The 144,179-nt window shown below is 38.2% G+C and overlaps 4 protein-coding genes across 17 annotated transcripts; 2 read left to right on the top strand and 2 right to left on the bottom strand.

Annotated features, from left to right (window-relative positions):
* Positions 1 to 28,071: 28,071 nt before the first annotated feature.
* PROS1 (protein S) lies at positions 28,072 to 62,878 on the bottom strand. Its single transcript, XM_082776368.1, has 15 exons — positions 62,728 to 62,878; positions 57,341 to 57,498; positions 56,201 to 56,225; positions 55,791 to 55,877; positions 51,974 to 52,096; positions 51,696 to 51,818; positions 49,436 to 49,561; positions 42,723 to 42,844; positions 40,127 to 40,245; positions 37,843 to 38,032; positions 36,717 to 36,884; positions 35,489 to 35,657; positions 33,868 to 34,016; positions 32,817 to 33,030; positions 28,072 to 30,002 (listed from the first exon to the last, which is right to left on the bottom strand). The coding sequence occupies exons 1-15, from the start codon at positions 62,804 to 62,806 to the stop codon at positions 29,857 to 29,859; spliced, it is 1,998 nt and encodes a 665-aa protein (XP_082632494.1). The 5' UTR covers positions 62,807 to 62,878; the 3' UTR covers positions 28,072 to 29,856.
* Positions 62,879 to 63,010: 132 nt separating this feature from the next.
* ARL13B (ARF like GTPase 13B) lies at positions 63,011 to 112,558 on the top strand. 7 transcript variants are annotated; one of them, XR_014318035.1, is made up of 13 exons: positions 63,011 to 63,127; positions 66,693 to 66,864; positions 68,257 to 68,327; positions 73,145 to 73,394; positions 98,031 to 98,136; positions 100,770 to 100,972; positions 103,292 to 103,388; positions 103,860 to 104,082; positions 104,551 to 104,667; positions 105,131 to 105,199; positions 106,976 to 107,019; positions 109,045 to 109,115; positions 110,240 to 110,301. XR_014318035.1 is itself a non-coding variant. In XM_082766238.1 (12 exons), exons 2-11 carry the CDS (start codon positions 66,806 to 66,808, stop codon positions 106,981 to 106,983), a joined length of 1,203 nt encoding a protein of 400 aa, XP_082622364.1. In that variant the 5' UTR covers positions 63,011 to 63,127; positions 66,693 to 66,805; the 3' UTR covers positions 106,984 to 107,019; positions 110,240 to 112,558. The 7 variants fall into 7 exon arrangements, 6 of the variants coding, with proteins under 6 accessions (XP_082622364.1, XP_082622362.1, XP_082622363.1 ...); XM_082766238.1 differs by lacking the exon at positions 109,045 to 109,115 and having other exon boundaries at positions 110,240 to 112,558; XM_082766236.1 differs by lacking the exons at positions 106,976 to 107,019; positions 109,045 to 109,115 and having other exon boundaries at positions 110,240 to 112,557.
* Positions 80,272 to 93,945, bottom strand: STX19 (syntaxin 19). Of its 7 annotated transcripts, none has more exons than XM_082766298.1 (4): positions 93,713 to 93,945; positions 91,906 to 92,020; positions 82,953 to 83,282; positions 80,272 to 81,806 (listed from the first exon to the last, which is right to left on the bottom strand). In XM_082766298.1, exon 4 carries the CDS (start codon positions 81,715 to 81,717, stop codon positions 80,842 to 80,844), a length of 876 nt encoding a protein of 291 aa, XP_082622424.1. In that variant the 5' UTR covers positions 81,718 to 81,806; positions 82,953 to 83,282; positions 91,906 to 92,020; positions 93,713 to 93,945; the 3' UTR covers positions 80,272 to 80,841. The 7 variants fall into 7 exon arrangements, with proteins under 7 accessions (XP_082622424.1, XP_082622421.1, XP_082622423.1 ...); XM_082766295.1 differs by lacking the exon at positions 91,906 to 92,020 and adding an exon at positions 87,090 to 87,222; XM_082766297.1 differs by lacking the exons at positions 91,906 to 92,020; positions 93,713 to 93,945 and adding exons at positions 87,090 to 87,222; positions 89,758 to 89,877.
* Positions 112,559 to 115,410: 2,852 nt separating the features above from the next.
* On the top strand, positions 115,411 to 134,791 carry NSUN3 (NOP2/Sun RNA methyltransferase 3). 2 transcript variants are annotated; one of them, XM_082751695.1, is made up of 6 exons: positions 115,411 to 115,515; positions 116,585 to 116,694; positions 118,042 to 118,385; positions 119,970 to 120,124; positions 120,628 to 120,749; positions 134,155 to 134,791. In XM_082751695.1, exons 1-6 carry the CDS (start codon positions 115,423 to 115,425, stop codon positions 134,414 to 134,416), a joined length of 1,086 nt encoding a protein of 361 aa, XP_082607821.1. In that variant the 5' UTR covers positions 115,411 to 115,422; the 3' UTR covers positions 134,417 to 134,791. The 2 variants fall into 2 exon arrangements, with proteins under 2 accessions (XP_082607821.1, XP_082607822.1); XM_082751696.1 differs by lacking the exon at positions 134,155 to 134,791 and adding an exon at positions 123,243 to 123,425.
* Positions 134,792 to 144,179: the final 9,388 nt, after the last annotated feature.

Here is a 144,179-nt window from a genome sequence, read left to right as displayed (position 1 = left end):
TCAGAACTGGAAATTTGTCAGTGAAATTTCACTTCACTATTAAAGAAGCTGTGAACCATGTCATAGAAAAATGTCACTCTTCAATGATGTCGCGTTGTAGATACAGTTTCAAAGTTAAAGCAGAGAAAACTTTGCAGCCTTAATAGGGGTCCTGAGCTCTAACTTGTGCGCAGAGCCAGCGAAAGGCAAGGACGCCTCTAAATATAGTGCTATCCAATGCTAACAGGCAGGGACTTTTTTTCCTACTCAAATAGAGTGATACACAGGAGTACTAACAGAAATGCCATTCATTTCTAATTCAGTTTCAGATGTAGCAGTAGTGTTTTTGATATTTCTGCTGGTAAAATCTGGAGATGTGGCTTATCCCTTCATTGTGTTTCCTAAAACAAACAAACAAAAAAAAAAAAAAAAAAAAAAAGAGGAGGGAAGGGAGGGTAGAGAGAGATTCTTTCTGCTTCCAGTTGTATTTATCATAGTCTGAATATCTGTTTGGTTACAATTAAATTCAGGCTTGATTACCTTACCTCAATCTGTCAAGAGTGATGCTTATCACAAAACACTGGGTAGCTCACAGCACAAGCAGTGTCCTCTCTGCCAGCAGTGCCAAACCTTCAAACAGCAAAAGTTCTTCTGCAAGGACGGATATGCATTTGAAGGGCTGCATGCCAAAGATACATTGCCTATTAGATTTGACTTAGAGCCTTTCATACAAATTAGTGGGGATCTGAATCGCAGAATACTTTTTTGTTGATTTCCCCTTTGTGCTTACCTCACATGCATTTTTTCTTTTTTGTTTGGCTTTCCCTATCTTTCCTTCTTCCTTTCTCCCTCTTACTTTATTTTCCTTTGGACACAATAAGAAATGTAGTTCACCTATATAGATGTGAATACTCATCTAAAGAAAACAACATGTAATAGGTAGTCATACTCAAAGAAGTGTTTTGTTATTTCTTACCTGCTGTACACAATGGATGACTTTGATAAGAAAAGGGATGCCAAGCACCTCATTTCTCTCTTGCAGTAGCGTAGCTCTTTGGAGTGACTCCAAAGCAGGCAATGGCTTTACACTGTTGTAAACACTGACAGGCGAAGCAAGACACCAGCCCTGCAAATTTCCTATTGCAGCACCCTCTGTTCCACTGCGTTATGCAAATGTCTTGTGCACGTTCACTGATCTCAGCATTTCTTTTTCAGGCCCCATCTATATGGAATTACTGAAGTCATCTAGGTAATAACTTGAAAGAAAATAGACTCATTCAATGAAAGATTTTGAAATTGCAATCAGCTCTTGAAAGAGGGAGTGAAATCAGGGATGAGTAACAGATGGTGATGGCGGCTAATCTTTCAGCCTATTATTTTACCATATGGGGGTCTCTGCCACAGACTTTCATGCTGAAACTAAAACAGAAATTAATCATTGTGTGACAATATATTATTTAAATAACTATTGCAGTGATATTTGCCTCTATCTAGAAACCATATGCAAGAGCACAGGCTCCAAAACAAGATACAGCTGCATGTAGGCTGTTTTTGTGGTGAAAGGCATCATAAGACTTCAGAGGAAAAAAGGCTATGCCATTTAGTTTACACGAAGAAAATTAATTTTCTGGCTATGCTAAGGAGTCTGTGAAAGGAAACCTATACAGAAACACTTGATGGACTCTAACAGGAAATGATAACTTCTCTGTGGAGTTAAATAGAATTACATCACATGCATAGGAGTCTATAAGGATGGTTAAAAAGAGAAATGACTTCATTCTGTACTATGTGGGCTGTCGCTCAGCTGGCCTATATCCACTAGAGACAAAAGTGCTCTGATACCTCTTATCATCTGAGAAGTCTTCTCTGTGGCCTTTGTAACTCACCTCCATTCCACTGCAGTAAACATCTCCAAATTTGCGTATTAAATTCCTGTTAAAGTTAATATGGCTCTTCTATAAGAAAAATACTCCAAAAGCAATTGTATCTTTTCTGTTTCTCCTGTAAATATTTCTTTAAAATGCTATCAAGGTAAGACCATTTCTCCATTGGCAAAGCAGAACGAACATGCTTGATTTCCAGTTTATTTTCCTACTAGTTCTCTTGTCTGTGGTTAAATGTGATAAGGAGAAAGATCAGTTAAAAAACATTCCTGTCTCTGTCTGACTTACCAGAGTGCATTCGAGAACTCACTTTGGCTTAACTCAGTTGTACTATGCATGGTAAAATCAAATTTAAAAACAAATATTGGGCAATACAAGTTCAGCTGCTTTATGGTCATGACTAGAGAGAAAATAGGCTAAGAATGGATCATATATTCTGTACCAAGTCCCATGACCCAAGCATGCAGAGAAAAACTCTTAAGAAGAGGTCAGGAATCAGTGTGTCCATCCACTAAAAGATCTGAACATTTAGTTGACTGAAGTAGAGAAAACTGTCCTCAAGACAGAAGATGACTAATTGACCAAATCCTATTACTTATTTATAGCAGTTTGATGTGAATTGCAGCCATGAAGTCTTTACTTTATTTTTTGCTCCAGTCATGCTTGGCTCCTTATCCAGCTCTTTGCCCCTTACCTACCAAGATGTCAATTCATCCCTACGGTGCTCCACTCTTGGCATCACCATCCCAACATACAGTGAACAAAAGGACATACATGAATAAAAGAAAGAAAAGCCATTGTTGTTCTCCAGACCCAATTGCTATAATTGCTGAGAAGCATAATCTCTTTTGTGGTTTATTTGTATTCAGGTTACATTGGTTTTGCATGCAAAAAAAAGAGATTTCGTACTGTATTCTTATAACACAACTCAGTTCTGTAACAGGAGCCAGAACCGCGACTATGCTGCATAAGATTTTCAGCTCTCATTTTCCACAGTTTGGGCTCAGCCTAACCATGGCTAATGTGCTGAAATGCCATGGTCTGTTTGTGAGATGTTGCCAACAGCAGACTCACAACCACACTATAAACATAAGTAATTGTCATTAGTGGTTTGGAGGTGTATCCTTTGTATTTGAGGAGTATAAACAACAAGAAAGCTAGAGTTCAAAAATTAGCCAAGAAATTTTGAGAGGCCAAAGAAAAGCGAAGGTAAATGTTGCATCTCTGAAAAATCTGTCTCCCTGTGTATCTGTTTGGTTCCTTCTGTGCAAAAAAGGTGTTATCCTGTGTGTGCATGGTAGGAAAGAAATATGTACAATCTGACCATGTATTTGATGCACAAAGTGCTGACAAAATTAACATGGGGAGTCATCACAACTTACAGTACTGCAACTGGCATCAGTGAACTGGTTTCCTCTGAACTTTTCCTGTGCTGCTTTTTACCCTTTCTCTGCAGCTAGCAAGAAGACACTTTGTAACCTAAAATCCTGTGAGAAGAAAATGCAGGAGAGATCCCAAAGAACAAGTCATTGTGTACAAAAAAGAATTAATCAATCATTATAAAATCATTGTTCAGCTTAGCCTAATGTTGTGGTTAGTGGTTAAAACGTCCATGGACATACCCTCTTTTCATTTAACTTTCTTTTAATGCTGATCTTTGTGTGATCCAGCATGATTGATCATATTTTACGTTACTATTCAAAGTGTAAATGAGACCTCTTCACTACCTTTCAAATCAAAGAGTGAAAGTGAGTTGAACCACAAAATGGTTCCAAGTAAAATAGTTTGGGTTAGAAACTCTAAGATGACTCTGAAGAGTGTTTGTGTTATTTTTTTTTCTTGCATTCCCCAGATTCTGCAATGTATTCCTCATTTGGCATTTCTTGAACTTTTGTGTTACCTCTAGCCTGCCTTTCAAACATCGGTTATCATATTACTCTGTGAATTCAAGTAGAGGTTTAAGTATTTGTAATGTAATAACAGGAATGATATGATATTGTTTTATAATATAAGCATATGTATAATAAAATAATAATAAAAGTATAAGACAATAAACTTGAAAAATAAACATAAAATAAAGCCTTTCTTTCAATTTAGGAACGGGGGAAATTTTGGTGTAGGAGAAATCATCTATTTAGTACCGAGCAATGTTTCCTGGATGGCCACGTTGAACTACTTTACAGCATGGTGCCACACAGTACCAAATATTAAATTAGTGTGAATTAAGTGGTTTGGTACCACAGCGCCAAATTTTAAATTAATGTGAATCTTTTATTTCCTTTTTTTTTCTTTTTTTTTTTTTTTCTGAAGGCCTTGGTCATACAAACACAACTACAGTATGGGCCTATAGTGCTACACTGAACCTTTCTGCTGGTTCCTAGAGATCAGTAAGGAAGGAAAAAGAAATGTTTTCACTTAACAGAAGAGAACCGTTTTACTCACTTTTCAGTATAAGCCTGCCTATTGTGTTTGTGAAACATACTTGAAAAGGCATAAGCTGAAATTACAGTCTTATCATCAAAACAGACTGATTCATGGTTTATGTGCAGCTAATTGCCTACTACTTAACCCACTTCTAGCTGCATCCCCATATGCAGCCTGTTTCAGTCTTTAAATGCTTTTGAGTTATTTGAGGAATATTAATTTGTTCCTCAACCCAGAAGGGTGCCCAATTGTTCGGTCAGCTGTTAAAAAAGGGAAAATAGTCATTTGCACCAGGCAGCTTTCTTTCTTCCATTTGATCAGATTACAAATGATTAATCAAAACTAAAGACTTCTCATGCACAGGCAGTTCTCCATATTTGAGGAGTCCACATTATTTAACTCAGTGTATGCATTTTGTGAAGTGTCATTTGCTATTATTATGCATTATTTATGCAGTAGTAGCCCCTGAATCAATTAACTCATACACTGCTTTAGCTTGTACCATCAGAACTTGTAGTCTGAGCAGGAACACGTGAACCCTATATTATTCAGGTAAGGAAAGTTTATTACTTTTATATTTATGAAGTCTTGGTTCTCCTGTGCACTGTAATCAGAGGTGTCTTTTACTATCAGGACCAGGAGGTGAACTTGCAACCACTTCCAAAGGACTCCAGACTCTTGCAGCCTGAACATGAAATTCTTAAAGAGCTGCAGAAGCTGTAATGTATTGTGACTTTCATTCTGTTATGTTATAATGTATTTTAAAGCAATTCAGGACAGTTTAGTGCTAGAAATCAGTGTATTGCTCTTAAAGCCAAATGAATGCCAAATGAGCTTCATTTGTTAGCAGAGCTTTCTAAGGACTTGGCCTTCTCTGATTCCCTCAGAGGAAGACCCTCAACGTGCTACACGATTTTGTAACACTTCAGCTGACTGTTTCAAATATGGGTTCTGTGTTGCTTAGGCCGTTGGAACCTCTCAATTCCTGAGTAAAAAATGAATAAAGCAAACTAATATGTCAGGTTGTACTTAATTGCTCATCAGCACCAACTTAGAAGAATCGTGTTGCCAATATTTGTAGTTCCTCTGAATGGGCAATAAAGACATCTAGAGAACAAGTCCATCACAGGTGGTGATTTGGTTATTCTCTGAAGCTGTTTGCTCATAAAAGCAAACAGGTTGTGATTGTCCTTGTGGGGGAATAATGCTCCTATGTTTCAGGAATTCTCTTTCCCTTTGGTGTCTGTTTTCCCTCCAGCTTGATAGTGGCACCTGATTATGTCTCTCTTGGTGAGTTAAGGGTTCAAACACCTCTGAAGAATTTGATCTGAAGAAGTCTTTGCTTGCCTTCATCCTTCTACTCAAAGTTTGTGTGAGCAACATTAGCATTTGTTCTTAATGAATCTATAGCTGCCCTGGAGCGAGCAAGGAGGCATGCTGTGTGGAAAGCCTGGCATCAGCACTCAAACTGAGCACTGAGTCTGGCTTTGTACACCATGACCCTTCGAAGAGCAATTGAATTGCAGTTTGAAAGTCCACGGTCCCTCAGGGATTCTGACCCATGTGGTGTGAAAATGAAAGATGACTTTTCTAAGTACAGGTTCATTCTCAAAGGAGCACGAGGGTCAGCTTCACAGTGCTGTATGCAGCTACTTCAGTAAATCACAGTGGTTTCCAAGGGCCTCCAGCTGTGTTTCAGCTCTTCTGTTGCTACTCCTGGAATATTACTGGAGAGAAAGGAAGCATCTTACACAAGGGATGTGATACTATAAATGTCATTGCTCTGAAATTGCCTACGTGAAAGCACTTTTTTTGGGTAGAGAACTTTGGTTCTACATCGGTAACCAAAATTTCTCTCTCTTTCTATGTAGGCTTGGCCTGATGTAGTAGCAAGGAACAATGTGGGAAATAACTTTTTTTTTTTTTTTTCCAAAATTCATGATTTTTGTTGTTCCATGTCTGAAAAGTAAGAAGTGAAAATAGTTGCAAGACGATTTAGAGGGCTAATTCACCAAGATGTTTCTGTTTGCTTGTTTCACCAAGCCCTATCAATAGTGCCTTAGATCTAAAACTTTTGTGCTTTAATAAACAGAAGTTGCAAAAAAAGTGACATAAGGAAAAAAAGAACAGGCATTTTTTTTTTTTAAGACACTAGATGCACATTAACACAAGAGATGGATAGATGGAAGCTCTTGCTAGTGTACAATACAATATTCTAGCTTTAAATTCATTTTGAATCCTGCCTCTTTAATCTCTGCAAAATTTCTGATGGTGACCTCTACTTCTTGCATAATTACTGCTAATGAAAATCTTACAGTGACCCACTGAATTGAAAAGCTATTTAAATACTTTTCATCCAGCCCCAAGTGTGAATTCCCCATTATCTTTGGTGTGCTTTTTGTTATAGTGACAAACTATGAGTGTTAACAAACTGGCTGCACTGGAGAATCATTAAGGTATTGATTACAGGTGGAGGCTGAGTGAAAAACTTCATCCTAAATGCCACCCATGCTCCCTTCATTTGTTATATTAATATGCTTGCAAAAGCAAGAATTTTTGGAAAAGGGGAAGAAAATTGGAATTGGTGTTTTACCCTCTTTCTCCTCTTTGCACAATTAATGTAGCCTTTTTGTGCTTCATGTGATTCAGTCTTACTTGGGCGAGGGCTACATCTGGGAGAGAAAAGAAAATAAGATGTATAGGCAACATTTTGGTCAAGCTGCCTTGGTTTGAATGATTTTGTGCAGGCCTAAATCAGTGGGAGATACTGCCCAAAACGTTTTCTTTAGCTATTACTGCCTGGAATTGGAGCAAACTTTTGTGGAGAATTAAGGCATGAGTGAGTCTTGGGTCTGTATCCAAAAGCTTTAGCTGGTTTTGTTTTTATTAAAAGAGTGTCCAGACATTATTTCCTGGCTCCAAACCTGATTGAAGAAGTGGTCTGGTGGTTAAGGCACTTGTGTGTGGCCTTTGAGAGCCTGATCTGCTACCCCACAGATCTGCTGTGTAACCTTTGGTGTTGCTGCTGTCTCTGGGTACCTCAGTTTTCCATTTACTTTAAAGTTGCCCTTCCCTGCTTCTGGGAATACTGTAAAGACAAATGTTAGAAAATTCTGTAGTGTCTGAGCCTTTCTGAATGGGGCTATTAGAGAGCTGGTTAGTTGGAAGAGGCTGTTGTGACACAAAAGGTGGCAGGCCCTGGGAGGGCTATGGACACAGACGAAAGAGCATATTGATCCAAATGAGGGGAATAGTGCTTGTTGGGGTAGGCTGAGGCATGCAGTCTGGGTTTGATGGCAGCAGCGGCCCTCTGTGTGTGGGAGGATGAAGGGGCATCTCAGGCCACATTGACTACACAGCAAACCCCTTGGCTAAGTTCAGTTTTGTTTGGCTTTTTAGAAGAATCAGCCCCCGCTAACCATGGCTGGCCACCGACCTCATGCTCTCATCAGAGTGGAGTCTGTCCTCACTACTGCTGAGTCCTCCAGCTTCATGAGTTTCACTGTATGGACTGCAATCTGTTTTTCACCTGAGAATCTCAATTTTTATTGGAAAAGAAATATATTTTTGTCCTCTGTGGCTTTTGAAAAATCTAAAATATGTAAACTGTCCATACTGTGAAAGCGGGTGGGCAAATAAAAAGAGCCTAGTACATATTATTTTTAATTCTGCTTTTAAGCATACCTCAGAATTTTTGAGACTTGACTTTTAATTTCTCTCTTTTTTTTTTTTTTAAACACTTAGAAGTGATAGTGACACAACTTTCCACAGCACTGTGGAAAAACAAGTGAAGAGGCCAAATCCTGCCCTCTGCATGTGTATGTGTATCTGGAGTCATGTCATGGAAAAGAAGGAGATTACTTCTGGTGAACAGAAGGTGTGCGTCTGGCCTCTGGATTTGGAGAGAGTTTCTAATCTCAAATTTCCTTTATGTCAGCTCGTGTAACCATAATTACCAGACACTGATCCCTCTTATCCCAGTCTTCTGGTTGACATCTGCACAGGATTCTGAAATCCCAAACATATTCATGTGAACCTGTGCAAGTTCTCTGGTTGTGGGAATTTTCTTTTAATTTGGGGGATTTATATATATACATATATGTTTTTTCTGATCAGGTGCACATAAGAAGCCTGGCTCCCACAACTGAGAGGAAGCAGTTTCTTCATGTTCATTCTCCTGGGCAGTAATTACAATTTGTCAGGAATGCAGTTTATTTTGTAATTCAACATTTCCCCATAGCACAATTGTGTAACACCTATACAAATATTTGTTCCTGTTAAACTCTTGGAAAAAAATAAAACATAGTGGAGGTCAAAACAGTTGCAGCCTAAGGTACTTATAGGAACAAAACCTTTTCTTCTTCTGTCCTTGAACCTAGTCCAACTTTCATTAAAATTGTCACTATGATTCCTGTTGACTTGTAGGAATAATTCTAGACCCTAAATATTTGTAGTTCCTGGCGGGTGCTATATTGACAGCCCTAATCTCTTTATATATTCAGGTGGCATAGCAGAGGTAAAGCAGGACTGTCATCATTGCTTAAGTACAAATCTTATGGGACAACAGCTGGGCATCAAATGGACTTCAGTTCCTGTGCTTCTGCAATCACTGTTTTTTTCTGATTACAGTGCTGTTAAAGGAACCAAAGTGGTTTTTTTTTTTTTTGTTTGTTTGTTTGTTTGTTTGTTTTTCTGATTAACTTTGTACAGAAGCCACTTCTTGTAGTGTTAGGCTAGGAAAATTATCACCATCTTGTATATACTGTCAAACAACCATAAGGTAAGAAGAGGTTAACCTGATAAATCCAGCAGCAGTGGTTATTTCTTTCTGGGTCTCATTGAAGTCTTTAAGAGTAAGCATTCAGACCAGAACAAAAGATGTGCAATATGTTACTTGCAACCCGGGACCCTTTAGGCCATACAGATGAGGGGTATTTGAGTAGCTTCTTTCTCTTTAAATTTATAAGGGGATGATGACCTTTGGCAAGAAATGTGGCAGTTTTGGCTCAGAAGTGCTATTATTCGTTTTCAGGACCTTCTGAAAAGTAATGTGGACAAAGTGTCCCAGGGAAAAAACAATGTTGTTTGTTTTTTAAGGAAAGCACAGATAGGATTTCATGTGATCATTGGACAGTTGTAGTATTATGAAAAGCAACAACAAAAAAAAAAGTTAGAAAATGGGAACGTAGAGCAAGCAGCTGTAACTTTTTCCCCACTTTCTCTTTAATTTCATTTGGAGGGAAAAGAAGACCAGGGTAAGAAATGATGTAGGAAATATCATTATTGAATATTCATAGCCTGCTGGTGAAAAATGAGGTGGCTATTAAAATATATGATGTTCTCATATGGAAATTAGGTGATCATATGTCTATCCCCATCAGGAAGCAATGCAGTTGAAATGACTGTCAAACTATTTGCACAGTGATGGCTCTTATTTAAGCTGCCACCACTACAGTACTCTCTGCATTATCACAGTCTTCTGCCTGCCACATGGTACCTAAACAAAACAGGTGGAAATGCAGACTAAAAAAAAAAAAAAAAGTTCAAGAAGACTGTGATATTTGGGTCTGTGTTTTGGATGGACTGTATGACATTTTAAATGTCATATTTTTGTAAGTGGTATTTCAATGTAATTTATCTAGAAAAACAAACTGTGGCTTTATTTTTTGCAGCACCTACTTGTTTGCACAAAGCTTTTATTTTTTAAGAGTGGCTCCTCCTTTTTTTCCCCATGTAGAATGGGAAGTTGCTTTAGCTTTCCAGATTAAGTGATAAAAATGTTTTGTCTTCTTGTGGTCCACACATTCTGTAGTGTCTTCTGAGAGCCTGTAGCAATCTGATTGATGTGCATAGCTTTAATGCTTTAGGGAACACAGTACTGTCTTAACATTTTTGTTTATTTGTTGTTTCATTTTATTTTGTTTTTAAGGAACTGATGCTTTTTGCAAGCATAACATCTTTCCATGTCAAACAGAATTCCTGCAGATATGTGAGATTTTATGTGATACAAATCAGCACCAACCCAAAATAGAAGACACATCCAATGGTGGAGCAGCCAATGTTCTTGATATTAGAAGAAAGTAGAACATTTTCAAAGAACTGAGAGCCAGAAAGCTAAACCTGGGAAGAATGCTCCAGGGAAGCTTTGCCAGGTGGGAGGCACCAGCAGTGCTCTGAAGCAACCACCTACTTCTTCAAGGATCGGGATGAACCAGTGAACCAAGTCAATGGTCCCCATTAGATTGCTCCATCGTCTCGCTAGTTATGTGGATTACTGCAAGGCTGCAACCGTGACACCGCTGCTGTGGTGTGATAGAGTCTGCATGCCTGGGCCACACCTAAATTCTTGGTGAACCAGAAGAAGCTCAAAAGCATTGAATTTGTGATCCTTCATCCAGTTGATTTCTTTATCAAAGTTTGCCCTTTTAGTTCACAGAATCACAGAATCACAGCATTTCTAGGTTGGAAGAGACCTCAAGATCATCGAGTCCAACCTCTGACCTAACGCTAGCAGTCCCCAATAAACCATATCCCTAAGCTCTACATCTAAATGTCTTTTGAAGACTTCCAGGGATGGTGACTCCACCACTTCCCTGGGCAGCCTGTTCCAATGCCTCACAACCCTTTCAGTAAAGAAGTTCTTCCTAACATCCAACCTAAAACTCCCCTGGCTCAACTTAAGCCCATTCCCCCTCGTCCTGTCACCAGGCACATGGGAAAACAGACCAACCCCCACCTCGCTACAGCCTCCCTTGAGGTACCTATAGAGAGCGATAAGGTCGCCCCTGAGCCTCCTCTTCTCCAGGCTGAACAAGCCCAGCTCCCTCAGCCGCTCCTCGTAGGACTTGTTCTCCAGGCCCCTCACCAGCTTCGTCGCCCTTCTCTGCACCCGCTCAAGCACCTCCATGTCCTTCTTGTAGCGAGGGGCCCAAAACTGAACACAGTACTCGAGGTGCGGCCTCACCAGAGCCGAGTACAGGGGGACGATCACCTCCCTAGCCCTTCTGGTCACACTGTTCCTGATACAAGCCAGGATGCCGTTGGCCTTCTTGGCCACCTGAGCACACTGCTGGCTCATATTCAGCCACCTATCCACCATCACTCCCAGGTCCTTCTCTGCCTGGCAGCTCTCCAACCATTCCTCTCCCAGCCTGTAGCTCTGCTTGGGGTTATTGCGCCCCGGGTGCAGGACCCGGCACTTGGCCTTGTTGAACTTCATACAGTTGACCTCAGCCCATTGGTGCAGCCTATCCAGATCCTCCTGCAGAGCTTTCCTACCCTCAAGCAGATCGACACACGCACCTAACTTGGTGTCATCTGCAAACTTAGTGAGGGTGCACTCAATGCCCTCGTCCAGATCATCGATGAAGATATTAAAGAGGACCGGCCCTAGCACCGAGCCCTGGGGGACGCCACTAGTGACTGGCCTCCAACTGGACTTGACTCCATCCACCACGACTCTTTGGGCCCGGCTATCCAGCCAGTTTCTAACCCAACGAAGCGTGCGCCAGTCCAAGCCAAGAGCAGTCAGTTTCTTGAGGAGAATGCTGTGGGAGATGGTGTCAAAAGCCTTGCTGAAGTCAAGGTAGACCACATCCACAGCCTTTCCCTCATCCACCCAGCGCGTCACTTTGTCATAGAAGGAGATCAGGTTCGTCAAGCAGGATCTGCCTTTCATAAACCCATGCTGACTGGGCCTGATCGCCTGCTTGCCCTGCAAGTGCTGCGTGATGACTCTCAGGAGGATCTGCTCCATGAGCTTCCCAAGCAAAATAAAATAGAGATTCACTTTAGCTTTGTAATTTAACAGGGCTCGAACCTTATCTTTTTATGTCAAAAATACTTCTAAAGGTAATGACATTTCAATTGTTCCTCTGAAGCACTTTGCGTCCATAAGAGCCAGCTGAAGCTATGATATTCAGTGCTTGTGCATGTACGTGTGTATGCACAGAGATTACAGTAATGAGAAGAAATTAGATATAGCGAGTTAGGTTTTAGTTACCCTTGAATGGAGAATTGGAGATAAAAACAATAGCAAAGCTGCCATTCTCAAGTGTTTGCTTTTGTTCAAAAGCTAGGAAATCAACCCAGAGTCAAAAGTTTAAATAAAAAAGAGATTCTATCTATTTGGATTCCAGCTTTAAAATATGGAGCTGTACATTTCCAAGTTTTTTCCAGCAACATTGAGAGTGGTATGTCAAATACATATTTTGTTTTAAAAATAGTTGTATTTCTGTGAAAGAAATTTCTTCTAGGATATCTGATGTACCCTACCCAGGTCCTTGGTGGAAAATCCCTTGTCTTTTTTCTACATTGCACTTCTGGGTCATCGACAAACTTGTTTCTATATTAAAAAAAAAAAAAAAAAAGTGACTGGAATTTGGAGTTATGTTCATTATAGGTTATTTCTCGCTTACTGTGAAATTAGAATTTGCTTATAGTCAAAAAGTGGAGATGTTTTATCTTCTACTGGAATAGTAAGACTACAGTTTTAAAATAAATAATAAAACTTAACTTGGTTACACTCAGGGAAAAAATATTCGTGATGAAACTATTCATACAGTTTTATCCCATAAACAGTGTTTTCTATTTAGCTCAGTTATTTAAAGGGCTGCCTAGGGAGGTGGTGGAGACCCCATCCCTGGAGGTATTTGAAATATGTGTGGATGCCACACTAAGGTTTAGTGATGAGACTCAATCAAGTTAGTGGATGGACTTGACAATCCTGAATGTCTTTTCCAGCCTAAATAGTTCTGTGATTCTGTGATTTAACTACACTTTACGGGGTGTAAATGTTCAACAGAAGTGAAGCTGGGGTGAGGGTGTTCAATAGGATTATTTATTAAGGATGACCTTCACCTGGTGTTGCAGGGCTAAATTTAGTGAGCCTGCAGACAAAGATTGTACTATCTCAGAAACATTCTTTGTCCTTTAGAGGTAAAAAATAGTCAGTCCGTACAATAATTCATAATCTACAATGTTGTAACCTCTGAATAGTATTGTCTTATAGTACTCTAGATGATAGTCACAAATGAGCTTCTGAGCTGAAACAGTTACCTGGACATAGCCAGTAATGCCTCAGTTAACTGTATTCTTAAATTAAACTTGACTATGTACAAAATAACAGAAAAATCTTTAAAAAGTTATATAACTACTACCATCTAATGTTTATATGTTGTTATAGTGGTTAATAATGCTTTCCAATAATGTATGCGCAAGTCTATCTTTTCAGTAATAACTAGATTGCAAGAATAACAGATGTAGGAACTTTCATAACCTGATGAGTCCATTATGGAATTATATCATTAACTCACGTGCAAAACTAATCATATGAAGAATGTTTATGCTGCAGTTGTTTGAGAAGAACAATGGTGAGTTAAAAGCTTTTTGTCTTTTTTTTTTTTTTTTATTCCACTGATGCTTTATGCTATATGAACTCATCACTAGAGACATCAAAAATCTTTAAAAATTGAGTTACACAGGTAACATGACCAGGATGTGCACAGAAATCTAATGTTTGATTTATTTATTTTTAATTAGTGAGTGCTTTGTGTAGTGCAGTGAAACAAACCGTGCTTGTCAGTGTTTCTCCATTTAATGTAGTTTATGAGAAAAGTCCATCTTTTGAAGCATTTAAATCAAAGTAATTGCCTTTGACATGTCTGCTGCTTTTCATATTTTTCTCTCCAAAATGTATTTCTCTTTTTGCTGTCCGGTTCTTCTTGTATATCTGTTCTTTTTCATCTTCATATTATCTTTCTTAGTCCTTTCAGCTTCCTTTTCTTGTCATCAGCAAGGTTTCAATAGATGTTATTTGAATCAGAAATGTAACACCACTGCACCATGAAGGTCCAAGCACCATAAGGTTATAGGGATGTCTACGCTATAGTCATAGGACAATAATGCAGATAGCAATGATAGCTTTAAACTGGGTAGCTTGGTTAACAGTAACCAAGCCACCATACGAATCAACATGAGCTCATGTGGCGTACTAAGAAAAGTCTGCAGAGTAGTTGTATGCTAAGTCCTGCACAGCCTTCCCTGGTGGGAACTTGTACAGTAATTTTGAGCATTCCTGTTCAAATCAGGTTCCTCAGATTTGGAAGGTCATTGTTGGCTGAAAAAGGTAAATCTTTAACATTTTGCATTCACAAATATTTATACATCTTTAGGTGTGAGTTGTCATTCCACTGTGTCTGGAACCAGGATGGCTGTCCTTCTCTTCCAGTTGAGTTTTTTTGTGCTATAGGAGCTTTTAGTTGTGCTCTGGGTTCACAATTCATGTAAGTATGGAGATTAATTAAGTGAAGAATAGATACCCAAGACACTTCTAATTGATGCCTTAAGTCAGGTATAGACCATGGATCCACAGCTGAAAGATAAATACTTGAATGATTTACTAAATCACACATTCCCTTTCAGCCACTGTTTTAAGGGCATGGTTTTTGCCAGTTCCATATACATGCTTCGAGAATTATTCACTTCAGAGCTTCTTGTCTGGTCAATTTTGCAGTATATTTTCCCAAGCACTGTGGTACATGCTCACGTTAAATCTTTTAAATTCCATCACTTTGTAAGATCTGATTAAATGTTTTAGATCTCAAGGTAGACATTTTGCATATATAAAACATTTTCAAATCTAAATCCTTCTGTCTTCTGGGATTCCCCACATGAAAGTTATTTTCCATAATCTTTTCAGATGCTTCTGTTTTCATTCAGGAAATCTATGATTAATTTAAGGGGAACCTAAGACGATGTGAGTTACTTTGTACTTGAGTCTTCTACTATAGAGTGGGCATGCTTTTCAGTTTCAAATGTATTTTTTTTTTTAAAAAAGGCAACTTTCAAGATGTCTCCCCTCCCCTCCTCTACTTTTCAGAGGGAGTATTTGGAATCTGTTCCAACACTCCTGAAAGTCTAAAAGGACTAAGGATTAGAAGGGAAGACTATATAGCCAAAGACAAGCCAAGGAGGTGATCAGAAATGAAAAAATATTTGTCAATAAGTGGAAACCCAAATAAAGAACATAGAAAAGAGGATAAAATTTCTGGCAAGTTATATGTGAAACCACAATAAAGCTGAACAAAAAAGATTCTGAGGAGCTAAGGTGCAAAATATGATAATAAAACTTTTTTTCAAGTACATCAGGAGTGGGAAGCTTGCCAGCAAATTGATGGGGCCAATATATTAATGAAATATAACAAGACCACTTTAGAAGTACAAGTCTGTAGCAGAAAAGATTGCAAATATTAGATGAGTAAATGTTCATGATGGAGGGGCTCAAGGAAGTTTCCCTGTTGGAGCCACACTTTGTTGGGCCTGCCATGAGGAACTGGATATTCTTTAAGGTCCTTTCTAGCCCAAACCTTTCTATGGTTCTGTTCTATGTAGCCTGATAGTAAAGGAGATGAGAATAAATCAAAGCAATAAAGGGCCACACTGGAAGAGTGCAACTCACACAAAAGCTCTAAGGAATCTCAAAGAGTAGTCAAACTCGTCTTGTATCTCAGCACTTAAGTGATTCTTGTTTTAGAGGTATATTGACATTCTGTATATGATGCTGTTTTTAGAAAAGGCTTCAGGACAACCAGGGAATTAAATATTTGCATATGACTTCCATACTTCCAAACTTGTATAAACTTCCTTTATTAAAGTAAAAACAAAACAACAAAAAGAAACAAACCTAAGCTTATCAGAGAGAAAAAAAAAGAAAAAAAAAAAAAAAGAGATGAAGTTTGATTCCTATTTCTTTTGTATGGGTAATATGAATAAGGCAAATATTAAGTGAGACCTGTGAGGCCATTTATTGATGAACTCTTATTGTGATGCTGGATCTATATTCACTTAACATATCAGAACTTCATCTGAAGTTCTATGAAAATATTCTGAACAGTTGTTTAGATGACATTGAACTTAAATGTTTATCATTCTTTTTAGCATAAAATTGTGTGCAATGGCAGAGTTATATTTCCTGTATGCTTCAAGGCAGTTTACTTGCAAATTGCAGTAAGCTCTCAACATGAAATGTAAGGTCATGAAGGAGGCAAGACTCTTACAGAAGATAAACTAATAAAACAGTTCTCAATAATTCAGCCAAGTTAAAATGTACACACAGCCATCTATTTCCAAATATCCAAGGATGAAATAAAAATACCGAAACACTAATTTGGTCCTTCGCAGAATAAGCTAGTATTGTGGCTAGATTTTTATAGCAAAACAACTATTTCTATGTAATTGTTCCAAATTCAGTTGAAAAGTAATACTGTTTTTTATCATTACTTGACTTTTGACAGGAAACTGCCTTCTATTCTACCTTGACATCTTACCAGACCCTCAGTCTAAATAAGACTCATGCAGTGCACAGTTGAGATAAAGAGTGGAAAGGAGGAAGTAATACTGCCTAAGAATTGTACAGGGACTGTAAGATGCTTGGTGGTTCCAACTTCCATGTCTGGGAGAAAATCTCCATATGTCCGGGAGAAAATCTGGTGTTCCCGCTTCCCTGTAGTATTACTGTGGCTGATGTGAAAGACGGGCCTCGGCTCTGTTCCCCATCCCTAGTACTCAAGGGAAAAATAAGAATAAAGTTTATTGTAAGTGATATTTTTGGTTAAGACATACAAGGGCCACCTGGTCCCTGCCTGATCACCAGCAAAAGCCAGAGCAGTCAGTTTATATCCCATTCTTCCTGGTCCCTTTGGAACTCTGGAAAGCAACAAAAAAGCATAGAGCTGTGTACTTCTTCTCCTCTTTTCTTCAACCCCTCTTCCATTCCTTGGTGCGAAATCTGCCATCTACATGGGAGTCTGAAGCATAATTGAGGAAAAATACACTTTTTTGCCTATCTCGTGTCTCCTAAAAAGCTTATCATAGGACTTAATTTCATGTGGCCCTTCTTGCCTTCTTTTTTTATAGCCAGTGACATAAACGGACTGTACATAAACAATCCTATGACCTATAACTAGGTAAGGTCTGTGTTGGCGGGGCTGTGTTCAATAATAGTACAGTCAAAGCTCTGACTACTGTGCAATAAAATTCCTTTTATCTACGCAGTATAGGGCTGTGGCTTTAGCAACATTTTGAATGTGAAGATGTTGCCCAAGATGCCTGTTGATATAAAGCAGATGTGCTCATTTCATCCCAGCACATGTTGTCTACACAGGGTTTTGATGATGATTTTATGTGGACTTACGACTTTCATTTTGAGTGAGATTTTGCTTTTCATGCCTTGGTTTTGGTGTAGTTTTCAGAAATACGGTAGTTGCTTCTAGTGATATCACTGTGACAGATCTATCTGAATATATAGGAGACCTTCATTAGAAATGGTGAGTTGGCATCCAGCTGTACATAGCACAATCTGAAGCCATGTAACTGTAAATACTTCTTTAGAGCATGTCCGGGGGGTTCAGGTAAATGGTTGTTGCTTTTGTAACAACTTGAATACCTGATTTCAGTTTCCTTTATGGTCAGATACAAAACCTTAATCTGGGTGCTCTGCATGCTAGAATTGCATGAAAAGCCTTCAGGAATGACCAGACCACTGAGAGACACTTGGAAATATAACCAGAGAGGATCCCTTGCTTATCCGAGGTTGCATCAGAGTATATTTCTGATGCTTTTTTTATGAAACATTTTGGATCATTTAAAATAAAAACAAAAATAAATAAAGTAGTCTCTATTCCACATGCTGCAAATACTACTTATCATTTATGCAGACCATGGCTATCCAGAGTAGTGGTCTTTGCTCTTATCCTTATTTGCTATTTGTTGTCGCTGTGTTTTGTTTTGTTTTCCTGATTTTATGTAATTTTTTTTTAGTGTTATAACTCCGAGATAGAATTTTCTTAATTTCCTTTAATTCAGAGATAACACTGCTAGTGGAAGGGAAGATGCAGTTACCCAGACCACTTCAGATGTTCTTCCACAAAATCTTCAAGCACTATCTGAAATGCTGAGGCAAATCAAACACCGCCTCCTAACACATTGGGGTAGAAACCTTTGCCCATAAATACGGAAACCTTTCACTTTGGGTTTACAGGGCCTCGCAAGTCTGAACATGTCAGGAGGTTTTATCATTGCTGCTGTTATTACTATTATTATTAAAATTGCGCTATAACTCTTCCAGAAGCTAAAAAGCGATCGTTTTCTCCCGAAACCGATCGGGCAGCGCCACTGCGTGGCTTCCAGGCGTGCAGCCACCGCCTGCGGCTGCCCCTGCTCGGTTGGGCTGCAGCTCGGCAGCTCCCGCAGCCTTCCCGTGTCCAGCCTGCTGGAAGCTGAAGAAACCTTTAAAATGCGCAACGAGACTCTGCAGGGTGTTTGAACCGGGTCTGATAAAACCTGAAAGGGCGCGTCCCCTCTGAACAGCATTGCAACGCTGTCCAGACCCACTCCCCGTTTCTCACCTTTGCCTCACCCTAACATTTACCTCTTGTTTTTTTGTTTTTTTGTTTTTTTTTTTGTTTTTTTGTTTTGTTTTTTTTTTTTTTTTGACTGGGAGTTTGCTGGCTGGGGAGCTGAACGTGGCCCGTTAATTTAATTGCAGATAATAATAATTAAGGCAATTAATAATTAAGTAGATGCTGCCAATGCCTTGGTGCATCCCAGGAGTCCCAGCTGCCGTCCTCTGGCCTGGAAGCCCAAACGATGCCCCACAGGGAGCACGGCTACTCCCCTCCCGAGCTGCTCTCCACCTAGGAGAATCATTTTTAAACACAGCACGGCATTTCCTCCCAAACTGGATTTCATGAAGTTTCCACTCCTCTGTAATCCTTTGGCATTTCTGGATTCCATTTGCAACACAAACCAAGAAGTTTGGAAGAACATCAAAGGTGTTTTTTCAGAGATAGCAATGCATGCTGATGCACTTGCTCTGCAGCAGATCTTGCATAGCCTTTAGAAAGTGAGTTTATTTCTGGAAACCTGATTTATGTAACAGCAAATGGATGGATAGCTGATCCCCAGGGGAAAATGTAAATCAGCACTGACAAGCACCTTGAAAGACCATCAAGTTCCAACCTGATGCTGCCAGGCTGATAACTGTATTAGCAAATATTTTATATAAGCCTGGCATGTGTGCTCCCCGATAACCATGTGGCTTTTAACAGCTTACATAATGTATATGAGCACTTCTCTAAGCTCTGGTGTATCATGCTGTATCAAAGTGTTGGATGGGAAACTGGCAATAGGTCATCCAAAATTATGCAGTTGAACATGAAAGGATTTTGCCCTTATATGGCAAAGGTAGAAACTCTCTGGGTGGTGGTGGTGTGTGTTTTGTTCTTAAAACATCCAATTCTCCACACACGTGTGCTCTGCTGACGGCACAGCTGTAATTATCGATGTGAGAAGCACCTGTTTCTGATTGTTTTTAGTGTCTTAATTAAGCATATTTGGCCAATGAGGCAAGGGCAGAGTGGTTGAGTGGGCCCATGGCTGCAGCTGATATATGCAGGCAGAAGAGATACGTGGCAGGCAGTGTATCTTAATATGGGCCATCACCTTTTGTCATGTTGTAAGCAGAGACTCCCCTGCCCCACGATACAGAGTGCTTTGCACAGGAAATATTTGTGCTGTCTCAGTCCATTATGTGTTTGTGCTCCTCTTCAGTTGAACTTTAATGCCGACTCCGCTCAGGGTGTGTTGCTTGTTTTGGAAATACTTGCAATATCCCTCCAATGTTTATTTTCCACCCCGACATGCTGCTACATTCTTATAAGCTTTCTCTGGCTGCAATGCAATGCTTGGCCAGGAAACAGAGAATACAAATGAAAAACAGTGCCCTGATCCTAGGGAAATGTAGTGAACCTATAACAGAAATTGTCTGATTGGAAACAAGGCTAAGACTTCCAGGGAAATAACAAACAAAGAGCTGGTCAGCACCCCTGTAAGATCATCAACTTCAAATGTGTATTTCCTGGGCAGATCAAAATGTTTTGTTTAGTTCTCCTCCTCTGCCCTCAGCAGGTAGGAGAAGCAGAGAGCTGGTCCAGTGATAATGTACCAAAGCAGATAATAAGATGGTTAATAACTGTGGCAAGAATTTGTAGCAACAATTTGTATGGCCAGCTAACTGTCTTCATATTGCTTCCAAAAATGTATCCAAGCTGTCAGCTTTCTCCATCTATTTGTTGAAGACCAGCACTTAAACCAACAGCACACCTAAAAGCAGACTCAGAGGGCTAGCAGCAGGAAAACACTTCTGTGCAGTGCTTTGCAGGAACCTAACGTCAATGGTGACATTGAGGTCACTTTTGCCAGGTTAGCAGAATATTGGAAGCATCAATACAAGACTTGTGTTTTCTGAAGCAAGGGCTTGACCACTCAGCAAAGCAACAGAAGTTTCCAATGTCTGTATCAGAGAACCTGAAAGCAGACCCCAGTGTCCATGAAGTCACAGCACTGTAGAGTCTCTGAATATGAGCTAGATGTGAACACAGCTAAGGCAACTGAAGGTACAGATGCAGACCCAAATTCTTCAGCAGGTGGTTATATCACCACAGAGGGCTAGACAGAGGCCTGGCTGCACTGTCATTACCTGAAACATGCTCAAAATTCAGGATCTCCATAACAGCTAACACCTCTCCCTTCAAACCACACTGAAGTTTGACATGTTATCTCAGAGCCACCCTGGGACCAGACTATATCTTCTGCTAGACTACAGCATGGCCCAGGGGGAGAGCAGGGGATCAGGTTATCCACAATAATAGGTTGTCAAGATATATAATCTGGTACATTAAAACTAAAATATTGTTGGATAGCACCAGATATTTTGAATCCCAATATGCGATCAACAGTGGAGTCAGGGAAAGGTGTGACAGATCAGAAAAGGGAACTTGGGTAGGCATTTCATCATCTAGAGGCATGAAGAGTCCCATACGTGGTGTAGGGGGCTGGCCACAGTGGGGGGGGAGGGGTGGTTAGGGACCAAGAGGAGACCAGTGCCTTGTTTACACATTTGTATCCTAGAAATGCAGGGGCTTTGGAGCATAATGACCTTCTCTCCTCTGTGCTTCTCCTGAGAAGAAGGCTTCTCCTTACCTACATCAGGATAATACGCTAAGGGGTGCATAGCAGCAAAACAGCTGTGAGGGCCAGATAGTAATAGACCGAGTCCTGCCCACTTGAAGAATGGCCCTGAAGAAGATGCAGTACGGGAACTCTGAAAACACATGGGATAGTGGGGAGACAATGCTTGAGAAATCTCTAGTTCTTAACCAAAAATTCAAATTTTCATTGCCCTCAGAATAGTGTGTGTGTGTGTTGTTGTGTTTGATTGACAGGGTGATTGAAAGTCTGGTAGCACAACAAAGTCCAAATTTGTCTATAAATCCCCATTTCAAAAGTTGGTTTCCCAGACTTTTGTAGAAAAAGAACAACCCAGTTGTATGAAAGTGAGCCAGATTCTTTCCTGGTTTATGAAGCAGCGAGGGAATTGATAACTAAATACCAGTGGCAGGCGCTGCAGTGCAGATGGTGCCTGAGCCTGAAAGACGGCGGCATGCCTGTTACACTCCAAGTGAAGCTGCTGAGCTGGCAGCCACCACAGCCATTATTTTATTGCTAAGCTAAGCAGATCAGACATGTAAGTTCACTGGGACCTAAAAATGGTTCATTTGTACTAAGATAAACTTCAGCACGAACATTCACTGACTAGCAGCACGTCTGCAGTTCACCCCTTGTGGATGATGGATGGGAAACCAAATACTCAGGAGGAGGAGACTAACACAGAATAGAGAATTTGTCCTCAGGGTAGTGTTTGGAGAAACTTTTTTTTCTATTGTAAAGAGAAAATAGAAGGGGGGGGCAGGACTGGTTTCTGCCTTGTAAGGCAAGGTAACAAATCTGGCGTTGTAGTCTAGTGAAAAGTCAACCCTGTGACCAGCAGCATGAGGCTGAAGTCCTTGAGCAGAGATCTGTATTGACAATATGAACACACACAGTTGCTGTATGTTTGTGAATCAACCCATACACGTTGCAGTGTCTGTGGAGACCACAGTCAGGCAGTGAGACCAGCTGCAGTGCTACCTGGGCCTTCTCTCTCCATCACGAAGCAACGCAAATGAGCCTGTACCATGTTCCATGCGGGTACCACATCTAGCTTGTTTGGAGTGAGCTGGCTTATTGTAATAGATCTTGGCTTCTTGGAGAGAAAATGAATCATCTGTAGGTGGAGAAACTACATGTTCTCTGCTCTCCACACCACACAACAGTTGAGCATCTGACTGTACCTCTAGACATCAGGCCTGTACAGCATTAGCTGAGCTTAAGCCCTGAACAACCTGACACAAACCATCTGCTCTTCCTCTGCTCACTTCGCACAGCCAGCCAGCTTCTCTTTTCTGCTACCAGGATTGAGTGAAAGCCAGCAAGCTCTTCTCTGAGGCTCAGACATAGCCACACCAAGCAACTGGACCTTCAGACTGGTAGAATCAGTGTAGAGATGACTTCTGCTCGCATTGCAGGGTCCCAAACAGTCTCACTGGGGCTGTGGTATATAAAGGTACCTGCAAAAAGGTATCAGTGCCATTGCAACTTCCTTTGTTACTAGGAAATTCAAATCTGCAGAGGAAGTTACTAGCAGGAGTTTAAACTTGTATTGCCGCATAAGCCGGGAAGGGTTTATGTTAAGCACTAATGACTTAAAAACACATTAAGCTATGGATTTATATAGTAACATTTTCAACAGACATGGGAAACCATTAGACTTCTGGATTGTCTGGGGAATTACTTTATCACTCTCTGTATATATTGTACTTAACAGAAACAGGCTACAGTGGGTATCCCAGCATAATGCTGTCACAAATGTGTAATTTTTATTTGTCACAGAATCATTGGACCTGTGGTATTTCTCCTTTGACTACAAGGATAACACTCTGCATTTGTACCGAAGTAGATTCTTGTTCTGGTAAGGAACAGCATACAATTTAAAGTTGGGCTCTGGGACACAGCTCAGGTCCCTCTGCCTGTGTAACAGTAAGTTTAGGACAGATTTTCAGGGGCATGAAAGTGGAGTGGCAGGTGGATGCCTGGTGTCCTTTTGCACCACCAGAGAGCATTCCTTCATGTATTGTTCTGCCATCTGCTTACACACACACTCTCTGCATGTTCCAAGTTAAACCCAGCATTAGCAGCAGAAAAAAACAGTACACATAGTGACAAAAAATAAAAAATGTTTCTGGACAAAATGCTTTGGGGGTCTGTTTAATATTCATTGTGAATATTGCTGAGCAACTGATGTACCCTTTTAGAGTTTCACTGGTTGGAGTTTTTTGGGGGTGGAGGGTGGATTTTTTAATGTCGAGACCTACAACAGGCTGTAAGGTAAGACTGCTTAAATCAATTTTGTAATTTGTTAGTGACAGTTTCTTCAGGCTTCTGGTAGTAGCAGGATACTAGAAACACTGGCAAAGCTTGTTCTTAGTTTCTTATGGATGCATTAAACTACATTTTCATCCCTTGAGATCATAGGTCATAGCTCTGCTTCGCCAGCATCAGCTGATGACTTCACTGACACCCAAACCAGAGCAAGGAACTGCTGAACGCACCAGCTGCTAATATCATCAGCAGTGGGGAGCCTGCGACTCCTGCTGTCTTCACCTCTTGTTAAAAGCCCAAAGTCAATTCAGAAGAAATGTTGCTAAAGAGTGTGAACAGGTGAGAGGGTAGCCATTTAAGTTGCTTACTTTAAAACTGTAGTAGAAGATATCACGTCTTCTGAAGGAACAAAATGTGAAATGAACAGTCGCATAATTTAAAACAGTGGCTAGGCTTTCAGTTATAAAGAACTTAGCAACACATCTTGCCCCAAATTATTGTGATTACATCGCGTGTGTTTGTTAGAAAAACATTCAGCCCACATTTCTAAAGTTTATCGGGTTATTTATTTAAAGTGTTTCTCTTGCAAATAAATTTTGGAAAACAACAGTGCAAGGCTCATCTTGCTTTAAAAAGACTTTCAGTAACTTTGCTCTTCTTACTCAAAACCTTTGTTCTTATCCATCATTTATTTAATGAGACAATCTTTTTTTATACGGACCATTCTTGGAACTATTGTTCATTTATCTTTGTCTGAAAAGCTAAGTGCCTACAAAAGCAGCCTTCACTCATGCAGACAGGATGTCAGCATCTCTCTTGACTGCTTGACCTAGACTATCATTTCCCACATGGGGTGGAGCACCCCAAGGAGGCCGTGTTCTTGGCCCACCCCAGCGTGAGGAAGGACGGTTTGGGGCAGATCCTGATGTCATTCTGGTTCACATCTGTGGAAAATGGCAAATGCAGAGTAATCGCTTCACTATGAGGATTTTGTAAGGCTGCCAATGAACTACTTATGTGTCGTCTGGAAGACTCTGAAAGCTTGTATAATCCTTTACCAAGATACAAACTTGAGTTTGTCTATGCAGCTTGCTTAATGCCTCAATTGACCAGTGTTTTAATATAAAGACATGAGTTACAAGGTGATAGGATTTGCCTGTTCCAGGCAAACAGGTTTGTTAAATCTACATGACCTTCTGTTCCAGAAGAAACCCTTTAAACAAAAGGCTGGCTTCTGCCCAGGTTTAAAAGAGAAGATTGCTTTTCAATTGACTGAGTTAGCAGGAGTCTGTGACCAGCTGGTGGCAATGATCACACAGCCTGTGACAGGCTACAAAAGAGAAAGGCTTGCTCAAAGGAAACTTTTTGTTTTCCTTTCTATCTCTCTCTCTCTCTCTCTTTTTTTTTTTTTTTTCTTCTTCTTTTTAATTCAATTATTTATTTAGTTAGTTAGTTTTCTATACAGAATTTTGGTTCAGGAGAATCATACCAGAACTTGATGGAAAGAAAACTTTTCCTGGAAAAGTAAGATGTTGCTCAGTGGTAATCAAAACATTTGCTGTTTTATACGTGAACTGTTTTTTTCTTTGAGTTTATTTTAAACAGAGGCAGTTTTATTCTCTATCCTCTGTACTACTCCAAACTTGCAAAAATTACTAGCGTGTGCCTTCTTGCATTCTATTAATGAAGACCTTATCTTTAATAAACTCGTATTTCTGATATCACCCATAAAACCCCTAGTAAATTCCAGAAATGTTGTTCCCCAGTTCTGTGGCCCTCTCCACCTCCTCAGTTCACTTGTGCAGCATGTCGGCAGAGCTGTTAGTGTGAGCTTCCCACCCAGTGCTGTGGTGGGCCACTAGCAGAGGAGGTTTGCCCAAGTCAGAGAAGGATGAAGCTGATTATGGGCCTGTATCTAGAAAAGCAAGATATGTGGCTTTTTGTAACTGCAGAGCCGTGAGGTTTTAAGTTGGTTTTTGTTTTTCTCAGAAGTGGGCGACGAGAGGAAAGAGAAATAAGGTTTATTAATGACAAGAAACAAAAGCAATGTTGTGTGTGGAGCTAGCTGTTCGGACTTGAAAAAGCAAAACAGGATTTTATGGACTACTTCAAGGACCTATTTTGCTCCTGAGAGTATGTGGTTGAGGGACTTGACGTATAGCAGGTCTGGCACTTCCAGTGTCTTCAGGTAGTTATCTAACAGTGGATACTCATAAGCAACCTGAAATCCTTGTTTGAGTTCATGTGCAAGAATATTTGTTCAAGTACCAACATTTTTATGGCTGGCCATTGTGGGAGGGATGTACCACAGACTCTTGAGCGAACTGTTGGTGCTTTTACATCACCCTGTATGTATAAGTGAGGTTAAACTGTTTTAAAATTGTGGGGCTTTTTTGTTGTCATTGTTTTTTATATAGTGTTTGTGTTTGGAGAGAAAGGGAAGTGAAACTCTCTTTCAGATCAAACGGCTTGTGCTTTTTTATTGGTGTCTAGGGGGGCAATCAAAAAAATCTAGAGACGGAAAGTGAAAAAGCAACATGGGATGACCTTGTTTTCTTGTTACTTGTTTTTTTTTTTCCCCAACTTCTGGAATGCTACAAATTATTTTTAAAAGAAAGCAATACAATTAACTACTGAATTACGTACAACTGTGTAGATTTTTAACCACTTGGTTGATTCAATACAAATGTGTGTAAGAAACATGGTAAGAGCTCTTCTAGTCAGAACCAGCTGATGATTTAGCTGCTTATTCACATATTCCTACTGAAATCTAACTATTCCATGTATGAGCAGTGTAACAGCGGGGGTATACTCATTTGTGTACAGGAAGCATTGTTGTCAAAGCATGAACAGTAAACCCTATTCCTGTGAAGTTTTTGTAGGTGGTTTGGATGGAGGCTGCTGTAGATGCTTCTTTTGATTTCTAATGATGGCACATACTATACAATAGCACGTAGCACAGCGATAGTGCTTCTGTCTTGTTGGCACTTCTGCACCCATGTGACAGGTAATAAGCTGTCTAAAATGACAACAGCCAAGATCATTTAGCTCTAAAGTGCTTCTGCAGGACTGTGGTCAGGAAAAGAGTGGGAGAAAATCAGAATCTCAGCGTCTCGGTTCTTCTTTTAGTTACTAGGTGATACCTTATTTATCTCTTTGGTATTAGCTTTTACAATTTTTCTGATAACTGATTTTTTAGTACACAACTGTTGTTTCTGGCAGACAAAACGTGAAATGCTCCCACATCTATTTTTTTTTTTTTTTTTTAAATCATGCAGTTGCTGAGGCAGCAAAATACTAAGCATGTACATATGACTAATGACACTGGAGGACCAATATCAGTGCGTTGTTGAGTGATAAGCAGGACTGAAATGTCTGAGAAAGCTTGGCCTCTCTTTCTTTGAAGATGACAACCCTAGAGATAATTTTAAGCAACAGTAGTGAAGGTGTTCACGCCCGGTTTAGCTAGTTATCTTCACCAGGAGACACACAGGCATTAAAGCATGTAAGCTAACTTTAGATCAGGCATATACGCAGAAATCTGCTCTAGTATAAATAAGAACCAATTTCATGGCTACATCTCATTTTCAGGGAAATCAGAACATGTAGATTTGTAACACTTGGTGTACAGGAGCTGAAGAAGCCCAGAGCAGGTACCAGCTGTTCCCGCTGTATAAACGCTGAACAGCCCTTCCTGAAATGATTATGCCTAAAAATGAAATTAAACACATTTGATAAAGAAGATAGGAATTATTAACTTAAATTGATTTTTTTTTTTCCCACATATGCTTTTAAGCTGAGCTTAATTTCTTCAGGCAATATTAAAAAATTAGTAAATTCAAATATTTTTCTAGAGAACATGGATTCCTCTTTGGATAGCACATTAATTTGAGCTCTTTAATACTGAAGACAATCCCTTAAATCAACCATTTGACCAGTAGAACCAGTCCGGCACAGTGAAAATGAACAAAGATAAACAAATACAACTTAAAATGAGAAGAAAATTGCAAATGCTGCTTTATTTAATTCTTACAATAGGGAGGCACTTTTACATTAAAAAACAAAACCAAAATACAGTGCAGAGGTTTCATTACAACTACAGTATCCTAAAATATTCCTGCATGAAAATAAAAAGAAATGGTGTCTGTGTGGGAAACTTACGTGATTTTTGTTTTCTTTAATTCCAAGTCGATACTAATAATCCCACCTGAAAAACATGTTTTCTTTGTTTTTCTTCTGTTCATACAGATTGATGTAACTGTTTGTAGTATTGCTGACACTTTACTCTGTTTCCCCTCAAACTAATTCTGTGTGTACTTGCACAAGGCAAAGAAGCTTACTGAGGGCTTTGCAAAATTTAGTGGGTGCTGTTGAGATACTGTAAATTAAGTAGTTAAAGGTGTGTTTTATGTCAAAATTCCCAATTCAGCTTCACTTTGAACAAGACCTGCTTATTTCAGTAGAGTTACTCTTTGTCTTAGGCTCAAATGATGCATGTGTTTGTGGGGATGGGAAGAGATCATGGAGGGATGCTTTCCTGCAGTCATTTCCCCTCCATACAGTCTGGATAAATGAATGCAGGTATTTTGTTTGTTTTTCATGCCATCCTAGAAAACTGAAGTAGTTTGGCAATTAGCCCCTGGGTGTCAGCTGTGTGGAACTCCTGCTGATAAGCAGCTAAATACAAATCCATTCTAGACAGACTTGGAGACCATTCTGAGGCTGGCTGGCGTGGAAGTCAGAGCAAACACTGTATTAAAGGGCACAAATGGGAAGCGAAGTTAGCAATAACGTTGAAAGATGGCCTCAGATTCTGTGGTGCTGATGTACTAATGTTTGTACTCAACCATGAAAGAAACCTTGCTAATGTCACTAGGAGTATCTGTGGAGAAAGGCAATCCTCAAAATGACGATTGTCACAATCCATCCTTCTGTACGTACATTTCCACTTGATTGTCTCGAGCAAAGAAAGCAAACCTCAGGTTGAAAATTCTGACAGATAGTGTCTCGCTGGTTGATTGATGGGGGTATACATTCATTGCTTTACAGCAATTCTCCTGCTATTTATTTGTTTGGGGGTTATCAAAAGCACTAGGTGAGCTGCGCAGGGAAGCTTCTGGTTGTGTTAAAATGAGATTGGAAGTGGAAGAATGCTCTAAGAATGATAAAGAAATACTAGAAATGCTTAAAATGAACACCTGAGGAGAAAAATACTCTTCTAATCATCTGTGCTTTTAAACTTGGCTGAGCAGAATATGGCTTTATGTGCGGATGTTACTAGCAAAACTTAGGCTTTCAAGTAGGTCAGAAATACCTGCAACGGGGTTTGCAAGTAAGTCTCTTCTGGGGGCTCTGTGAATGTGAGGTTAACCTAAGTAAAGGGAATACAATGGAATATTAGAGGGTGCTCCTATTGAGGAGTGACTTTGTCATAAATGGAATAAAAGTTTGCTGCAAGTTCTCAGCTTTATTTATCAAATTCCAGTTTCTTCTCCTATGATGAAGACCAGAGATCCTTCCCTCATGCAATTTTCTGTTTTCTAAAATTGCCTCAGCTGTATTTTAATCCACTTTGGAAGTAAATTACCTGATCTGATCCAGAACTCTGTTAACGATCTAAAGCTGGGTTCCTATGACAGAAGAATTAAAGTCGGTACAATATAACAAGAGCTATTTTCAAAAGTTAAACTACTTAAAAATATTTCCGTTTGGAAGTTGCTTTATCAGCATTGGTACAATATGTAAACATGTCCACAGAGAGCTTGGGCTCTGGATTCCAGGGCACCTTCTCCTTTACTGAAAGCACGTACTACAAAACCTGTAGAGATTTCTCTTTGTATATTACGTTTGGAAAAGTTTAAAGAGAATGGTTTTGTTTAGATTCAGATAGACTGCCAAAATTTGCAACTTGTAACTCTGTGCTGATATATGAAAATAAGATGTAAAACTTCTCTCTCCAAACTAAATATATCAAGGGCATATTCTGAACATGGAAGATAATTCTGGCTTTAAGATTTATCCCTGATATGGATAAAAGAACACTTCGCGGAGTTTTGATCTTGATTATGTCTCTTTACAGCTGAAAAGAGAAGAGATTTTTTCACCCACATTCAATATAAAAGGGAGGAAAAACATGCTGTTGATTATTTTCCTGGCACATCTTGAATAAAATAGTACAGGCTTCATTATGGCATGAGACTAATTATGCAAATTATATCTGAAAGGAAAAAAAGTTAAATTAAGAATTGAATGGCTACTCCATGATCAGTGGGCACGAGTGAGATCTAATGGAATTGTGTTTAAAATCGGCTTCATCCAGATCCAGCTGTCTGCTGTTGACCTTCACCTCCATGCAGCCGTTATAAAAAGCAGTTACTAACGTTGCACCCAGAGGAACATCTGCACAGAAACACATTCAATTAGGCCAAGGCATGCAACATCTTATATATTTTTCAGATTAGCAAAATCACGGGGAACACTGCATTCCCCCTGCATTAGTTCTCCACGGGAGAAAACAGTAATTTGGCAGGGAACTTTTAACTAAGTTCTTCTCCCTTCTGTTTAAGATTCTTTGAGATAAAGTCAGCAAAGTTGAGAAAGGTCGGTAACATTTGAAATATGCATTACAAGTCTTCTCCCATCCAGAAACCAAAAAACTATACGTAAGTGTTTCTCAGCAGCATTTCCTGCTTTAACTATAGTGAACTAATACTGTGTTTCCTGGAGTGCACTGTTCTTCTCCTGACCTACAAACAGATGTTTATGGGTTTAGAGGTCACCGAAAGAACCATGTTACTTCTGCCAGAAAGCTACTCTGGATTCAAATCTGCAAGTTCTCAAAAAGGGCACCCCTGGGAACTGCACACATTTTATTGCTTCCTTACTGCTTCTTGCAAGTGAAATATCTGTGAGAGACCCGCTTTATCTGTTGCTCATTTAGCTATTCTTTAGGTCATGGTAACATCATATCATTGATGTGCTTCCAGCACACAATATGTAAAGCACAGAACCAAGCAGGTTTTGCTGTGAGGCTGTAGGGTACAACCACATTACAAACTAGACTGAAGGAGATCCGAGTACCTTCAGCAACCAGAATGAGGATACCTAGAAGCTGATATGAAGAGCATCATCTTTTTGTCAGGTGTTAATCGTTCTGTCTCTCCTAAAAGATTGCCATGGTCCAGAGAACATGAAACGTTGCTTCCTTGTGGTTTTTGTTGTTGCAAGCTGAGGTACTGCACATACAGTCCTCTAGAACTGTGTCCTTCTGCTCTTTTGGCTTCAGGGATAACGTGCTGCTGTCACAGAACTATGCAACACTCATTTAGCCTGTGCTGACTGTGTTGAATTAATTAGCAAAAAAGAATACTTCCAGCATTGTTACAAGTTGGAAGAAATGTCAAGTGTCAAAAATAGGCAGTTCTGTTTTTCATGAAAAACAGACATTTTTGTTAGGTGCCTCTTAACCATACAGTTCTGTGCACTTAGCTCAGCATGGGAATCCTTACCTACCTTTTTATACTGCTCAGTAATCCCAGAGACATTCAGAGATGAGTTAGAAGAAATAAATGAGTTGGTGTAGTCTTAAAGTCACTTTCCAATGTTACTTTTTTTTCCTCTTTGGCAACAGAGATTGTTGCAGAAGAGGCTCCTGTGGATAAGGTGTTTGTTTGTTTTGTGGAGTGTGTTGTTGTTGTGGAAATTTTTTTTGACTTCTAAGTAGATACTGGATTTACATACAGGTCTTTTTTTATTAATTTGCAAGGTCTTAACTCTTAAGGCATCAGTGTTAGCAGGGTACTAGGAAGAATGACAAATATCGCAATGGTGGTGAGGGCTAAGAAATGACCAGAGTCAGTCAAGTTACTGTGGCTCAATTAACCTACTGATTCACCTCTACTAAGTCAACAGTCTTCAACTCTTTTAACAGTGAGCAGGCATTACAGAAACTGACACTTACCTGTATCTGACAGTACCGTACCATTAGCATATTCTCATCCTATTGTTTCCATTTGAATTGAACTTACCTGGTTAGTTGGTTTACCAGACATTGCACATCCAGTCAAAAATGAAATCAGAGAAAAAAATGGTGTATTTAGGGACTGAATCTTTATATTCCTGACGATCACTATTTAAAGACTTGTAGAGAAGTCAATCCCAGCATATGTGCCTGGATGCAGAGGCAACTACCACTTCAGACTGAAGCTGTGGTACCTACTGTGCCACCCTAAATATTTTGCGTTTATTCTGACAAGCAAGTCTAGATGGTGGAATCACAATTTGAGCTTCCACAATGGATGCTACCTTGAAAAAAATGCCTAAAGAGATCATCTCCAAGGGATACACAGTTCTTAATCTCTTTCTACTCCTGTGTACTCTTCTCCTGCAGAAGAAACACACTGCAGATGAAGACTGGCTTTATCTGGGGCAGTGCTATGACAATGCGGCCTAAGAGTAAAATGGATGTCAATTCAAGACTGTGTTTCTCAAAATTTTAAGGGTTTCCCTAGGAATTTTGACTTAAAAAGTTCTGCTAGTAGGAACTTCATCTTGTAACCATGGTGTCTTTGCTCTACTGATTTTCAAGTTTGGGGATCTCAGGCTTTGAAAAATCTTTGTCTGTGGCAATGCTGTTTTTCTGCATGGTTCACACTGAAGTCAAGCTATTTTACCAATAAGCGTGTGTACACTTCCTGTATAAAATTCCTGTTTGTACTTGCCTTAAGATTGGGTATTTGCTTGCAGCTTGTTTTAAACAAAATGTTATTTGCTATTTTAACATATTTTCTGTCTCATGAAGATTGTCAGTCATCTATTACCCAGAGTATAATTGTTAAAACTGTGTTTTGGACTTTCCCTTCTCCAGTTCTGACACTTAGTTTACTCATAAATGTCAGTTTTCTTACATACTTGATAGAGTTTCTAAACTGTGCCAGCTGATGGCATTTCAGAAAACACAGTGGTCACTTGTCCCCAGCTCAATAAAGCAAAATGTATTGCAAATCCAAACCTGTTCAGAGAGACTCATGCCTCTTAATAGGCCTAACGATATTCCTATTGAAAAGCTGACCCGCTCAAAAGCTGCATAAACTGGATGAAATAAAGAGCATTTGGGGAAAAAGTGTTTCTTATACAGTTGTAGGTTTTGTCCAACTCGTGTAAGGCTGAATGTAATCAGGCTTCTATAAAAGAATAAAAAGAAAGGTAATTCACCTGGCAGGCCACCCAAGTAGGTAACAACATCTGTCATCATCGCTTGATGCAGGATAGACAGCTGCTCCGAATTGCTTTGGTCTGTACGTGAATCAACAGACAGTTCAAGCTGCTGCTTGGTTACTACAAGTCCAACCAACACTTTTCTGGGTGTACATAACTTCTTTGATTCCAGACGTGCTACAGTGATATTTCCAATGGTCGCAATTATTTCCTAAACAGAAGAATGTGGAGTCACAAAAGATGCCACACGTAACTTTAACACAAAATCACACTTAATTTTGATACATTTTATACTTGAAAGTAGAAAGAAAAGGTATGTTAGAGCTGTGTTTTAAAAATTGTTACCTTAAGTTGGAAAAGATATTGAAGTTGATAGTTGCTGTATAACCATCACCTTTGTAAACAAAGCCATTCATTTATATTCTGAAGCTTATAAGTGAGAATATTCTTGGGGGGGGGGGTGGGGAAGTCCTTTGGCTATGGTTCTGAGGTGAAATCCTGTTTCTTTTAAAGGCAATACTGCTACAACTTCAAAGGTAACCCAGTTTTTGCTGTACGTTCTTATTTCAGGCATAGGCATGGATTAGCTATGATGCGCTATTGTAATCTATCTTGGGACACCTGATATAAATGTGTAAACAGGAACTTAAGAACAAAAATATCTGTTTATAAATTGAAACTATTGTTGCCATTGCTATAATACCATGACTACTTCTGTCATATTCACTTTTCTGCTTTGTGCATTTGGAAGGAAAGGCTAGAGAGACAAGACATAATGGATACTACCTAATGTAAGAGTGCTTAGTGGTTGGTCCCTGCTGTAGCAATCATTAATAGTAATATATTTTCTGCACGTCAACGTATGATCTAAGTGCCATGCAAAATATTAATTCAGCCTTCCAGCTCCACTGCGTGTAAGTTGTAAGTAACTTCTTTTCAGTTTGACTTTTTTTTCAAAAGCTGAGTAGCGAGTTAAGTGAGACAAAGATGAGAGGTGTGATACATGAGATGATGCTTGAGCCCTGAGCTGCTATAATTGTAAGATCACCTGTGAGTCAGAAGAGTTAGAGTCCACTATGGACAAAGCAAGAGGCACTGTTTCATTAGAAACCAGGGCAAACAAAACACCAGTGTCTGTGGATGGGCGAATAGTCATAGTCACATTTACTAGCCAATCTTCAGCACTGTCAAGATTATCTGTTTTAAAAGAAAAGATTGAAATTAATAAATCTATCTGCTAATGAAAAATTAATATGGTGTTAAGAAAAAAAAAATAGTACTTCATCTGCTCCTATTGTGGAAAAAACAGTACTCATCTCCAGAAAAAAAATAAATGAATTTTGGAACTTTAAGAACTTATAATTCTTTCTAAAAACAAAACAAAAATACCACTTAAATCCTGCATCTTCCCTTATCTTCTTTTCCTACTGAACGCTTTTTTTTTCTGTTTTCTCTGGTCCAATGTGGAATAGGTGCCACATTCATGAAAGGTCAGTTTAAGATAATACCTGGAAAGACAACTTTACTCATAAATTTCTACCACTAAGTAGAAGATTGGCAGTTCTGCCACATTTTTACATTCCAAAGCAGTTCTACTGTCAAAATGGGAATATGCAGATGGGTAAAACAAATATGCAGATGGTGCAAATACATGTATAACTTCAGATGATGCATTCATAGTCAAGCTAATACGAAAATTACTGTTTCAAGTGCTATTTGTCATTTTTTTAATCTTTTATTCCAGCATCTGCCCTTCCCTTCCCCAGTCTCATCTAAACTGATTTCTAGTATTTTTTTCAGGAAGCAGAAATCCTAGCACATGAATTGAGGTCATATTCAGATTTGGGGTGGAGGATGGGATGGGGATGAGAACAGAAAGACGCAGGGGTGATGAAAGTGTAGCAGCAGCCCCAAAGAAATAAGTCAGGAGGAGACATGGCAGTATGGTGTTAGTGAATGAATGGGAGGAAAGATGAGTAAATGTCAGTGGCATAGAAACCTCTCATGAGTTTGTTGGAAACATAGGATACAAAAAGCTGTAGAAATCTTTTGAAGTGGACTAAAGAATTTAAAGAAAAGCCCTTGGAAAGAATAGCAAGTCCTGGGATGAAAAGGATGGAGGATCAGACAGGGATTGAGGGGTAGGATAGCATCTGGGATATTAAAGTATGTAATGACGACAAGATTTGATGCTCAAGGAATGCCTCAATTTGGGCTCTCAAGTGTACCCAGGGGGGATTCTGGACTGCAAAACTTGAAATTAGGGCAGAAAGTTCTGGATTCAGGAAAGAACAAGTTATACATTCAAAACCTCTAGATATGATGTTCATTTAGAAACAAAACCACATACATAAAACTATCAGTGATCCTTTTCCCCATCCACAGTGTTCTTTTTCTGTCAGTAATACTATAGCTTTCTTCACTGATAAAACAAGGGGCAGGATTATATCTTTTTATAGTGAACATGTTCAATACTCCTCATCTTTTGCAAATGAAGAATATTCTTCCTAACCTAAAGCACTTCAGAAATTAAACGGACAACACCAATGGGATCAAAAGTCCTCATGCAAGCAAATAGCTTAATTTTTTTGATTTTTCTTTTCTTGACAATCAAACAAGTCCATCACCATTGCAGCAAAAGGTATAGGAATAGAAAGAAAAATACTTACTATAGTTTATTTGAAACTTTGCCATTCCAGTGCCAGGGTAGAAGGATCCTCTCTCAACTGTTACTAAGCAGTGTTTGCTTTGTTTTCCTTGAATAACTTCTTTTACACCTGAGTGTCCTTGATTCATTAGGTTCCAGGCACGAATGCAGCCATCTAGGCGAGGGTTAATCTGTAAAAGAATTACAGTACTAGGTGTTTGAATTCAAAGTTGTTTTAAAACAAATTAGTAATGAGGCGTTACTTTGCATATGAACTTATAGCTAATAAAATAGCCTTATCAATGCTATAGTTGCCACATTATAGAAGTGAGACTAGGAAGAAACAAATGGCATGCAGTAAGTACCTCAGCCTTCAAAAGGCACTCCTGATTTAATATTATCTCCATTTTGTAGTTACAGATCTGTACAAAATAAATTGCTTCAATTTTAATGCTCATGCTGTCCTTTCGTTTAGATCACCACAGCTTTCCTATACCTGTAGGACAATGATAATTACTCCTGCTCCTTGTTCAAGGTTTTTGTCTTCTATTTGTATGAAAGCATAAAGAAATTCCTGAAATTACTTTCTGTTAGGTAAGGGAATGTTGTTGTATTGCTTCATACTTCTTCCCTCTACTTCACTTTTGAACAAAAATTGAGTTTATTTTTTATTTTTTAAAAAGCATAGTCTCTAGTGTACAGTTACTTTTTGCCTCTCTATTTAGCGTGTCAGTTATTTTGAGGGTTCCTGGACTGAGAAGCAGGTAATTGGTTGTACTCCTCCTCATCAAAAGACAGAGCTGCAGAGAATGGAAGACTGAGTGAATCACTGGCCTTGACTAGCCTCAGCTATTGAAAAACCTAGTAAAAATGAAAGCTTATTGTGCCTGCAATAAAATCACCTGCACAGTGATTTCCATACCATAGCATGGCAAAAGCTAGCACCAGACACATGAATCGCTCTGAAATGCTCTTGCAGCAGAAGTGGTGGTGTTTTAGGGAATCTTAAGGCTATCTTACGAAACAAGCAACATAATTCTGAAAGATTAGCCCTTAAGAACTGTGTTTTTGTAACTGAAATGTAACTGAGGATAGTGTACAGAGATTTCTGCATATTTGCTTTCAAAACATGGTTAGTAACTCCATTTTCATTTTCTAAATGGGTTCTAAGCTGCTACTATGTCCCGTGTGACTGTTAAAGAAACAATACAAAAATACTAAGTCTTAATCAACATTACTTTTTTAGTTACCTGCTTAATTAGAGTGTCACCCACTTTGCGAGGCAATCCTGCAATGTACACCTTAGTTTCCAAGAAACCGTGTGACTGTTTGAAGAGAGTTCCCGGGCTGTTAATGTTCATCACTGCTTCTTTAGCTATTTTTACACTGATGCTGTGCTCTAGTTCTTCAACTGATATCTAAAATTAAATAGAAATGTTTATGTATACACACACATAATTAGAATACTCTTAAATGCTAATTTTATATACCTGTATGAAAGTATTATTTATGTACCTCTAAATATTTGACTTGTAAAATAGTTTTAATGTATTCAGTACTTATAGCACATTTAAACTTGAATCATAGCAACTGTCCATTTCCATGGACACCGCATAGGAGGATGACCTGGGTGCTTTTATTCCCACCCTACCCTCAGGAAAACACATGCAGCTGATTAGTCAGCCTGCTTTATGGTCTACTGAGCTTGCAAGAAGCTTGTTTCTACAGTTGTTCTACATCCCATCTACATCTGGCAGTTCTTCATGTCGCTGTAACCTGCTGCACAGGATTGAATCTCCAGGTGGGACAGGGACAAAGTGGGCTCAACACCTGCTCCTGCTATTGTGAGGTATAGAAATAGATTTTTATCTCATGCATGTTGTACTAAACTGAAGCAGGTCTGTGCAGAATTCTAGCTTCTCTTGGCCCCCTTTAAAAACAAACTTACTGGTGTTAATAATATGCTATTTTTTATAGATGGTATACCTGAGCAAGGCCTTTCACCTTAGGTATGCAAGCTTGAAGAACAAGCTGGGCTTCTGGTCTACCAAAGGTAAATCTTGCTTCCTAGGCAAAGTGTCTTATTCAGCTCACCTTGCAATCATACTTGCTAATGATCTGCTGCTTCCGTTTTCATGACTACAAAGAATAATTCTTATGCTGCCAGGTAGTGCTAATTCTCATTATCAATGATGAACAAATGCCATGATTTCTCAGATGTAAGGCATGCTCACAAGTTTCTTGGTTGGTATTTAAGTCTGGAATTTGAGGGCATCATTTTAAGCCCTTGGAACAGTTGCTTAGTTTCTGCATACAGTACAGAATGTTCTCATAGGGGATTAAAGGAAGGAGAGGACAGAGGTAAACCCAGCTTACTATATGCCACAGGCCATCATTAATGGCTTTTCCTCCGCTGGTAACTTTTGTTCCAAATTCATTCCTGAATTGAATTTCAATCTTTCCATCACGAAGAGCAAGCAAGATCCATGCTGTGCTGTCAAGGGATTCTGCATAGAGTATAACTCCCTCTGCATCATATGTCCGGAAATCAAATTCTGCTGAAAATCTGAGTTGTGAAGAAGGAATCTTATTAATAAAGACAGAAAACCTAAGTACTGAAGAACCTGTGAAAACCTGTTAGTAAGGTTTTAGGGGAGAAAAAAAAAATAAAAAATTCATAGATATTAACCTTTTGGTAACTCTGTTTCTGAGCAGTTGTGGTATTTGGATGTTATTAGTCAAATGCAGAATCTAATGTTGTTCATCTGAATCCAGGGAAATGTTTTGAGATTAATGCCTGGAGCTGGGATTTGAATTAGCCTTGGTTCAGTTCCCAAATCTGCTATGAGCTTTGCCTGTGAAGGATATCGCATCTACTTTAGTAAGAGGATAGAGATAATATCCCTACTGCATTGCATGGAGATGTGATATGGGGAAAAACACATGATCTATGGCATGCTTTAGCTCAACAGGGCTGCCAAGTGCTGCCCTACAACAATTATGACCCAGCAATTTGCTACAGATACTGATGTCTTTGATACAGCACTCTTTAATTTGAGGATTTGTTGTCTGGACCTCGGCAGTTGATTGAATGTATACATAGTACAATTATGATTTACGGTACAGGCTACTGTAGTAGAGAGTATAAGTACAGTGAGAACAGCCCTCCTCTCCTAGAACTTCTGGGCTATATAAAACAGATTTAGCATGAAAGGAAAAAACAAAGCACACTGGAGTAAGGATTTGCTGAAGACAATAAAAGAAACAAGTATGGGGGCTGTAATTGAGAACTTGATTCACTTTAACTTCCAGTCTTGCTCTTTGTCCACTAGATGTCAGTCTCTCATGCAGACCTACAGAAAATCATTCTGTATTTACACGGAGACTATTAAGATAGTGTCAAACATTTATCATCTTCGAAAGGTCTTTCAGGAGAGCATTAATGCTAGGTCAACTTGGAAAAATGGCAGAGGAAAAAGTTCTCACTATTTATGTCTTTCTGTAAGATTCTGAGGCTCTGGGGATCACCAACTCAACGGCTATTGCTGCTGTTACTCTTGAAATTGTTCACTCAGTATGTCAAGGAGTGCTGCAATTTCAGCTACCACCGTGAAGAAGTCCAACAGTAATGAAGAGGTCACTACCTTTGTCAATTGTTCTGCCAGCTGTAAAGGAAATCACACAGACAGTGCTGTAGACAAGGTACTGCACTTTATCAGTGTCCTTGGAACGCTGAAAGGAAGAACAGGATAGGGGGAGCCTTGGCCTGTTTTTGTTTCTCAGCAGTGTGTGTGTGTAACAGGAGGCAGCTTCTACCCAAAGCAGAAAGGAAGTAGCACCACTAACAAACCTGAAGCCATACCCATAGATGAGAATAGAAGCTATACAGTAACTTTTTCTTCTACCATATCTGAATTTCAAACAGAGAATTCTAAATGTCTTCCTGTATCTGCATCACTGACTCCCACCTTTCCTAACCCCTGCTCTTTCTTTCATGAGTAAGGTTCTATCACAAAGATGAACCAGTTTTGCTCTCCACGAACCAATGGGACCTACTGCCTATTATATCTACTGTCCTCAAACCTCTTTCGTTTTTTGCCCACTTAAGTCTGGATTTCTCTGAACTCTTTCTCCCAGTCCATATACCTCTTCTCTACCAACAGCATCTCAGCATCTGTAACCTGGTCTGTAATGGCTGGAAGACTCCAACTTGTTTATTCATATACATGATCACACCACATGCCAGTGGTGCCTGTCTGCCCCAGCTGTGTGCTGTTCCCTGGCTGGGACACAGATGCTAGTGGCTCCTACCTTCTCCTGAGGTGTCTGGAAGAAACCTGCTGACCTCTTAGTTTTGCCACATAAGAAAGCTGCTGTCTACACTGATTAGGTGTCTCAGGGACACAGTACAGTCAATAAGAGATGCTGTAAACTGACTCCAAACTGACTCTTCCTGTCCGCTTTCAAACAACTCTGCGCTCCCTTAAGTGATGGTGTACATAGGGACCTGAGTTAATTCATTCTCCATATAAAAATATCTTAATCCATGGGGAGATGGTGGTATAATTTTTGCATGCAAAGTACCTTACGCCCTCAGAAAATTAAGGGAAAAAAATGTCCATGATTTCCAGGCATACTTTTATCAAAAGCAAATGCTTACCTGGTGACATTTGGCAATTTAAACTTTAAGTTCACAACAGGAATTCCTGTAAACTGTTCTGCCAGGTAAAGCAGTTCATTATTCTTTTCTAGGTTCAGTGGGATACACAGAGGAATAGACTGAAAATAATAGAGAAAAAAAAAAGCTGTTAATGTTGCGTTGTGATATTCCGTGAAGTAACTTCTGTTGTTGCCTGTTAGTCTATTTTGTTGTTGTTGTTTCTTTAAGCAATGGATGGCTTACCTCATTTTTTAAATTTATTTTTAACTTGAATATCTATTTGCAAATGAAATAGTGTGTTTCTTTTTGTTTGAAAAGTCCATTTCTTTAAGTTGTTGAAGGATAATTGAGATTGAAACACAGTCCTGGTGGATTGTAACTATTTAAATATTCAGTTTTTGAATCAAGAATTCTAATCTTCCATCATTTCCTTTTCTGTCACCAGGGACTGATGACACCCATCTGCTAGGGTCCTGCCTGGTTCCATTATTAAAGCTGTGTGGAATCTAAACCTGATCAGGTCTTAGAAGGGAATGGGGCCAGAGCAATGTCTTATGCAGATTTAAAAATCAACAAAAATCACCTTTTCTTTATCATTACTGATATACAACTATTCATATCTGTACAGCTTCTAGTACTACTAGAATCATTTACCTGGAATAAAAAGAAGCAATTTACAAGTAGATTCAGTAACAGGTCAATACAAAATCTTTGTCTGGCTGTTCATTGAATGTACTTGTCTTTCTTGAGCTCTGGAAAGGGATGTTGATGCAATCAACGCTCTTCCTTCTGGAATAGCATTGAATTAATATTGCTGAGAACTGTTAGTGGAGCTATGAAGCTCTTAAAGCAGTGTGTTTTCAGGAAAAGTCTAAAAGAGAAGTGTTAAGTATTTGTGGCAACTGAAAGTCCTAAAGCAGTATGTGAAACTGGAATTAATCAAAATACATGATCCAAAGTCAAATGTGAATAATCACAGTCAGCCAGCTGCAGTAGGGGGGAGGGGGCTGTGGACAGAATTGCTCTTATTCTTTCAGCTACCTGAAGATTTAAACAGACCTTATATACAGGAATTAAGTGCAAATTTAAACTAGTAAAATATTTGTTCAAGAAATGTCAACCATCCCTTCTAAGATGATGTTGATTTCTTTGTCTTCTGAAACTGATGTTATAATTAATATCTACAGTTTTGTCTTAAAAGTAAAGCACTCAGATTTGCTTTAGATACAGGTACCTATGCTCTGCATAAGGTAGGAAGACTTGCAGAATAGGCTTTAGATTACTTGTGTCCTTGACTAGTTGGAGCTTAAGAACATCTTTGATCTGAAATTATCCCTCAAAAGACCTCTTGTTTAATTTTCATATGATGGCAGTATAGCAGTCCTGCCGAACAGAACCAACAAGAATAGGTGTGGGAGGGCTCTTCTGTTCTCAAAATATGCTTTTTGTTAGTTGGGTAAATAGTTAAGTAGAGTACCCGAACTCGGACTCATGTATTCATGATGAAGCAGTTTTGTTAAATGTAGAGGTGCTCCTGAATTTTATGGCAACTCCATTTTATGTCTGCCAATATAACTAGTCTTTGGATTGCATATATTTTCAACCGATTAAACTATTTTTTCCAGTTTAGAGGCCTGAAACTAGCTTCCAGATAGACAGTTGATCACTTTTGAATAACCAAATTGAAAAATAACATGTAATGAAGCCAGAAGATACTTTTCTTTCAGGAAGAAGGAAAAGGAAATGTAATGAATACCAACGTTGTTCAGATATAAAATTTCAGGAAGAACAAACCAGTTCTAATACGCACATGCTAGCACTTGTACCAGACCTTGTTCAGGCTGGGTTTAAGCCCAGTTTTATTATAGTGTGTTAGAGGTGTTTCTTTTGTTGGCAGTTATCTGAGCTTACCTCGTAAAACATGTCTCAGCCTGCCTGAACCTTTCAGAGCATACAGAGAACCATTCACAAGAAAATCCCTGTACTGGGATTCTCCAGACTTCTAAACTTTCTACTACTAATAAGCTGAGCATGAACAGCTTATTTTGGCTATGAGGTGCTGTTCAATTGGCAAGTTTTACTAAGTGCTTTTTCTTAAGCTATTGCAGATGAAAACTGCCGAAAACAATCCAGCTCAGGTTTTTTGTTGTTTTTTTTTTTTTGCCTGTTTGGATTAAAAAAAAAAAAAAAAGAGTAATTCTGAAAGAGCAAGTGAAAACTTTTGTGCAGTCTAAGGAAAGCCTAGGAACATATGGGCAAATCGGAGTATTTTGTCTCTGAGTAAGCTGAACAGGCATTATTTGTTTGATAGGAAAAAGCTGGAGCTTATTTTGGAAGCAGCAGGAAATAGAAGCTTGCCTAAGCCAGTCTTTCTTGACAGGATTCCTGTAAATGCGCATGCATGAACTGAATGGCATCCAAATCCCTACTGGGTCTGCTTTGTGAGCCAAACCATAGCTCAAAGTCCCCAGCGTTTCTCAGCGATTTTGAATCCATTCTCAAATATCTTCCTACTTCGTTGAATCTAACTCATCCTGTCATCAAGAGATATCCAACTTTGATTTTCCATATGGAATATTACATAGTGCAGTTTTACCTCACAATTCTTCATGTCCTTAGAGAGCTTGAACCCTTTCTTGCCATCACAATAGCAGCTATAACTTCCTGGAGAGTTTACACAAAGCTGAGCACAAATATCTTCAGTGCATTCATCAATATCTAGGAGAAATAGAAGCATATAGAAAGATTTATTAAGATTATTCGTGGTTCAGACTGAAAACTAACACTTTAATGGAATAATAGACAAGATGGGTTCTACAGCTTAACATGAATCCAACAGGTGACTGCTGCTAAGCTAACTAATGCTAACAGATGTCTCCTATGTAAAATGTACAATCCAGAATTACCTGCTGGGTGTATAAGCCCTAGTAATCTGATAAGGGCCTTGTGTGCAGAGCAGGGGGAAAATTGGTCTGATTTGTGAGGCAGTAAGAAGCTGAGCTGCAAGGTGGTTGCATTAGTGCAAGAGACCTCAATAAATCACTACCATTTATGGTAGAAATGTCGTTCTGCATCAGACCTTTTCATTTCCCAATGGATATCAACATAATTTAGAGTTATTAAGAATTTATATAGCAACTGTGTGGAAAAGGGACATGATTTTTTTCACGTAAGACCAAAATAATTTCAGGGCAAAATACGTGTTTTAAAATAAACACGTGTTAAAACAACACACAATAATCTTACAAATAACTACGTTTCAGACAGCATCTATTTGTGCAGACCAATCTCATTTAAGCTGTAAGAAAGCTACAGCAACTTCATTTTCAATATTGCAGGCTATATATAATAGTTTAGAAAGGAAAGGCTATGTAAAAAGCCAATGTAACTGTTACATTTCTAATACAGAAATGAGCAAAATCTCTCCTGGATAAAAGCTCTGAGGGTGCTTTGGGTCCTCAGATTAAAGAAACTGCAATACTTGTTTTGAAACAAGTGTGAATAAGCAATTTTGTAGTAGCGTGTGAATTTTAAGTGTTCCATTTTATGTTAGTTTTTTCAGGACTAAAATACTTTTTTTTTTTTTTTTGCTGTTGCTTGAGGGGAGGAGAAAAAAAGGGAAAGAAAAAAAAAACACTTATTGTAAAATCTGCTACTTTGCAGCAACCATGCATAATCTCCTTCCAAAACAGTACACCATGTTTTGCACTCTGGATGCTACTCTGATTTCTACTGTTGTTGCAGTTACAACTACGATTTGTACACTGCTCAGCCTCCAAGTGCATGCAGTTTCTCCATTACTTAAATGGGCAACAACTCATGAAAAGGACCTTGTAATTGGATGAAGAGTTCTTTATTATGAAAATGTCTCATCTTCCTCACCTTTTCCTTAAATGATCACTGCAAGGGAATTGTGCTCAGGCTTACGCTCCCTCCTGCACATTCATCTCAAAAGAAAAAGCTGTACTGTCCCTTACTACAGGTAATACAACCAGAACTAAAGTTCTGGATATCCCTACTGAAAGGCATAGGATGCAATACAGAAATCTCTTGTTGTCTTTGTAGTATGTTCAAGCTGTGTAGAACTCGACACCCAGCTCCACCACTTGCCTTGCTTCCATTTCACTAAGACAGTGCTCTGTCATGGAAGGAGATGATAAAAGTTCTTGTTGTGAGTTCTCTGCATTATAATCATGGCACTTCTAAAAACAGCAAGGTCATATCAGTTGCTCTGCATGTGGTTCCACTGCCTGCCCTGGGACAGCTCACTGAGGATATTCTGGGTCAAAAAGATGTATACAAGACCTTAAATCTTTGACCAGCAAGTATTGCCGATGGTGTTTTCCTGTTCTGGCAAAAGGTTTCATGCACATCGAAAGGTAGTTCCTAACATATACTAACATATAATTGGAGAATTGATGACTGCAGCTTTTTGGATTGTTAGAATTCTAACTGATCTTAGGTACGCAGCTGCAGAAAAGGTCACAGAGGAGATTTTCCTGCTTCTCTCTGATCCTTCAAATGCCTCAAGAATCCAATAACTCAGGTAAGGGGATAAAATAAGTTGTTAATGCAGAAATACAGTAATGGATGTTGTAAAAAGTTCATCTGACAGCGTTTTGCAGATGGCTTGTGTGTTGCAATGCCTTAACTTGAATTATTTTAAATTAACAAATGTTTAAATTTAATTGTGACTGTACCTGAAATTGCAGTCTTCAGAGGTGAATGTCTGCCAATGTTAAGAGGTCTTCTTTGCTCAGATTTGGGAAAGCTAACCTATTGAAATGTGTTACTCTCTATGTACATACAGGTAAACTCCTGCAATTGTAAATTACCAATACTCTGCTTATGGCTTGATTCCTTCTTCATTCATTTTGGCCTTTGTCACCTGTAGTACTACTTAGGTGAGTAAGATAAAAGGGTGAGTTGCAATATCTAAGTGCTTATTTTAGAGTTTGAATCATACTTCTTTCCATATGCCTCAGAGATAATGCTCACAAATTAGTCATACAGCAGGATCTGGTCAGTTGTTAAGAAATGTTTTGCTGGTGCATAATTGCAACTGACCCTTCCATTTCCTCTGTCTGCAATTAGATCACCTCTCTTTCATTTGGCATGTGTAATCCTTTCCATTTGGAACTCATTAAACTGTTTATGGTCTTGACGGGTGTTACCTAACCCAATAAACTGCAAGATCAACTTGGTACAAGGGGTTCTGTGGTGAAAGTCATTTTCTAATAACTTCTGGTGACTTGTGGTGTGATGTCCATTTAAAACTAAGACTATAAAATGATGTGTTAAAAGGTCAAGCTGGTTCTGTCACTGTTTTTTTTTGGCTTGGTAGGTTGTTTTTTTGCATCTTATCATACATGCAAATGAGCCAAATTCCAAAACACAGCCTAGGGATAGTATGCAGTGGGTGAGAAGAATGCTTTCTCTGTCCTTTCCTGTTCTGCCTGTTTTGGGAAAAATAAATTTCATTCTCAGTATGATCATTTAGGGCTCTGAATAGGCTAGGAAATCCACTTAGGCCTGAGCACACAGAGAAGAGAAGGGAAAAAAAAAACAAACTCTATAGCTTGCTTCGCTGTGGAGATCCTACAGAATTGTAGGGGTTGGAAGGGATCTTGAAAGATCATTGGGTCCAACCCCCCTGCCAAAGCAGGTTCCTTAGAGCAGGCTGCCCAGGTAGGCATCCAGACAGGCCTTGAATATCTCCAGAGGAGACTCCACAACCTCCCTGGGCAGCCTGTTCCAGTCATCCGTCACCCTCACCGTGAAGTTCTTTTGCATGTTGGTGTGGAACTTCCTGTGCTCCATCTTGTGGCCATTACTCCTTGTCCTGTCCCCACAAACCACTGAAAAGAGGTTGGCCAAATCCCTCTGTCTCAGTAAACCATAACATTTGATGTCTCCCAAGAGCAGTGGAAGTAGAGACTCTGAGAAGCAACTCTTTTCCTAAGCCCTTCCCAGAGGAGCATGACGCTGTACAGACACTTCAGGAGGCATTGCTCCCTGTGGAAGATTCTTTACCGCTTCTGGCACATGAATACCCAGCAGTACAAAAGTAAAACTATAAGCACTAACTAACCTGTAGCAATAGAGTAAAACAGAGTATTGAATTCTCTGAAAGCAGCAGTTCATTTTGAGCACGTTGCTCAGGCCCAGAACATGCAGAAAACCAGAAGCTTATGAAGTTGTTATGAAAGCTTATTACACACTGCCTGACAGACGAATTTCTATCATTTAATCAATTACTTGGAGACTGGTACCAGTCTTGGAGGTGTGAGGGGTGTAAATTTCCATTGCCAAAATGAACCTAATGTTCAAGAGTAAGGTTTCCTTCCAGAGTGTCTGATAGCTGCAGAAGGATAGGCAAGCTTCCTGCGTAGTTATCAGTCTTCTTCCTCAGCAGTTGTTCTACAATCCCTGATCAGTCCAAATGAATGTTCCCATGCAGAGCTAATTGTCCTGTTATAGAAATGTTGACTTGCACAAGCTGGAGGGGACTAGGGTGTTTGTTTCCTTTTAACTATGTTAAAAATATCTTACTTTCTTCCAAGTTGTTGAATACAACTTTGCATGCTTGTTTGAGCGATTTCAAAGGCTTCCCTCATATCCATCCAAACGTCAGTCCCACATCATTGAACAGCCAGCTGAAGCTTCTCATGCAAACCCATGAATCTGAGCAGCATCCTGGGTTCAGAGAGCTGCTTTCAGTGGAAGACTGAAATAACGTACTTTGGATAAGTTGCTAAGGTATGATAAAATTGGCCATAAAGGAGCTGCAAACCATGTCCTAGAGGGGAGGTGTTCTACATGCTGCTAGGGAAACAGTCATTCCCCCAGAGCATGGATGCAGCTAAGCAGCATTTTGTGTGTGTTAAACAGTTCATGAGGAAAAGGTAAAGTTTTATTCCCTGTCTCAGATTTTCAGACCAGGTGCTAAGGAGGACTAATACCTGGAATGCAGATATGCTCTGTCCTGTTGGATTAACTGGTTCAGTCACCTCTTTAGGAGGAGTTCCCCATCCAGAGAAGGGAGAAGAATATGGGGAGAGGCATTCCAAACTTTAGGTAATTCTTCCAAATATGGTTTTAGCATGCTTTATCTCCTAGGCACTGACCGAAAGCCAGGCCCAACTAACACAATAAGCATACTTGGTCAAAATTGCTAAGTGATCAAAATTGCAAGAAGTATGAGAAGATTTGTATCTAGAGTTGTATGACTTCTATGAAACAGACTTTTTCTACCGATAGTGTCTTGTAAGAGGTGGGGATGAAGAACTGCAGCCAACTGCTCCCAGAAATTCTTGGGGGAAAAAAAATCTCTTCCACATTATTGTTACTGTCATCACAGAGATGAATATGTAATTATATGCAAACCTGATTTTCCTAGTACGAGTAATTGAATTTTGCCACCTACGTGTAACATGGCAATGAAAAACTAATGTCATTTAGTCTTTCTGGAAGGCTACGTTCCTGTCTGTCTACACAATCCTTAGATAGGATTTGATGACTCATTTAATGTGGTTACAACCAGATCTGAAAGCTTAACAGTGTTATTCTCCATCCAGGAGGTAAAACTTGCTGGTTTAAATGTCCTCATCTTGCAATCTTTTGGGATCCCAGTTTCAAAAGATGAAAAATACTTAAATTCAATTTGATGCAGCCCACGTATCTGCAGAGAGTAGTGAGAATTAGATTAATTATGGTGAGGTCTTTCCCATTCCAGTGCACGTTGTTCAAAATGGGACACAAAATCGTCAGTAGAGTTTTAATCCTGTAGTAACTGGACAAATAGCAGATGTCTGAATATATAATCATTACTATTAGGCAAAGCTTTGTCACAGGAATGCTGCATGAAAAGCCACACAGCAGAAGATTCATAGCCAGCAAGAAGCTGCTTTTGCGTCTGTTTAGACGGTAACATAGAAGTAACATTTAGAATAAAAACTAGTCACTGATGTATTTTTCTTAAAGGCAACATCAAAAATTTCCATTCATAGCAAAACTCTAAAAGCCCATTCTCTCTTTTATGACTGAAATTTGATTTCTGATTTGTGTACTAAACAGAAACTTTGACAACAGGCGTAGTGAACTAAAGTACGCTGTAGGACAACTGCAAATTCTTCCAGTACTTGAAAAGGTTATTTTATGATGGTCTTTGTCAGAATGGCTTCTTGCCACTTTACCACAAGTTATCAGTACTTTTCAACTTTGCCGTGAGGGTTTTTCTATCGAATTTTCATTTCAGAAAAGAATACTCTTGAGAAAACGTTCTTTTGATGTAGATCTTTTTTTTTTTTCTCCCCTCAATAGCTCTTTTTCTGGAGAGAGAATTTTTTCACTTTAAACGTGGGGTCTTTGAAATATATGTATACACATATATAGATGTGTATATATATAAACACACACACACATGTATTTCATGCAATTGTTATCCTTTCACTTCCAGCTTAGAATGGAGATCAACTAAATCTAATGTGATTAATTTCCAACATATCTAGAGACCCCAAGGGAGGTTTAGACAACGTTATTTAAAATTTCACTAAATACAGTGAAAAGCTCTTTCTGGTATCTTAAAACTAAGGACATATAAAGGACAGAGAGACAGAGTCCCTGGCCATGAGAACTAAATAAGCACCTAAACAGCCTATTATGTGGATATAGAGAAGCTGTTTAGATATTCGAGACCAATAGATAAAGTATGGGTTTAATTTCTGGTGACTGTGTCCTTATAAATATTTTTTTAAGTGTCTCAGCTGGTTTGGAATTGCCAAATAAGTACTTTTAATTGCTTTTTCTATAACCTATCTTGAGTTAGGCGTATATTGAACTGGCTGATGTCAAATATTCCATCCTTATAACTGTAGTGATGCTTAAAAACAGGGTATAAAACTCCCTAGTAATGTCCAGATGCTCAACATGTTGCTTCAAGTTATCTGAAAGAAACTTACTGGCTGGTTTGAGAACTAGGACAGAAAGTCCTCTCTACAGTGAGACAGGTGACATTGCTCATATGAACTCATGGAGTTGTTCGGCATGCAGCAAACAGGGGAATACATGGTAACTCCTGAATACCTGGGAGCAAGTCACTGCAACTTCACATGCTGCGCAATATTGCCTGCTTGGGCCCTTGAAAGAACAGTTGAGTCATATCACAATAAACAATATGAAGATTAATCAATGCACTACTAGAAGAGATGCTGGAGTTTGTTATAGCAGTAGACTCAAGAATGGAAAGAGGAGGAAGAGAAGAAAAAAAAAAAAAAAAAGCTGGGAGAGTGGCACAGGGGAAAGACCTACCTTCACAGTTCTTGGATGTTAAATTATATGTGTAGCCTTCTGGACATTCACATTCATATTTCCCCAGGGTATTCTTACAGATGGCTGTCCCACAGATGTTTGGGTATAATACACATTCATTTATATCTAGAAATACAAACAAGTTACTAAAAACAAGTTAATCTCTTGCATACTATTTTTTCCTAACCGAAACTGTAAGAACTTAGTGAGGCTGGCAAACTGTTTTCCTTGCTAGGTTTGTCATGATTTTATAGCAGACTATAACTATAGCAGTAAAGACTTCTGGAGGTCTGTGAAAGGCATTTCTGTATGCCCTCAGTGAAAAATGAATTTTCTGCCTGCCTATCTTTAACATTTTCTCACGTGTTCTGTGGATAACAGGAAAAGAGATGCACATCTAGGAAGGCAATAAGAGAAAAAGAGTCTGCAGATTTCCTAGAAACTAAACCACACTGCATAATAAAATCTTATAAAAACGCATACAGAAAGACAAGAAATAATTCTATCAGTTTTTTGCATGCTACAATCAATTCATGTCACAATCTTCTTTGAATTTGCTATGCTGACAGGTGTTCAAGTCACTCACTATTTCCTTCCAACCATTTTAGTGTTGTTTCCAATTTTTCAATGTCGTTTTCAAAATGCAGATGTGACAAGTGGATATAACATATCGTATCAATCAAACTAAATGTTTTGTAGACAGAGAAGTAACAGATCCCTGGTAGTACTTCAATTCCCACTTGCACATGCAAGGATCATGCTATTTTTCTCCATGGTTTTGTAGTAGTTGTTGGAATAGCACTGCATGGGGAGAACAGATTCTGTTACCTGCTTGTGAGGACTCAAAGCGTTTTTGAAGTCAAAGCTGTCTAGGATACAGTCTACTTTTTGACATTTGCCTTGTGGACTTCAAATTTCTTGGTGTACAATTTTATACTTGGACGTAAGGAAACATGTAAATCCAGTTTATCAAATGACCTAACTGGTACTCAGGCTGTTTAGTTCTTACTATTATTTGCCAATCTGATAGTCTTTAAATGATCAGTAGTCAGATATGTACTTACATCACTACTGAAAATAGCGTAAAGCTCTACTTCTCTGTGAAGACTCTTTTGTATTTGTGTATGTTAGCTGGTTATTTCCCTTTGTCTGTTACTCACTGATTCTAGTGTTAACTAACTGAAAAGAACTAGCTCTTTTTTAGCCAAGCATTATGCTAAAACTTCTGCAAAGAATCAGAGTTAGTTCTAAACTTTTGTCTCGTTGATCTAAGTTATTAACTGTTAGTGTATTTTTCTTTGAATTTTTTTTTTTAGACAACTTTTCCAGCATCTTTCCAAGAACTGCAGAGATTCTAACCAGCTTATCTGCTATTTGACACAGCAGCCATCTTATGTTCTTCTGGAATTTCGTTTGAAAGTATTCATTCACAAAAATATTGAGACTAAAGGTAGAGACAGTGGCAGGTCTGGCTTCTTGAGTTATTTGATGTTACCCAAAACTGTTGACACAGTTCAGGGGGAAAAAATACTAAAATAAAATTAGGTTACTTGGCAATTCCTACTCAGGAAAAAAAAAATACCTATGAGTTAATAACTGTATTTTTTTTTCTGGAGTAGAATGCAGCATGTAGGTCATGGTCAATAATAATAAACGCATTTAGGTACAGGGAAAAATTATTCTGGGTGAGTGAAAGAGAAATACTTCTCTCCATAAAGAGCATTTGTAGATTCATTAATAGATTATTCTCCAATGAACTTATAACTCTGAAAAGAAGGGCATCACAAATTAGGAGTGACTAAGCCTAAGTCAGTGTTTATCAGAGAGGATTTCAGTGGGAACAGTGTTAGCTGGTTGCACCACTCTATATTCTTGTTTCAGCATGCCTAAAGGATAACAGAAACTGGTTAGTGTTTAAAACAACCTTTACAGTGCTCTAATAAGGAATTGGTATCTAGTATCGTGGTATCATTCTTTTTTGTTTTGTCTTTTTGTTTGTTTGTTTTGTTTTAAACCCTGTGTTGTTTTAACCACCTCAGTTCGTTCATCTTTTTCACTATACATTTGCACAAATGTTTGGAGTAGTGTAAGACAGGAGGTGGGATGAGGAGCCAGGCTGAAGCAGGGGCAATGCAAGTCAGGGGCAATGCAAGCTTTTGCTGACTTAGAACAATTGCGGAACTACTAGACTACTTTCCTCTCTAGCTGATAGGCAGTGTACTGTTATGTAATGAAATTCTCCTTAAGACTCACTTCCTACCTTTGCAGTCCCGTTTATTTGGAAGCATAAAGTAGCCATCTTCACATAAACAACGGTAGCTTCCAGGTAAATTAGAACAGCGTTGGCTACAACCTCCATTGAAGTCTTCACATTCATTTATATCTAGAACAAAATCAAAACAGAAATCTCTGCTCAGAGGAAAGCATTCGTTCACACCTCTGTGATTGTAGGTATACTTAAAGATCTGATAGTATTCAGTGTTTTATATGTAACTGTGTTCCTGAGAACTGATATTGTAAGGAGATTGGAGACTATACCTTCTTCACAATTCTCTCCTTGCCATCCTGGTTTACAGATGCATGTGTATTTGGCTTGTCCATCTATGCAATCCTTATATCCATCTATGTGGCATGGCAGAGGGCTACACTGGTTTGAAATTTCTGTGGGAGGAAAACATTAGAAATACTTGTCATTTAGGGTTGTTGTCCCTCGAGGATAGCTTTAGTCCTTCTTTCTGTCTTCCTACGGGTACCTTTCATAAAATAGGAAGGCATTGATGCATAAGACCAAATATCCATACAAAACTCATGCTAAAAAGCCACCAGTACTCCCCCTTTGTCCTACAGAAAACAACCAAAAACCAAATGACTCACTAAGCCATCTTAATCCCTGCAAACTGTGACAAAAGGAAGATGATCCTATTTTCATTAAATTTGAAGGACTTATTCATTCCACTTTTAAAAGAAAAGCGCTCTGCCTCGTCAAGTTACCACAAATTTCAGTAGAAATATCAAACTTTCAGCACCAAAAATTTGAGAATACAATTCAAGTGTTCATTTTCTCCATTCAAGAAGAATCACGTTCAAGAACCTTATACCTCAGGTTGCCTTTGCTACCCGGGTTCTTTGGGTAGACTGGATACATTTGTGTCTAACAGTCACCTTTCACAGATATTAACTGAAATGACAAACCAAAATTTGGATTGGAAAGAGCAGTTGAAGACTATGCATACTGTCAAGATTTCAGAAAGGAAGGCTCAAAATACACTGTTTGGGACAGAGAACAGAATTCAAGAACAGAATTCATTGTCTTCTTGCTCTACCCAAAATACATAAGGTCTTTTAACTTTTGGCACCGTTTTCATAAATTTACGTCAGCACACTACACAAGGCATCTTCACATTTGCTTTTCTTGAATATGCTGGTAGCTTTATGGATTATTTTTCTGCAGACCTCTCATAATTACAAATATATTGTTTCTACCTCAAAATTATGTTCTTGTACAGTTCTGAGATGTTGTTTTGAGGCACGCTTGCTAAAAAACAAACAACAACAAAAAACAACCTAACAAAAAACAACCAAACAAAAAAAATAAAAGAACAGATAGAATAAGAAGGAAGTATTTTGTGATGTTCAGATTCAAGAAAGTAGCAGGAGAGGCAAGTGTTCCTGGAAACTGAAAGTTGCTGTGATTCTGTTACTAAGGCCTCACTGGATTTCTTAGATGTTTCTTACTTTACTGAAAAGAACTGAAGAACTGATATCCATAGAATTATATGTTTAGCCTTCTGTGAGAAAGAAAACTTAATAAAATCTTTGTTAGTATATTTGCCAATTAAATCTACTTCTAATTAAATTCTGCTGTAAGTAAATCCCAAACATCGTGGGCCAGCTAAACTCCAGAACTAAACAGTATCTTTAGAATAGCTACTGCTTGTTATTTAATGTTCATGCTGCAGACCAAATGACTCCAGTTATGGGTGAAGATTGACAGAACAAATTGTGAAGAAGAAATAAAAGGCATGAGCTTGATGTATGATTCTTGTCAGAATAATTTCCAATTGTAGCTTCTAGAACTGTTTTTTATTCTTTTTTTTCCTCTTTCTTGCTTATTTTTTGCTTTTGTAGGTCAAGAAACAAGGGTGTGAACCAGGTTTGGTACAAGCAAAGTACTTCATAAGGAATAGATGTAGAGGATATCCTTAGAGTACACAGCTACAGAACACAATTGAGCGTAAATGTTTCTGAGCCAAAAGCAGTAATGGCTCATGAGAGTCTGAACTGAGAGAAGATGGATTAGGTTGTCCGTGTAAAGTATGTGTAGATGGAGTAAGGTGAATTAAGTATATAAAAAGGAAGAGAACTGGGGAAAATAAGTTTAAAAAGGAGAACTGGTAAAGTATGCTAGAGGAGGAAGACAGGATGAACAGGACTGAACAAAGAGTCCATGTCCATGAACAACCATGTCCAAATGTCCATGGATGATTGATTTAGATGTCACAGAAGGGACAGTAATGTTGAAACTGCTTATTCCAAAAGTGGGCTTGGTGTTCCTCTTTTCCCAATCTGACGCACCTTCTGACCTACAACCCAGCAACGCTTCTTGAGAAACATTTGTGACAACAATTAAATGTCAGATCTACTTAGCTTCCCATGGAAAGGGTAGGTGGCAAGAAATGTATGCTTGTACCTGTATCTTCTACCACTCAGAGCCTTTGATATCCAGGAGATGTGTCAAGGTAAGTAAGCCGATAGATGTAAATGTTTTTGTTTTTGTTTTAAGTGCTTACTTTCAAAAGAAGTTAAGTATGCAATTATGTGATACAGGTGTTCAGGAACTTAATGATGCAGCTTAGATAATTTCTTGGATTATAAATGTTTAAGAAAGGGTCTTCTGTCTGAAACAAGTAAAATTATCTTTCAGTTCTGTTTGCACTGTTACTTTTTTTCCTCGATTTTCCATCTTGAGATCCAAACTAGTCATTGTATTATAAGCTGTTTGTTATAGTTATTTTTTTGTCATTGGATTTTTCATTTTGACACTATCAAAACAATTTGGATAAATAAGCTCTGAAAGACAAAACTTTTAAAATGAAAAAATGTTTGATATTCACTGTCACTAAAGATTTATCTCAATTAATACGCATTAAAAAAAAAAAGTTATAGACTTAATGGGAATTTTATATCCTGTTCTCTCAGCAGTAGTTCTTTTCCAGAAATGCTCTGCATGGAGTCCTCTGAACACTCAGGCCTTAGAAACGCTTGACAAATTTATTCATAATCTCTTAACTTGTCCTTTTTCCTAGTGACTGACCAATAGCAACAGATTTTTTTTTTGATTTTTATTATGTGAACCCAAATGGAGAAATACAATGACTATCAAGTAAACTTGTTTTCACTGGATTATACGGAAACACTGCACATTCACACAACTCTGCTATATTCTTTCCTCCCAGGAGCTTTAATGAGTGAGAATGAGTGATGTGAATGGGAATACATCTTAGTTTGTGACAGCAGGCACGCTGGCCAAGTGATCTGGAAAATATGTTCATCCATGACCATGTGCAGTGTCATTAAGGATTGTTTTGCCTTCTGTTGTTTTCAGTGACAAAAACAGGGTCAGATGCCTAAGGATAGGAAGCCTTCTTTGATGTATCCAGGCTGTAAAGGTTTAAGAGGTTTAGAGAGATGTTTCTGTTGTGACAAGTAGGGAATATGGTATAGATGCTTCCTGTGAATTCACTAGAAAAAGCACAGTTCACACTGAAATTACGTATTAGTATAAAAACTACGTCTTGGAGCAACACAGCACATTTCTTGCTTTGTAACCTTCTTGCCTCTGGAGTAAGTAATTGTATCTTCTAGCTACTGTTTGAATTTTTCAGCTGGTTATGTTACCCACAATGTGAAGGGCTACAGTGTAACCATGAACCCAAAAGCAGTACCAAGACGAAATTTACCAGGTGGTCTCTTCCCTTAGCTGACAGAACAGGACCTACTAGACAGGAAGAGTCAGGCAAAATTACTGAAGACATGGCAGTGTACAGTGGACATACGGGAGAACACTGGTCAGCTGAGGCAGCACACTGATTCTGGAAGAGTTCTGCCTCCCATTTTGCAGTTAATTACGTTTCTTCTCCACTATATTTTAAAAATAAAACCAGTCACTTATACCTCTTACTCTGAAAACACTATCACCTAAATTTTTTTGTCAGTTCCTGTTCCAGGTAATTGTGTTTGCCTGAGTTAATATGGAGATTTGTCTTTTTTCTACCAACAAGAACTACCTTTTCACCAAGCACATGTGTTCTTAGATGCAAGTGCGTTAGGTGAAGTATCTAGCAGCAGTGCTTACCATTGACGCAAGCCCTCAGGTCAGCTGGAGAATCTGGAGTAACTGCAGTAACCCTGAAAACCCCTGCTCGATGGGAGGCAAGGCAGCCTGCAAATGTAAACCCACACATATGATACAAACACTCACTTGGTCTGAAATTATAACAGCTTTGCATGGAATCTTCAAAGAGTCTGTTCTCACAGCTTGAATTAGAAAACTTGTCCGGGCATATTAAGGACAGCTGATCACAGACCAACCTTCTGAGTGCCTCTGCTGGGATCTAAGTACAGTAAACTGCCAAAGAGCTACTATGCATTATCATCAGCATGGAAATCATTCAAATGGTATGGGCAGAACAACAAAACTAGTATTATCCAAATAAGAAGGCCAGTGAATGACATACTAGAGTTGTTCAGGTTTCTTGTACTTACTTAAATATTTGGGATAAAAATACTCCTGTACAAAGAAAAGAAAAACAACGAGTAAGAAAAAAACGAAGGTAGATAGAATTAACAGCAAAATACACTGAATATGTTCTAAAATAATTTGTATTGTAACTATAAAAGAAGCAAGAAAGAAAATCACTTTGACTCTTACAATATATACCAAGTTTTCTGTATCACTATTGCTTAGGTTAAGACAGCAGATTATTTCCTAATATAGGACTCAGTGGTGAGAAGATTAAGATTCTGCACTGAATCGGATGCTTTCAAAGCGTCAATGAAAATGAATTGGATGTCAAAATGACTTTGAGAACTGTCTCAGAATGAAAGGATCTTGCCCAATATTATTACTGGATAGAGAGCAGTCTCCTTTATTTCCATTTTTAAACCCCCAAACAAACAAATGGAGTAGGTTGAATGTTTCACAAGCAATTCAGTGAGGTGAATTCAGTGAAGTGAATTTCACAAGCAATTCAATGAAGTGAAAAGTGTTACTAAAATAGATTATTTTTTAAAAAGACTGACTACTGAAATTACTTAATTTTTGTTATTAAATATTAATAAACAGTATATCCAAATATATGCTACGTTACCATGGACAGAAGATAGACCTGTTGCATAGTTTGCAAAACAATAATTAATTTTAATAACATATATTTTGTATGTAATCACCCTTTTACAGTACAAAGCTACATAAAATATATTTAATGCTAAATAACATACAGTGGGAATGATCTGAGAAACAGTGTCTTCCCCACTAGGAAAAAAGCTCCCAGCAATATGTTCAATCCCTTCATTAAAAGGGCTGCACTGCTATGCCTTCTCTGCATAAAATTTTAATTGAAGCCAACAGGGTTTCCCCACATGGAATGCTTGCAGACAACTGTGGTCTAAAACTGGTGATCCGTAGTTGAATTTAGAATAATATCTACTCAACTATTCTCTTTGCTCATACGATCTTCGTAATTAATTGTGCAGGTTCTATACACAAAAGACTTTCAAGCCAGTTTTTGGTCTGCAAGTTCTTTTCTTGTTGCTGTTAGCTTTACAGTGTGAATTCTATGTAATTCTAGCTTTCCCACTGCAAAGTACTACTATCTACCTCACAGATATTCATGACATACTTACAGTTTCAGGATTATTTTCAAAGATTTCCCTTGCTTCTTCTTTATTGCATAATTCTTCAACACACTCTCTTTCTAAATTTCCCTTCTTACTTTCTTCCATAAAAGAATTTGCTCGACGTTTCCTCACCAGGAACTCGGAGGCATACCGCTGGGACAAAACTTGGTAGAAAAAAAGGAGCTGTGTTATTTATTTATTTTTTATCTAACGAAAAAATGCTGTAAACAGGAAACAAATATGGGGCTCTAATACAAAAAAAAAAAAAAAACAAACAAAAAAAAAACTCACTAATGAAGTGGCAGTTTCCTATGATACTGGAAAACATGAGCAAGAGCATGCCAGGACTCTGGTTTTGTTGTGTATGCTAGCTGTTTCTGACCAAAAAAAAAAAAAAAGCCAAGTCACCATAAAAAAGTTCATACAGTGCTATGCCTGAAGCACAGTTTAAATGTCATATGCAGGACAATACATTTTTAGCTACAGATACTGTGAAGCGAGGTGTGTGACTGATCAATGGAAAAAAGTGCTGTTAAGCCTTTTAGTTACCTCTTTCAGTGATCTAGAAATAAATTTTCTTATCCTGTTTAACTTGTGTGAGGCCAAAATTGCGCCCTATAAAATCAGGCTACCTGTTATATGTAATTAACATAAAGCCATTTTATTTTTCAGAACCGTAAAGAACATGACAAGTTAAAAGGTGAGAATGATACATGTACTTTGAGAACCTGCAAATACATTCATGTTTTACACAGGTAAAACAGAATCTTATTTAATTTCTGTATTTCAGATCTATTGTGTTGTCATTCCTAATTTTCATATATCTTGTTATTGCTATCTTATTGACTCTTACACAGCTGGTGAAGAAATGAGTTGGGAAATTGTATGAAATAGAAAGATGTCTGTTAGCTTCAATGTTCTTTGCAGAGCACACAGTATTACAGGAACAGCAACTAAATTAGACTGCCTCATTGCTTTTACTTTTGGACTTGCGGTGCGATTAAGAGAAAAATAGATGAATGTAATTGGAAGAAATCCAGCTCATAGGGTTAAAGAGCATGGCTGACATATGTTAACTAGAGAGCTTGGCACTTCTGCAGGTGCCCTCCTTTTATCAGCTTTCACACAATGTAACCTCTCAGACCAGGGTAACTGCCTGAGGGTCACAGCACCTGCGGTGCACACCAGACATGGTGTGCTTGCATATTCATCACCAGTCTGTGGAGATCGATTTAAGCAGACATAGCCAATTGAGAATTGTTTATGTTCATGGAATGCCTCAGACCCAGAGCACCATGCCAGCACACAGCTGTCAGGAAACAGCCTCCCCATGCACTAACAGGAAAGAAGAACTTAAAATGTTTATTAGAAGGAGCAGCTAATGACATCCAGAACTGGAAGGCAGAATAGCTTTCAGGTGACAGGTATAGCTCAAAACCATACCACCCTACACCCTTTACTAAAGTTCTCTATCAAGTGATGAAAAGAACTCTTGAGCATTTCAATACTGGATGTTGACCTGAAGAAACCTTTCTGTTACAGCATCCTAAAGATATTTGACACAGGGTAAGATTTTAGGTTCAAACTGATTTGCTTGGTGTATTTGACAAGACTAATCTTTATGGTAAGGCAATAGGTAAGACTTTCTGAAGATAAGGCAGACCTACAGCATATCTCTGAAGCACACCCTTATCTCAGAAAGCCACCAGCAAGATGCTCAGAAATGCGAGAAGAGGTCAGCTTGTGTCCTGCCCCACTCCTGATTATTTCAGCAGGCATCAGTCTGGAATTGGAGGATCCCTTCCTTCTGACAGCTATCATTCATCTACGTGGGAGTATTACCAGAGAGTGGAAAGAACTGTTGGGTGAAGACTGAGCCACAAGAAAACTACTCAGGGAAAGGAAAGGTTCACCATACTTTCTAAGCCCCTACTCCAAGAGGTAAACTCCTGATGCAGAAGAAAAGGTTCAAGCTTGCTGTCCTCATCTGCTGCTTCCCGCTTTCACAAATTTTAAGGTATGGCATAAGTACATCTTACAGGCTACTAACATGTTTCAAGAGCCAGAGTTGGATTTTCAAGTTGTTGCTCATCCTTCACACAGCAGTTAGGAAGGGCAGTGACTTGAAAACTGCTGCAGCCACGGATTTCCTGAAACTATTCTCTCAATCCATGAGACCACCACTAACATTGCCTGTTGCGAGACTGGCAAAAAGCATGGCAAGATCCCAGGACAAGAAGGGCCCTACTGAGAACTCTTTTAAGCCCAAAGCTGAATGGGAAAGCACACCCCGAAAAACAATTTGGTAATTTGTTTTTTCACCAACCATTACTAGTAGCATCATTTTAATTAATTCGGGTAAGTGTCAGTAGTTTTTCTTACATATGAGCAGGCTAACAAGAAGGATGAAGTTAGTCCATCTGTTCTAAGTAATAGGAATGATTTAAAAAAAAAATAATAATTTGTGTAACAACATTAAGGCCTGGACTGCAGTACAAAGCTCTATTGAAAGGTCCTAAAATGCACAAGATTCAGGCAGATGTGATTATGCTGGCAGAAAATAGCTTTCAGTACTTTATGCTATTGTGAAAGACAGAATAAGCGTGCAAGCAGAAAAACTCTCCTGCTGACTGTGTTTACATTAGAGGTTATGACCACTGCAAGCATGCTGATACAGCTTTGGGGCAGAGGCTTGCTGCTGAAGATGAGTCCTAATTCACAGCTGACTTGAAGCAAGCTTATTTTGACCTTTTAGTGACATCATTTTCATTTTAGCACGCCTTTTCAATAAATAATGTGCAAGAAAATTCCAAGTATGATGTGCTTGGGGATGTTACACCAGCTATAACGCTACCTGTTTTGTATACAGTAGGGTAACAGAAACAGGTCTGTTACTCTACAACACAGATGTTTTGCCTCCTCTTAAGCTGATTTCTTATGACTTTTGAGTGTAATAAAGATATGTAACTCACTGCAACTACCATATTTTTATTGTAAATGTTTCGATTCACATGCATAGATTTAGTCTAGTTAAAGTCTGGTCTTTCCTTACACAGATAATGATAGAACTTTTATTAGGAAAAAAAGAAACAAACAAAAAAAACATCCTCACGGCTATTGTTGCCAGGCTGATTACAGGAAACTCCAGTGAACTTCTGCCCCTGTCGAACCAATGGTTAACCCTTAATGATCTTGGTGTATTTCATTTATATATCACTGAAGCTTCATGGAAAACCTGACTCTAGTTTCAGCTGGTGTGGTATAGGCACAGTGCAGTAATTAGTTATCAAGCACCTTTAAAAGGAATACTCCTGACAAAGAAAAAAAATGGGGCAGAGGATGAGACTGAGTGGTTCCTCACAGCTGTAGTTGTAGTGTGCACAGACCCATAAACCTGCCTTAAGTGGGCTGCTTAAGCGCAGCTTAGTGCTGATATTCAAAACCCAAAGGCATCACAGCCTACTAGTGTCCTCTCACAGGAACTCTGAAGACTGAGCGAACTGAATAAAAATTAAATGGGTTGTCATTCTAGGTAGTGGGGTCACCTTATTTGTACAGCTGGTATACTGCAATAGACTGTAATTCCAGCAACCAGCATCTTCTGCAATGTTCATCAGTGATATAAGGCTTAGGTAACCAACAAAACAAAGCCAACTGTCTGCTAATGCTTGCCTGTTCTACATCTTAACCGAAGCCTGTCTTTCATGGGATGTTGGCCCAAACACTACGGCCACAACGGCCCTGGCACTACGTTGTATATCTGACAACACAGAGGTAAACACAGTAACGAAGGATTTTCTAGCTGCAGACAGCCACAAAGAAAGTCCTCATTTTTCCAAATTAAGTTCTTCCTTCAAGGGGAGCAAAAGATACCTATTTGTATGTGTGCAGATGTACGTATCCAGGCATGTGCGTGTCTTTAGACCTCCAAACACTATGCAAAACATCTCCCTGGAGGAGCAGCAACGATTAGTTTCTAAACTAGTCAACTGTTTATCCTGCTTTCTAAACATTTATAATAATTAACCAAGATGGCTCTTCCTGTCAGATTCTTGCAGACTAATGCTCTGATCCTGCCATAGGATGTACAGTGGACATGGATTTCACACCGAGGTCTGGATGTTGACCAATCTGTCCAGAGGGATCAGGTACCATTCCCCTGGATAATGACCGCAGGCTACAGGGATCATAAGCAGACGGTGTGGATTAGGAGAACAATACGATAATGCATAAGTTTAGGCCAACTGGATGAAGTTCTCAAGGTTTGTATTTGAGTCCTTGATATCACAGACGTCTGTTTTTTTTAAAGATTCTTAAGGTAAAAGAAAACCAATAAATAGCACCTGTAGGACTATAAGGAACCCCTTATTTTCTTCTTCCTAACATATTAAAAGACTTTTCGTAAACTTAAACACAATTAAGCTGGCCAACAGGAACATTTACTAAGCCTTTAACTAATTCTATGCTGTTCACTGTTGCAGGTTATTAATGAGAAAAATAGTTTTGTTTAAAATTGATCGGCCATTTAGATGAACAAGAACAGTGTAAGTAGCATTTTTTGATGCAATACACCCTCAAGACTTGCCCCTCTTTGTCTTTATCTGATAAAGATTTGTCCCAGATTGATTTCTGTCTGTTTATGATAGCAAACTGTAGACAGGCATCTTTCCTTTATGCTTATTGTATGGCACAAGCTGCAGTATTAAGATCTGTTTTTTTGTTGTTGTTTGTTCGTTTGTTTGTTTGCTTTTCCCCATCACAGAGATCCCTGGCATTGTTCATAGCTGGAGCCAGGAAGCGGGAGGAGACGAACCCCAGATATTTCACAAGGCTCTGATGACTTTCTTCAATTTCGCACTGTTCAGAGAAAAGCAAGCTGGCAAGGTACGCAGCGGGGAAGGTGAAGGCAACAGAAAGCGTTATGAAACCAGGAGAAAGGGACGTGACGGGAAAGGTTTATTTTTAGGACCCATGGGAAGCTCCCACATAAAACGACCTTTTATCTTTCCGTGCTGCTCCCTTCGCAGCCCGCATCCCGAGCGCTCAAACAGAAGCCTGGACAGCAAACAGGGGTTGTTCCTCCTGCCTGATTAATGATTAGTGAGGCGCTGCGGGTCCGGCCGCCCAAGGCTGCGTGCTCAGCCCGAAGCCTTCGGTCATTAGGCTTGGAGGAGACCTCCCGGACCCTCAGCTCCGTCCCTCCCCTGCCACCGCTGCCACCCCCTGCCCATGTCCCCAGGCACCAGCCCCAGCCTCTCCTTGAACGCCCCCAGGGACGGTGCCGCCGCCACCTCGCTGCGCACCCCAACGCCTCCCAGCTCCCACCCTGCGGCCGTTCCCGGCTCCTGTCACCGGTTACCGGTGAGGAGACCCCCGGCTCCCGCCCCACTCACAGGTCGCGGCCTCCGCCAGGGCGGCGAGCAGCGCCAGGCGGGCGAGCAGCGGCGGGCAGCGGCCGCCCCGCGGCCTCATGGCTGCAGCGGCGAGCGGGGGGCGCCGGCTGCTCCTGAGCGGGGCCGCCCGCTCAGGGAGGGAGGGGCCGGGGGCGGGCCGCGCCGAAGCCCGGACCGGCCGTCGATTGGCTGACGCTCCGCGGGCGGGGCCGCTATTGGCCGCCTTGCCCCTCCTCCCAGCTCCGCGCTCGCCGCCTTTTTGTCCCTCTCCCCGCGCCGTGAGCGGTAACCAGGGGTTACCGGGGCCTGCGTACGCGGCCCCGCGGCCCCCGAGGGGGGCGGCCCGGCCCGGCGTGACGGCGGGCACGTGACCGTGGGGCAGCCGGCGCCCGGGACGCGGGTACGGGGCGGGGGGTGGTGAGGGGGGCTGCGGCCGTTAGGGCCGTTGGGTCGCCTAACGGGGGGGCTGCGAAGAGCCGTTAACCCACAGCGTGGGGCTAAAACGGGACTTACTCGAGAGCGCTAGCAGTTAATGCAGTTGTCTCAGGGTTTTCTTCGTCTCTGTAGCGCTTTTTAATGTTTTCTTCCTCAAAACTGGGGTTCTCGGCGTTCTTTGTCCCGGTGGTTGCGCTCGGTTGGTACCTGGGTGTTGTTCCCGTGTACCTACAGCTTTACGTGCGCCTGGGGCGGTGGGCTTGGGGGTGGTGCTTCACCGCAGCGAGCCGAAAGAGATCACGGTGGCAGCTTTTATACCTGAAACGTTACGTGTGCATTATCAGGGAACGCGCTCAAACGTAGTATTTGCATTTATTTGCAGAGATTAGTGGTTATTTGGCGTTTCAAACAACAAACGTACAGTCTCCGTAAAATAGCGTAACACGATGTTATGTATTTGCCTATTTCCTGCATAGTGTTGAGCGCCCTTGTTTCTTCTCTGTGCCATGTTTTTGGGATTTTTTTTTCTTTGCCATCCTTCTCCCCTCTTGGGGTCTTTTATTTGAACAAGACTTCTTCTGTGACATAGTCTTTGGCTGCTCTTCTCTCTCTAACAGTTTCTGTTCATGAATCTCGCCTGAATGTTACGGGCCCCGTCTGTGCTTTAGAGCCATTTAGTTACAGGCTGTCCAGCTTTGCAGGTTGTGATCACAAGATGGGTTTGTTCACTGGATGCTCAGACATAGAAAATACTGCATTTTTGTGAGTTACTTATAGAGCCGTTATGTCTTGCTTTTCAGCAAAATTAGCAAAAATTGGTGTAGCAATGCAAGCAGGGTTAGAGTTAGTGCTTGCTTGGGGGTCTTGGTAGTGTAATCCATTTCTTGTGACTTTTTGGATTCTTCAGAGCACGGTTTTAATGCTTGGAATCATTGTAATCATCGTGGTCTTCTCCTCAGGAGCTTTTCCATTCTTCATGCCCTAGACTTCCTTGCGGAGAAGCCATTCTCAGGTGCTGTTACACAACGCAGCATAAATTTTTAAAGAATATCTCTTGTCTCAGCTTTAGAAGAAATCTGAGCTGTTTATGGTGTATCTGCACGAAGGCATCTCTGAATACAGCAGCGTCTTAAGATCAGGAGTCCTTTGTTACTGCCTGTATAAATTATTTAAGCCATCATTGCTCAATAGGGATGAAATAAGTTTGTTAGGGATAGCTCTTCAATTTTTTCCGTACTTTTTAAATCTAGATTTGGAAGACAATGACTTCAGAAAGGTGTCTTTAATTATTCAGTTTCCTGCTTTATTCGAACTTGGCTTGGTTTCAGGTTAGTTATTTTAAATGATAAGAAAGAAATATATTTGTTTAAGAAATGAATTTTGAGAAGCAATCTTCCCAAAACTTTCTGTGGCAATTCAAAGTGTTACTGCCTTGTGTTAATCTGCTCACGAAGGTAAGTTAGCAGCAGGGAGTATCTGTCTACATCTTGGCTACTCAAATATAAAACCAGTTGTTTTTCAGCTGAAGCTGCTGATCAGATTCTGATCTACAGTGGGATGAGCCAATGGGTTGAGGTGACCGCACACCTTCCTTCTGCAAGGTTTGGGATAAGCTCTGGAGTAGGGTTTGGCATGTTCTCAACCACTGTCCCTTGACAAGCACACAGATATGATTCCCCTATCCTGTGCATGCGTTCGCTCCCTTGGCTGTCGGTGAGAAGAGTCGATGAGCTGGGCCCCATCCGTGAAGGACCAGGGAAATGGCGTGTTGGGCACTGAGACCACTCTCTTGGTTCCCTGCAAAAGGCTCATTCTGCGTTAGTTTGAGTGGTTCTTGGACCATACAACTCAAATCACGGGTTATTTTCCCCCTGCTTTCGTTCTCCTTTAGGTACAGAGTGGATTTCCTCATCCTTCTACTTTATCCATCAAGTGCACCTAGGTACTTGAGCAAAGACAATCCCACAAGTGGGTTTGCCTCTTGCCAAGGGAGAAGCAACCCGCACTGTACTGTAACATACACTGAAGTAAGGAGGCTCTGTGACCAGTACACGAGCCTGCTAATAACTGTAATGCTCTCGGATTAAAACTGTCCTTATTTTGAGCACAGTGTTGGGTACCAGCGATTGTGGTGCATTGATCCCAGCCAACAGCAAAACACCTACCCTGTACCCTGCAGCATACGCACTCCCCTCTTAACTTGGGATGGGGAAAAAGTGAGAAGACGTGGATGGAGATAATTACAATTTAACAGAGAAAGTAAAAGCTGCCCACATAAGCTGGGCAGGGGGGGGGGAAGCAATTCATTCACTGCTTCCCATCAGCAGCCATTCTCTGTAACACAGGGTCTCAGCATCCTTCTGGCTGCTTGGGAAAACACGCACAGTGACAATGAACAACCCCCTGTCCTCCTCCTTGTTCTCATCTTTCTGCCGAGTATGACATCGCAGTGTACAGGATGTCCTTCAGTCAGTTTGGGTCTGCTGTCCTGGCTTTGTTCCTTCCCAGCTTCTGGTGCACCTGAGCCAACTCACTGAGAAGGCAGAGTGAGAAAGAGAGAGCCTTGATGCCAAGCGATCACCAAAGCATTGGTGTGGTACCAGCAGTTTTTTAGCCAAAAATACAAAATGTAGCACCATACAGGCTGTGAAGGAAATAAACTTCATCCCAGCACTATGTCAGGGATGTAGTGGCTTTGAAATCGTGCACTGAAATTGACCACAGCTCAGGGAAGGCCTTTACTTCTGCTGTTAGTTGCAGTAATACTGTTGTAGCTAAAGTGTTATATAGCTTCTGACTCTATGCATTTCACTGCATGATTTGTGTAAGCTTTACTGTTTCATGCTTGTGTGTGCCTGTAAAGAAATGAACATGCACATAGTCAAGGAATCATTTCCCATAGTTTAAGCAGCATCAGAAACAGGAACGTTCCCTGCTTCTTTCTTTCTTTCTCATGCTTGAAGAGTAGAAAATGGGATTGTAGAATGACAGATGCTTCATTCTTCTATTTAATTTAGTGAAAATTATTAGTCTTTAAGTAGCCTGTTCCTCAAAGTACTCCAGAGAGCCCAGTTTCCTTGATGTGTAAAAGAAACTGACAGTGAATGAATGTACTTAGCGGGTATGACATTCTTTGTTTGCTTTTAATGTCTTATCCTGTTATGTTCTTAAGCCTCACCTGTGCTTCAAATTGGTCCTTATTTTCTGTCAGTCAGCAGAGCCGTGAGATGCAATAACTAGGCAAGCACTGGGATTTATTTCGTAGCTTGCTGTTGCACTGCCCTAATTTGCAGGTTTCCTGACATGCGCTGGTCTCACACTCCTTTGTTTTGTGAGTACTGTCATGTTGCTGCCCAGATGCATAAAACGGGGGCGAGTGAAGTGTGAAAAGATGGAAGGAATGAAAGACCCAACAAGACTGTCATGGGGCTGGCTGAAGATGGAGACACTCTGAAGAGACAGGCTGCTGCCTGGGAAACAGCTTGTCTGCATCATGCTTTGGGTCTAACTGTTTTTGTTTTTCTTGCTAGTGGTGACAAGACAGGACCTGGGCTGCTGCTGTCTCTACAGTCTCCCTGAATTGTTCTGGTCTGTCCACATCGTTCCTGTAGCTTCCGAGGCTCTGGATGGCTAGTGAAGAGGGATGTTCAATCTAATGGCCAATTGTTGCAACTGGTTAAAACGGTGGCAGGAGCCTGTCAGGTAAACATGTGAAAGTGTTCATTTTCTACTTCTGTGCTGACCTTCTTCCCAAACTGTATCTTATGTCATCTCTCCAATGTTTCACTTTATCTCATTCCTAGTATATATATTTTTTTAAATTCAAAGATAAAATCTGTTGTTCTTTTTTTCTCCAAGGGAGAACCAATACATGTTCTGAACTCAAAAATGAGGTGTTAATCATTTGTAGTTCTCGTACTTCGTTTCTAAGTGAAAGAAAGTATGAAGTTCAAAATGCTGTCCTCCTACTATTTTCTCTAGTTCGGTATCTGGGGTGATGCTAGATTGTTTATGTAAAATTCAATTTGTTTTGTCTTTTTCATTTAGCTTCTGTACTTTGAGATCATGAAGTGTGGCGTGTTATGCTGTACCCCAGTGTAATTCTATTTTATTGTTATTATTTAATTACCCTAATGCTGCATTTTGTGGGCAACTTGATGATCCATTTTCACCTCCAGAATTTTACAGTCTTCATTTGTTTCTGTTACTTCGAACATCCTGCATCCCTCTGATTAGCAGAGATGAGCAGACCTGTGTAAGTTATACTTCACATGTGATACTGTTATAGTTTTAAGACTGGAAATAACAATGTTTTTACTGTTCCTTCACTTAAAGGAGCATAAAGTTGAGTAAATTTCTTTGACTTGTCTGAGTATTTCTGAATTGGAGGAATAATCAAGTTATATACATAGGCAAAAACACAGGAAAATATATCTAAAATCCTATTCTGGTACAGATTCTAGCCACTATACACCAATTTGAATTTATAAATAGCACTGTTTCATATGTTTGCAGCTTTCATTGCTCCTTGAAACAAAAGCATGATGAGTACCAGTGCCACTTAATTTATGGTGTCTTATGTTGTCTACCCAGGTTTTTTTCTATATAGTGTTTTTCAGCTGCACTGGTTGAGACGGAAATAAATGACTGGTGTAAGCAAAACGACAGATTTGACTGAAATAGGGAGAGTAAAATACAGGAGAATGGAAATGAAATTAAAGAAACTGCTAAAGAGACCATGACAGTACCAAAAAATATAAAATTTACAGTACTGTGAAATTAAGCTTCAGCAGGCAAATGCAAGTTAAGAGCAAAGTTATTATCTCCTGTGAAACATTTAGTGTGATGATAGACTTCTTGTTTTATAGCTTGTTCTGCTGTTCTGTCTAATCATATGGTCTGACATATTGAGCACCAGATACACAAATGGAATAATGCCTGCCACTTGATGTTTTGATACCAATTCTTTCTACTACTTAGTCGTAAATTTGTTATGCGTGTATTTTTTTTTTTAAAAAAAGCTTAAAATAACTGATGTCTAGTTAGAAGAAAAAAGACTTGAAATATCTTTCTTTTTTTTTGTTCCGTATGGAGGAAGGTGACACTAATAATGGTGGGTCTTGATAATGCTGGTAAAACGGCTACAGTCCGAGGAATTCAGGGAGGTAAGCAATTAATTTGTTTATCATTTAACTGAAGCATTGAAAGAGTATAATTACTCACTTTACATCATTTTTGTCTAAAATATTACTTTATCTCTTAATTTCTCTCTTCTTCCTGTACTTTTGAAAGAAAATTTTGGAGATTGTGCTTTTGTTAGAGTCTTCTACTGAAATTGAGCATGTCACAGGCTTCCCTGTGTGGAGAACTGCAGATAAGGGGGAAAAATAAGGGGTCTTACATGGAAACGTAAAGATCCTGATTTTTAATGTCTGGCAGGTCATACTAGGGTGACTTAAAAAATATGTTCCCACAGACCTGTGCTTTATGCTCAGGAAAAGCAGCAGAGCAAGCTCTGCTTGTTGGCCAGTGCAGGTAAGATCATGTTGAACTAATGCAGAGTAAATCAGTGCTAATTTAACACACCAGCAGCAGTTGACAAGCAGCATTGTTACTGCTCCACTGCATGTCTTTCAAAGGTAGTAATATGGCATAGTGGCAAGGTGGATAATACGCAGACGACTACCTCTTAAGACGTTGCACCATGCAGCCTAGAGCCATTGGTCTGCTTGGACAGTTAGTCCACAGAGTTGTTTTCAATTATTTTGGAAATACCAGATCAAAGCGTTCATAGTACCTCAGTGCTTATGTGGCTTGAGTTGCCCACTGTATCGTTACTGTGCAAAATATAAATTTGCAGCAAAATCTGTTCTGGATAACGGCTCTTGTTTTGATTTCATGAGCATCATAGCATATTTGTCGACAGGAAGAACTTTTTCATTATTTCATGAAATGGGTGAAGGAACACTGTAACTACAAGTAAGCTGTCTGTCTCTGTTGGTTGCTTGATATAAGCGAAAGCAAGTGTAGGAAAAAATCTCAGAAGTCTGTAGGCAACATTCTAATTCACAATTAGCTTGATTCAATGCATTGAAGCAGAATATTCTGGTTAATGAAGTGTTTCACATCTCGGCGTACACAAGGGAAATCAGAGGACCAAATTCTTTATGTGGTCACAATCACAGAATGAATGAGGTTGTAAGGGACCTCTGGAGATCACCTAGTCCAACTCCTGCTCAATCAGGGTCACTTCGTGAATGTTGCACAGTGTCACATCCAGATGGGTTTTCAGTCTCCAGAGAAGGAGACTGCAACTTTTTCCAGTGCTCCGTCACCCTCACAGTAAAGAGTTTTTTCTTCATATTCAGGTGGAACTTCCCGTGTTTCACTTTGTGCCCGTTGCCATTCATCCTATAGCTGGGCACCACCAAAAAGAGTCTGGCCCTGTCATCTTTAAGCCCTGAAGATATTTATATACATTGATAAGATCCCCCTCTCAGCCTTCTCTTCTCTAGGCTAAACAGGCTTAGCTCCCTCAGACTTTCCTCGTAAGAGAGAAGCTCCAATCCCTGAATTCTCTTCGTAGCCCTCTGCTGGACTCTCTCCAGGAGCTCCAGGCTTGTACTGGGGAGCCCAGAGATGGACCCAGTACTCCGGATGTGGCCACACCAGGGCTGAGTGGATGGGGAGGATCACCTCCCTTCACCTCCACCTGCTGGCAAAATTCCTCCTATCACACCATATGATCCCACTGGCCTTCTTGACCACAAAGGCATGTTGCTGGCTTACAGTTAACATGTTGCCCACCAGGACTCCCAGGTGCCTCTTTGCAGAGCTGCTTTCCAGTAGGTCAGCCCCCAGCTTGTACTGGTGCCTAGGGTTATTTGTTGAACTTCTTGAGGTTCCCCTCTGCCAAGTTGCTGGGTCCCTCTGAATGGCAGTACAGCCTTCTGGTCTGTCAGGCACTCCTCCCAGTGTTGTATCATCAACAAACTTGCTGAGGGTGCACTTTGTCCCTTCTTCCTGGTCATTGATGAGTAAGTTGAACAGGACCAGAGCCAGTAATGACCCCTGGGGACACTGCTAGCTACAGGCCTTCAACTAGACCCTGTGCCACTGATCACAGCCCTCTGAGCTCTGCCATCCAGCCAGTTCTCCATTCACCTTGCTGACCACTCACCTAACCCAAGCTTTGTGTTCTTACCTGTGAGGGTATCATGGGAGATGGTATCAAAAGACTTGCTGAAGTCAAGGTAGACAACATCTACTGGCTGGGTAGAGGAGGGGAGAGCAGTTATGCCTTTGTAGAAGGCTATCAGATTGGTTAAGCATGATTTCCACTTGGTGAATCCCTGCTGACTCGTCCTCATCACTTTCTTCTCTATTTCTCCGCTTAGAGATGACATCTAGAATGAGCAGTTCCATCACCTTTCCAGGGATGGAGGTGAGTCTGACTGCCTTGTAGTTTCCGGGGTCCTCCTTTTTGTTCTTTCTGAAGACTGGAGTGACATTGGCTTTCTTCCAGTCCTCGCATACCTCCCCTGTTCTCCATGACCTTTTGAAAATGATGGAGAGTGGCTTAGCAATAACGTCCACTAAGTGCCCCAGCGCTCGTGAGTGTATCCTGTCTGGGCCCATGGATTTGCATGTATCAAGTTTGCTTAAGTGATCTCTAATCCTATCCTCCTTAGCCAAGGAAAAGTCTTCCTTTGTGTTGTGTGTGCAGAAGCAGCTTTCTGGTGACTGCACTGTAAATGTGCGCATATCAGTAAGCTTTATATAAAATCAATATCATATGCATGTATAACTAGAATAAGGTTCCAAAAAAGGAAATTGAATGTGTACATGTAATACATTAGCAATGGCTCTGGTGATACATTTTATATCATTATTTATCTCTAGAATAGCACTAGCAATTTTCTAGGGACTTACGTAGGTAAGAGACCACTTGATTTTGGAGGGTCCTTCGCATTGTCCAATAACACTTGCAAGTAGGATATAATTTGAGATAAAACTTGTGCTAATGAGAACAAATATTCTCTAAGTTATTTTGCCTTTTGAGATTGGCTTTCCAAATAACTTTCATCATGTTTACATAGGAGGCTACCAAGTAGTGTTTTGACAGACTCAGAGGCTCCATGTCGGCTTTCTGTTTATGCTTGCTATGCAAGCTCACTGACTTGCTAAAGTGCGAAAAAAGTTAGGAACATAAATGAGAGGTTATTCCTGAATCTTTATTCTGAAAACATGAGTGCTTCATTATTTTGTCTTCCATTCTGTTTGAAGATCAACTTTAATACCTTTATCAGGGAAAAGTGACTGTTACTTCTGAAAGCAAGTTTGTTTGTTGGAAAAAAAGAGAGATGGATACTTGTAAAGAGGAACTCTTGGAAAGGATACTTCTGACTTCTGTGCCTGTTTCCCAAGGCTTCAATACTATTTGCCTTAGAAAGCAATTTTTTTTTTTCCTTAACAGAGCTTGCAGAAATTAGAACCTTCACTTAGCTTTCAGGGTTGATTTAGAATATATATATACCCATGTTCTCTTTTTTGCCTGTGCAAGTCATGCAGCGTACGAGAGGAGGTGACAGTTGCAATTGGTGGGTTTTAGCAGAAGCCTGTTCCAAATGTATTTCTGTTCTTAGGACTCTTAAACCTGTGCAAATTAACATAGCCTCCGAAGTTGTATTTGCCAAAATGGGTCTGCAGCTTATACAGCAGATGCTGTTTTTTTTTTTGTTTGTTTGTTTGTTTTTTTTAACATGAAGACTTACTGGAGACCCTGCAGGACTTAACAGGACTAAATGTTTCAGTGGTATCACCTTCATTTTAGTACCATCAATAACTTTAACTCTTAATAAGCTCTCATGCTCTTATCGTTCTCTTGTACAGGCAAATATAGCCGACTGTCCAAACTAATTCTCAAAACAAAGTTTGAGGTTTGAAGTTGGAATTTGTCACAAACAGGTGTCTCCCTTTTGTAGCTGGAGTCTTGGCTTATGCTGCTGTGTCAGGGGGGCTGTTCTGGATCCCCATCTTGGGTGTGACAAGGATTTCTCTTCCTCTCAGAAAAGGGATCTGGGAGCAGCAGACTGTTAGGAATTTAGCTTCTGTGCTGTTCTTCAGATTGGTCTGTGCTTTTGACCATGACTTTGCTGCTTCCTCTCAACAAGCTGAATTTTACATCTGTTTTTCCCACCTTCTGTTAGCAAGCTACATAAAACAGTTGCAGAAATCCAATTAACTCACCCCTGCAGAGTCAGCTTAGTAGTGTGAGGCAAGTGCAGGCTTTCTTTGCCATTAAGGAAGACAGCAAGTAGAAGTGCTACATATAAAGCTACAGCTTTTTTAGTGTATCGCATGGAAAACTCAAAAACAGAAAATAAATGACAAAGAAAGCCAAACTTCCCTTGAATAAAGGTTCTCATTTCAGGAGAACCTGGCTTGGTGCTTTTTAAAGGCTGATCAGACAGCTGCTTTATCTCAGCCCTTGATTTGAGCTTTTGAAGCCATTTTGGCAACCATCAGGGATAAAGAAGAAATCTGGCAGAACACAAGGCTTCCCAGTTAATGTATTATGAACTGTTTTGTTTTGCTTCTCAAATTTGGATTAATACCATACAAATGCTATATAGCTGTTTAGATGGGAGCACCTAGGGTAAGGTTGTGTGTAAAAGTAAAAACTATAATTCATTTTAACTGTGGTGTTAAATATTAAAAATTGCCCTTTTATTTTTTTTTCTTCTGGTGCTAAATCAACGTAAAATAATTGGTTGAGAGTAATGTGTTAATTTGAAATTATCTTGGGAAAAGGAAAATATTAATGTAAAATATGTGGTTGGCAACGTAGTGTCACTTAACAGTGAGGGTTTGTTCCATGTGTTCAGAATACAGATTGTACTACAGAAATCAAAATGTAAAATCCTCTTAAAATAGCTAAGGCAACTTTTTACTGAAGGCTTTCTTCTTTGATCTCTAACAGAGTCTCCTGAAGACGTAGCGCCAACAGTTGGGTTTTCCAAGATTGACCTGAAACAGGGACGCTTTGAAGTCACTATCTTTGATTTAGGAGGTGGAAAACGAATTAGGAACATCTGGAGAAATTACTATGCTGAGTCTTACGGTGTAATATTTGTCGTGGATTCCAGTGACATTGAAAGAATGGAAGAAACAAAGCAAGCCATGACAGAAGTTTTAAACAGCCCTAAGATATCAGGGAAACCCGTGTTAGTGTAAGTATTATATACAAACTTCCAAGTTATCATTAGAAAAATATTTACTATTTTGACCTTGGGTATACCTTCCAAAGAAGTATTTGTGTATAGTATCTACATAATGTATACTGATGGCACTGTCGTTTTAGCACTGACCAACGCTAGTTAGTTTTATGGTCTTTCCGAAGTGTGTGTTTGTGCCATCTTAATGTTACAGTAGTTAACAAAGCCTTTTCTTTATTTTTTTCTTTCTTTCTTTTCCTCATTCTTGCCTTCCCTCTGGAGTTGTACATGCTGACATGCTAAATCGATTCACTGCATCTGACATTAAAGTTTTTTATGTAACCTTTTATTAAGTCTTTATATTTGTTTCCCGTCTCTTTCAGTAGCAGTGGAAAAAATCCATAAGATTTGTTTAAACTCTTTCTTTCAGATTTTAGTATTACTTAATACGATAGGGCAGGTTAAAGGCTGTGCAAGTCTGACATGGTGACTTCTTGTAAAAATGTTGTTACTGTTTAGGCCTAGATCAATTCCATAAATTGTAAATGATTGTTTATGTTCTGCAATACCAGTAAACATAAAAATATCTTGTTCACCTAACACACGGTGGTGCTGCTGATGCATGATCAGCAAAATCTTGTTAAAGGAAGCTTACCTCACTAGTAATTCGCATTTGCTTGTGCTTCAGTGCATTTTTTTATTTTTTTTTAAATTTCAAAGGTCTGGAAATTCTTACATAGAACAGATAAAAACTAATCAATTTCTCTGCTTAAAAACTAAGTTTTGTAAAATACTGTAACGTTTCTTTTAAATTCAGCAATGGGAGGAAAAAGAGAACAAATGCCATTTTAAAGTTACAAAATAAGCTATGAAAGTTGAAAATGGTTTCTCAGGACAATATCTCTTGTGGGTGTAAGAACTCTATAATTCAGTTATTGTACGATATCTCCATAGTCTCATGAAGAATCTGTGCTTAAAGCTAAGAAGAGATGCCTTTTACTTTTAAGGCGTAGTGATTCTCTGGTGGTTTGAGAGCTAAGTTGGCTAATCTGTTTTGATGAAACAGAGTGTATAGTTCAGCAAGCTAATAGTGTATGTGTTGAAAAATAGATTAGCCTTTAAATTCCGTTTCTGTCTGAATGTTCATGGTATAGGGAAAGCAATAAAACCATTTTAATGCAGCTAGTTTAACTCAGATCTGTCCTTCTGAAAAATGAACCAGTGACAGTTGACAAGTGTGCAGAGTTTCAAAATAAATATAACTTCATTTTTTTTTCATATAAATCTTTGTCCTAATCCTGTAATAGAGCTGATGTGGGTGGGTGGCTGTATCTGCACAGAGCCCACATGCCTTCCTGGGACTTGATCCTGGTTTTTGATCCATGTCAGTAGCTAATCAGGAGGCAGAGTCTATTAACTGAGTCTAATAGTGACTAAACTAAGTTTGTTAGTGTTAGTGCCTTCAACCTGATTGACCCTCAAGCCTTTGAACAGAATTTGCTCTGGCAGTGTCCCAATTCTGTGAAGATAAATGGTAGTTCATTGTCTTATGATCCTTGTACACGCCTGCATCTTGAGTTGCAAATTCTTTTCTGTGTTGTCTGTGTTTTCTGTTCAGTGTCTGCTCATGGCATAGTGATGCTGCTCAGATAAGCAAATTTTGATGTTATGCAATGGATAAAATACGTGCTGAATCATGAAGTTTATTTATGTAAATATATCTCCTTTTTAACTTTAAAAAATTAAAAAAGAAATAACGTAACCTAATTTAGATAAAAGGATATATTTTTTTAACATTGTAAAAAGTATCTGTGACTGCAGAGTCTGGCTCATTAGAGTAAAAAGATCTGTGATAGTAACATGGAATAAAACTATTCTCCAGATATTTTTAAGCCACTGCTATGTGACAATAGATTTGTCCATTGCTCTACATATTCATTCATATTCATTTGCTTTTAAGATGTATTCGTCTGCACTGTAGAATTATTTTTAAAAAGCAACAACTAAAAAGGGATCAAACATCAAATAACTTCAAATGGGAAAAGTTTAATGGTCACTAGGAAAGACTTGGGAGTGTTCAACAAAGTCCTTCACTGAAGTAGACTAATTAAACTTTCTTTTCCCCTTTTTGAACAGTGCAGTAATCATGTGGTTTGTCTACACAGAGATGTAGTTGTTCGGTCCTTCCCCTTTCCTCCCACCCTTCTCTCCCCTGACCTTTTGTTCCTTGGGTGCTGGTGCTACAGTGAGCTGAGTGTGGCAGCTGACTGGCTTATTTCTTTTCTTTCAGTTTTTAAAAAAAATATTTTTTTTTAATGCTAGCTTTTTCCAGTAAATAACTTCCTACTCCATCTTTGAATATGGGAATATTTTATCTTAATTTGTTTTATATCAGAACAAACAACCATCCTTTCTGACAAGTGTTGGGAATTTTATGGCAATTTATGGCACCATATGTAGTCTTAGATGTCTGTTTCTCTTCATGCATGTGTGCTGTGAGTAGTGCTAGCAAGACACCACTATGAACCATTGTTGGGTAGAAGGGTCTTGTTGTTAGATGAGGAACAAGATCCATTATTAGAGTGTTTGGGTTGTGATCTTTGTTACAGAGTGAAGTAGAGTTGGAGTCTTTGGCCTACTTCACCTTTTGCTGTCTTTCTCCTATCCCAACCAACTTCATTATGGCATGCCCTAATCCCTAATAGTACACCTGTGTAGGTGGCAGCTCTGCTCTTTGCCAGAAGACAACACGCTACTGGCAGGAGAAGCGTGAGGGGGGAGACAGCTCTTGCTCCTCATCCTCCCTGTTACAGGGATGCACAGCAAGCCTGATGCATGGAGAAGTGGAGACCCAGGAAGAGAATACATTCAGTTGTGCAGTGTGGGCATAAAGCTGGTACTTGATGCTTTATATTACAGTACTGTGGAGATGTAAGAGTTCTGATATTGTTATCAGTGTGATACTTGCATCATATTGAATTGGGACAGTGGCATCTTACTATCTGTCAGTGCATCACAATGTAATTTTAAGACTTTTTTTCCTCAAATACTGATATTGAGGCTGTTATTGAGTGTTGGTACAAATTACTTGACATTTTTACTGTACAGTGTTGCTACTTTAATTTGTTTGCTTATGTAGGGTTTTTAAAATATTTAGGTGCTTAAGTAGTTAATCAGTCTGGTAAGTATGGGGAAACAGTCGCAGAGAGTAAGACCTGGTTGTTCTTGAGCTCATGGGTCAATTCTTCTGTCAGCATCCTCAAGATTTATAGAGGTATGCAAGATTTTTTTCTTTTAAAACTTTATCCTGCATTTTATCAGAAAGAAACACCTGCATTTAATATTATGAATACAAATACTGTTGAAGTAATTGAAATAAACACACAAGAGGCAATATCAAACTCCATGTGTTGATGTTTTTATATCAGAGAGATTGCTGGGCAGGTTTTTTTTAAGTAGAAAGCTGTTTTCTACCTTTTATTTAGGTGATGAGGGATTATAATCTTCCATATTTCACATTTCTTACTGGAATTATAGCCTCTGTGCTTCAGTTTCTTTTTGTCAGTTACACCTAACTGTGTAAATAATGGAAAAAAAAAAAAACGCACACATTGCAAAGTTAATTTTAGTGATTACTTCAGCCTACATAATTTCAGCTCTTAATCATTCTGGATATTCAATATCAATTTCTCATGATGTCAGTGTAATAATAGCACCTTGTGTGTTTTTTTTTTTAAAAACAAACAAACAAAAACCTTTGCTCAAGACTTGATGTCTTTCCTCTCAGAAAGTCTTCGTCATGTTACTTAGATTTGTTTTGCAGTTTTCTAACAATATACAGCAGAAAACTACTTTATTTACTTGAATATGGATAGGCTGTTTTCTTCCTGACTATTACCGAAGATTGAATTTTCTTTCAGGATTTAAAGTATAGCTTACCTTTATTTGAAGTAACTATTGTCTCTCTGCCTGGTTAGACATCTTTGTGTTGTGAAAAGGAAGGGCTAGCACAGAAACACACTTCTCTCACAGATATGCATGCTTGTATGGACACTTCTGCCATGGGGGATGCTGCATCGACAGGTTGTGTTTGTTGTATTTTGGTCTTCACTTCTGTCAGCCGTGCCTGAGATAATCCTTCAGAGAACTGCAGTAATGCCTTTTGTTTTAAGGGCTGTGTATGGAAAGAGGGCTGCTATGTGTCTTGTTTTGTAAAAGTAAGGACAGGAATAGGAGATGGGGTGGTGTTTCTGTGTATGCATACACATGAGTATGTGTCTGTATTCGTGTGTGTGTGTGTGTATATACATATATTTGTGTGTGTGAAAGAGCATGTTGGTCATAGCAGATTTTTCCCTTTATTGATTATGGGCTTGTTTCTACTCTGTCTTTGGAATGAAAACATGGCTCCATAAATGCAACAGTTAAGGGAGATTATTTAATGGAATAGTATCAGTGCTGTCGTTATCAGGTTTTATTTTTTTCTCTACTGTGTAAATAATCCTTTTTCACTTTAAAGTTCAGACCTCTGGTTGCACTTTAACAGTTAATCTCAGCAGTCATATTAAGCTGGGATGGAACAAATCCACCTGTTTCTAAATCTAGCAATGCTAGTTGGTAGTCCCTTTTGATAGATTAATTGCATCTGGTGGGGAAAAAATGAAAGGCAACTAGCTCAGTTAGGGTATTGCAGAATTGCAGCGCAATTTGGTCTGAGTGTATCCAGATATAGTGGTATTGATTGTCTTTGCACAGCATAAAGGAATGTATTTAGAAATACATTCCTGTGGTGGTTTTTGTTTTTTGAAATAACTTTTTCATCTCAGTTCCGCTGTTCTTTTCCACTTAGAATTGCATTAGAGCACTGTTTCTCATTCGGTTCCCAAGAGGGTTATGTACAGGGCAGATGTCACTCACTGGGATGAGCGAAAATAATCTCCATCTACTTGCTTCTCTGCAGAAATAACTGCTGCTAGAAAATGAAGCAGTGGTGTGCTTCCTGTCTTGCCAATTCAGCCATTTCATAGGAGCATCTAAGTTATCTTCAGGGACTGGTTGAGTCAATGGCTAGCTGCTTTTATCTCTTTCCCACATTTTGTAGCTCATAATATTGAGGGACACAAGAAGGTAACTCATCAGAAGGCGACAAAAATACAAAACAAACAATGTGCGTAACACAGAAGGATAAGTAGCTCTGTGAACTGCTGAACTATTAAATCTGAAAAGTAGGTTCTTAGGTACCTTATACAATTCTTGTACTGAAGATTTGCATTCAGTTAAGGTGTTAAAAGGAAACTGCTTATTAAATTATGTGAAACAATGGGAATTTAACCCAATCCCACTGTGAAGTGTGATTTTAATTGTGATTTTAAAAAAATATATGTATTTCCATGCACTTATGTGGGTAGGGAGGTGTGCATGCCCACATCCATGCATGGAAATGGCATCACTATGAATGAAAATCTGAAAAGATGGAATTTTAAAACAATAAAAGTACAAAGGAAATAAAACGTAAATGGATGGAAAGATGATACAAGTGCTGTTGATAGGCTGGTGCAATTGAAGCCTGGAGGGTGTGTAGCCAACAGTCTGACCTGAATGAAGCTGATACAAAAAGAAATCGGAGTTCGCCTCTTATCTAATCCTTGCTAGCATCTCTGGACTGGATTCCACTGCAAGTCCTCCAGGCGTGAAGTGTTAGCAGCTGACACACTCAGTGTAGCTATCTGTAGATGTAGAGTATCTGGCATCTATAAGGATTAAACTAGGCTGCAATATAAAGCTTTAGAAGGAGAATTAATTAAAATGATGGTATGTCTAAATCTTTCAAGGATGCTTAAGTCAATACACACTGAATTGCCTTCTTTTAAGTGTCCTGTATCCATTTTAGGTACTAAGGTAAAGTATTCCTATTTCCCTTTACTTATAATACTAATTTAGCCATCAATCCTGCACTCTTAAATGAGGATCCTAGGTTTCTATAAATAGCAGAATTTCACAGGACCACTTAGTGTTTTGGAAACTCCCAGCTGGTGCTTCTGGCCACTCCTGCAGCAGTGCAAATAAAGGTCTGGCCTTGCTGCAGAAAAGACAGTGAAGATGACTCTTCATTACACTACAGTGAGTCTGGGCTAGTCAGGGGCTGGAGCATGTCACATAAGGAGAGGCAAGAATGCTGCATTTGTTTCAGACCTCAGAAGAAAACAAGGAGGGGAAATCTTACGGCTGCCTACCAGTGCTTATTAGGGAAGTGTGCAGAAAACAGAACATGGCTCTTCTCAGAGAGGTGCTGATAGGCTGAGAAGTGGCGAATGAGAGGTTCCACCAGAGAAATGCTTGTCTAGATAAGACCAGGAGGCTGAGCAAGGCGTTGGTCTGGATGTCACCCAGAAATTCCTTCTGATGTAATTCTCTGGTTCCAGGTTATAATTTTTTTTTGTAAGGATTAATTTTTTTGATTTGTTACTAATGGAAGTGAGACTACAGCGGCAACTGCGTATTTGGATAGGCCAGGCAGCAGTAAGAACACATCTTATCATGGAGTAATAGAAGTATCATTTCACCACCATCACCTGGTAGGTGTCTGCCTAGGTAGTTGAATAATATAAGTATCTCCATGTCAGTTTGTTAATAATTGCTTTCTCAGCAGGCTGCTGACAAATGCGCTGTAGGTTTGATGTGGTCTTCTGCTGCTAATGACCTTTGATGTGCTCAGAAAATATAAACTCAAAACCTATTCGTAAGAAATACAAAAAGATGCTATTAAATAACCAGATACGTTTTGTGTGCCCCAAAACAGTGCATGCTGTCCTACTACAATTTGAGCATTGTTTCATGATAACAGGACGGCCTGTGAGTAACCTCCTGTAAAAGCAGCGCTCAAATAATTCTGACAACCAAACACAAAGTCAGAAAGCAGTTCAGATATCAGGTTCTACATTGTTATTGAGGATGTCTACTTTGTGTAGATTTTATTTGTAGAACTCTAAATTCTTGGGGAAAAAAAAAAAAAACATCAGCAAGTAAATATGAGTGCTAAAAACAAACAAAAAACAGCAAGGCAATTAAAAAAAATACTGAATATTGTTTTATAAAAGGTGATTCAACCAGTCTTATTAATCTTATCTGAGATTAACAATCCTTTTGTTGTTTTCCAAAAGCATGGGAGACGTTGCTATGTTGTTTCTGCTCCTTATGAGCAGAAGAACAAGAAAGTGTCACTCGTCTCATTTGATCCTTCCTTCTAGTTCACATGTTTCTGTGAACATCGTAAAATTCAGGGACAAATGAAGATCTTGCATTCTTCTAACTCAGTTTGGAAAAAACAGATAGTCTTTCCTGAGAGGTGTGTGGAAGGAGAAATAGGAAGAAAAATGAATCAATAGAGGGATTCTGTGGCTGCCTAATAAGGAACTTTTACTAAATAGGAACGGTTGCTACTTCAAACAGCTTCTTTCCGTTGTCATTTGCAGCATGGACAACACCAGCAGCATATTGCTCTGCAAGGGTTTCTTTTCCGATATTTGACTGCAAGTCCAAATTTTTCTCTAGATATTTGAGTGTATTCTTGAGTGTTGTTCATACTGATTTCTATGTTGTTGATCATCTCCCCTTGCTCCTCCACCAGAAGCGATATCTGGATAAAAAGTTCCTTCAAGTCTTTGATCTGGTTTTCCAGACTGACTAGTTCTTTGTGTCTCTGTTCAATCTCTGAAAGTTGTGCTTTCGTTATTTTGACTTCAGTGAGTAGGTTTTCATTGAAAATATCCCATTTTCCTTGTTGAAGCATGTCATTGACTTCTTCCTCAGATACCTCCTTACCAGCTACTTCAAGCTGACGAACGATAAACCTTCTGCATTTCTCTTGCTTGACTGTTATAGCTTCGTTGTAGGAGAGCATAGCATTTAGGTAACACCGGGATAGGAAAGCATGCTGGGAGGATAGAATTCTTACTATGGCAGATGATAACCCGTGTTCACTTTCAGCTTTTTTCACTGTTTTTGACAGTTCATCCAAACCCTTTCTTACATGTTCTGCTTGAATTTTGATTTCTCTTGCTATGTTAGATTCCTTTTTAAGAACACTGAACCTTCTCATTGAAGACACTAGGCTCTTTTGTTGTTGACTAAATTTATGAACTTCATCCACCAAATTATTGATTTCATTCTGAAGCTTCTGGATTTCATGGAAGTGCCTTTCAGTTATGGGTTCCCGTTCGTAAATAATGGCCTGCTGTTCAAACTCTTCCTGCTCATCCTGTACAGGTGGGTGGTTGTTTTCTCCAACTATCTGCAGTTCCTTAACTCTCAATTTAAGCTCTTGGAGGCGGTCTCTCATGGTTTTTATACTCAGTTTTTCTTAGCTTGTTCTTTTCCTCTCTTGCAAGACAGGGAGTTAACTCCAATATCCAATATTTTCTTAGTTTGCTGTAATCAAAGTGTAACAAAAATCCATGTTAGCAATTGTCCTTATGCAACAAAAATAGCTATGGAGATGAGAGCTAATTCCCTCTGTACAGAGGTAAAATACAAGCAGCAGCAAATCAAAAGTCATTAGGCATTATGATTGAATGTACATGATAGGTATTGTCATATTGTCAGGGCATTCTGCTCTTTAACCCAGTTTTTGTAGGGCTTATTCTCATAACCAAGCATTTTTTTTAATTATTTTTCTTCAGGTGGATACAGCTAAGTTTTCCCTTAGCTTCTTCGTTATCTAGTGTCTTTTCCACATACAATGATTTCAAGCCTGATCCTATTTTTGTGATAAATGTATAGTGTAGGGTCCAGAACCTAGAATATGCAGGAATTTGGTATATGAAGATGACTTTTATTTGGGGGAGGAAGAGAGGAGTAACTCAAATTCTTATTTTACCATAATTAATCTTTTGAAAGAAAAATAATCTTTTTTTTTTTTTTTTTTTTTTTCTGGGGGGGGGGGGGGTTGGAAATGTGAGTTAGTTATTCTTTATTCTCAGTTGGAGATGTACCCTTCAGCCGTAGAAGCTGAGGCAGTCTAAGGAGTCAGTTTTGGCTTGAGTAAACTACTTTAGGCTTTTAGTTTAGCCATGCTGAATTTTTTTATCCTTTTTCCTTGGCATCACTTTCCTGTGGAATTAAACTGATGGTAACTGAAGTAGTAAATTCTACAGCAAAACAGAACAACAGAACTCTTGACTATGAAAATACATATTTTTTAATATATTGTTTGTGAACAATACTGTTTGAAAACAATAAATTGTTTTCACAGAAGTGAACCCTGTATCATTTATGTTGGGACTTGAAGATTTTCTAAGCTACTTCTGAATTTTTCTATTCTTACTTTGTCATTTGCGATTTTTAATAAAATTTATACAAATGTACTCTGTACACCATATTAAGATACAATTTAGTAAAGTTTCTTGTTTAACAGAAAGTGGACTTAGTGGTGTTTTCTACCTTAGCTCTTGTGTGAGCTTCACTGGAGATAGTTAAACTCCAGTTCTGTTAACAAAGATCTTAATGTGATATTGAAGTTTTTTTTTCTGGCAAGTGATTTTTATAGAAAATCTTAAAACAAACAAAAAAACATACCTTTCAAATGACTGTGGGTGTAATGCTCAGCCTGGCCTGTACAGTCATTCTAAATTTCCCTATTTGCTTTCAAATAAAGAAAAAAGTCCTTTAAATATTTCAGGAGCTTGCTTGAAGACATCTTCCATGTTAAAAACAATCAATCAAAAAAAAAAAAAAAAAAAAGAGAGAGAAATTGTCAGCTTGATGCAGCTGTTTTATAACTAAATGTCCACAATAAAAATAAAATCACACTGTTGAATGCCTGCCTGTGTTATTGAACACAGCAATATCCATGGAGGAATATCTGTAACGTGTTATGGCCCTGGATGGAACATTGACCAAGGAGCCCTGAAAAATAGAAGTGATAAAAATGAATATTTTAGAATGCAAATATTTCTTCTTAAAGTTTGGAGAAAGAAAGAATGCTTGAAGGCTTTTATGTTACAAGGAACAAGAGCTTGGGAAGGGCTGTTGGTGGGTGTTTCAGTGAGAACACATGGTTCTGGGATTTAAAGTTAATTGCAGCATGTCCTAGACTCTGGACCAAAAGACTTTTTGGTAACTTTGACACACATTGTGAATGTTGTAGGCATTTTTTCCTATGATTGTCATAAAAGTAAGTCTTTTTGAAGAGTATTAAGGTTTATTTGTTTGAATTTGTATGTGGCACCTTTACTCAATTTTTAAATGTTTTATTTCTTTGTGAGCTTTTATTTGGGTAAATGAGGTACCTGGAATGTTGCAGGTGATAAGGCCTGGATAGGAGATTTGAAGAGGACTAAAACAGTTTTTTCATCAAACAGCTTACGCAAAGCACCCCTTTTTCATTGAAATATTCTTCCAAGTTTTAACTTGGCTTTTCAAAATTCGCATACTGAAAGAAGGGCATTTGGTAGTAAGATGTTTTATGTTGTACACTTTCATTACTTGGAGCATAACCTCTAAACCCTAACAGGCAGCTTCCAGAAGTCTTCAAATATGAATCATATTAATGAACTTGAGTTTAAGGAGCAAATACTAAACACGCGTACCCTGTACCCTTTTGTGCAGCAACTGCAAAGCTTATCTTTTATTAAAATACTTTTTGTCATGGTTGTTTTAGGGCTGCTACTATTGATTGCTTTATTCATCCTCTGCCCTGTATACAAAAAGGCTGCTTTATTCTGTACAAATCAAAAGTGTTGGTCATTACTGCTTTGAAGTAGACTGAAGTTGGGTTTTTCTTTTTAGTTTAAAGGTTTTTATAAATATAATAAACAGTTTGTAGCTAGCAGTTAGTTTGTGACTAGCTTGCATGCAGTGCTGTTAAAGTCACAGATCTCTCCTCAGCACTAAACCTCAGCCAAAGGGGCTAACTGGTAATTTTCCATTACAAAATGACTGTGAAAGCTTTGAAATCAGATACTGGCTCTACTGGGCCCGAGATAGAAAATACAAAGCTGTAAGCTGTATTTTCTTGTTGTTCTTCCAATTATTGTATTATAATTGGATTTTATTCCAAAAATAAAATGAGCAGTTTGGCCTTTCAGGGTTGTGTGCTTAATCTGTAACTGCATTTTTAAAATGTAAACCAATTCAGAAATTCTTCAAGGGTTGACATGTTTGCGTTAATCCCAAATTGTTCAGTGTATCTCAGTTACTCAGAGCAAGAATTGCTTCCTTTAGATACCTCTGCCTGATCTGACAGCTCACCATGATACCAAGGGTGGATCGCCTCTGTTAAGCATTTCTGTTGATTTCCTTAGGAAGACTCCGCATCTTTGCATGTATGGTTATGTTTAGTATTATGTAATTCTGCACAAAGTCTTTTGTTTTAACTGAGAGAGTTTCCATTGCGTAGGTTTTATAAAATCCAACTATTATGAAGTTCAACTATTTTTAATTGTAGGAAAGACAGTATTTTTTTCAAACTTCCCATGAATGTTTTCCTTGGGCTAAGATCAAGAATGGAAAAATCCTGATAACAAGTGAAGTGCTCAGGTCCATGAGATTTCTACTTAGGGTCTTCCGGACAAGTCAAACATCAAACATGTTTCTTCCATAGGGTTATTCAGCCTTTAGTGCTGAGCAATGCAGTAATACTTTCTGGCTGTTTTTAGAGGTTTCAAGGTAGTCTTCTGCAATAGCAGTGTTTTAAAACCAAAATCCCAATTCTAAGGATTCTTTTTAGTAAGCAAATGCAGATTTCTGTCTTATCCAAAAGGATGCATCTTGTAATAGATGCAAAGAATCAATCCAGTAACCAGTCAACATGCAAACAATTTTGTTACATTTGAATAGCTTCAAATGCCACTGCTGGGGTTTCTCTGATCCCTTATGCATATTTAAGGTCCCTAAATAGGTTTTTGCGTAATCTAAGTCATGGAGCTGAACACTGTGAACATGTTTTCCACAGATTTAAATCTTGCTGTCTGCAGGAAGATTAGGTGAAAAACAAAACTTTAAATGCTTCAGAGACTGATCACAAGAAAGAATGTTGATATTGTACAGTAATATGGATTTCCCTTACTGTTTCTTTTGTTGTTGTTTATGTCTTCCTCTCCTTTCCCCCCATGTTTCAATATCTGAACTTAGCATTTGTTGATTTACTGCAAGAGAATTCCAAAAGCCTGGTAGCTATTAGGAGTTACGTAACTGTACTGAGACTTACGATCAGGCGAGCTTGCAAGTAATTTTTTGGAAAATACTACTTTGGGGTGGAGAAAAATACAAGTTGTATTTATTTTGTTACAGTAATTCCTCTGAATTGCTTAACTTGCCATGGTTTATCTCCCTACAGCAGAAGAGAGGCAATTTCTTCAAGGTAACATTCTTTTGAGATGTTTCAGAACTGCTTGGCACCACCAAGACTGCTGCAGAGAAAGTTCAGTGTGGGGCATGCGAAAGGAACCAGGAGTGCTAAACAAGGCTTCACAGAAGTGTCCTGACAGTCTGTTTTAGTACAGCCTAACACATCTGTTGACCCATGTTAATTTAACATGGCTTGGCAATCCTGTGCTTGAAAGCAAGTTCTAATGGCACCATTTAATGTTTATGTGAGCTGGCAAGACTTCTTGTATCTAAGGAAATTAAAGTAATGACTGCAAAGCTCTAAAACATACATGCAGTCATGCAGTTACTCCAACAGAACACAGTTCAAGTTTTCCAAAGGACAGTTACCATTTTTTCATGTGCTCAGTCTGCTGTGACTTGAAAGTGAGTCAACCATAGGACCGTAAGAACTGAGCTTCATGTTCAATTTGTATATCTATTAATGACTGACATGTACTTTTTGATGTTTTGGGCTCATTGCTTTTGAAATATTTGATTTTTTTTTTTTTTTTTTTTTTTTTAAAAAAAAGCAATAGAATTTTGTGACTATTAGAGGACTTGCATACCTATGCAAGGTATGAATCATCACTAGTTCCCTGCAGATGGAACAGTTTCTTCTCAAAATCAAACTTGTAAAGAAGTGAGCAGAAAACACTTCAGGTAGATATTTTTTTTTTCTTGTTTAAACATCAGGCTCACTAAGCAGTGGAATGAAAGCAATTGAACCCTAGTTTCATATCTTACATCCTATCTGGCTTGCCTTCAAAACCTGCCTCTGAATTTGCTTGCCAGTAAGTGTGGTTGATTATACTGGCAGCTGAAACACATGCTGGTTTCAAATAAATAAGGATGTCTTCATGATGAAGATAACCTTGGAAATTGTCCGCTTGACTTTTTGAATGTTCCCTAACAAACGTTGTTCATATAGTGAGCCCTTGTTGTTGTCCTTTGTGTTTGTGTATATGGATAGGGGCACATCTTGTTCTTTCAGTTGAGATGAAAGACATATTGTTGAAGCTTTGGCCAATACAGAGAGAATATGCCTACTCCTTCAGAGTTGAGTAAAGGAAATAAGTGGATGGAAAGCACCTGAATGACTTGGTGTCCCCTATGTTTAAATTAAATAAAAATACTTCATCGGTGATTAAAATATCACAGCTTAGCACATCCTCAGTGGCCTTATCAGGCATTTTCTTCACTGATGGTTGGAAAAGCGGTTAGAACAGCTTAGAGCAGTAAGGGTGAAACAAATCAAAAGGTGGGAGAGCATTAGCTTGCTAAATGGCAGCCTCAGGTTGTTGGCTAAGTTCAGAAATGGCTCTGAACGCTCTTACATATACACACCTGAAGAGCATCAGCAAGGTCTGTCCATGTTTCTGGCCATTCCTCAGACGTGGCTGCTGCGACGTCTTCTTCTTTTTGGAGTTACCTATGCTGAAACTTTGTTTGGAACCAGGATCTCAAGCTGCAGGCTAGTCTTTAAAAAAAATACTGTGTAAATATGGAGTCCCTCTAATGTGGCTGCAGTAATTCAGGCAGTCATGTGGCACTGTGCATTTTTGGGGTACAGTTAAAAACTGTGTAGTATTGAAAACATAGCCGAAGATCAGACTGAGCTACAGTATGGATAAAGGGAGAAGGACGTAGGGAGTAGGATGGGAGTAAGGAAGGGAACAAGACAGTCCGTAGGAGAGAGAGAATCAGACCCAGTTTTGCCTAGCACTAAGCTGTGTTCAGAGTTTAAGGATTATTGACTTGCTTTCATAAGCATACTCTATTCGGAGGGAGGAGGAGGAATTCACATGCTGCATTTTATTTTGGTCATGCTGGCATACCTTATCTCCTAGAAGGGCTTTTCCCAACACCCCATGATTTTTATCATGCAGATCCACTGGTGATTAAGTTTGTATTTGTTTTGGTAGGCATCTTCATAGCTGACCAGTTTAGGAACACGGTTTTCACATCCTTGTCAAATGTTCTAATGGTATTGCAAGAATCTTTGACTTTTTATAACTTTAATCTGTTACTCATCAGGGAATCACTCCAAACTGATGACATGTGGTTGGGCAAGTCTTGATAAAGACAGTTACTTCTGCCGAGGAGAATAACAGATCATAATGAATAGACCACCATTGTTAATCTGTCATGATGATAAAGTTTGTCCTAAATTCTTTTCAGTTCTTTTCAAAATTTTTATTTCCATCAAATTCACTATCTCCTATGTTTAATATATATATATACATATATATTTAAAGGTTCTTGTGCTTAATTGCAAAGTAGCCAATTAGAATGTTCTTTAATCGCTCTACTTTGTCTATAGACCTATTTATCAGGGAGTATATATACAAAAATGATACTGGGTCTGCATTAAGTTAAAATGCATCTGTGAAGTAGTTAAGCTGATCTTATGGAACTCTTGTTACTGGTTGTCATTAGATTCAGTGGCTTCTTTTGTGGGTCTGGTGTGTTGTTTTTCATGCTTTTTGTTTGTTTTTGTCTTTTTCCTGATTTACCAAAAACTCCTGTTTAGGTTCCATAGTTCTATTTGCTGTTTCTAGATTATTGAGCATCTTCATTAAAATGTCTGATACAAAAGAGGACTCTGTATTTGATCTTTGATTTAGTTTGTATGCTGCCAATGTTAATTCTAATATGCTGAGGTCCATTAGAAGAGGAAGACTTGCAGACAAGCAAAGGACAGAATTCTCTTTAAAGCTTTGAGGTGTGTAATCTCTGTTCTACATTACACTCTATTCATTACCTCTGCTGAAACAGCATTTTTTTTTTTTTATTTTTTTTTTGACTGCAGCAAAAATAAGGGTCAGCTCGTTTTTCTGCCCTGCCCCTTAGTTATGAAGGGCACAGGGTAGAAAATGCTTTGAGGCAATGTGTCCCAAAGGAATTTCAGGTTAAAAGCAAATATTTTTTTAAATCAATTTCTAGGCTGCAACTGTCTTACAGCTTTGTTATATGGTGTTTAACTATATAACTGGTTTTTGACAGCAGTGTTTTTGAGTAACTGTGGCTTTGAATTGAAATTTCAGTTTGCTAAAATAGCTATGTTCTTATATATTCTCCCAAGAAAAGAAGGAATGTGTTTGGTGTCCTGGAATCTTGCGTTATTACGCCAAGTTATATTTTAAGGAACTAAGAAATCTTGCTATAGGTTGTGCTTATTTTCTCCTTTGTTTATAAAAGAAAGAAAAAAAGGAAGAAAAAAGTTTCCATTAGCTTGTCTTGTAAACAAACATGCTTAAGCCAAGGATTATCAGGAAGCAAGGTGGTTGGATGAAATTATCCTTTTAAATTATCTCTGTCTTAAGATGATAATTCCTTGGAAAAGCATACTTAAGAATAGTTCTAAATTCACGTTTCTGTTTGTGGGAAGTGTGGGAGTTGTTCAACAGGAAAATATCAAGGGCAGAGAGCTTGCCTTGGCTGTAAACCTGAAAAAAGATGCCATTTACATGTGGAAGGTAGCTAAGTAGTATCACAGTACACTGCATGATAGTGCAAAATAATATTTTCAGTGCAGGGGACTTAATAGATATCTCATTCTTAAGACATACTAACGTGTAAAGATCGTTTGCATTTTTCAGTCGTTGTCTCTGGAAAATAGGCTATAGCGTGTTGCTTCTGGTATAGCTGACAATGTGACACTGAGGAAATGCAGTCTTGCTTCTTGTCCCCTTGAGAGAAAGTATCACCCACCATAGCTGCCACAAAGCTACCAGGTAAACCCAAAACGACCAATATGGAGAATAGAAAATGGCACATCTGAAGCGAAGGAGTGTGGGAGTTCTCTAACTAGTGTGACATAAGTCATGGGAAGGGGAGAAACATCAGAACTGAGAATGAATGTGTGGTTCAAATAGACTAAAGTAGGCCTGAGTGTTCAAGGAGTTCACGAGACAGGTAAAAATGGGTCCAGAGTTGCTGGGAAAAGTGCCACCAAACCATGCTGCTGGATTAAGCGCTCCAAGGGAGATGGGGTTGGGGGTATTGAACAGACCTTAGTTACTTAAATTAATTTAGATGTTCTTGAGCAGTTGGCCAGAAATCAGTAACACGCTCATGTTGTTGGAAATGTAGTTGTCTTATGCTGATGTTTATGGTTTTTGTATGATATGGGAAAGAATCCTGGGAGAGAAAAGGATAAATGAGTAATAGAAGTTATAGATCTTACCATTAGTAGGGTGGGAAAAGATAGTAGGTTGTGAACCATCTATATTAAAAGCTTTTATACTTTCAAAATCTCTACAACTGCCAGTCCATTCCAATTAGAAAAACATGGTGATATTGTTTTTTTAATGAACTATTTGGTTCAAAGATGCACAGTGAGTATGAGGCAAAGCTACGATTGCGTCTTCGAGTTTCATATCATGTTATGAATGTGTGGAAGGCTTCAGGGAAGGGATATACCACTCTTTCCATGTATGCAGGCAATGATTCTCACGTTCTCTACAGAAACTTTAGATAATGGAAGGTGGTACGGTCATGCTTTTGTACTGACGTAAGTTGCAGTTGCAGTATGCATCAGTAAGTCCTCACTGACAAAACAATGATCTCACTCTGCAAATCAGTTAGTCTGTATTCTCTCTAATTGGTAAGGGATTGGAGTATCCCTTAATTTAGAGTAAAAATGAGTTTATTTGATGTTCTTATTATATTTCACCTATAAACTAAAGATTTACTGTCAGTGGTGCTCTTTAAGAGACTTTTAAAAAAAAAAAAAAAAAAAGAGCAGTAAAGAGAAGTAAATACATCTTTGGAGATACCTGTTTTTTTTCTTTTCAGACAAGAATAATCCTAGAAATCAACACCATTGTTGGTTTAGATGGTACAAATATGATGGCCACCTACGAGTCACAGCAATCCAGATAGAAAATCATCATCTCCTCTGCCAAAAATGATATAATGAAGGTCCAGATATTGATGTATTTTAAGGCAGGATTTGAAAGTAAACTAGCAACAAGAGAATGGGCTGTAGCAGGATGAACGGGTGAACTTCTTTCCATTTAATAGGAGGTATAATTTGATCTTCTAGTTAGCAGCTTTCTCTAAAACTACAGTTGCTATACATCTGTTCTAAGATTTTTTCACCCTGGTAGTTGCAGGCACAAAATTTGTACTGTGCAAAATCCCACCTGGTTTTCATTTCCATTTCATCTGTCAGACCACATAGCTAAGTACTGCAGCCCTGGAACTTATCTACTCATCTTTAATAAATGGAAGGATTTCTAGGCAGTTTTAATTAATTATATATATTACAGGTAACTTGATGAAACAACTTCACTTTTTGCCTTGGTATTGATATTTCAATATCAAATGCAGTGTAAGAAAATAATTCATATTTGCAGGTTTTTTAAATCTTATATGAAAACAGGTGGCAGTTTAACTTACTGTCATTGTGTTCAAAGTTATATACCTGGAACTTGAACATAGTATTGTGGTTGTGAGCTCAGATCTCACTGGGCAAATCTATTTGATTAATAGGTAGGATTAAACTGATAGCAGAGTGTTGTGTCAGAGAAATACGCTTTTAGTAAATAGCAATGTGATTCAGATGTAAGGTGGGAATGTGGCCACTTACCTGAAGTGAAACAAGTGATAATTGTCATTCTTTTGACCACTTCAAAAGGTGGTATGAGAGAAAAGTTTCTCTAGAGTTGCCTGGAGATACTGTAAACAGGATGAGTTTAGAATTCTACATTTAGATAAATGTGAATAGTTAAAAGTGACCTGGAGGAACTGGTTAGGGAAAGGTTGAATCAGAGAAATTTATCTGTTTGCAACTACATATATACAAACTCTTAACTGATGTTTATAGGCATATAATCCTGGAGCTCCTCGTTCACTAGATTTTTGGTACAGTTTACCCTAATATTCAAAGTATTGTTTTACATAAGAATTGAAGGTGTGAAAAGCAGACTAGGGAAATGAAATATTAAGTATGTTTGAGAAAAAGCCTAATATCAATCAGTAAAAAGCTACTGATGAGTTTGTAACTGTTGTGAACAATCCGGAAGGTGCCAGAAATTAGGGCAGCTACTTGGAGTGCCAAAGAATATAGCTTAAGATCTGTTAAGAGCCACTATTTCTGTAGTTAAAAGTTGTTAAAGGTAATTGCAGAAAAAGAAGGAAACTCAGAGTGCCTTACAGTTTCCATGGGAGGTCTGAAACTGTTTTCTAGTTCTCCTGTGTGCTTGGTTGTTAAAAGTAGCAAGAACTTTGTTTTCTGTGACTTCCTCAAAAAGCCAGTAAACTGCCAATAACTAGAGAGGAAAGAACAGACAAAATCTGACAAACTCGCATATTTCTGCCTGTTTGTGGATCAGTTCAAGTTGCATGGATATGTATGTAAGCATCCAAGGTTAAACTTTTTTCTGCTCTAACTTCTCTAGTGTGTGTTGTCCTAGTGACTTGCTGCAGGATTGTCCAAGAAAAATAAATAGAAGAGAAATGAAATTCTGAAGGAAATAGAACAGTATTTCTAAAAGGTGGACTACAGAAGGAAAAAGATAGCATTGTTCTTTCCTTGTGTCTATTGCTGTGAAGTTCAAAGGTTCTTCCTCTTGCCTTTGTGTTCCAAGGAATCCTGGTTCAGTCAGTCTCAAAGTTATGGCTCCTTGAAGCAGCCTTAAAGCCTAGTATTTTTGAGCTCACATAGTCATTCACATAATGATACATTTTCTTTAAGTTATTTTTACTCAAGACTGACAGTTCTGACACTAATATTTTGACCTTAGGGATACTTTGCTCCTGCCTCCTCATTGATCTTTATGGCCAGCGTGCGTGTTTGACTGAAAATTTTGAATTTGTGATAACTGACTGTGATTAAACCCCAAAGCAGCATCTGAGACACTTAGAGATTGCTTCCTACAGAATGCCACTACAGTTTTTAGTTTTATGTTGCTGCTGTGTGGGAGTCCCACACAAAATGCACAAGTTTGTAAGCAAGTGTTTAAAAAACAAACAAACAAAACCTCCAAGCTAACAAAACAAGAAAGCAAATGCATATGTGCACACGTGCACTCATGCAAAACGCTATTACCCTGAATAAAGAAGCCTCTGCCCTTTCTCTAACACTTGGATTTTTGATGAAAGCTGAGATACAAATGTCTGCTTTTCATATTGGAGCTTTTTCAACAAATCTCTTGGATTGTGAAGCAAGTTTTATTGCTGATTTGTTTACTACTTGCTCAGTAACGTTTTAGAAATAAGTCAAGGAGTACACATAGTTCACACTCAGGCATTGTTTTTCACTGGCGTGTCTTCAGGCTTCGGAGGGAAATACTGTTATTGAACTGTAGATGTCAGTTGTGCCAATGCACACATACACTCCCTTTCCACACTGTTTCCCATGACTCCAAAAATAAAGTTCAAAGCTCTCTAGTTGCTTACCAAAAAAAAAAAAACCCTACTTGATATAAAAGCGGTTGGTGCCTTCCTTCCATTATGAAAGAAATGGAGAAAAGTTTGTTGTTACACTGTGAGGGTTCCAAATATACTTTGTGAGATTGGAATAAGCGAAGCATGATTATATATATGAAAGCTTTTCACTCAGTCACCTTAATGTGATAAGCTAACAGACGTGCTCTCCAGAGCTTTCAAGTGTGTTTTTGATATATACTTCCTATATAGTTCTTAAACACAAAAGATTGCTCTATATGAAGTTCTACTGACTTGGAAAATTAAAATCAAGCTCTATCTATCCTTTAAGATAATTCTGACGTATGCTCTAAAGGAGGAGGTTTTATGCATAAAACTTGCCTCAAAACCTAGCATTCCTGTGCATGAGCAGTAGTGCTCTGAGGCTGTATTCACCTCAAGAAATACTGAATTATTTTCAGGGTAGACGTATACTATTTGTGTTTGACACTTAAGACGCATTTCTTTTCTAAACTACACAGACTTTTTCTGATATTTACGGCTTTATAAACATTAAGTAAAAGAAAATTCTTTACCTTTTAATCCTGTGTGGTGGAAGTCTTTCAGTGTTATCCTTTACAAACGAACTCCCCAGGGTAAGCTCCAGTATAATCTGAAAAACATCGCTTTGAATATTTGCCTGAGTATCGTGTCTTGAGTGGCATTCCAGTAAGTATTTTCTGCATGCCTTCTGCTCCTAGTTCTTAAATAATTGTCTAAGGGCTCATCTTTGAGTGTGGCAGTGCGAGAGAGAAGCTGACTTCTGCAACTCCAGTAGACAGGCAAATTGATTACTTTCTACTTGGGGAATCTGGTTCTGCCTGTTTGCAACCCAGCCTAGCTGCGAGGCGGATCGCGCTCCTGGAGTTGGCCAATAGTAGGAAGTGTCCAGGACCAGCTCCCTAGATAGAGACCTGGTGAGCTGCAAGCATAGTACTGGCTACCTCTGAAGCACAAGTGTTTTAAGTGCACTAATTGCTTTCTTCTACACTGAAGCATGAAGGAAAAAGAAAGCAAGGTTGTGGATCTGTCCATACACTTACTTAAAAGGGGGAAAAAATCCAGCATTGTAGTACTCTCTATAGCAGTAAGTATCTTAATAATATTTTAATTCCTTTCATAAGTTTGCCATAAAGGCTGTAGTGGAACAGAGAGTACAACAGGAAATGTATGACCTGTGCTAAATCAGTTCTTGGGGAGCATAAGGTGGAGATTGCTATTTGGATTTTTTGCTTACCCAAATAGAGCACTTCAGCTCTAGCTGTTGAAAACAGCCCGTACTGCAACATAAGTTCTATGGAGAAAATCGAAGATAATTGACCCAAAACCAAATTGTATGCTATTCAAGTTACTCAAGGTTAAAAATCAGCAGGTACTGCAATTTATAGGGCATTAGTGTCACACTTGAACTGAACTATGCAGCTTACCAACATTTCATTCTGCTTCAGCTGTGGTTTGTGGAATGTGCAGTCCAGTAACACAGTAAACTGCAGTTATTTAATCTTGAGATGAGAAAGGAATAGGCAGTGGCAACAAAGTCTGCAATCAGAAATATTTTCTTCAATCAGGTCAAGATAGGAATTGACAGCACTACTGAGGAATGCTTTTTGAGACCAGGGAAAGTCCAATAAGATTTTCAAACTGTCACAAAGATAGGTTAAATGAAAAAATAAAGTGGAGATAATTGGATAATTATGTCCAGTCCTTTAATTGCTCTTCATGTCTTTCTTTAATTCCATTTCAGTTTTTCCCTGCTTTAGCCATGTTCAGTAGCCACACACTGGGATGATGTTAGTTGTTTTCACTGTTTGTTGAGAAGCAACAGTGCCAGAGTATCATATTTAACATGTCATTGGTTCTGTATATGAATTGTAGAACCATTAGGAAATCTCTGCACTAAATCATACAGGGTACAGAGTACAGTAGAATTAGTCTTTTTGTTGAGAAGTGAGAATGGATTATTTAAATAAGGTGGGGGCAAAGAGGGCCTTGTGCTTTTCCTAGCTCTGCATGGAAGTCAGCAAAGTTTTGATCATTGGTAGGATGTAGGAGATTTTATCCCCAAGATGGTGATAAATATGTGAACCTTTTGTACTGCAAATCATTCTTAAGACTGATGAAAATCAAGAGAAAATTGTTGTGTCTGGACATTTAAAAAAACTGTCTTTCCATGGTCTCATTTGTACACAATCCTTAAAAGGGAAGACTATTAAATTAGTGGTGACAAGCAATGTTTTTTAGAGCTGCAGATGTAACACAGATTTTTCTTTTTGTATTTTTCGGAGGTTAAAAACTCTCTCAAGAGTAAAATGATTAAGAACTGAGATTCTCATACTGCTATTCTGGAAAATGGGAAGGAATAAGTTCTTGGATCAAACTGAGTTGCTGACAAGTTCTGCTTAACGATGGAGTGAATTCCTACCACTTGTTCCCTCCCTGCAAGGAGTATGATAAATCAGAAGTACTAGCCTTGGTTGAACAGCCCCTAAAAGCCATTTCAGTTGGTGACAATGACTTGAGATTTCAGAAGAAAAACCATGACGTCTGGTTCTAAAACAATTTTCCATTGCGTTGATGGAAACCTAATGATTTGTGATTTTATCCGGAAAGTTGAATCAGAGTTCTTTTGCAATGGAAGAGTTGCTTAATTTCTGAACGTGAGCCTACTGGAATTGCTTTACTAGAGAGAAGTCAGTGCAATATTAAGGTTCCCTAATGCTATGCAATGCTTCTCTTCACAACTTTTGCACTTAATTTGGATTACAACTATTGTAGAAAGTATTACAACTATTGTAGGAAGCAAAATCAGATTGCATTTTGTGCTTATATTCCAAAATGGTTCGATGAACATTGCTTTAACACAAACAGTATTAGTTTTCATGGTGGCAAGTAATAACTTCGAACAGGAATAGTATATTGTTGTGAAACATTATTTAATGCCTTTTGGCAGTCCCTGGATATTTACCATACTAGCTTTTAATTAAAAGCAGTTAATGAGAAAGGAACAACTATATATCCTGTTGTCACCAACTGTTTTTATGAAAGGTGGGATCAACACTTAGACTTGACTCCTCTTGTGAAGTTTTGTTTATTTCTTATAAAACTCTTAGCTCCTCATGAATGTAAAATATTTCTTATATGTTAGTCCCTTTTCTGTTGCCTTTGCATAAAAATATTCTTCGGATTTCTGTCTAAACTTGCTGATTTGTTATTAACATCTGCTTACACGTGAACTCAGAAAATCATTCACCACCATGAGTGCAAGTTCTTTAAAATTTGTTCTAAGGGAATACGTCTGCTTGGTGACCATGTTCCTATATACATAGGTAAAGTACTTGTTAACACTAGTGTTAACACTTTGTTAACACTATTGTTAACACTTTTCTATACATTGTTTCATGTAGACTTGTCTTTTGCTTCTAATAATTTTATCCTTTTCTGTTGAATTTGAAATCTACAGGTATAGAATAAATTTATTAGAATGAATGCATGTTTCTGGAGAATGACTGAGATTTTAGCCTCTTTATTTTTTCCTAAAGAAATAAGGCATACACAATCCTAATGCCTATAGTCCTTCCTACCTTCCTGGATGTTGACCACCTTAAGTCTATTTTAATCAAGGAATTGAGTTTTCAGGGATTGTCGAGTCCTCTGAAAATCATTACTTGGACAGCTGAGAGAAATTCCCATCAGGGACAAGATTTCGTCTTTCTGTGAGAGGCAGTTCTATAGAGGTTTTGGCAGTTGTACTTTTCCTTACATGTAGTTTGTGATGCACTTTTTAGGGCTTTAGATCAGAAGCTTTTCCATTTTGATATCATACAAAGGAGTTGCCAGTGAAGCATTCAAAAATTAGTCTTGAGGAAGCAACTCAAATTTTTATGGTTGTACTATGGTATCACCACAAGTTTACTGAGGTGAAGAATTTAAATATTGGGATGTTTATTACACTGGACAGCAATCTTTTTAATAGTTACGGATAACAGCGTTGAAAGGAACATACATGTAATATCCTCTGTTTTCAGATCTATGTACGTATTTGAGTGTGAAATGACGAACAACATTTGCTTGGGTGGTAAGACAGATTGGTTTTGTACCATCTACAAAGCACATGTTATTGGCAATAGTGTTGGATACAGTTATGGAGTATGTAGAAAATAAATGTCATCTAGAACAGTAATCTTCCCAAAATTAAGGAGGGGTTTATGTTCTGGAGTCTTCATTGCTACCGTATTTCTAGGAAATAAGACAATAGTGGCATTTTATCATACAGAAGACTTATTTTACAAGCTATGTGTTTCATATACCTTCCTTTTCTTCTCTCCATGCAATAATAAAGAATGTCTCTTAGAGCCAGTCATGCAAATTCTGAGTTTTACTTACATATATGAAGGGCAGATTCAAAATGCTACATACCAAACTGGCAGCAGAGAAAGATTCTAGAGAGTACACAGACCTGAAATGGTCATGGAGCAGTGTTATATAGGGAAATGCACATGATTTAGGAAGCTATGATGTTCTGAACTTAGATCCATATACTCCAATAGGTTGTACTGGGTAGCTTTGGGTGTAGAGCAGGACAACCTTTTATCTCTGTCTTCTTAGCTGTAAAATAAAATTGCTTTGTCTACAGGGGCATAGTAATTACTTGATATTAGTATCTCTGATAAAAATGGTAAATGGACTAACATATTGTTTATTAAGTTGAAAGAAAAGCTAGGAAGTAAAGCTGGAACAAGACGTTTTTATTTTCTTCATTTTCCTACTTTTGTCAAAAATACAGTTTTGGAGATCTGATCTCTTTATGTGCCAGGGTGCTAAGTGTTTCTTTTATTTTGATTTTTTTTTCTTTAGGCTGGCAAATAAGCAGGACAGAGAAGGAGCTCTGTCAGAAGCAGATGTAATCGAGTCCTTATCTCTGGAAAAGCTTGTCAATGAACACAAGTGTCTATGTCAAATTGTAAGTATTTTTTTAAGATGTTTCATTTCCTTATACATACGTAATGCTTGCCAAGAGGTAGAGGATTATGCCATATAGCATAAAACAAATCTGGAGCCCTGCAATTGCAGCAAAGATACAGCACGTGTATATGTTTTGCAAATAGGTCTACTGTTCACCTTGACTGTTTCTGGATCTGTTAAAGAAATCTGTATAATGATTCTCGGTGTATACTTCCTGGTCCAGTCTGAAACCACATACAAATAATTATGTACTAATGTGGATTACAACTTTTTTAGTTAATACAGCAAGTTTAGTATAAACATTAAAAAAAAAAAAATAAAAATCTAGGAAATAAAATTTGCCGATGTCAACATTCAGGAAGAACCACTGTTCAGATACAATGTTTGTCTCATTTTTGTTGATAGCTCGAACCACCATTTAGTCTGAGCTGCTCTCTGACAAACAGTAAGAATTTAATCTAATTCCCAGCCCAGTAGTCACAGTAAGATCAGGTGTCTTAAAATAACCACATTTCAGGTGTAGAAGTCAGTGTCATGTTAAAAAAAAATAAAAATAAAAAAAAAAAATGCTTAACTTATCCAAATCAACAGTGCTTCAAGTTTTCTTTAAGCCTTTGTTTTAATCAACAAGTCTGCTAGTTTAACTATTTGTGGGCTTGGACTTCATGATATTTTTCTAATTACAACAATAAATACTTTAAAAGATGATTTGAGTTATGTTGAGACTATTAAACACCATTTGGGGACAATTTTGTAAAACTATTCCATCTGGTATCTGCGTTTTGAACTTTTTTGTTTGTTTGTTTTTAAAGTGCCTAGGGAGGGTTAAATTCCCTAGGGAGGGTTAGAAAATTCATAGGAAAATACAAAATACTATTATTTTCTCTAGAAAGTTGAGTTATAGCGGGGCCACAGCTATATTCATTGTGTTATGACTGTTTGAGGGCTTTTCTTCAGTCAGTGGACTTTGCAATAGGCATATATAGCAATCATAAAAAAAAAAAAATTAAAAATTAAGAGCTCACTTCTTTTTCGTGAGGGAGTTCTGTGGCAAAAATATTTTCTTGCAAAGCACTATCAGTAAAAACAAAAAAAGGCCTGAACTATTCTAATATGTTTTTTTCCATTACATACTCTGGCATCTTAGCTGAAAGCAGTTGTTGAGAGTCTTGCATACTTCTTCACAAAGTATGAGCTTTTTTTTTTTTTTTTTTCTTTTACAAGTTTCATTAAAGATAAACTTGGTCCCAAGGTTTTTCAGTATGATGACTCATGGGATGAATTTAAAGAGGAATTTTTAAAAGATATAAATAAAAGTAGGCCATATTTTTATTTCATCTTACTATTTTAATTGGTTTTCTTCTTTTTTTTAATTCCCTTCAAAAATATTAAAACAAATGGAATCATTTTCTCACTGTCACAGTATTAGTCAGAATGACCTTTATCTTTTCCTTTTTAAAATATATTTCTATACTTCCTATATTTCTAAACTTCTATATTTTTATATCTAAACTACAGTAACAGTAACCTTTGTGCAAACCTGGAATAAAATTGCCCCAGTGTTGTCTATTATCTTAGTTTTCTCAGATAAACAAGTTTAGTCTTCTCAGAGAAACAAGGTATTGTTGCCTATACATCTTCTCCCTGATTAGGTTCTGCTACAGAATTCTGTAGGGTTGTAAGGTGAATAACACTCATATTTGAACCTTATTTTAGGCAGTGTTGGAATGTATTAAAATGCAAGCAATGTTTGGCACTCTAGGGGGGAACATAACAGGTCAAAATTACTTTTTTCTGTTGTAAATTTTACATACCTTATCTGGCTATGCTGTAATTTAAGTGCTTGTAACTGAAGATATAATACAGGGAATTTTTAGGTGGTATGAGTTGAGAAGGAAGAAAAATTAAAGTAAAATAAAGTCATGAACATAAATCCCAAATCAATCAAATCATACAATCAGTACGAAATGTTTGTTCTTTGTTTCAAATTAACAGCTTGAAATAAGCACTTGCTTTTAATTGAGTTAAAGACCCATACAGGGTTCCAGAAGATTCTGGAAAACAGTTGTGAAGAAAACAGTTCTGAAGAGAACTAGAAAGGTCTGCTAGTCCTTTTACATGCTCTAAACATGAATCAAGCCATGTCTCTCTGGTTCCAATTAGAGCCCATTATACTTGTATTCGTGACCATGAACATGAAGAACAAATTACTCTTTTCCTATTTGCAATTTCCCATTTCTTGAGGGCTATGATAAGTTTGAAACTTCTTCTCGAGGGAAGAACCAGTCCTGTTCTTCCAGTTGTTTTCTTACCAGTTGTGTTTTCATAATTAGATTTTTTTGATTGTTCTGTTCCTCTTGATACCTTCCAGTCAACCTACGTCTTCTTTCAAGTGTTTCATCCAAGCTAGACTAAGTATTCCAAACTAATTTAGCAATGTTTTGCACCTGTCTTCCAACAGATTTGCCTAATCATGTTTCTCTTGCTTGCTGATGATAATATCGTAAAAAAAAAAGTTTTATTCTAGTCAAGATGCATAATATTGTTGTTTGGCTGGGTTCTTGTTTTTGTTTAAGTAATGTGATTAGAACTGCAAATAATTTTCCCCTTTTTTCTTCCTTGTATTTACAGGAACCTTGCTCGGCTGTCATGGGCTGTGGGAAAAAAATTGATAAATCAATAAAAAAGGGTTTATATTGGCTTCTACATATCATAGCAAAAGATTTTGATGCCTTAAATGAGCGCATCCAAAGAGACACTACTGAACAAAAAGCATATGAGGAACAAAAGAAACGAGAACGAGCTGAGCGAGTGAGAAGGATACGTGAAGAAAGGTAATTCTGTAATTTCTCCTACCTCGCTTTCCTTCTTTCTTCTCTCTCTAAAATGCTTGATTCATTTTTGTACATAAAGCTTGTGGGAACCCTGCTACGATTGGCTTACAAGCCAAGAGCCTTCATATTAGAAGTAATGACCTGAATGCTAAAGCTTTTCTTTAAGACCTACAAGTTTTTGCTTGGTTCACTCCCTTCATTATTTTTATTTTAACTCTGTGCTGGAGATGTACTATGAGTCTGTGAGTGAGAATTGTAAGACAGTTGTGGAATAAATTTGGTCTTGCCGGTATAACTTCACAGAAGGCTAACCTAAAAAATCGTATTGTCATTTATTTTTAATATGCCTTCAAGTGTGTCTTAAGATAAACTTTTATTAACTTAAATAACACTCTCTAATCCAAATGTGAATATGGAAGAGTAAATGTGAAACTTTACTCAACAGAATGCTTGATAAACTTCAGGTTATCCAGCAGGTGAGGTATGGAGGAACTTACGTTGATGCAGGGGAACCAGGGACTTGTGATTTATTTAGAGTCCTTGTAGCTCTGCAACCTACAAAGATTCCTATTAGAGACTGTTGTGAATCATTTTACTGGAGCATTATTACAAAATCCTCCAAGCACCCCTTTTTCACTGTCTGTCGTATACATGCAGAGACCTGCAAGTCTCAGTTACTGAGAAGTGCTTGTGAAGTTACTGGGGAGTATCTTGGCTTGTGCTCGTGTTGATTTGTTTTACTCCAGTCAAGTAAATAACTTAGACACTATAATTGATATGAATATGTTTTAAACACTTGGAGTTTGTCACACGCTTAATGTATGTTTAGCAAACATATAAAAATGCACATGCTGTTAGTTTGCCAGATGTCTGCGTAGACGAAGCCCTCTGACCATGTTGGCACTCTGCCATGTTGGGAGATAGAGAGAGGAGGGCTGACTGTGGAAAATGTCTCAAAGAGAATGTCTGGTAACGTGGGCATTTTCCATATATTCTGTTGCTGATCAGCAATCATGACAGTGTTCATTCACTGGAGGAATACTTGGATCTGGATTAAAGGCTTAAATTGTTTCCCAACTCATTGTGTCTTAGAAGGAAGCTAACTAGTAACTTATGATGTTTTATCATGTAGCTGAGGGATTGGCTCAGGTTTAGGAGATGGCATTTTTCTGTTTATATCAAAAAAAAAAAAATCTTACTATAAGGAACAGGTTATTCGTGATTCAAGTAGAGTTCTGTTTCATTCCATGTTCTAATAATTTCCCAGACTGCTCTATTTTGTTCAGATGTGCTTCCCTGAATATTTTCTCAAAGTGCATTTTCTCCACAACATGCTACAGTGTTAGTAGCAATCATCTTGTTCCAAATGGAAAATGAGACAGAAGTAGTGCAAGTAAATTTTAAAATAGCATTGGCCTTTTCTTCCAAGCTCCATGGTTTCATGGGTAGATCAGCTCAGTTTCGTTCCCATCTGTGCCTCTGAACAACAGCGTTACTTCCTTTCTCAGCATTTGCAGCTGTAAAATGTGTGTAACAGTGGCTTCCTGTGTGTAGGTAACATTAGATCTATTGATGATAAGTGTTTGAACATAGTATATTAATAATATATTATTTAATCCATGGTAATTGAATATTCCTTGCACAGAGATCTAGTGCATACAGAATAGCTGGTGCTGTTGCAATAACAGTATACGGAGCAGCATGCATCTTTTTGAACTTTCTCTGAGTCACTGGAACAAATAAGATTCCCTAACTGTTCCTATATGTACCGAATAGCTTGTCACGTGTTCTTCCTTCCATATATTAAGATGAGTCTAGACTTAGAAGAAATGGACGTGTATTAAAAATAGAAGGTGATGATTTAGACAGTATGGTTTCTGACAGTGTAGTTTCTTTTTAAAGTTGAACACTTAAAAATAATTGTTACAAAAGATTACCAGTGAGAGCATTTCAGCACACTATTGAACAATCAATACCTTCCAGTTACAGAAGCATTCTGTCATGTATTTGGTCCTTAGAAACTGCTTCCGTTTTCTTAATGTTTTGCCACGTAGCGGCATGTGTTTCTATCACTGACGTAACATGTATTTTTGCTTTATTTGCCTGTTGTTGTGATATTTGACAAATGTCTTTCAAAGTACAGAAGCATACTGTAAAAATCTGCTGGCATAAATTAGAGGATGAGCTAGATCACCTAATGACTGTTCTCTATTAAGTAAAATTTACAGCATGGCTTCTTCATAATTCTTTGTTCATCTTTCTCTCTCCACTTGCAAAAAAACAAACAAAAAACACAACAACAACAAAACAATAAAAAAGGGAAAGAGAAGAAGGAAGGAGTGTACCTGATGACGAGGACCCTGAACCTGGAAACTCTGAAAATCCCTTCCAGCCTATAGCGGCTGTAATCTCTGAGGTATGAGAATATGTGGAAATCTGGATCATTTTAGACCTACTACTAACAAATGTCTGAGAGGTAATGAGAAAAACGGTTCATTTGAAAGAATTGTTTTAAATCTGTACACACAAAGCCTTTTTTTTAATCTTCACAGTCTTGTTTTGTGTGCATTGAATCAGTGCTTTCATGTTATGAAAATCACCTGTTGTTGATTCAGGGGGGAAAATATAGACAAAGTAAGATAAATGTATTATAACCAAATGATTGAAAATATTTGCGAATTAAACTAGTGGATATTCAGGAGTGGAAAATATTCATGGTTTATCAGTATCCAAAAAAAAAAAAAAAAGGATATTAGGAATATAGGAATATTCTGCTTTTAAAATAACCTAAAATAACCTTCCTTTTATTAATAGTTTACTTCATTAGAAGTTGTAAAAAAATCAAAACAAGCAGACAAACATAAACATATATTGTTATTCTCATTAGAATGAAAAACAAATGGAAAAGAAGCGTTTAAGGCTGGAGACTGAAAAGGCTACTGTTGTCTCAAAATCTCAAACAGAACAGGAACAAATGGATGCGCAGCAACTGTCAAGTAGCAGTAGCCAAAAAACAAATGATGGTAGACTAGAAACATGCAATTCTACAGCTACACAGCATTTGCAGCATGAAGAAAATGAACAACAAGTCTCAGAAAGCCATGACTCAGGTAATGCTGCTTCCTTTAAATTTTTCGTTTAATGTTACTTCTCATGTAATTTTTCCCTGTGTCTGCATTACTTTTCTGGACACCATATGGCAATTAAATCTTTTGAAAAAATACAAATGCACCATTAGGTTATTGTACTGAAAAAAAACTATACTTTTAAAAAGCGTGAATTTGTTGGTTTAACTTAAATTGGATCTTTTTTTTAATCATACCCAAATTGCCATCAGTAACAAGTTAAGTTGAACTTAAGAAAATTTAGTTTCCACATATTTTTTGCTTACGTTTTGTCCTCTATAACAAAGCATGCTGTGAACATTGTACATTACACAAGCCTTTGTTGTATTGTACAAGTCTGGAGTGAAAAAGCTGATGCATCTCACCCCAACAACTGTATTAAACATGTTTAATTTAACATGTTTTCTGAATATCACTGTATGGTATGTAATGCTTTATTTCTGCTTGATATAGATAACAATAAGAAGAAAAATAAAAAAACAAAATTAAAAAGGGGCCACAGAGTGGAACCCATTAATGCAGAAGATGCTGCTCCCAAAATTCCTACACCACCACCATCTCTTCCACCAGGTAAGTGTACTACCAAACAAAATAATTGATGTCTCAGTTTGTGTTTTTTAAACATTTAAAATATTAATTTGTGAATGGCTAAACTAAAATGCCTTCATGCAGAGTTACGCTACTGAACCTTCCTCTCCGAGAAATCTTTGATGCAGTTTCACACATCATGGTCTGAACTTTCAGCAGTATTGATTTGATCCATTTCATGGGGGGAAGTTGTTATTTTCACACACGCAAAAATGTCAGACGCTAATCAATTTTTCATCAGTGAGTAGTCAAAATACCAGTATTTTTAAGGGTAGATTGGTTTATTTGAAAATTATATCATCAATATTCGTCATATATGTATAATATATTACATACTTTTCCATTTCTAAATGCTTTGAATTCTCCCAAAGGGCACGGCTTCCATACTTGTTATCAGAATCAAGTGCAGTAGTGATGTGTTTTGACTGTCTTTTTTTCCCTTTAGTTGGCTGGGGAACTCCCAAACTTAATAGACTTCGAAAACTTGAGCCTCTTGGTGAAACACATCATGCTGGTAATTTAAAATATTTTGGGTTTTGAACTTTTTTAAAGCTTTCTCCATAATTCATGCACTTTTATATTCATTTCATTCTTCATCCTTTTTTTTAATTCTTAATGCCAATATTCTTTGACTGAAAGCAACTCTTTTGCTTAGTAGAAAGCATCTTTTTGATTTTTGAAATTTTCTTTGCTTTTTTTTAGACAAAAGAATAAGTTTTCTCAGATTCCTTTGCAAAGTTTAAAGTGACATGGGATATAGAAAGCTATTTATTTGCTCAGCAGCATGCAACTAAATATAAAGTTGTATATGACAGCGTAACAGGGTCAGTTACTTTGTGTGCAAACACATTGCTTTCAAAATGAAGATGTCAAGGTATTTTTCTGCTGTTCATTTGTAGACAGCTCCTCATTATCTATTGCACTGAGGACAGGGTTTGGGTTACCTAGACTGGAAAATCTCTAAGGTGTTAAGCAGAAAGAATACTGCAGAAACACTTAGGCAGGACTGCAGAGATCCAGCTGGGCTTATTGATTTGGTTCTGCACTGAGCTGTGTGATTGTTTCCACACTGATCTTATGATCTGATCTGGAACTGCTAATTACTTCACAATGATGAACCCAAATGGGCCCTGTGTATTTCTGTGGTTTTGTGAACTGTAGCTTACCTACAGCTGAATTTGTGGTGTGTAATCTGATAGCTTATGTTGCCTCTTGAGACAGTCTACACATTCTTCTATTCTACCTACTGCTTCTGTTTATGTACAGTTCTAAAAGCATAGACTATAAGCTTTTTGTCAAGGATTTTGAGTGTTTTTTTTGTGTGTGAGAAGCAGAGCTAAGGACATGTGGGCACCCATGCATTAATTGCATTATGTTAGCAATTCCAAATAAGATACTGCAATCCCAGCTCTGAAAAGTCCAACATGAATTTGACTTCAGAATTGAGACTTCAATTTAAAACTTGGTTATTGGTCTGCCAGGAGAGATGTCAGAGGGAAAGTTTGGGATCTGTCTGGTGCTTTACTTTTGAAGAGCCATGTCCTTGAAAGTTCACAAACTGGTAGGAGAAATAGGTTTAGTAACTTTAAATGTCAAGGTTCAGTAGGTACAATATTGATTTTTCTCTTTATTGATGGCTGATATTATTTTTCGAGGACCACAGGTGATGTTTTTTCATACCACAAAGGCTGGAAGGGACACAGGTCATTTGGTCAACTCCAACTGCTCTAGCAGGGCCGTCTAGAGCAGGTTGCCCGGGACCATGTCCAGGCGGCTTCTGAATATCTCCAAGGACTCTACAGCCTCTCTGGGCAACCTGTGCTTTCTCAGTTTTAGATGAGAAAGTCTTCGTTTTTCCTTAAATTTTTATTTCTCAAATTTTGAAAAGTCAAGTGAATACGGAGACACATGGAATAGCATGAGGGGAGGATAACCAAACTAAAGCTATGGGCACACTTATGCAAATTGAACAAAGAGAACGTTAGTTCAGGAGTTTATAGAGAAAGGAGCTCAATGTTTCTGTAGTGATCCTTGAATCATTTCAAGACAGGGTTAAGTTCATGTAGGACAGCACCATGTGGACATACCTGCTGAACTTCTGAAGCAACAGAGCTTCTCAGCCAAAGGATAATAAACTCACAAATAGCCAAAAGCTGAGTAAAGAGGAATTAAAATATCTGAAATTATATATTTATTTTTCACAGGAATGTAATTAATGTGCATAAAACGTATTTTGTAGTATGTTTCTCAGAAAATTTGAATCATTAAACTATCTTGCTCTTTTTTTAAGGAGTATAGAGAAAAGAAGGCAAGAAAGAAAATCCAGATAAAGAGGTAGGGAGGGGAAGAAAGGGAACAGGTGATATATATATATATATATACACACATATATATACATACATACATACATATATATATTTTTAATCTGATCTGATTTTGTAGCAAGAGCCTGGGTAGAAAAAGGAGGACAAAAAATCTTAAGCTAGATTCCATACTCAGAGATGTGTAAGCTAGTAACCTGAGATCTGTGTTTATTTAGTTTATTTGTGAGATAGAGATGATAATTCAAGTCTTTTGAAATCTGAAGATAGAATAAATGTTGGCAGGGGAACGATCTCACGGCCAGAACAATCTATTAACCAGAGATGTAACCACTGAGGTCAGAAGAAATTTAGAGTGCTCAGAGCTTTGCAAATGAATTCAAAACATTGCCTGCACTTCTCTCAGAGATTTGCTTTCTCAGGGATTTTGTTAACTAACAGAAACAGGGTAGAGCAGCAAAATGCGCTTATTGAGATATTTCCATGTTTCTTGTCACACTTTTTACTACAAAAAATAAAATAAAATAATAATTTTCAACAACCGGCCCTTGTGGAGTTCGAATGGATTCTCTGTCCTGATGCTCTTTCAAAGACACTTCAAATTTATTTTTTTTTAAATGAATGCTGTGGAAAAGTCTTTACTTTCTGCTTACATCAGCTTTTAAACAAAAATAAATAAATAAGTAAAAGTTCTTCATTAACCTCTCTTCTTCATCTGTTTTTGAATATTGCCATTTCTGGGGGTATCCCCCCTCCTCACCTGCCCTGCCTGTCCATCCCTTGTGAAGAGCCTGTAACCATCCATCATTTTAACATTACAGTCACAAGCCTCTTCCCACCACGTTTTGTTTAGGCCAGTGGTGTTGTAGCTCTAGGACTGAGCCAAGGTTTCTAGCTTGGTTTCATGTTAATTAACACGAGTGTCTTGAAGACACAATTTTCAGTTAAAGCTTACAAGGTTTTTTTTGTTTGTTTGTTTGTTTTTTGCTTTTTTTTTTTTTTTTTTTTAATTCCTTTATCTGGAGCTTTGGTAAGGCTTTCTTCTCTGTGGTTCTCAGATTCCTCAAGACGGAAGAAGAGGTGAACTGTTTCATCCAGCAATATTGAATTCTGTTGACCTCTCTTGCTTTGTCCACCAGTTAATGGTCAAGTGTCTGTAAAGTCTTTGTGTATGGGGCAAATAAGCACCTACCTTCTTACAGACAAGGCTGAAAAAATGCAATTCCAGTCAGCTGTCCAGTGGGTGCTTGTGTCAGGGTTTAAACTAAGGTTGGTTGTGTCTGTAGGAGCAAGGAAAGAAAAAAATTATTGAACCTTTTGAAGTATTTAACTTAGTCTGCTTTTAAAATTTTAAGGAGCCTTGTTTATTCATAGAGGTTATTTTCAGGAATACTCTGAGTCCATATCCAAGAGTGCATCACTTAATCATTTGATAGTTCCTCAATGTAAAACCCTTATGCTTTAAAACAAATTCGAATTTTCCTGGATTTCTGCCAGTCCATGAAAAAACACAAGAATAGGTGTTTCTCAGAATTCATGTGCTTTCTAGTACAAGTCTTTGTTAGTTTAGGAGAGCAATTATTTGTCTGATTTTGTGTTACCTTGTTATTTTTTTATTTTTTTTTTTGGAAGTAGCACAGAGAAGTTGTACTGACATTGCTGCTGAAATATATAAAATGAGCGTGGTGTGAGGTTAAAACAGCATACAAAGGTCTGGTTTTTAATGCTAGATGTTCTTAGTTGTAAATCTGTCTTAATGATTTAATGTGCAAACTGAAAAATGTGTTAGTGATAGGGTTATTTAGTATATATATTGAGTCATTTTTGTGTCATTCTTAGCAGAGAACATTATGTTGGATGTTTAGGCAGAGTTAACAGGCCGTCAATTCTATAAATCTTTAATTACACAATTATTTTCACTAAACACTGCAATTTTTTCAGTCATGGTAATGATTCTAGCACAACACTTGGTAGTAAGTGCCTATTTATTGTCACTGGAGGATACATTTGCAAGAATGATGAACTTCTCTTATTATAGGAACTAAAATTGTCTGCCAGTTGTAAAGCTGTGTGCCAGACCTCAAGAAGCTGACTAATAAAGCATCCATTGTACAGGTTTTCATTTACCCGAAAATTATTTGTTCCACTGTTGCTTTTTGCATGCTGCTGTAACATTGACCTAGCTGAAGTCAAAGGATTACAACAGCATGAAAGTATTACCATTTTACTGATTAAATGTTAGGATAACTAAAATAGTTATCCTACATATGCGTACACATGTTCTCGTAAGAGCAATGAGATCCAACTTGCTTGCTTTTGTTAACTTTAGCTCAGAGATGTGGTTTCAATGTAAGTTATTCTCAATATAGATCAAGTGTAATATAGCTTTTCTTAGAAAAATAAGATTTATTAACCGTAAATTTTGATGGCACATTGTTGAAGCTTTGTTGAGGAGGAGATTGTCCACATAACGGAAATTGAAATTTGAATGCTTCAAAAAGCTGCTTTTAATTTTTCTTGATTTCTATCTGCTTCCTCTTACCATCTTTCTTGATTTTTTTTTTTTTTTTTTTTGTCCATGTGTGTGTGAAATGCATTATGTGTACCGCTCTGCATGTTTGTTTTCTTTTTTCTTTCATGTCACTAGCAAATGTTTGAGGATACTTACTTTCTTCTGGTATGTTTAATAACTTTTCCTTGAACATTTTTCCTACTTTAAATTACTTTATTAGCAGCAAGAGATACCTGTTATACCTCTATCTAAAATTTCATAATGTAGTTATTCAAGAAAGTTCGTATGGCTATCAAGGTTAGATGTCATGCAAAAATAATAGCAAAATTTTGGATGCTGCCTAACATTATCACTTAAAAGTTTATTGCAATGCGTTATTTACTACATCAGCATTCAAATTTTTATATTTCATTTTCTCAATTGTTGTTTGTAAGCTTTGTATGTTTCATATATTTCGTGATGTTTGTAGGTTATTCTGGACGTAATTTTGCAAATGCTGATGCATGTATAACAAAATGTAATTAAATGCTGGTTTGGCCAATGTACCTCTAGACATTAGCACTAGGCCTGAAAGTTGCTTTGTAGGAATTAGCTCTAAAATAGTAGGCTACCTAGCTTTCATTAATAAAACAAGAACTTACTGTATTTAAACAGCCTCTTAAGCAAGGGAGATGGAAAATTACAGTTTACTGTGTTTTTGTTTCTGGCATTTCTTATACAGATTTCTATGGAAAGCCTCTGCCCCCACTGACTGTACGCCAAAGACCCAACAGTGATACGCACGACATCATCGCTTAACTGGATCATAGATAACATCTAAAACATGTGGTCAAGAAATTATATTAGAAATGGGTTTTGCCCTTAAAGGAAAATTAAAAATAATAATAATAAAAAAGACAGTCTAGCAGCTTCTTGCAAAATAATAAGTTGGTAACGACTAAACGTGGAGTTCATTCTATCGTACTTGGTTGATCAGACTTCCTTTTACTTTTCACATCACCAGCTCTTCTTCAGGATTTAGAGTGAGTGCAAGAAAGGTCTGAGTGTCCATAGAAGCTCCTATGAACGTGGTATGGAATATGTGTTGGGTTTACGTGTGAAAATACATAAACTGCTGTCTTTCTTCAGCTGTAAACCTGAAGAAAAATACTTTCAAGACCGCGATATGGGATTGTATGTTCTCATCAAGACCTTTCAGCAGGTGCTGTGCAGTGATTGGTATTTTTGCAGCTACTAAATAGTTCTAAAGCATTTTATAAGATTCATGTATGTTAGGGTGAATATAGGCAGGTTATGCAACAAATACTGAGTATATTTTTTTAACTTTTGTAAAACTATTTGAAAATTTGAGTGGATGTGCATACCTACTACCAATAAGATGATACCTAGAAAGCATTGGAAAGCTGATAGCCAAATACATGCAAGTAGAACATGTTTGACTTTCACATATTTCTTGCAGTAGCAATACCTCTTATTAAGGATTACATTACCAGAAGCATATTTCCTGTCAGTCTGAAGGGGGGGCGGAAGGTACAAAAGGGAAGTTTAAGGTAAATACATTTTATACAAAATTATGCTATTTGAACTGTCTGAAAGTTTTCTTATGCATTGTTTTCTTAGTTTTGTTAACTGAGTTGGGTATAGGTAATAAATTCAGTTTGAAAAAGAGCTGAATGTTGTATTGTCTACTATGGCATATAATAAAATTGCACATAGTGAAAGTTTTGCACTAATTCAGCCATCAGTTCTGATGGAAAACTGAATCATCCAATATGCATATGAACTCCAGCACTTTTTAATCTCATCAGTACTAAAATGCCATCTTGAAATCAAAACAAAACAAAACCAACTGAATTTTAAGGAGTTATATAATACTTCTATGTAGTGTTTTAATTTTACATTTAAAAAAAAATACAATACAAGGGATAGGTAAAACGGGTTAGAATTGGATGTATTCTTATTTATATTATGTATATGATGTTTTTCTTCTTACATTGGAGACAATCATTGGTATATTGTGTAAAGGTATGTAGTTATGCCACTTAATTACAGCAAGGATGAAACCACCATTCAAAGGTTTTTTGAAGAAGCGCTATTTGATTTTCTATTACAGTGTCTTCCATCATGTGATATTAACAAATGATTTTAGTAGAAGTTAAATAAATGCCATGGTTATATTAATCACTTCGACATTAGAAATCTTTGTCACATAACCCTTAGGTCAATGAGTTACACAAATATAAACATATTAATTGAATATACTAATTGAAATGACAAGATTAAGATTTTTTAAATTATGAGTGGAAAACATGATCAGACTTAAGAATATTAAGTTTGAAGTGGGTAGAGAGAAATATTCCAAGCTTGCAAATTTAATATAAAGATGAAACAATTTTATGTAACTGTCAGTATGGGAGTACTTTGTTGTATTCTAGAAGTGCAACGTGATTTGGTTTGATTATTCTCAGGATTTAGTCATTTTCACTTAAAACAAACATGATGATTAAGGAGGGGAGTGTGGGGGGGGGGGATTGCATGTAAGTTTACATGTACAATCCCAGTGTTATTATTTTTGACTGCATTGCCACCTACGTGTTTTGGCTTAAAGGCTGAATTTTGCTGACTTTTTTTTTTTTTTTTTTTTTTTTTTAAACAGCTTTAGTTTCTAGAAATGTATTACCCTTTTACTTTAACACTAATCCAAAATAAATTAATAGAAGTCTATTAAAAATGAAGCTAAATACTGCTGTGGAAACAAAAATTGAGAAACTGAAATGTAAACTGTTGTTACTTATGTGTGAAATGTGTATTAAGCGTGTTGTGTGGACACATCAGTTTTGTTTCTGCTTTTAAAGTAAATTTGTACCAATATATGACTTAAGTACTAAAATTTTTTTCATACAAGTTTGTTTATGAATATGCTTTGTAATTATTTACTACAGTAGCTTTTTTTAGTACTTTATGTTACCTTGACTTTTTATTTGCTCATGTTTACATTTATGTATTGAATAAAACTAATGCACAGTATCAATCTTGCCCATATTATCATAAATTTCCCTTTTTTAAGCAAGTATAATCATAAGTGGTTAATGTCTACAAGTCTCACATTGCTATCATGTACAAAATAGATACCCTATAGATGGAATCTTTGCATATTTTGACAAATGCAGTTTGGTCAAGTTGAGAATATCATGATAGATTGACATTAGGATATATGTATTTGTATACATTTAACTTCTATGATAGCATACCTAACACATGAGAAGGTAAGTTGAAATTTCATTATATTTTAATTGTCAGTGACCTCATTTTCAAAATGCACCAGTACATGCAACTAAGAATATTTCTACTTAATGAATGGTAAGCATACAGAAATACGCTGCGTAAGCAGAACACTCTGCATTGTGTCTGTGCAACATTTTAAGTACATTTGAAATACTTTGTTCAGAATGTAAGTTACATCTATCTTCTGAGGTAAGGAACAGTAACTTTCCTAAGCTGAATTAGTCTGAAAAAGTAACCAGTGCTTCCAAGAAAGTTATTCTCACCGTCATATTCCTATTTAGCCAAAACCTAGAACCCACGGAAAGGTCAAAATTTAAAATTTTAAAGAGGGACCCTACTTAAAGTCTTAAAATAGAGAATAGTAACTGTAGCTAACCGAAAAGGTAGGTATGTTTGATATATGTTAGAATTAGCTTCGTGTCTGTGCCATCGTCTCTCTATTTAACTAATTCACAGTAAGTGAGGGACATGCCTACTGAGGTGGAGCAAAAGTACTGCGATTTTAGTGTTTAGATAATCTTGCAAGATTTGTATTTCAGTCCCGCAGTACTGAATGCTTTAAAGGAATTGCCTGCAATAGAAAGCTGATGCATGCTTTCTAAGAGTCCTCTTGTGAGCCCTAGTTGTGAGGATCAAGACAGAAGGAACACTTCTGCTATTCACCAAAGCACTGGTGAGCTGAATGTAGCCAGCAAACCTTAGGCACATAAATAGCCTCACTGGCTATCTACAGGCCTTGGAAGCCTGTCCTGTAGCAGGCTCTAAACCCCTGTTAGATCACTTTCTAGGCTATGACTTTTGCATGGGTTTTATAAAGGACATGGGCTTTTTTTTTTCCTTTGAACTCAACTCTCCAGATTGTCTGGAGGTGCATCTATCACTTAAAATTGGATTTCTTAGTTTTGCTGTGGTAGCCAGTGTTTATCCTGAGAGTAGTTACTTTCAGATACTGTGATACCACACACTATGTGGTACCACACAGTTCTGAATAATGGACAGTAACAAAATGGACAGTAACAAAAGCAATGTTTCCTTTTGTAAAATAACATTCAGCCACTGTTTATTTTTTCACTCACATATTGCAAAATGTAATTAAAAGCATAGTACTGCAATTTCAGGATGCTATTCCGAACACAGCAGCACTGCTCATTAGCTTTCTAGCCTCTGGAACTGATCCAAGTTAGTGTTTCTGTTACTTTGAACAGAACATATCCCATGGTATTTCAACAGACGCATCCTTTAATGAAGAAGGTACTAAAATTTAAAAGTGAGTGAAGTTTGGAGTCAAATTTATACTAGGACAGAGGAACTCCTCCCCTTCCCCCCACTATTCAGATAAACCATTATTCTCTTACCCAGTATGACTGGCAACTCTTACGTAATAACAAAACCCATGCTTTTCACAAAATTTTAGAGAACTGATTAGCAAGTAAGTGTGTATTCCTGGGTGAATATGAATTTAACATCTTCAAGTTCTCTTTGTGTTGGGCTAGTGGAAGGATTGAGACAGCAGGGAAAGCAGAGTGAGTGTAATAAGGTTAGACTTGTGAAGATCAACAAAGCCAATGGAGACCTGGGTAGGATAGCGAAATAATGATTCACTGGTAAGTAACAAGATAACAGACTGAAGGACTGGGGAAGAGCGGCAGACTCAGTTTTTTTTTTTTAACTGTTTACATACACTTAAAATTTCTTTACATTTCTTTTGTTTACATACACTTAAAATTTTTTTAGAATGGGGTAATTTTTGTCCTCTATATTGCAAGGGTGTCTCTTTCAACATTTTTTTATATTTTGTTAGCAAAATTAAATTAAATTAACATATATTTTTTATTGCATGTGTTGTGGGACTTGGAAGAATTATAATTGCAGAGAATGATACTTCTATACCAGTTTTGTCCCATATCTGGTTGCACAATTCCTATATCAAAAACCTTCCTGGTTTCCTTTCACATGTATTATGTAGGTCTATGTGTATGTTTCATCTATTGGCTACTTTCAGGATGCTGACTGAAACATTTCAAATCATCCTTTAAGTTTGATGACGATAATTTGCATGAGGCTTGCATGAATGTTCTTAGTCTTCATTAGTCAGTGCCTGAAACTCAAATATTTATTTATATGACAGCACTCTTGCCTTTACCTTTGCACCCTTTTCCCTTCTGGATTTTAAAGGCCAGCATCAGCACCCAGAAGCTGCCAAGGTAGCCAGTAATAGAAAACCATTTTTGTGCATATTTTTTAATTTTCCAGTGATTTATTAGCAGTAACAGAAGATGAAACTAGAACGGATCTCTGACGTGGTTTGTAGAAGGTGGCTAAGTAGCCGCGTGGTAGTCACAGCGCCTGTAAGTTTGGGCCAGCCGGGAGCACAGGGCTGCAGACAAACTATTAGCAGGGAGGTCTGATGGGGGCTGGCGGCGGCAGCTGCAGCGGCATTTTATAAATTGATTACTCCCAGTCCACCATCACCCTGCATTAAGCCTTCCACTGCAACACCCGAAGCCCTGCTCCCGGGGCGGAGGAGGAGGGCGTTGCGCTCCCTAACCCCACGCTTTCACCACACCGCCGCCCCCTGGCAGGCCCACGGCCTCCCTCTTGCCGGCTCCGGCCCCGGCCATGCGGCTGCCGCCCGCTGCGGCCCGCCTGCTGCCGGCACCGGCACGGCCCGGCCTGTGGCCGCGGCGCGGGGCCGCCCGGCCGCCGGAGCAGGTGAGGCACCGGGCGGGCAGCGGGGCCCCTTCTAGGCCCCTTCCTTGGCGGCCTCCCGCCGGCCCCCGGGCCCGGGAGGCGGCTCCCTTTGCGCTGCCGGCCCCGCCTGCCCGCCGGGGGGTGGCCGCCATGCAGGGCTGCGGGGAGGGCGAAGAGCGGAGAATAAAGCTGGGGGCTGCAACGGGGGGGGCGGGGTGCGTCCTTTTGCTGCCTCCTTGCTTCTGCGGGGCCGTCCGCGGTTAGGTGTGCCCCTTTCCGCTGCTGGGGAGGGCTTTTGGGAGTCTGGGTTTTCTGATTCAGGGACGGCACATACGGAAAGCAGCAGTAGCGATGGTACTAGCTGGGAGTACGGAGCTGCTGCTTGGCCCTGAAAACGAAACTCCCGCAAAATGGAGTGCTTGCACTGGGAGTTCTTCCGAGTTGCACAAGCTTATTGAGAAACCACGAGTTCGCCCTCCCCTGTCAAATGAAACAAATCTTTATAGGTTGAAAAAAAAAAAATAATCACTTGGAGTTCTCTTTCTGAATAGCACAAGCTTATTGAGAAACCACAAGTTCTTCCTCCCTTTCCTTGTGAAATGAAACATGATTTTTTATAGGTTGAAAAAAATTAAGTATAGCTGAAATAATTTTTTTCTTATTCTTGGGATATCTTGCTTATTGCAGTGCTTTGTAACTCTAGCTGACTCACTCAATGATTCAGATGAATTTATTTCTTTTCGTTAAGAACTTCTATATACCTTGGCAGAGGTGATCATGGTTCTAAGGAGCAATCTCTGTAATCATGCTTTGCTTATTTTGCTCCTGATGTATCACAGCCCCAGGACCCACTCTGCTATCTCAGTTGACGTGGAGATGGAGTATTATCATCAAGCTCTGATTGACCTCTTCACGCATAGGGAACGAGAGTGCAACCTAAAATCTGATAGGTTTTGATTGTGTGTGTGATATGACCTTGATATTAGAGCATATGAATATCAGTGAGAAATCGGTTTAAGCTGGAAAAATGTTCTTTTAATAGTTCTAGTGAGAACTTTTTTTTAAAAAAAGACTTTTTCTTTCTCTGAAGGTGGAAAATAAAACAAAAGGGAAACTTCAAAAGCAAATTTGTCAAGTTGTTCTGGATCATTTTGAGAAGCAATACACAGCAGAACTGGGAGATAAGTGGACCAGTGTCAGGTCTGTTCTTTTGGGGAAACGGGGGAGGGAGGAGAGAGGTTCTGTTAGTTTTTAAGTGCTTCATAAAAGAACTTCAAAAAGAGTCATAGACTGTAGCAGCTGTTTCAGTTTATTTGTAGTTTAGAACTATAATAAAAGTGTGGAATAACGGAAGACTAAAAATTTGATATTTTTTTCCTTGATAAAAAGGAAATAGTTTTTTTTATATAGTGATTAAGTTTCTGTTCTATATGCGTATACACTGTAAGGACACTGCCATCTTCTGTGTTTCAGTTTGCTGTTTTGTAAAAGCATGGTACAAAGTAACCCTTTATATCTAACAGCTTAGTTTTTTTCTGTATAGCTTTACAGTAGAGACTTGAGGAGAAATTGACTACTGTCTGTTTATGTGTACAGAAAAACAGTATCAGTTAATTGGGGCCTTGATCACACAGTAGCTAAAGAACTGGCACTGAGAGAATACATGTACATCTCTCCTCTGTTAGGTGGTGCTTGTCACTCATAGGAAAGCCAGCAGAAGAGCCCTTCTGGAGAAGATCATTGCTTAGCTTACATACTTTCCAGCAGGAATGTGAACAAAAGCAGTTGATTTCAAGCTGAAGTGCATGAGGAATGCTTATGTGATCTGTGCCACATTACTTTGAATGGAAAAGCATCTCACATCATCAGAATCTTAGTAACCATGTAATTACTGAGTACCCTCTTGAAATACATAAATAAAATTTACAAAGAAGTTATAAGCATAGATACTTAACATTAGTTTAACTGAATCAACTTTAAAACTCCTAGGTTGGATCAATGCATATTTCTCTTTTAGTCAACAAATATTATTGAGGAGTACTTTGTAGTGATGACTGGAAAAAATACCGAGAAGAATTCAAGTAGAAAATGATGAAAATCCTTGAAGAAAGGTCTGAGAAAGCAAACTGAAATACAAGCAGGCATATTCCTAGATGTAAACACTGCTTTTTGGTTACTTTCAAGGAACATTTATTGGTTTATGTTTTTCTAGCCCAATGATTGTAGAATGTAAATGGAAATTTAGCAAAGAACACTTGTAAAGACTACATTATATAGATGTATCTGTGTGTGTATATATATATGTGTACACATAGATATATGTATAGGTGTGTATATATATGCATAGATGTACATTTTACACTGTTGGCTGGAATGACCACTGCAAAAACACTGTGATTCTTTTTGTTGTGACTTCTGGTAGCTAATTTTGCAGTCATTCTTTGCCCCAGAAAAGTTCCTTATAGTCAGGAAAAGCATTGTGCTTCATATTGGAAAGTTAATTTTATTTGTCGAGTTATTAAATAGCTTTTCCCTTTTCCAACCTAGAGATGTACTTACATGCCCATCGTGCTGGCAGTATGCCATCCTGCTTAACAAATTCAGCCAGTCCGCTGAACTGGAGAATACATTGTGTGTGGAGGGATATCATCCTGCCTTTCAAGGAACTCTGCCTTATCTTCCAAGATCATTGAAGTGTTACATCAGTAGAACCCCTAGGAGATTCCCTGCACAAAAACACCAAACTGGTAAACTGAAAGAATATTATCTGCTGAATGCTGCTTCCGTTTTACCAGTGCTGGCATTAGAGGTGAAAGATGGGGAAGACGTTTTGGATCTCTGTGCTGCACCAGGGGGTAAATCAATAACTATCCTACAGTGTGCCTATCCAGGTAATATATTAAGGTGCTGTTAGTTGATTCTTCGCTCTGTTCCTGGGCTATTTTAGTTGTGTCTGTATTCTGTACAGATTTGGATTGGGGGTGGGAAGAAAAAAAATATATATACATATATATATTCTAATTAGTTCTGTGCCTTTTAGTAGGATTTTTATTAGGTTTCTTTACCTACAAGAGCATGAAATTTAGATATTTATTAGATATTTAAATATCTGTTACTGCATACTGACAGACAAAAGTGTAGTAGCTTTATGTTTTACTTCACTGATTTTCTTATTGTTACTTCTGAAGAAGCTAATTTAACACCTTTGTAGATTTATTGGCCCAGGAAGTTAAGTAATTTGCAATCTTTAAATATTTGTACCTTTTTTTTTTTTTTCTTAACTCCGCTACCTGCCTGGCCAGCACTATGCAAATAGTATAAGTAAATGTAAGTGTACTGATATCAAATGGAACATAAATTAAATGTGCTAGATCTAGGCAGAGGGAAAGAGCTTATGACGAGGAAGTGGTCTAAATCAGCATTTTAAAAGTTCTGTGTCTTGATCTACCTAGATTTAGCAGAAGAAAGCACCAAGATAATCATAGCATGTTAGAAAGCAACAATAAGCATCTGTTCCCAAGTTTATATGTTAAGTTGAGCAGAACTTGTCTCAAAATGTTTATGGCACCTTAGGTTCTTAAGGATGAGAACATTAATTGTAGCCACCTGTAAATGTTGATTACAGCTTGTTCTCATCCCTCTTCTGGAGGAACCAGGTGCTGCTAATGAAGTGAATTGAATAACTTGCCCTTTCAAAAGGTTTTGGGAAAAATAAAAATAAAATTTTTTATCCCACATCTTCTGCAGATATTTGTCTGTTGCTGAGAAAGTAAGGTGCAAGAAAGTTGATTCTGACTATATCTCTGTGAATGCTAAAATATTTCCTATTACGTATGGTAGACAAAACGTATGGGACAAACCATAGGTGGGTGTCCAGAGACTCAAAAAGAGAAACTTTTTTAAAACAGTAAACAGGAATTAAGAGGAAAATGCCTTGCTGGCCTGCGTTGAGGTACAAGCAACAGTTTCTTCAGAAGAGATAACTACTCAGGCTTTGTTTTAAGTGCAACAACAGGCTTTTGTTAAAACACAGCTTAAATTCCAACTCAGTCAGGTATTGGACTGTTCAGTATAGGGTGCAGAAAGCTGAGGCTTTATTTAGTTAAAAGGCAATTAACTTGTAAGAGATACGTACTTATATAAGAACAGTGGTAGAAGGAACATAGAAAAATACTCAGCACTGCTTTGGGATGTGGCTTATGTTTAAAGTTGGTTTTACTGTTGAAGTCTATTGCTACCATAAGTATTTGCTAGTAAATATTTATGGATTGCTCTGTAGGAACATGTTGAAATTTACTAGGGTTTATAAAAATCTAGCAGTGCCATAAAATGTGCAATAGCATAAGCACATAGGGTGTAAAGTCTATGGCTGTCATAGAAAAAAAAAACACAATTTCTGAATTTGTTGTTACTCTTTGTATTCACAAAAAATACAGAGGACTGATTTTAGGATGTTTACTTTTTTTATTTTTAAGGTCAATTTCACTGTAACGAGTATGATGATTTGAGATCAAGATGGTTGAAACAGACAATGGAATCCTTCATCCCGGATCCGCTGGTTAACTTAATAACTGTCTCTAAACTAGATGGTAGACAGATTGGAGATTTTAAGCCTGAATTGTATGACAAGGTAACATTATTTGTTATTAGTAAATGATATTTCTTCCTCCTGATTCTTTTCCTGTGCTGCTTTAATTTTTTTGTTTTTCCAGACTCCAAAAAATATTTCACTTACCAAGGTCATATACAGGATTTTTAAGGCCTCTGAAATCATTTTATGAAGCTTATTGTGCATTTGTTCATGTGTTAGATGATGTTACCCATTTAGTTTTAGTAATGAATTCTGAAGACCTTGTAGCTTCCATGCATGATGTATACTTAAGAATAGGGGATCGAGTGAGAAAGCTGTTCTCCAGGTAGAGGGTAATTTTGGAGCTTTTTTTTTTTCTTCCTCATCAATGACTCCTTATAAACATCTCAAAATAGTAATTAGATCATTGCTTCTCCTAAAATGGAAAATAAAAATGGTGTTTCGGGTGCTTGCAAAAATAAGTTGAGTAGATTTTGGTACAGATAATCACCTTCTGAAAACTGTATAGTAAATTGTCTTATTTGCTCCTATTTGCTGTGCAGGTACTGGTTGATGCTCCTTGTTCAAATGACAGAAGTTGGCTATTCTCTTCTGATACTCAACAAGCTAAGTTTAGGCTAGTACAAAGGAAAGAATTATCTTCTCTACAGTTCCAGCTGCTAAGGTAAGAAGCGCAAAGAAAAGCTTTTAAAGGAGCTTTTCGTAGTTAATGAAAATGTGTTGGGGGGTGAAGGGGAGAGGTGGTCAAGATTTGTTGTGTTTAATATCCAAACCTAGGTTTCACCACATGAAAAAATTTCAAGAATATGTTGTTGCAATTGCTGTTCAGATTAAAAAAAAAAAAAAAAAAAAGTGAATATGGAAATTTGTATGGTATAACATAAATGGTGAGGTCTACATCCCCTACTAATGCACTGTTGCACAATCCCATTAATTCAGTTATTAACATTTATGTCCATTTACAGGTGATTCAGAACAGTCTGATACCATAGCAAAATATTTTTGGTTGACATAGCTAAAATGATTTCAGAACTACTCAGTTGAAGCAGAAACATGCATAGAATGTATAATTTTTTTTTATTTTTTATTTTTTTATTTTTAATCTGTGAAAGTAGTCTATAAACCTGCCAAGCTGGGTACTCATTCTCCAACACCTTTTTTTGTTCTTCGGTTGCAGAATTATCCATTACATTTTTTTTACAGCCTACATGATAACCAAACTGTCAGTCAACGCTGGTTACCAACCATCATTTAGTTCATTAGTTCATACTGCTTCAGAATTTGTTTCTTGCACTGTTTTTATGAAAATTTTGAGTCTACTGTTGCACGTTTTTAAGCATTGCTTGAATTTAATACCCATTTAACTACTTATAGCACAAAGATACTATTAATTGTAACTGATAGGGTAAAAAAGTAAAAGAATAGTGGTTTGGGGCAAGTTGGGGAGGATTGTGTGGTTTTAAGGAACATCTATCCAATACTCCAAATCCAGGTTGTCCAGTATTATGCTTTATAATGATACTAGCCATGGGCTAACTAGCATTTGTGAAGACTTTGAAAATCCTTTTTCCTTGATGAGAAAACCTCTAATGTGACTTCCCAATAATACCTTCTAGACCTGAGTGTTTTTAAGTAAGTAACAGTCATGCCTGAAGTCCATCCCTCAAAGCAAATTGAGGGAAAAATAACATACTACAAAACAACAACAAAAAAGTTTTTATGGAAAGTTCCAATTTACAGCAGTTCCAGATAGTTCTGCATGAGTTCCGGTTGAAAAAGACCTAACAGAAGGGTATGATTTATAGCAGAAATATGAGTATCTTATTGCAGTAATGCATCATGTCACCCATTTCCTTTGAAGAAATCAATCACATTTAAAACACTGACCTGTTTCGGTTTTCTCTTTTCAATATTTGACATATAAAATCCAATTTGTGGGCCCCAACCAAAAGAAAGCATATATCATGCAGTGAAATTTTGGAAATTTGCATAAATCTCTTCAGATTGTAATCCTGAAGTGGAGAACTCATGACAGCAGGAATCTTGTTTTTAAAAAGGAGACGCTCCTGTCAGCCCAAATCAGATTTAATTGAATTATTCCTAAGTCAAGAAGAGAACTTTGCTTCTGTTGAAAGTACACTTTACTATAGCAACAGCAAGAAGAATTGGATTTGTAAGGACAGAATACTTTTTACACGTAAGTTGAAGTAAAAGAATTGTAATTTCTGTTCTGTTGTTCAACATACGTCTGAGTAGTTCTATAGATTGAACAATCTATCGTTACGTGCACTGCATTTTTATTTATTTATATATTATCTTGTAAAATATTTTAAAGCATATAAAATATGTCGTTAGATTCAAGATATAGATATTATAAGCTTTACCCAGTAAAATATTTGGCATACACTTGGTAAATGCCATAGATGTCCACAGGATTTTTATTGTTCCTTCCATCTAATCATTTTAGAATGGATTCCCAAATATCAGTGACATGTCGGATTTGGTGTGAAAGGGAAAAAAGAAATCATAAAATGAGACCAGGAAAGGTTAAATGATTCTTCCAAGTGCATTAGAAGTTTGCAAAACCAGAATTGTAGAATGCTATCCTATTCAAGTCTTTATTTTATGGTCATGGTGCATAATTATAAGTCAAAAATTGACACTGAATGCTGTCTCTGATACCTCCCATTAATATTCAGGAAGGTTGAGACTACACTAATTCTGCTGTACTCCACCTTGTTTGAATCTAGCTCTGGCTTACCTATCCAGGTTACTTGGTGTTTTATGCTCAGGGATTTTTCTTGCCTCAGTTGCTGTTATCTGTAGAACAAAAATAAATATAAAGCTGGATCCCAGCAATTTTGCTGGGAATAGTGAATGAAATGCTGTGTGATTTGAAGATGAAATATAGGGGCCAAGCATTACTTCAGTTTAGCAATAGTAGTGAAGTATAAGGAAGAGAGTAGAAGAAGGAACCCACAAATGAGAATTATGAAATGCGAGAGAATTATGAATTGTCACTTCTATCAAGTGACATTTGGCACAAAATTTGGGATTCTTTTTTAATTATGGAAGCTCTTCACTTGTCATCTTTTTCTGTTTTTGTTTTTTTTTTTGTCATCTTGTGTTTTTTTTTCTGATTATTTTTTTAAAGCAGATCAGCCTTTGGGAGTAGGGGAAGCTGGGGAAATCAGAGAGGAACTGAGGAAAGAAAAAGTATTGTTGCATTATGATATATACTACATGTACTTGGAGACTTCAGGGAATGAAGATCTGAAAGCAACTTTGAAACTGATGTAATGATCTTCCTATGTCAGCCTGAATCAAGTTTGAAATCTAAATGAACAGCATAAAAGCTGAACAGCAGATTTTATAAGCAGCGAGGGCACTACTGATTTGAAGGAAATTGAGATTGTAATGATTGTTAATACCACAACCAAAGCATCCCTGCAGAGTGCTGTAAAACGGGAACACACTGCAAATCTTGTTATTATTTGGGGTGTTCATGCAGAAAACAAATTGCAAAGTAAGGAATGTTCACTTCCTGACACTGAATGCTAGTGCAAAAGGCAGTGATTCCCACGTGTGAATTTACCATTGTTATCGGTTCGTAGATGAAAATTAAACTTGGGGTTAAGGTCGAGTGCATAATAAAGCAATGGTGAAACTGCTACAGATGTAATTATTCCTAGACCAGTAATTGCAGCTGAAAGAAACGGTGTTAGGATTCAGCTGAAAATAAATCCAAACAAGATACAAATTGGAAAAATGCAGGAAAGGCGTTCAGACTACTGTAACTCTTCTGTACACAACATCTCACAGTAATTAAATGGCTGTAATTGGTGTTTAATAGAGTTCTGGTCCAGAGGAGCTGAAACCAACTTTAAGAGATACATTGTGGTTGACTTCCTGTTTTCACCTCTTTTTCTCCTTAGTAGTTAACTAGAAGGGAGATTGTGCGCGCTGGTCTTGCATATTCAAAACCAGCAGGTATGAGGGAATTCTGCGTGCGTGAGAGGTGTAAAGGGCCTTGAATGTTCTGCCCTTTTGATTACTGGTGGCAAATTAGCCATACAAAATGCTCGTTTTTCTATTTGATCTTGAGTCATACGGATTCTTCATTTTCAGAACTCAGAATGAAACACTAAATTTGGGTTGAGAAATCAGGAAAACACTTTATTCTCCCTGGTTAATGAAATGCTTCAATCCCTGTTTTGCATACAAATACTGTGATTTTTAAGGAACTGTGACTGATTCTCTGTAACAGAATGCATCTCCTATTACAAACCTTATGCAACTGGAGTGCAATAGTGAGATAAAAGGAATGTTTCCCTCTAAACAAAGAATTTTTTTTTGTTTTGATTGCCAGTCATAGCATGGTATTTGAAGTTGCTGATCTTTTGCAATAAAAGGTTACCAGAAGTTGTGAGATGTTTTTGCTTGCTTGCTTTATTATTTCCTGCGGAATAGTTCAGGAAGTGGGAGGGTTGCGCACTTGCTTTTACTCAGAAGGGAAAAAAAAAAAAAAAAAAAAAAAAGAAAGAAAGCCTCCACCTAAATATTCTGTACTTATTTTTCTGAATGAAAGGGAACATAAATAATTAATGTCAAATGTAAGTAACCAGGTATTGTGCAAACAGTTTCGTCAAGCTCCCAATCTGTGTTTGCCTTGCTGCTTCAGTCCCAGGCTCCACTGGAGCAGAGATTGCTGATCATGCAGCCAGTTGGTATGGTGGTTTACCAATCTACACACAGGGAAAGGCAAGTGAGATTGACATTTTCCCTTAAGTCATCAGGTAGAATTGGCAACCCAAGTCTCTAAAGGCTAACCTACATGCTAGCAGGCTAGCGTTGTTTTCTCATGCTTAGACCTTTTCAAATTGATCTTACTTAGGAAAAAATAACATAAAACTTTTTGAAAGTTTTGAAAACTTAAGACACAAATAGAGTTTAAGTTGCAAGCTGCTGTATTTTCTCTGAATATGTGGAAATTGGTTTCATAGAATACATATGTTCATAGATTTTCATCATAGATTTTTTTTTACGTAGTGTGTAGTACAAACTGAACTACTCAAAAAATCCCAATATTCTTCGTCTGGTATTCACTGTCACTTCTGTACTTTCACTGAAATGCAGGGTTTTCCTCATGTATTTGAAGAGGAATTACAATGCCTCTATTACACTTCTGATGTGTGTGTGTATGCTGTTAATTGTTTATTTTGTTGTAAAGTGAAGGTTTTTTTTTTATGTACAATTGCGTATTGTCCCAGTATTGCACCAGCATATGGATACCACCATAAGATTTCTGTTTTGATTAAGATAAGAGCGTTTATGGTGCATGGGCATGTAATGATGATATTAAAAAGAATACACTTGTAATTATGTCGTCGTTCTGTCGAAGCAGTGATTTAGTTCAGTTTGTGATTTGCTGATGATGAAAAAAATATCAACCATGAGAGTTCTTGGCAAAGGCAGGGAGAGTCAGTGACTTGTGCCTTGAAAAAGAAATAACTATTGTAGAAGGTGCCCAACTTTATTTAGTGTGAGGCCTCAGAAGGATGGCAAGGCAGAATGTCATCTGGTGGCAGAAGTGGAGGAGAGACCCTTCAGAAACATGGCAGCCTTCTTGCAGAGGGTGCTTGGCTCCTACGTCAGAGCTCTGTGGGTGAAGTTATGGGGTGTTTTGAAATGACCCGAGGGAATTCTGAACGGAGGTACTGGGGTGGGGAGGTAAATCAGGAAAGGAAACGAATGCCTTGTTCTGTGCAAGAGGGAAGAGAAGGCACCTAGGAAAGTGTGGAAAGTCCTGCTGAGGATTGCTTCTCTGCATCATTCTTTGGCTCGTTCCTTGGGATTTTTCCTCCTTTTTCTCTGTAGTTGACCATTTAGTCTACTCATTTTCTGTAATTATCTACTCGATTAGCTCAACTGGGACTTTATTAGAATTGTAACTGTTGGACTGACTGATTTTCTGTGGATTGTGTGGATGGTTCTGTCTTTAACTGTCTTCCATCCTGGAGAAACTGAATAGTTTATGTAGACTGCTGACCCAAGGCTTCATACCAGGTATGCTGTTCAGGGCAGTGTCCTCTCTCTGTGTCTCCTTGCCTTCTGACTGGAAATGATTAGATAGCTGTTGACTGGGCACTAGTGTCCTTTACTTTTTGGTCTAATTGCATATGCCCACACATACAGTGTTCTCTGCTGTTCCCCAAAACACTGTTGGTTATATTGCTGCAGGTACAAGTCATTCTTACGTCTTCCTCTGAAGGTGGTGCCACCAGACAGAAAAGAAGTAGAGATGAATTAAGGAGAGACAGCACATAGGGCAAGAGTGAGGATTCTTAGATTCTGGTCTGGTATTCCAAGGGCTATTTTTCTATTTTATATAAATCGCGGTTAACTAAAGCACTGACATAATCTTTGGAAACTGAATCTGTGTAAGTGCCTGCGTTACCTCACTTGAGAGACACGCAGTCTTTTATGTTAATGCATTTAAGTAGTAAGTAAATTTTTTACCTTCTTTCTATAAGTAACTTAACAGGGAGCTGGGGAATGTCTTTGTTTTAGAATAGGTATTTAGAACAGTTATTTTTTAGACTCATGGTTGGTTTGAATTTCCTCAATAAGAGTGAGTTCTGTGGCTGTTGTTGTGGACCCTGGATGTGGATCTCATCTTCCATTAGAGATATTAAATAGTACCTGATTTTAAGTACTGCCTAGTTCCTTAAGCCTTTTGTGGTGCTCTGTGCATAATTTACCTACCAAGTCCCTTGTGATAGGTTGCAAAATGGTATTTCTGGAATTAATAAGTAAATTAACAAATAAGCTATACCCATTAGCTAGGTAGTTGCCTAGGTAGCTGAGATTGCAGATTTAAATTAAGACACAGATAATTGCTTTAATTCCACCTTCAGTCCTTCCTATATATATGCATGGTTCATAAGCCGTAATGAAAAACACTACTTTTAAAGCTCTGTGGCAAAGTCTGTCATGGGCTTCAAAGGTCTTTTGTTCTCCCTTCCCTAGCTAAGGTGGTTCTGCTTAGGCTGTATATGTTTATCTTTTCTAAATAAAAAGTTGAGGTTGGGAAGAAGAGTGGGTCTCTGGAAGTGTGTAAAATACAAGTTAATTTTGAGATGACTAAAATGACAGAAGGATTGAAATTTTGTTCGGTGTGAAATGCCTCTGGCTATCCAGCTACAACCAGCCTTGCTAAACTGTTAGCAATGCTGTCTGTGTGGAAGAGTGGAAGCAAAATTCTTGGGCGTTTCATTGTCATTTGTGGTTCTTACATCTGGGAACAGAATTGAGCTGACTTGTTGCCCTTAAAAGGTCACAGCAGTTCCAGTATTGCAAGGGATATCCTATATATCTGTGTTAACAGGAAGATTATTCCAGGACTCACCATGCACTGGAGAAGAAAGCTCAATAATGCTAAGCTGAAAGTCCAGTCTTTTTGTCAGAAGAATTCAAAATTGTTTGTTGTAGAAACATTATTTATCAGAATTCTCAGAAGAAAAAAAAAATGACTAAAGCAGAACAGATGCTTTACCTTCAGTTTGCAGACCATATTCCAGTGATGCATTTGGACTCTTGTAAGAGCAAGAAGGAAATAAATGATATCTTTTGTCAATAAAAAGAATAAAATTGAGGATAAAAGCAAAGGTATCTTGAGATGCTCTACTTCTTGAAAAGTTTATAAAAGTTAGCAGGTTTTATTCTGATCAGAGATTATCTTGCATACTGAGCAGAAATACATCCCAGTTGCCAAAAGATGGCAGTATTGAAGTGCTGTATTATTTTTAAATTACCCTAAAATGTATGTAATCTTTTTACTTTAATACTGGAAAAGGTTAAATGAGTAATGTAATTAATGCTGACACTTCCAATGGCACAAAATATATACCCAAGCATAGGAGGAGTGGGCTGGGCATACAGGTGCTAGCTATAGTTTAAAACTCAAGTTTATTGTCTGCCTGTTTTTAAAAGGATGTTTGAGATGCCAAGACTTTTAGAACAACTGAAATGTCAGCCTATCATGTTTAATTTTCTTTAAGCGTGAAAAATCTTTTGGGGTTTTGTCTATCTACATTTTAGTTGCACGTAGAAGTGCTTTGGTTTAAGAGGTGTATGGCTCTAGAGTAGTCTTTTTTTCTGTGAGGTATTAAATAATCATACTGCTTTGTTTTCCCTAATTTATTGTTAGTGTCTTATCCATTCTTAGACTTCAAAGTAAATCTTTTGAAGTAAACTAAATAAAAGTGATTTCGAATAGTCTATTCCTTTCCAAAAAATCTTATCCAGTACTCCTGTAATATGAGGGGTTATAAGAGACTAGTGCATCTTTTGTAGCTCTGACTTCCACAGCTCAATATGTGCTATTGAACTAAATAGACATCCTGAAAATATATAAAGTAAAGTAAAATTTTTATTTTTTTTTTGTAAAAACTAATTTAGAATGAGGAGAGGAGCAATCTACATGTCTTTAACTGTCTTAAAGTACTTCCTGAGTGGGCTGGATACCAACCACCCTCATGTTTGGCTTGTAATTGTGCTTTAGGCTTATGTGCTGGAAAGATTTAAGCATGGATTCAGTTACTATGAAGTGATAATGTCAGTAGGTGAAAGCAAATGTCAAGAAGCATCAAGCACATTTCTACAGAATGATGTGCCAGTTAATATCAGTCTATCCTGCAGTTTTCCAGCTGCTGTAATTGCAAGTTACTGATGATTTTAAAATACCATTACATTTGGGACTATTTGATATCACAGTGACCCTCCTAAATTGTGATACACTGTTATCTCCTAAAGTTACATCCAGTACCTCAGAAGATTTTTTGTTTGTTTGTTTAACATGTATATCTTTTTGTAACAAACATGCATTAGTGCTTGCAGTGCTATCATATAATTACTTCTTTTTGCATACTGTTTTATATTATTTCCTGGCAGAGCTAAACTTGGAGGTCTTGTATTCAGGCCTTGCATGGTGAATAGGACGTGTTAATGGATGGTTTTGCATTTTACCGATTTTTGTCTTTTTTACTCTTCCTTGACTATCATAGAGGTATAATTGGTATAATCTGACAGTATGCAACACAAGCTGAGTTATGCATGCCACATGCTGTCGGTGGTGCTTCCTCTTCAGGGTCTTGATTGCAAGTGCTAAGTGTTTGTCATGTTAGTAAAACAAAATTGGATGTATGGAAAAGTGGGCATATTGTGAACTCCAGGAAAATTTTCCTGTGCTTTTAGTACATGTTCTCATTTTACTCCATGGGAAGCTTGAAACTTTGCAATATTGGTGCCTATAACATGTGAAATTTAGTGTGGCAAATGTATAAACTCAGATTTAAAATTATGAAATTAATTATAACTAGATTTATATTTAAACTTAAGTTTTACTGCTTTAATAAATACAAAGGAGAACATCTGTACTACTAAGAGAAAAATAACTCCAAATTAATCACCTTCAATATATTTTATCTCTAAGCTACACATTTTAATAAAAGAAAGGTGAAAAAAATTATAGTGTCTTTTGCACTAATATCCTTTTAAATCATTCTAGATTTTAAGCTTATTTTCGGAAGCTACAGTGTGCCTTATCACAAGCATGAGATTCTTTATTTAAAGCTCAAATTTTAACTGAAGCAATTGGGGTAATGCCTAATGTAAGAGGAATCACATATGCTTAGATTGTGTGGTCACAGCAGTGGTGTGATGAGTTCTGCTAGATGTTAGTAAATAAAGCTCCGATTCTGACATACCCCTTGAATGAGCTTGTGCCCCCCCCCGTTGATTACAGAAGACGACCAGTTTCTGAAATTTATTTGTACAAACTTTCAAGAATGAATTCTCCCTGATGCCTTGATGACGAGGGGATCAGATCGCCAGAATCTGCTTACCCAGCGCGGTATCACCCTGTGACTTTGAGCCCAACACTTCTTCACTTTGAATTTTGCAGCTCTGTGCTGAAGGTTTTTCAAAAGCCGAGTACAGCTTAATCGGGGATGGCGGTCGGTTGACATTGAGCCACGGAAACAACTGTTGCTGAACTCGACAAGATGGATAGATACATTGATTAACCTTGCAGTGTAAAGTAAACCCTCTTAGTTTTTTAATTTATGACTTAGGTTCGGAGTAAAGATAACTTCTCATTCTCCAGGCTCTTTGGGTAATGGGCTAGTGAAAACTCCCAAACTAAGGAGGCTTGTGGTTAATTATTTTTTTTTGTTGTGAGATTTTTCAGGATATTATTCAGAAGACTGTGTTGTTCCTTCCTCTGACTCACTGCACCAGAGGTTCAGTTGCAGGAGCACAGTGCCTTTGAAAGTACTGGCTAGAATGGTTCTTAATTTATATACGGTAGGAGAAAGATGCTTAGCAAGCGTCTGTGCTTTTCACGTGAGCTACATCTACTTTTTTGGTATTTACCTTTTACCTCTTCCGCAGTAAAAATATTTTCTTGCTTGTATATATTCTCATAGTCTCTGCATTATAAGAAAACAGTTGTCATTATCAACTCTGCGAGTAAAGTTATCAGCTGTACTAAAAGAATATCTTGTGATTTTTCTTTTGCACAACAATCATTTCAGCTAGTTGCCCTTTGATGACTTGGCATTCCTGTATAGATGGAAAGAGGGGAAATTCTATAAAAATGAGATTAAGTTGTTTCTTGGAATACTGTGAAGATTAGCTCCTCTTTGTGCTAGTTTTAGAGAATTTAGCTCTGTTTTCTTTGAGTTCACATAGTTGTTTGCTTTATAAATTTTCTATTACACTGGGGGATAAAAGGCTTTTATGACTTCCAGAACTGGTACGAGTCTAAGGAGGCTTGATCAGTGTGTGGTTCTCCTGCTGGTTTGTTCATCTTTGGAATGAAAAGATTGTATTTGCCGCTTCAACTTTTTCTTTTGTTTATGTATTCAGTTTTGGCTTATGCTTAAACACGGTAGACTCTTTAGGAATGGTTTCACAGTGTTTCAGTATAGTAATTAGGTACCCTATCCATAGTGAAGCCTTAAGATACTGCTGTAGCACAAGTAAAAATGTTAAACTTTCTTTAGGAAGAGTAATTCAACTTGCATCAACAGTTCTTCTCCTTTCTCACAGTAGAAGAAACAATTCTGCCTGTGGCAAAACCCTACATCTCAGTGGTCTCTTCAGTTCTGTTAAGTCTTGGTTATAACGTTCCCTACATATATATATATATAAAATATTATTATTATTATTTTACATGTGAAATTCAGGTATATAATCCAGATGGTACATGAATGAGGAACTGCTTACTCATGAGCTGCGTTCACAACTTACCTGCATTTGTAAAAGTAATGGATGTGTTGGCTTGCTTCAGGACACTGACTGTGACACTTAATGATCTTTGTATTGTTTTGTTCACGTGTTTAAAATTACAGAGTTTCCATTGTGCCCTACCATTTCTCACTTGCAAATAGAAGCAAGTGACACCTGTACTGGGCTGTTCCCTCACAGCATACAGTGTACTGGCACTGAGCATTAGCCCAAAATTCCTGAGATGCTTTACTGCAAAACTGCTCTAAACTAGAAAGTGGCGCTAAAAATCAAGCATTAACAAGATGGTTTTGGAAAGATAGGTTTCAAATGCTGGAGTGAAAGCAAACAGGCAGTCAGCACAAAACATTTAAAAAATGCTTTTGTCTGCCATAAGACAGAATGGAATGTTACTTAGTGAATTTCTTGCAAATATTTTGTCAGACATGCATGCTGTAGCTTCCTACTCTGCTTTATGATAGCTATCTTCAATTTATCTGGGCCCATTTTGGTAGCCAGGCAGAAGCAGCATAAACCCTGCCCTTTTAAGTGATAGCTGTCACCAGGGAAGAGCTGCAAACCAAGGAGGTAACTGGGAAAAAACGGCTTAGGCTCTCTGGTCCAATACTGGTGCTTTTGTTGCCTGCTAAGAAGTATACGTGTGCTGGGATGCATTAGGGGGAGAAGGATGACTACCCAGAGCTGAGCAATTCAAGTGCACGTTGGTAATTGTAGAATTTTAGAAAATAAGATCAGGGTTGGACAAGATGGGATCCAGAGGTCCTTCCCAATGTAAACCGTTCTGTGATTTCATGAAGCAATGCTGGGATGACACGTGCTCTGTTTTACTGTCTCAAGGTGAAGTTGTAAATGTCACCTGTATCAACCTGTGTCTCAAATGTTCTTAAATGCTTTCACAGACTCAAAAGCTACTCGAAGTCTGAGATAAGCTTGCTATTTTGTGATAGCTTTATCTAATTTTGGAAGTCCATTAGACCCAGGTAAATTGAAAATATTCAGACCTTCAAAGTCCTTTGTAACCTGTTCTTTACCTTTAACAAGATGAACTTGAACTGCTCTATCACTTATGCTTAATGTGCTAACCATCTGCTTGCTCCATCTTTTTATTGACCTGTTACAACAAAGGCATTAAACACTGATTTTTTTTTATTTTTTTTTTTTAGCATCATCTGTTAAGAGAGATCTGTTACCTTATGCTAAGTAAAATTGGAGTAGTGCAGACACCAGTAAATTATGTATTTGGCTTGTTGATTAACCTAGCCAAGACTAATTGAAGAAATGAGCAAGAGTTGCATACTCTCCCCAGGGAAAGAGATTGGGTGTAACACAGGCGTTTTCACCTGGGAAGGTGAACAGAGTTGTATTATCTCTGTATGCAACAGTCATTTGTCCTGGTGTGTCTGTATTATTTTGGACAGGATTTCCAGATTTGCTTTGATCCTGCTTGTGATAAGGCTCTTCTTTATTGATTCTTTTCCTGAAAAGGCACAATCTTGTCATAAAGGACTTGCTTTTTCCCCTTCCTTTTTTTTTTTCCTTTGCTTTCTCAACTGTTTCCATTCTGATATCATGCTTAGCAGCTCCTCAGCATGTCTCTGGAGGAACTGCTGTTTCAATATCATTCCGTTTATTCATCTGGGCTTGGAATCAGGCTCACTGCTTTTTGGGTCTGCTCACCTGATTCAGGAGCTGGGGTTTTTCTTTTCTATGTAGTAGGGTTGAGGGGGGGGGAGTATGTTTAGTGGGTGTGGGCTTTTTTATTTTTTTTTGGTCAGTACAGTGGTCTCAATAATATCTACCCATCTGTGATTTGAAGAATACTCTGGTGATCCAAGATTTTTTTTTCTTTTCTTTTTTTTTTTTTTTTTACTTTTAATTTGCTAGTAGTGAATATGGATTGCTTATCTCATTTTCCTTATTCACACAGGCAATATTCTCTCTCTCTGAAAAGGACCTTGGGGATCTGTTTTAATGGAAAGTAAACAGACTGTTTAAACTCAGTTTCAGTGGGAAAGTAAAAACAAAAAACCAAAACCCACCTCTCTTCTGTCCACCAGTTGTCAAATAGTCTTGAAGCTTTCAAGAAAACATGAAATCTTAAACCACTTTTTTCAAAATTTGTCAACGGTTTAATAAATGAAGGGTACACAAACAGATGAAACGATGCTATAAATTGTATTTCCTTAGGAAATCATATTGAAAAGTAGTGACTCAGTGAACCCCCCAGTCCTGTTATACGCTAAATAAGTTGCTGAAATTGCAAAAATGATTGTACAATTAATTACAGACAAGTAATTAGTCCAGGCTATTACTACAACTGTGCATTCTGCAGTTTGTTCACACAAGGAGCCAGCTAAGTATCTAACTAGTACTTTTGATGTGGTGTTCACCCATTTTGTATGCACAGTTGCAGCATTTTCACAGTAGTGCTGTGCATATAAATGTTTCAAAGTATATTCTGTGACTCTGAATGGATGCTGCTATCTACTTGTCATTCTCATATTAAAAAAATACCCTTAGTTAACTTGAGAATACATTAATAAATGAGAAAGCAAAACTGTGTTGCAGATTGTTTCCTGAACTGTCAGTTATATTCTGTTAAGACTGTTTCATTATGTTATTTTTTTTAATATTTATACCTATTTGTCAATCTAGATGTAAAAGTCTTGCACCTTTCTCTCTTCACCCCCAGCCCCTTCTTTGAGCATGTCACTTCATATATTGAATTATGTTTTGTTTTTTTTTTTCATTATTTGCAGGTCTGCTATTAAAGCATTGCGTCCTGGTGGATCGTTGGTCTATTCTACTTGCACTCTCTCGAAGGCAGAAAACAGCGATGTAATAAATCTCATTCTAAAATCCTGCACTAATGTAATGCCTGTAGATATAAGTGAAATGGCCAAAGCTGTTTCCCAGGAATTCACTTTTCTCAGTGATACACAACAGCATGAACTTCTGGTTCTGCCGGAGAAAGGGAAAGCCTGGGGCCCAATGTATGTAGCTAAATTAAAGAAAATATAGTCCGTGTGATGCCTGTTAGTTTCATTTATAAGCGGATAAAATGATGTCTATTCCTGATATACTCTGTGTATGTGTACACACGTCCAAGTCAACTGAATTTAGAGCCTTGCAATTTTGTATATGCTGCTCCCTAATAAAATGGAAGCTAAAAATTTAGATTAGCTAGAAATACAGAGTGTCTTCTAATGTGGACTTGGGGGCTTCTGTGAAGTCCTTTTGAAGTCAAGAACACTTTGTGTTATTTTCAAGGTGATGCTCGGGATGGGATTTACATTCCAGAGTAGAAGCCTGTGTGGTGTTTTTTGCACTTTTTAAAAAAATTACTTCTAATTGTTTGGTTTAAATACAGCTTATTTTAAAATAAATATTTTGAATGATGCCTCCTTCTGAAGTCTTGGAAATCCTGCGTTCATTCTCAAATGCTTCTAGAAATCTATGTTCCTGTAAGAGCTGATTTGTATGCAGAGTCTGTCACCTTAAGCTCTGACTATTCCAAGCACTGGCAAAATAGGTTTCACATTTGCTGGGTTGTTTACTGGTTAAAAACTGTCTTATGTTTACAGTTGCAAAGGTCAGCAGCTATATCAACACTGGCTTTTTTTGGTTCTGTATTTTTGAGCTTACAAAATATGAATTGAAAGAGTAAATTTTGTTTAAAAGTCCTTAAAACAGTAGGTTTAGATGTGTTTAGTTTTGATATCAGTTTGTGGCATAATGCAGTACATACAGCAGGCTATGAAGCATATAGAACCAGAATGATTAATAATTACAATACTGGTACAGCATTCAGTGAGTTTTGTTACATAATTACAGTTTTAATGAGCAAAACAGATGATGTGAAGTGATTTATCCACCAAGTTAAGAAATGTTATGTGAATTTGTGATGTCACATCTGTGGTATGTAAAGAAAGAGGAGTCCCAGTGTACTAATGTTGCTCTTGGGTTCCCTCAATCCTACTACACAGTACTATGGATAAATACAGCTTTATAGGCGTATATGTAGGTAATAAATATGTATATATATAAATATAACTGTATAGGTATATCTATTAGGTTGACTCACTGTATTGAAGCAGAATGGAGCTGGTTTGTGCCACTCCTAGCATGGAGATTAATTAATGAGGAGTCCTCCTAATTGAAGCTTACAGTAATTGCTTTTAAGGAATATGGTTTTAAAGAGTGCAAGTTTTTCATATGTGCCACTCATCTACCAGAAGTGTGTGTGTGACTGTACACTTAAATATTTCATATATTTTGCATATGTATTTCTGTGTTTATTATCTACTTAGTAAGGTTTTCACAATCAAAAACATGATTTACTAATGCAGATTTAATTTTTTTTTCAGAATACAAAAGGGCATCAACTTGTAAATATTGGTAAATAAGCAAATAATTATTGATCCTGCACCTCATTAACAAAGGCAGAAAAAGAATCAGGCACTGATTGTGCGAGGTCTTCTGTCAGAAGCTCCGTGTAAGCACATTGTAAATGCAGTATTTCTACATTAGTTTCTCTGGTAATTCTGTTGGTGTAAGCTTAAAAATACTTGTTACAACTGTGACTAAACTGCCTCTTGTCTCTGGAAAAATTTAATTGACTTTTCATTGCCTTGAATCTTTGCTCACCTTCTTACACTGATGGGCCTCCACTGTATTCGTACCAGTCCTCAATACATCCATGGTCATGGGGCGGTGAACTCTTGTTCCCACTCTGAGCACTGTGTTTGCTGAGAACTTCCTGGCCATAGCATCTGGAGCAGGGAGATGGCAGCATTCAAAAGCACGGTGCCTGACCTGAAGAAAATCTTAGTTGCCTGAAAACAGATGTCGATTTTAAGCAGTAGCTTTGGTTCTTCAGGCTCCTGTGACTGAGAAGAGGATGGTTTGGGCAGCTTGCCCTCAGAATAGTATCTCACTGCTTCGCCTTCTGCTGAAGGAAATAAAGGCATAAAGTACTCTGCTCCTTTGGGTATGTGAGCTGCCACAGTTATCCTCTCCCCTACTTTGTGATGAAAAATACTTGAGGTGTCCCTATAGTATTAAATCATCAGCAGTGTCTGAAAACTGGAAAGGATATAAAGCGTATGCAACTTGAGGCACAGAAGTTACTAATGTATGCAGATGATATTGTGTTCCTATGAAAAGACCTAACAGCATCTGTCCCAGAAACATTAAATGTAATATCTGAATTTGGAGTCATCTCAGGCTACTGGATGAAATAACAATATCCTTGTCAAAATGCTTTCCATCAGTTTTATTTGCCCTGTGGAAATTGAAATGGAAAGCCAAGAATATAACTTATTCAGGAATGGAATTAAAAATATGTGGTTAAACTGAATGGTTGAGGAGAACGTGGGCTAGGTAATCACATAAAGAACAAAGGAATCCTTGAAAACTGAACTTTGCTCAATCTCAGCATATGGGCAAGTCCCTGTGAACTGCATTGCATTAGACCTAAATTATGCAGCAAGGCCTCCTTCACTCCTTCACTGTTCTCCTGGAGTTTCTTTTCAACTAGTCTAAAAAGGCAGGAAAAAAAAAAAAAAAAAAAAAAAAAGGCCAACTAAGAAGTGATATTTATTTTGCTTTATAGCAGATATGACTTCAGCAAGGCTTTTGACACCGTCTCCCACAGCATTCTCCTCAAGAAACTGACTGCTCTTGGCTTGGACTGGCACACGCTTCGTTGGGTTAGAAACTGGCTAGATAGCCGGGCCCAAAGAGTCGTGGTGAATGGAGCCAAGTCCAGTTGGAGGCCAGTCACTAGTGGCGTCCCCCAGGGCTCGGTGCTGGGGCCGGTCCTCTTTAATATCTTCATCGATGATCTGGACGAGGGCATTGAGTGCACCCTCACTAAGTTTGCAGATGACACCAAGATAGGTGTGTGTGTTGATCTGCTCGAGGGTAGGAAAGCTCTGCAGGAGGATCTGGATAGGCTGCACCGATGGGCTGAGGTCAACTGTATGAAGTTCAACAAGGCCAAGTGCCGGGTCCTGCACCTGGGGCGCAATAACCCCAAGCAGAGCTACAGGCTGGGAGAGGAATGGTTGGAGAGCTGCCAGGCAGAGAAGGACCTGGGAGTGATGATGGATAGGTGGCTGAATATGAGCCAGCAGTGTGCTCAGGTGGCCAAGAAGGCCAACGGCATCCTGGCTTGTATCAGGAACAGTGTGACCAGCAGGGCTAGGGAGGTGATCGTCCCCCTGTACTCGGCTCTGGTGAGGCCGCACCTCGAGTACTGTGTTCAGTTTTGGGCCCCTCGCTACAAGAAGGACATGGAGGTGCTTGAGCGGGTGCAGAGAAGGGCGACGAAGCTGGTGAGGGGCCTGGAGAACAAGTCCTATGAGGAGCGGCTGAGGGAGCTGGGCTTGTTCAGCCTGGAGAAGAGGAGGCTCAGGGGCAACCTTATCGCTCTCTATAGGTACCTCAAGGGAGGCTGTAGCAAGGTGGGGGTTGGCCTGTTCTCCCATGTGCCTGGTGACAGGACGAGGGGGAATGGGCTTAAGTTGAGCCAGGGGAGTTTTAGGTTAGATGTTAGGAAGAACTTCTTTACTGAAAGGGTTGTGAGGCATTGGAACAGGCTGCCCAGGGAAGTGGTGGAGTCACCATCCCTGGAAGTCTTCAAAAGATGTTTAGATGTAGAGCTTAGGGATATGGTTTATTGGGGACTGTTAGTGTTAGGTCAGAAGTTGGACTTGATGATCTTGAGGTCTCTTCCAACCTAGAAATTCTGTGATTCTGTGAGTTGAATGCTCGTCCAAAGTGCTGTGGAGATTTTTTTTATTTTTTTTTTAATATTCTATCACTTCTGGTTGCCGACAGGGATTTGGTAAGCATTTCTGGAGGGAGAGGGGAAAAGAAGGGAAAAGCAGGAAGGCATGCCCATGGCGGCAAGGGGATAAGTTTGCACAGATGAGAATGCAGCTTCCAACTAAGGGTACTTCTTGGAAAGCTTTTTTGTCTGTTCAGATACTTTTTCAATACTTCTGATGCTATAGGACTTTCTCTGCTCACCTTCAGGCCAAGGCTGCGACATTTTCCCAGCTTTTTCTTAGGGAGCTGTAGTCGAAATCCTTACTACATCCTGCCTCATCTCTCATATGCAACACGGCTGGAAATGAGGAAGCAAGCAAATTAGCCAGCCTCTCCATCGTGGTGGAAATGGCAGCCCCAGGAAAAAGGCAGGTAAGCAAGCTGAGGGCAAGAAAGTGCCCCCTTCTGTTGTGTGGTGGAGTAGCCAGAGAAATCTGCCTAATTTTTAAGGCAAGCGCTTGAGAGAGTAGTTGTGTAACTATTCGTAATTGTATTACACATAGCATATGTTAGTGCCTTTATACTTCAGAGGTAGAAGAGATAACTGAAACTCAAATACTGTTATGCTGTACTGCCATTCCTTTTTCAAACATACAGAAAAAATTTCCTTTTTTTTCTTTTTTTATATATATATGTATGGTCCGATAAGAAATTAAGATCCTATATGAAAGGAACTTCACTACTTGCCAAAAGTTATCCTTCATCAATGATATCTGACACAGTTCAATTATGGCTTGTCAAAAGTATTCTCCACAGTAGAATAGAGTGGAAAAACAGATTACACACAAATGTCACTGGACTGTTGCAGTCAACTAGAGCTAACAACCTCTTGGCTTTCTTACTAAGGTATTCAAAAAGAGAGGAAAATACACTGAAAGAGGGGTAAAACTGAAAGAGCAATGAAAGAAAAATGTGAAATGGTGGAAGAGAGGCACAAGGCTTTCCACGGTGCTGAACTGAATGGAAGAGCAGTGGTGCTGAATCCTGTGCAGAAGAAGATTTGCAAATAGGTGGAGAGGAGAATCCCTTTGGGGAAGAAGGGGTATCCAAGTTGTTTGGAACGACAGTTGTGTGTGCTGGGGGTAGGGAGGATCTGATTAGGGTTTTTTTCTATCTTTGTAGGAAAATATCTTTTGAGGACATTGCCGAGAAGGCTGTGGGGTTTTGCTTAAAGTTTTCAAAGTATTTAAATTGGTTAGGAACATTGAAATAAAACCTGGCTAGCTGTTTCTAGCAAAATGGATGACAATTGGTGCAGCGTTCTTGTCAGAAAAATTGATTTGGTGGGAGAAAATTCTGAGAATCAGAAGTGGATTAAGTAGTCTGTTCTGTCAAAGAATATGGCCTGCTGGGAAACCTGTGCAATATTGGCTATAAATGAGGCCCCAGAGGAAACTTGCACAGCACGTATGAATAGTCAACATCCAGGTAAAAACTTAGGTAAAAGTGAAACTCTTTTAAGTTTTCAGTTATGGTTTGTCAAACTTGGATCAGAGCTCACAGGGTGTACACAGTGACTAGACAACTTTTAGATGGTGCTGCTGTGTCCCCACATGAACACTTCAAATAAAGATAGGATTTTATATGACAGATCATAGCAATCAAGAAATATTTGTCAGAAAATTCTTTAATTGGCTGATCTTACTTGCTGCCTCCTAAGATTTGAGGTCAAGGTCTAATGGCCTTGGAAGGGGTTGGATTTTTCTTAGCAAGGTACACGGTTTTCAAGAGAGGCAGGCATAACAGAGCTCCCATGGTTTCATTTTTTAAATGTTTCAGGTGGTATGAAAACCAAATCCCCTGTTAAAAAAAAAAAAAAAAAAAAAAAAAAAAGTGACAAGTACTCTTGAAAGGAAGGGGTAGAATATAAATCTGTGTTTCATGCCAGTCTATATATTTCATTGAAGAATTTCCACTCCCTACAGCAGTGCTTAATTAAGCCGGTCACTTACATAGATATTTTCTTGCTGTTTCACTTAGTGATGGTCCTTGGACATAGCAGTGTGGTGGTCACTTGCCAGTCTGCTGGGGTGATGTAACACTTCAGTCACAGAGTCACAGAGGAAAAGGAAAGATATTCTACCCTAAAACAACAGGTAATATTGAAAGCTATAAGAGGTTCTCCAAACGTTTTTGCAGAGCTAAGTCTTTTGTTAAAGAAGATAAAAGTACTAGAAGGTGGCACAGCTACCCAAATTGGAATGAAACTAGTACTTCAGGTGGTAAAAGTAATGATATTGTTTTTTTTCTAAAGTGATGCTTCCCTCACATATGGCTTTCATCTTTAATGACCATTAGTTTAGCCTGACCTTACTTCTGACAAAGCAAATGTATCTGGTTGGCAAAATAAAGACTACCTATATCAAGGGGTTTGGCATTAAGTGTGTGTGTTAGGAACATATGAGTGAAAAGGGTCTCCCATACCACCAGTTGTAGCTCTCTGCTTTGGCAAGTCTCAAATATGCCTGCCATAAACTGCTAAAGCTTTATTTCAAATATTTTAGGTTTCTTATGTCCACTGAGGGACAGTTTTCAAGTCACATTACTCAAAATTCGGAAAACCAAATGAGCAGTTCACATCACTGCCTGCTTTTTGTGGTCTCTATCACACCAGGAACAAATGAGCTGCTACTGCTGTGCCTTCATTTTGGTGTGGTGGGCTGTGAAAGGCACAGAAATATAGAGAGTTCTCAAGTAATATTTTTCTAATTGTCCTTAAGTAAAAAGGGATTATAAGAGTTTAGAATAGTACATCATGTTTTGTGGTTTATTATTATTATTTATTATTTTATTTTTACTTTGTTCATGTATTTTCTGGGAAAAAAATAGGTTGAGTCTGTGATTAAGTAGCTGATGGAGTAATTCCTTACAGGAAGGAGGAGAGACCAGAATATTTGAAGAGTTTAAAACTAGACTGCACAAAGGATTAGAAAAAGTACAGGGAGGAATAATTTTGTGTTGGCAGGAAATAGACTTAATAGTACTTTTTTATCTGTAATTTTTATGATTCTGTGACTAACCAGGGAAAAGTTTAATGTTCCTGATATAGCAACTGAAGGTAGAAGAAGGAAGATTGACATACCTAGTGCTGTTATAATTCATTTCATTACTTCACACGGGGCTTTTATATTGTCACGCCCATAAAGCACCAGTGTGTGTGCTTATAGCCAATTCATCTTTATATACTGCTGCTGATCCCATTGAAGTGAATGGCAAAACTCCCATCAATTTTAATGGCAGTGGGATATGGCCCATTTTGTAGATATACAATGTGTATTTCCTACACATACTACTTTCTGTGTATAACGTGCCTCTCATTTGAGGCTCTGAGAATGTTTTATAAAGTGGTTAACTCACAACCATTGATGTAGTCTCCAGCTGATAGTGTGATCTGTCTTCAAAAGGAGATTTAAGGGTTATATTTATTTATTTTAGGCATAATGTGCATGTAGAAGGTCTCCATGTGTAAAGGGCTGTCTTTGGAAAATTTCCCCAAATAGATTGCAGCCGGTAACTAGATTAGAAATACACGTTACAGTTGCAAGGTTACCATTGTGCTTCAGAATTGAAAAATAGGGAGCATCAAAGAAAATTGAAGGCAGCATGGATCAGTGGGTTAGTACATTACATGGCAGTCTGCAGCCCCAGAGGCTTAGAGAAGGTCCCTTTCAGGTATCATCTGTGTGGATAGAGACTCACTGAACTAACAGTGAACGAACCAAATATGTATGTATGTGTGTATATATATCTATACAGGTATTATTTTATATATATATTTATATATTATTTATTATTATATAATAATATATGTATATATATTTTTTTCATTATCAATTCTTTGGATATTTTAGTTAGTGTTCTTACTGAGGAACGTGTTAGACAATGGTAAGGTGTCTGCTCCCTCCAGAACCTATCATCCTTAAGCGTGTTTGTTTATACAACGTATGAGCTATGTTTCAATAACTATAAACCCTTGCTGACTGTGCTTTGGAAGATCTGGATTCATAGCAGCATTCAGCATGTGCGTGCTAGAAATGGAGTTATCTGACAGGCTCATGTCTTTACTTGATAAACTTACATCATTCACAGTAACGTATGTTGGGCAGCATTCACATTCCTGACTTAATGAGAGAATAGGGTTTGTAGAGAACCCAAATGGCAAGTTTGCAGTTTAACTTAGTCTTGCAGTGCCGTTGTGAGTTATGTACCAGTAGAGACTAAATAATTCAGCAGACTGCACTGCAGCTGACTGATCACCTAGCATTATAGTACAACACACTTGTTCTCTTGGTGCTTGCTGCAGTCACACATTCTGGAATTGGATTATGCAAAGACTTATGAACTCGTTCCTTGACTTGGATGTATGCAAGAGTATATCCAGCTTGCTCGAGTATGCTTGCCTTTACCAAGGGCCGTAACATTGAAGAGTATGTTTTTGTAGATGTGTTTAAGTAGTTGTGCTGTGGTGGGGGGACACGATAATTTAATAGACATGTACCACCATTCCGAAGCACATTAACATCATCTAACCATACCAGCAGTCTGCTTGCATGCAGTCCATTACAGCCCCTCTTGTAAAACAGTAGTTATCTAAGACAAACATCAGTTAACTAGCTTTGGTTGGTTGGTTTTCACCATCTCGGTGTTGTCTAGATATAAAGTTGACTTGAACTGTTAGGCTGTGATTAATATTCCTACCCAGTTCTCAAGAGAATTCTGAACTTCAATTCAAGTGCTGAAAATACACAGTAAGTGCTGAAAACAGAGTTTCACATCGAGCTATATCCCACCATGTGCTGAACTGTTCACTGTAAGGCCATCCATTGTAAAGCAACAATGGCTTTGTGGAGAGGATAGTGTTGTGGTTATAGCACTAGCCTGAAATTCAGAAGATCAGAGTTCAGTTCCTAGTTTTTCTCTTGATTTCCTTTGGGCAATTTGCTTGTTTTGATTTTTAGAAGCATGTAATATAGGCCTAACTCTGCTAATTAAATATTCTTACTGGTTTGTCTGAAAAAGAGTTAAGTCACATTGAAGTGCATGTGCAGTTTTGTCCTCCAGCTCCTCAGGCCTCATTTCTCCATCTGTCAGCAAGATCCAAGCTTCTAAGCTTGGTTGAGTAGTATTTATGTACTTTATAAATGTTTGACTACTTATTCCACCAATTTCTGCAAGTTGACTAACCTGGAACTTTTTTATTTTTAATGATGAGGCTACTTTTAATGAGAGGTTTCATTATTTTTTTTCTGAGATTATACAAAGCTTTAATAACAGAAGGTGAGGAAGAGAAGAGCTTTTCACCACAGTCTTTTTTCCAATGTCCACTCTTAAAAGACTGTTTTTGCAACTCACAGGAGCTGTCAGTAGCCTGAAAATTATTTCTGCCCTCCCTAGCAGATGTCAGTGTGGCAGTTGGCAGTATACCATGAACTCGAGAAATGTCCAACATTAAAATTAGTGAGAGTAAAAGTTTATATGAAAAGTTCTTTCTTATGGTGGAAAAAACTACACATTTCTGTGCTTTTGACAAAAAGCCCTTATGCTTTCTTCCTGTCTTCTTGCACAATACAGCATTCTGTAACTTCCAAACTCGGCTTTGCTTTAGTCTGAAATATGCTGCTGCTTTTTTAAATATTAATGCTTGACCCAAGAAATACAAAGGGCATGTTTTATTTTTCTTGAAGTTGTGTCCTACAAATTGACTTCCAATTCAGAAAACAAAGTGTTTTGGAAAAGCATTTACAGTTTTACTTGGCTTGCAGGTGCAGGAGAAGTCAAAAGGGGACATTGTTGAAGTTAACCCTTTAAAGACTACTCCACTGCTTAAAGGAACACAACATTTTGTGGCTTTTGGAGTTTGTCTGCAACAGAAGGGTGGGGTGGTTTTTGTTTGTTTGTTCTTGTATTTGTTTCTGAAGAGGAGGAATAGATACAACTTCTGATAAGAAGG

This window comes from Aythya marila (assembly GCF_965140915.1).
Source record: "Aythya marila genome assembly, chromosome: 1".
NCBI classification, from domain to species: domain Eukaryota; kingdom Metazoa; phylum Chordata; class Aves; order Anseriformes; family Anatidae; genus Aythya; species Aythya marila.
Note: the sequence above shows the minus strand (reverse complement) of the source record. Positions and strands in the feature narration are given on the sequence as shown.

Bases quoted from the DNA above. Each gene is read 5' to 3' on its own strand.
- PROS1 (XM_082776368.1), bottom strand. From the start codon at position 62,806: ATGAGGCCGCGGGGCGGCCGCTGCCCGCCGCTGCTCGCCCGCCTGGCG. The intron at 56,226-57,340 runs GTAAGTATGTCA...TTCTTTGTACAG, and splicing joins TTGAAAATAATCCTGAAACT to GAGTATTTTTATCCCAAATA. The intron at 34,017-35,488 runs GTAAGTATTTTT...CTTTTAAAACAG, and splicing joins AAAGTTTCAAATAAACTATA to ATAATCTTGACAGTGCTGAA.
- ARL13B (XM_082766236.1), top strand. From the start codon at position 66,806: ATGTTCAATCTAATGGCCAATTGTTGCAACTGGTTAAAACGGTGGCAG. The intron at 73,395-98,030 runs GTAAGTATTATA...TTTTTTCTTTAG, and splicing joins TCAGGGAAACCCGTGTTAGT to GCTGGCAAATAAGCAGGACA. The intron at 105,200-110,239 runs GTAATTTAAAAT...TTTCTTATACAG, and splicing joins TGGTGAAACACATCATGCTG to ATTTCTATGGAAAGCCTCTG.
- STX19 (XM_082766298.1), bottom strand. From the start codon at position 81,717: ATGAGAGACCGCCTCCAAGAGCTTAAATTGAGAGTTAAGGAACTGCAG.
- NSUN3 (XM_082751695.1), top strand. From the start codon at position 115,423: ATGCGGCTGCCGCCCGCTGCGGCCCGCCTGCTGCCGGCACCGGCACGG. The intron at 115,516-116,584 runs GTGAGGCACCGG...CTTTCTCTGAAG, and splicing joins CCGCCCGGCCGCCGGAGCAG to GTGGAAAATAAAACAAAAGG. The intron at 118,386-119,969 runs GTAATATATTAA...TTTATTTTTAAG, and splicing joins CCTACAGTGTGCCTATCCAG to GTCAATTTCACTGTAACGAG.